Below are 144,179 nucleotides of genomic sequence, written 5' to 3' on the forward strand. Positions count from 1 at the left end.
AAATGGCTGAAATAACAAAAAAGATGCAGAGCTTTCAGACCTCAAATAATGCAAACAAAACAAGCTCATATTCATAAAGTTTTAAGAGTGCATCTTGGCATGTTCTCCTCCACCAGTCTTACACACTGCTTTTGGATAACTTTATGCAACTCCTGGTGCAAAAATTCAAGCAGTTCATCTTGGTTTGATAGCTTGTGACCATCCATCTTCCTCTTGATTATATTCCAGAGGTTTTAAATTTGGTAAAATCAAAGAAAGAAATAATTTTTAAGTGATCTCTTATTTTTTCCAGAGCTGTATCTTAAAAAAAAAACAGGACCTATATTTTTATGCAGATAGATTACTAGAATTATTAGATAGATTACTATTATTAGAATACTGATGTACAATTTATTTCCCACACACTGTGAACTATGTTTGTGTATTTCATGCAGGTATAATACATGAAAACACGGCTGCAGGTGAAAATGTAGGTGGTACATACAGTATCTATAATAACTATACAATACAGCTTTTATATTCTATAACTGTGAAAAAATAATTACATTGACTTTTCTATTAAAACAGAAGACAGATGAAGTAAATTACGCTGCTCTCAATTTTGGCAACAAACAGAAGAGAACTGTACAGAAGAGAAGCAATGTGGATAATAAGGTGGTATACGGAGCTGTGATACACCGAGAGGAATCATGATGAATCAGAGCACAAATTGACTGTTAAACTTATTAATGTGAGAGAAAATAGCCTTTTTTTTAAATAGACAGAATTAAAAATGCTGTAATCAATTGAGCTGTAAAACTAAAGTTTCCAAAGTTTCCAATGCTGATAGTGTCCTACAATCATAGAATTTATAGTAATTACTAACATTTTGATAGTGTTGATCTGCCTACAATAATTCTTACAGAAATTAACCGTCTGCAATCTGTCAAGTATCAATTAATGGCTAATTATTTTAATAAAGTAACCCAGCTGAGTTTTAATGTTCAATTTCTTTGCAATAAATCAATTGAATCATTCAGTATTTAAGGTATTTCTCAATTAACTTGTTTTTGATCATCATTCATCCTTATTTTATTTTTTCCTTTCTTAGTTTTCAAACAAAAGCACTGTTTGTATCACTACTCCTCTAATGTGTCAAAAATTCGCTTTTTTATGTAAATTTATGTATGGCTGAAGGTTTCTTTAGCACAAATCTAATGTTCATTTTTATTTCCCTGTATTATTTTACAGCTATGCATGAAGTTACATAGAACAGGAATGCGGATCATTGTTGACTCATGTGTGCATTAGAAGGGGTGTGCATATGTTGCGCATCAAAGGGTTAAAAAATAAAAAGGACATGGACAATTTTTGTGTTAATTTGATGATTTGATTTGTTGAAAACATGGTCGACCTAGAGTTGCTAACATTTTGCATTGCTCATTTTAACATTATATTAAAATGTAAGGGCTGGGGTCCGGTCGAGGGCTTCTTCGTCCGCCAGGGGGAAGTCTCGAGCTCCTAATGAGACCTGATCACCTCCACCTGGGTTTGCCAAATATAAACCCTGAGATTCAGTTCCTCTGTGCTGGATCTTTGTAGCTCATGGGATCGATTCCGGCTCTCATTTCCTCCCTGCTCTATCCACGGAGGTTGTCGTTTTCCTGCCTGTGCTTGGAGTGAGACTGAACGTCTCTCTCTCTCTCTCTCTCTCTCTCTCTCTCTCTCTCTCTCTCTCTCTCTCTCTCTCTCTCTCTCTCTCTTTGGGAGTCAGGGCTTAGCGTCTCTCTGCTCTGCTTCCCTCTCCCTTGCGCTCTCTCTCTCTTGCCGTTTTTCCGGATAATAAGGTGCGGCCAAGCTTCTCTGGTCAGCTTTGTTTACTCTCCTTTTAGCTCGCGCTAAGCGCGAGTTCGTTTCCTCCCTCTCCACCCTTTTGTTTCCCGCCAGTTTTTGGGTTTTTGTTGTTTCCGGTTTTTGTTTTCCGCCCGTTTTTGGGGTTTTTGTTTCCACCCGTGTTGAGGGTTTTCTGTGGAGTTTACCTGCTCTGTATTCTGCTGCTCTGCACTTGTGTTCTACAACTTTCTAGGCTGGAGAGCTACTGCTTCCCATCCATTACAGTTAATTACCTTTTTAATTACATTTTATCATGACGCGGTGGATGGGTTAAACTTTACCTCAGCAAAACATAGTGTTTTTTTTTTTGTCTTTTCAATATTTTTTTTTAGAATTTTGAATTAGAATTAGGTTTCTGATTGGTTCTATTGCTTTACTGTAAAAAAATAAAATAAACTATCCTCTTAAACCATTTGATCTTTTTTAAATAGCTAAAAGAAAACCGTCAATGTTTTTTGGTATTTCCTAAAAATCTTGGAAAAAAATGCTTTTAGGAATTTTTTAGAGGGTTTTAATATGTTAATAATGTGTTTATTCAGAAAAAAAAACAGTTTTTTTATTATTATTGTTTTACAATGTTTGTAAAAATAAATAAATAAATAAATAAACAACTAATTATCTGAGACAGAAGGTAAATTGTACTGATACTTACCCTAATATAACTTATATTTTCATTATTGGCAGAGGTTTATTGCATCTTTGTTGTGTTTTACATTTAAACTCATTTACATGACAGAATACACAACAAAATATAATATGAAATAATGCATGATTTATGTTTTGTTTATTACAAACACCTATTTTACACTAACATTACTGGTGTTACAAGTTTTGTGAATCTTTACCAGTGGGTTTAAAAAGCATATATATCTTATTTAGGTTAACTTTATATGTATTTAACTGTAGAATGTAAGCTATGATATACTCCATGAAATGTAAAATTCTTAAATGTAGTATTTTAGGGAGGGAAAAACATTTAAACAATAAAATAAAGCAATTTTTTATATACTGTAGCTCTGACACACAGAGACCCTCACCCTAGAAGCATTTCTGCAACATGCATTTCTGTCCTAATCCACTAGATGACGCCCTTTCTTTCTGATAAACCAAAATATTCAGGATTACTCTGAATAAAAAATGACAGTAAAGAGCCAGAGCACCTCTATTAATGCTTTAACAGTTAATATCACGCAGTGTTGTAGTTTTTTTAAATAAATAAAACCTTCTAAAATGCTTATATATTGAATTAAAACAGTCAAATAAGTATCACATATTTAAACATTTATATTTTTATGGGTCAGATATACATCTCAATATATGCAATTATTAGGTTAATATACAGAAATATGGACATACTGTATGTTACGTCATATGGCTGTAAATTTCATATATGGCAATATCATATATATTGTATTACATTTGCATAAGGGAAGTGATCTTACAGTTATGACACTTATGACAGTTATGACATAAACCCAATCTAAAACGCTCCTCCTTTCCTTTCTTCATTATTACTACAGTAAGAGTTGCCAGGTTTGCGGTTTTTCCACCACATTGGATTTGTATGAAAATCCAGTCACAGGCAAAAATTCAGTGGGTGGCAGAGTGTATTTTTTTTGGGCTATTTTGAAAAATTAGCACGGCCGCATAAAAAAAAAAAAAAATTAACAATATAATCAGAATTCACCAGAAGATGAAAAAAAAAATTAAAAAGGAGAGAAGACAGTTCAGGAGGGGCAAGAACAGAAAACACTAATGTTACAATATTATTAATGGCTTTAAGATAAATAGCAATATTGTTAAAAAAAAATCCTTATTAACAAAATACTAAGTTGTAATGCTTCTGAAGGGGGGGGGGGTTAGACTGACTTTGGGCTGGATATTTTGTTGGATCTGGCAACCCTGCCTATATTAATGTTAATATATTAAGTAGTATATTTCATTATTTGTTTTATTGCACAGTCTGTGGCCCGTGACTGCACATATATTTCTCCTTCTGAACCCCAACAAGAAAAGTTTGGACCCCCCTGCTTTAGAGAGAAAGTCCTTGCATTTAAATTGCGTTACCATCTTTTCACCAGCAGGTGTCATACTTTACTAAAAAAATACACTTTCATTCATCAGCCATCCAACACTATCAGGCCTCCTTCCTCACACTCTGAACATTCATGTCGCTTGCCATAAGCACACTGGCCAGTATTCACCTTCACACCAGATAACACCTAGCAACTTATACAGCTCTGGGCATTACCGACGTGTCCCCTGAGGTAACACTTCATAATCAGTTTGCATAATGCTGTCCTATATGACTTGTTAGTTAAGGAGGACGAAAAATGACATACATACATATAAATAAATACATGCACATATAAATGAATAAATAAATAAATATATAAATAAATCAATACACACACAAATAATTGTATGGATAAATACATTAATAAATACTTTTTTTCATGAAAAAAGTACACAGGATGCAAAATCTGAACTAAAGTATCCATTACCCATTTTAGCTAATGATATTAGGAGCCATGTGCCAAATGACTACCTTCTATTTCTTTTAGAAAGGGTAATGGATGATTTATTTCAGCCCAGCGCTAATGTGGACGTCGACGATGACCAACCAAGGCCAGTTATATATTACAATAAGTGTCCTTATATATAATGTTTAACACTATGATGTGTAGTTTATTAGCTGATCAGTTGGATCTGGTGGAAAACATACTATTTTAGTTGCAGAGACTAGGGTTAAGAAACTCATTTAAACTAAGTATAGTACTAAATTCTGGCTATCCACAACATCCAGCTTCTAGCTAACTGGTTAGCTAAATAAATCTTCGTTAATTATAGATTACAGTAAGTCCTGCAATCCTAAATTAATAAAACAATTTGAAAATTAAATAGTTATTGGCTGATCAGGGCAAGTTAAACAGATATACATTTTTTTTATTAATTTATTATTCACACAGACGGTATCATCTGTGTGTTTTGACTCAATCTCACAGTTTACATGGTTAGCTCCGTTACCTTTCTTTTAGAAAAATCGCTATATATTTATATATGGTTTAACATCAGCACTGCATGAGGGGTGGGGATTCTCTACTAGCCCACAGCGCTCCGCAAAACCAGCAAGCTGATTGTCTGTTTCCCCTGAAAGGCAGAACTTTTTTCTTGAACTGGCTCCTTGATTAACGATAAGAGATTTTCCGTTCACACAGCGGCCAGTGGTCTGTCTCCTCATTAATAATACAGCTGAGCTGAGCGAAACGATTCGGGGCTACAGGAAAACTATTCGGGGCTAAAGCCCCGGAAGCCCAGGCCAGGCGATGCCCCTGCCAGAGAGCAAAGTGAAGCTGGGCTCGAGCCGCGTCGTCCCTCTGCAGGGTTGCCAGGTCCTCCAAAAATATCCAGCCCAATGTGAGTCTAAACCCGCGCCCTTCAGAAGCTTAAACTAGCTCAAAATATCTGTCTGTCACACGTTTAAAGCAAATGGCAAAACAAATATGAGTTTATTATCAGTATTGCTAATTATCTTGAAGTCATTAATAATATTGTAACATTAGTGTTTTATTAGTATAACAGTTTTAAATCCCAATCAAGAACATTTACAGATACCCTGGGGGGAATCACTACACACTGACGGTGAGTGTCAGAAACTGGAGGGCACATCCAGGATGCAATTACACTGAGCCAAAAGAAGCTGCCAATGGCAACAGACTGAGATCTCTAAGATCTTAGAATGAATAAATATGTTGCCACAAATGTTCACCTAAAACAAAAAGCAAGAGCAAGAGTAATTTTTGGAACTATCCCATTTTTCTATTACTATTTAAAACAGACTTTATCAATTTGAGTTCAAACTAACTGTTATACAGGGTTTATAGTTTAGTACTAAAAATGCTGTGTATTCCAGAATTTTATGACTAGATGTGACAGGAACATTAACTTGATTTAAAAGCTTTGAATCTGTTCTCAGCTCAGACTGTGGTTTGTAGAACCCTCTCCACCACCCCCCACCCAGTCGCCTGTTCGAGTTCCGAGTAAATAAATTCCATTAGACAAGAGTTCCATGGAATTAGGACCTGTTTTATGTCGCATCAGTGAACGCTGGCCCAAGACTGACTGTTGTCCTACACTTACAGTAATCCTTCTCCGAATTACTACGGTCGCTACAGCTCCAGTCGGCTTGATCTCTGGCTCAGAATAGAAACAGAGACAGAAAGAGATTGTTTAGTTTGGTTATTTGAGGACAAACCAAGCTGTCAAGACTTGCATTTCAAGTGTTTAACTGATAGTGCTGTTTCTCAACAGCCTTTCATGAATTCAGAATGAAAGGCATCATCAGAGGGGTTCAGTGCAAAAAGGAAAAAGTTGAGAAAACTTTCGAGGCAACTTACTGCATAAGAATTTTTTGTAAAAAAAAAACACAGGCAGTTGTGGCGACTAGAAATCTTTAGCCCAGATAATTATTTTTTTATAATTAAAACTTTAAATATTATATTTTACAGATTTAAAAATTAAATGTGTTTTTAGTTGGTCTGATTTAGGTTCTGCAAAATGTGTATGGTAAGTTTTGCTAAAAAAAATTCAGTTGTGCCAATTAAATTTTTTGCATTAATCATAATCATCCAGTGAATACAACACTATATTTTTGTTAATTTCATTTAGCAACTGGAAACTGGGGATTTATGACTATATCTGCCTTATTGTCAGTCATATAAGAGAGCAATTAACGCAAATGTAACCAAGTGGATCCAGCCAGCATATACTCACACTCAGCTACACAAGACACAGCAACTTGCTCTTATAGCCTTAAACACTGAGGCAAGGCACTTAGCTATTATATAACAAATAAATAAATACCAACAGAGGGCAGCCTATGGGGAATTGCTACACACGGATGGTGAGTGAGAGGTGGGATTACATACCCAATATGCAAATAATGTGACCAACATCAGGTTAAAACCCCCTGCAGAATTGCTCTGTAGACCCCGTAATTAAAGAGTAAAACTGAGCATGTGTAAAGTAGTTTGCTTAGCCTCAACTAGGGTTCAACTACAGTCTGTACATTTTGCCAACACAGATTGTTTAGTAAGACCAACTTTTAACAAGAAACTCAATAAAGTTAGTTGAGGTGATTAGTTGGCCATATTTAAGGGTGCAATTTAATCTTTTTTGTTTAGCTGACTTAAAAAATCACATTAAGGAAAACAGCAGTTTTGTGTTTTTATTTGTTCAGACAATACCTGAAGAAAACAGTAGTTCTAAACACAAAATGAAACTTTATATGATAGAAAAAAACAGATGGATTTTAATTTATTAAACATACTATAAAACATTACACAATTACTACAAAACTAAATAAATAAGTCCATAATGTCTCATTATTTTAACTGTTACTAAAAATAAAATGATTATACTACTGCATTAATTAGCAGCGCATATTATCTCAACTGCATGGCTGTATTATTTACATGAACGCAAAATCAGGGGTGTGATTTTCACACAGGGGTGTGAAAAGAACGAGTCAGTTCTGCGAGTGTTTTCCAAAAAGCTTTGCAAAGTGAAAATGAACAATATTTATTCACTACTATGCCAATGAAAACGTAGAAATGTGTTGAATTAAGGTGCTGAACTGCAAGCAGAATCCACTTAAAGAAGTACTTTTTAAGATTAACGATTGGGTCCGTTTACTCATTAATTTGCGAGTGATTACACGTTCTACTTTAGTTACATAAAATAAATATACAACATCCCAGATCGGTATCGAATGATACTCGGAAAACTGTCAGATTGGGTCAGATATTTATTTGATTACTAGTCACATTGTTACCATCAATACAAACTGCATTGCTGCATAATAATTGATGATTGATAGAAGATGCTATAAATAGTTGCTTTATTTTCTGTCTGTTCACAGAAAATTATTTTTAGAAGTGTTTCTTAGCTCATGCAGGGATGTTCAGTACAGAATCATGCCTGTATTTAAATGTAGTGCCACCTGAGGTCCTCAAGAACACCAGCATCCAGTATTGACTGCTGGACTTGTCCTTTGCCTCTCGATAATGTTCTTTTTTATACCCAGTCATGTGAGTTAGTTGCAAATTGCTCCTCCAGAAGTTTTTTTTTTTGTTAATTTTTTGTTAAGTTTTAAGAGTTCAGAAATCAATATTTGGTGGAATAACCCTGGTTTTTAATTTCAATTTTCATGCATCTTGGCATGTTCTCCTCCACCAGTCTTACACACTGCTTTTGGATAATTTTATGCCACTCCTGGTGCAAAAATCCAAGCAGTTCATTTTATTTATTTTTTTTGCTGATAAATGTTTGCTCTGTGTTCGATTGTAAGTAAAGTATTGGTCTATGTCTCAGCTCTGGACTCTAAACATATCAACAAAGACTCCAATTCCCAGCATGCACTCACACTGAACTTCCCTGACTCTGCTGATCATGTGATGCTACGGTGTTCCTGCTTCCCGAGCATCTGATTGCCCACACCTGTTTATATACCTGTATATATACCCCTTGTTTTCAGTAGCTCCTCGCTGGGTGTTGAATCTAGTTTCTAGCTCTTCTACCAAGCATTACTTTTGTTTGTTGCCTTTTTGTTGCCAACTCTTTTTCGTGTTTTTACTCCTCTTTTGCCTTGCCCTTTTTACAGTTCATGTAAATCATGTAAGCTTAACCACTTGATTAAAAACCCTTATGCTCAATATCTGCATGTGTCTACCTCACGTCTGGCCTGCGTGACACTGAGATTCGCGCATAATTGCATTCTCTTTGTATTTATACTTAAGTACATTTTACACAGCGGTCCAACTTTTTTGGAGCTGGAGTTGTGTTTAACAACTGATATCAACATCTCTCACACGCAGTCCTACAAGTGCTAAGCATGTGATGTACTTTTAATTATAATCTCTTTTACTTTCTTTCCATTTATTTTGTATCTATTCGTTTAAAACAGCTGAGATTGCTTCATTGGCGAAGAGCGCCGTTTTCCTTGGCACTGGAGTGGGTTCAACATCCTAGAGGCTCCAAGTCAAACGATACCCCTATAATTTGCACGCGGAGTTTGACGGAAGGACTTTATAACTTCTCTCCGCTTTGGTTTCAGAGCCTGTGTCCTAAAGTTAAGTGCTTTGTGTTTAAAGAATTACACTGTCAGAGAACAGAGTGATGTACAGGCATTTGTGTCTCCCAAACAACGTAAAGTACAGACAATGTAAAATGCAGAAACTTTCAGTAGCGATGCCAGGCTGCCAAATATAGCTTTAGAGGAGAAACCATGAAAAGCAAATTTCAAAATAGTGCACAATATCCTTTAGCTTTAAGATAGACCAGTATAGTATACAGTATTTCATTGGTAGTAATTGGCAATACTTTTGAAAGGGACTGTATAATATAATTGACTATGTGTTATTAAAGCTAACTTTAATAACTTTAATTCCTTTAACTAGGAATCTGATGCTGCCTTTACACTGTTCTGCCGAGTCAGCGCACATGAGCGCACTGCCCCCCTCCAATTAAATCATTTTAATAAATGGAAAATTATTTTATTCAAGCTTTATTTCCTATGAACTAATAAATATAAATGTATATTTTAAAATATGAATGTTTGATTGGGATTCATAACACTAGTGAGTAGCATAGAGGCTAACAAACAGGGGCGTCGCCTGGCCTGGGCTTCTGGGGCTTTAGCCCGGAATAATTTTCCAGCAGCCCCGAATTGTTTGACGATAATGTGTTGGACCGCGACCCTGACCACACAGTGTGTTTATTTATTTACTTTTCCTTACTTCTTGGGTTTACCTGCTTTGAGATAAACTGTTCTGCAATTGGGTTCAACAACCCTCTGGGCTGGAGAGCTACTAGTCTGTAGCACTCCATCCCATCACACTTCATTTTCCAAAACAGAATTGTTTTATTTTGTGGCCTGCCTTTTAATGGCTCTGGCCCCCGCAGCCAAACTTAATTGCTGACCCCTAGATGTCCTAGATGTCATAGATGATCTGAAATCAAGCAAAAAATTGCACCCCTCACCATGACACCAGGCCTTCTGGACAAGTGTCACATTTGACAACAAACTGTTGAATTGAATTTGTGAATTTCCAATTAAAATCTGTCCCAAAGTCAATTTGATCTTGCATGTTCTGTAACAAACAACAAAATCCTCATTGGATTGTAACTCTCATGAGCTTAGGCCTGGCCCTGTTTTCTGTTTTTTTCTCTACATGTTTGTTTACCTCTGCTGGACCCAAGAGTCTAGTTAACTTGAGGTGCTACATGCAAAGGGCACCGGGAGTTTTTCCATGCTGGATCCCAGTGGCCTGGTGGAGGCAACCTGCTCCACTTAGTCCACTTAGTGACCAGTTGCAGAACTGTGTGTGCTGGAGATGAGACTCCACTCAAGTAAAAAGTAAAAAATAACTCAAATAAATAAAGAAAGATGAAAAAGTGGGAAGATAAATAAACGGACACATATTCATGTGTTTATTATTATCATTTTTAGCGGAAATCGTCATCACACACACACAGAGGCAGTCAGTCACTCATACACACTTATAAACACACACACACTGGTCTGATGGCTCAGTGGAGAGTCAAAGACAGTGCAAAGCCCTCCCAGTAGGCTTAGACTGGGGGGAGTTTTCTTCTCCGTAATAGCCTGAGAGTAATTCTGCAAACCCCATCTCCTGCAGTCCCAAAAAAGGACATAAATAAAAGCCAGTCTAGCAGGAGCCTCTGTCACAGAAGGAAAGTCTAAAGAGGAGAGAGAGAGAGAAAGAGAAAGAAAGGAGGAAAGAAACAAAGAGAGTTTTTTTTTTTAAAGAAGAAACTGGGTTATCTGAAGGGGCAGAGCTGTGGATCTGATATGAATCTTCATCATGGGGTGAGTCTGAACATAATGGGAGCACTGCTGATTTGTTTTGCATACCTTTTTAGTGACAAAAAGAAGGCTGAATGAAGGGATTACCTAACTATAACTACATTAGCAATAAAGCTAAGGCCTGTGTACATAGTTTCTGGTGACCAATGTGAGAGTTAGGCCTTCCATAGGATCAGCAGCCCAGAGTTAACACATAAGAGCCGAACATTTATCCGTAGAGTCCTGACGTTCGGTATCTGGAATGCAAAACATATGAAAACAAGTCATTCACTGTTATCACTGTTATTCGCTTCCTCCTGATTTATGTGAGGAAGGAACCTGAGCAATGTAAGGTTGAGTTTTTCCCACCTGCCTGAACACGGGCCTGCTGGTTCAGGACCTCACATCTTGCTGTGTTCGTATGTGCTGGTAGGAGGAACCTACTTATTTTCACTTGTGAAGTCAGAATTGTGAGCATGTCACGTTTAAGGCTGTTTTGTCGGAGTGAAGGACGCAAGGTTCGTTCTGATGAACTTCTTGGGAAACATGCATTAGCTTTATGGGTACCATTTCTGTCCCCAGGAAATGACATGTATAAATGTGCACACAAAATTACTTAAAAATACATTTTATTTTATTAAGCATAGTGTGTTGTACATTGATCTAATTGCAAAAGTAAGATATGTAATTAAAAAAAATAAATAAATAAAAACTACTTACAACACTGAAAATATAGCAAAATAGCATTTGTTGACTGTTCCCACTGTCTAACTTTAAATTTTACCATGAAATATAATTAATAGAGATGTATTTTGTTTTTGCATTGTTGTGTGACTGCAAATCCCATCTATGCTTAATTTTTTTTTTTTATAATCAATCCATAATATTTAAGATAAAATACACATTTTAGTTGTGTCCTGTTACTGTAACACATTACCCTGATCATCTGAAACATCTGGAACATTTTGCAAGTCACATCTACAACAGGAAGGGACATCAGCTGTTTCTTCTGAAGACCAAAATTAAGTTCCCTCATTTATGTTTCTGTATATTTGATCTCACTTTAACTATGACTGAGGAGGTCAATCTCAATGCTCTGTCCGGTTACCTAAATTAATTCTTAGATCTTATTGGTTCATTTTTAAAATACAAATTTTGGAAAAATCCCTAGAATGTGCTCAGCGTCCTCATGCTATTAGCATAGCCGCTATTTAGCTATTTTTCATGTTTTCTCCATTTGTAAATAATAGCTCTCACTGTGGTCTGCTGGAGTAACAAAGCTTTAGAAATTACTTGCTTTAGAAAGCTTTAAAAATGTAACTTTTTCCAGACTTTTTTTGTAACCTTTTTTTCTCCTTTGGGCCTGAGCATGGGGAGAAGTGAGAGAGACCTTAATGCTACCACCTTAAATTTTAAAGTTTCAAAGAGTCAGCTTGAATATTCTTTTTTTTTAATCTATATTATATTCCTGTAAATACTTATTTCATGCAATAAAATGCAAATTGACTGTTTAAAAAAACAAACAATGTAATTTTCTGCATTTTTTAGATTATGTCTCTCACAGTTTAAGTGTACCTATGATAAAAAATAAATTACAGACCTCTCCATTCTGTGTAGGTGGGAAAACTTGGTAAAATTGTCAGTGTATAAACTTCTTATTTCCCCCAATATCCCACCCAATGTGTTTTCTCTTCGCCATGTTGAACGTTTGAACTTGTGTGTTTCAAACTCTGGCATATCTATGGGTGGGCTGAGGTAAGCATTGGCCACCAAGAGTTAAGAAATACCCACCCAGGTGAATTTTCTGCCCATGCAGTAAAAACGACCATGTAATGAATATTGCTAGATCTAAATCTGCTAGCTTTTGCTTTGTATATCCAAAATTTGGTGTTTCCAGTTCATAATGAACTTATTGGAAGCAATCACTACAGTGATTTTACATGAGTTATGGAAAACTAGTGTTGCTCAGAGAAGCGTGCAAACGCTGTGTCAAACTCACATAGAAAAGAACAAGCACTGTGTTAAAAGCATTGGCCCAAACTCAAAGAAATAGGACAAATGCTTCACTTAAAATGCAGTATACACATATAGTGTATAGCAGGGGTTGGCAATAGGCGGCCCGTGGGCCAGATGTGGCCCACAAGCATAAAACCTCTGGCCTGTAAGGTTGTTTGAACTATAACGAATGATAATTCATTTTTTGTTTAAATAAAATCTTTTTAAGTAAAGTCTGGTGAGCTTTAGTTTATATTCCTCCCCTGTCCCTTTCTGTCACGCTCAGGGTGACTTTAGTTTCCTCCCGTTCTCGTTTTTCTGCCCGTTCTTGGGCTCCCTATCTCCTTATAAGGGCGTTTATCCATGGCTGTGTCCCAAATCACTAGTTGGGGCAGCGTCCCAATTCACTATTGTGTCCCAATTCACTATTGTGTCCCAATTCACTATTGTGTCCCAATTCACTATTGGACCGCGACCCTGATGACCAGGGTTCGATCCTGTGTGAAGAGCGGTGTTTATTTATTTATTCTTTTTTTTTTGTCTTTTTTACCTGCTTTGAATTTAACTGTTCTGCAATTGGGTTCAACAACCCTCTGGGTCAAAGAGCTACTAGTCTGTAGCACTCCATCCCATTACACTTGATTTTCCAAAACAGATTTTTTTTTTGTGACCCGTCACGTAATGGCTAGGAAAATCTGGCCCACAGCCAAACTTAATTGCCGACTGCCTGGTGTATTGCTTTCCTCTCTACTGTATACGAACACTTTTCATTAAATCATCACAAAATCTAAGATTATCTTTATAGGGTTTAAATATTTTTTTCATATGTTAAAAACCTCATTAACCTCCTAAAAAATAAAAACTGCTTTCTCAAAATGTATCTACAAACTTTGTTTGCATACCTTTTTAGGAAAAGCATTTTTTGTTACTTGTTGCCAAATAAACCAAATACCCAACCTAAGAATGACATCCTAGTTACTCCTCTGGAATCATATTTCGTCGCTGTCCAATGAAAAACGCTTATCTCCAAAACAGCAACTTTATAGGAGAGAGAAAAAAGCTTGTAAACTTTCAATGGAAGTCAATGTAAAAAGAGTTATTTCAGGTCATTTTAAAGAGTTTTTATTGGTCCGTTCATTAAGAATTTTTGGCACAGTGTGAGGGACAGTTTGTCTGTTTAAATTATTCGACGATTTATCCCTCACATTTTCCTACTAGCTATGATGACTTTATGGCATGGCATTTAGTGGATACTCTTATCCAGAGTCATTTACAAGGTTATTTCTATTACAGTGGTGGGTCAATATAGCATTAGGAGTGTAGCGACTAGGAATTGAACCCCAGTCTCCCACATTATGTGGTAGCTCACTTGCAACAGCACTACACCAACCCCAACCTATGGTATGTCATGAATTATACTTTTTGGGAGGAAAACTATACTTTTTGGAAGCTTGGCCATCCCTGTGGATATAGTTATAAAAAATGTAAAATTATTTTTTGAATTTTGATCACAAGCTGATAAATTGTATCAAGTGTTTTAGAGCAAGAAGCACCCAGAACATTTGAAGTTGTAGACAGAGGTCTTCACCAGGACCAGAGATAAGACAGAACCACTGCTTCTTCATGATTACTCTAATTCACTAAGTCTTAGTCTAAGTCTTACTGCACAAAAGGCAAAAAGGAAAGAATATAGTATATAAAATATAAACAGCCAAATATATATCTTTTCATATTCTTACACAAACAGTATCCATATTTTTATTTATGACCCACTTGTATGTCTCATTGCATTGAACATAAATATGCAATGTAACATAATATATGATATATATATATATATATATAAAACATTCTATACAACATAACAAATTTTTATTTATTATATATAAGTAAATAAAAAACTGTATGATATGGGAAGGTGCATTAATCAAAATTTGGAAACACTCTACATTAAGTGTTGACTAACTAACATAAATGAATGCATTACTTACTATGAATAAGACATGAGGTAATACAATAACAAAGCTTAGGTAATGTTAGTTAAACACAGAACTACGGCATTAATTAATGTTATTTTAACATGAACTAAAGTTACAAGTGAAGCATTTGTTCAGATGAACAATAAATCAGACACTTCATTAATAGTGTTAACTAGTTGTTAGTTAAAGAAATAACATCTGCTCTTTTTGTCATTTGCTTATACAGTATGCTGCAGTTATGCCTACAGTCATGATTAAATATGTATTAAATTAATATTAGTTATAAATATATTTGGCTGTGATAACACTCATGCAATGGTAGCCAGTTACTTGTTTTGTTTACTAATGACAGTTAACTAATATAATATTATATATTTTACATTTTTTTACTTGGATAATACATGTGTACATATATTAGAATTATTTCAATTTCACTTTTCATCAGGTATATTTATTTATTTTACTGAACAGAGCTATATAAGTGCTTAGTAATGTTTAACCAATAATGCCTTTGTTAAGCATTATTAACATCTGTAAATCGTGGTTTATATTTACAATTTCTACATGTAAGTTGAATTCTAACACTCACACATATATATGATGAAATGAAGCTTAAGCACTATCCAGATTATTATTTAATTAATAAGTATTTAATGATTACCGTATGCATAATTGCAGCACACAAAGAAATGACAAGAAGATTAACTAATGCAGTTGTTACTTGTTTACCTAACATTAATAAAGTATATGATTTATTGTTCATTTTAACAAATTATTCACTTGTAATGTGAAAGTAACATTAATTAATGCTGTAGTTCCATGTTTAATTAACATTACCTACGCTTTGTTAATGTGTTACCTCATGTCTTATTCATAGTAACTAATGCATTAATTCATGTTAGTTAGTCAATTGCTATGTTGCCACAGGGTTCATGTTCATGTGCAACTTCCCAGTCAGGAACTCCACATGAACGCAGCATCAGCTTGAATCTGATTTCTCTGCACTTAGCTTTGTCTGTTAGCCAGCATTTGGGTGTAAGTGTGGCAGAGGCTGCTTAACATGAAAGAGCATTTGTAAATATTTGCACACATCTTCGCACAAGGCTAAAAAAGCCGGGCTCCCACGATAGCGGCCTTCACTCTAGGGAGGTCTAGGTCGTGAGAGTGTTTATGTCTGACTCAAAGGAACATTTGTTCCATCCTATTGCACTTAGTTCCGCACCCGCTCACGCTGACTGCACACCACGCTGCTGCCAACAGTTGTTTTGCTGCTGATCCTCTCTGTGGATCATCAATATATCAGTATATGTGCATCAAATCCTTTATAATACAATACAAAAATGACAAGCATGTTGAATATTGTGATGAGGATATGTGAAGCGTACAGTGTTTGAAACTGTGCAGCAAGTGCAGGTTTTCTGTGAAAACTGAACCTCACCTTTAAGCTAATACTAAATAAAACTAAATGTCATAAGCACTATGATATGATAAATATATATCAAAATATTAGAGACTAACATCGCAGCTACATAGCAAGACAGATAAGACAGTAAAACAACACCTTTTTATTTCATTTTCAAGTGTCACTAAAAACTGTGTAGTTACACATTAACAAACCATGTAATAACAGTGTATCTAGTGGAGAAGTACACACTGATACAGATTAATTACAGTTGTACAGGTTATGTAATACACATGAGTATAAAGGTCAGTTAGAAATAGCAAAATAGTTTTGTCCATCTTCCCAAAATAAAACCAGAATAATGATATTTAGTATTTAAAAACAATCACAGCTTTAATTACATATGGCAGTTAAGTCACGATATTTTCCAAGCCATTACGTGTCTTGGAGGGTTGTTGAACCCAATTGCAGAACAGTTGATCTCAAAGCAGATAAACCTCAGAAGAAAGGGAAAAAAAATAAATAAACGCTCGGCTTCTCACGCAGGATCGAACCCCGGCTAGTAAATTCGCACACGGCCGCGAAAAAATGCCCTTATAAGGAGATAGGGAGCCCAATAACGGGCAGAAACTAAAATCACGCCGAGTGCGACAGAGAGACAGGGAGAAATGTACACAAAAGTTTACCTGAGAAGCATTTTATTTATGTTTTATTTTTTTCATTATTGTTCATTACAGTTCAAACAACCTCACGAGCCAAATGTTTTATGCTTGTGGGCCACATCTGGCTCTTGGGCCACCTATTGCTGACTCATACTATTACATGTGAAAATTCACTATTCACTAAAACACTATTCTATTTTTATAGTCAAAATTGATTATAACATGTGTGATTACATAACCTGTATAACTATAATTAATCTGTAACAATGTGTACTTCAGCAGTAGTTATTATGTGGGTTATTAATGTGTAACTACACAGTTATTACAACACTTATTATAAAGTTATTATTAGATGAATGGATGGATGGATGGATCTGTCTAAACCATGTATGAGTTTTATTTTTCAGTAACTCTTTTCAGTCCAGAAAACTGTCCAAACTTTCCTATGACCTCAATATGTCTCATTGCTAAAGATGTTGTTTTGAGCTGTACTTAAGCCTTCACATTATATAGTGAGTTTTATGCCCTGGCTGACAGATTTATTGACAAATTGCTGGCATTTCCCTTTTATGGTAACTTTGGTTTATTTCAGAAACAGTGAATCTGAGTGAGAGGAGATGCTGGAGTTGTTGTGTCTGCTGCCTGAAGGTCCAAACACGTTGGATTGCTTTGTTTTCATTCCATTGTGGAAAGGAAGATACCTGATGAATACGGTGAAGTTTGAATAACAGAGAGCATTCTGGATCTGCTCAGTCCAGTAAAAGAGCCTATCATGAAAAAAAAAAAACATTTGTTTAATCACTTAATGACTATGAGACCCAGAATAGACCTCACACTGACTTTAATCCATCATCATGCAATCACATGACACTGCACACAGCACTACTGGTCACTAAGTCAATCACCTGAGTATTGAATTCACCTGTTAACCCCCACTATATATGTAGTATTGTTTGGTTTATCTGTTGACTCTCCCGTGTTCTTGCTTCTGTACTTTTTCGACCCTTATTGTCACCTACCCTCTGAAATTGCCTTGCAGTGTTTGACCCTTGAACTGTCTCTGATTATTGATATGTTTAACCTTAATTGCTGATGTTTACAAGTGTTTATCCTACTCGTTCTGATTACTCTTTGTATCAACCCTTTATATAATAAAGTCAGTTTATTTCATCTGTCCAGTCATGACAAGTATGTAAACTTTAAACAGTAAAAATATCAAAAGTTTTCATTCATTCACCAAAAATTCACCATTCACTTACAAAAATTCACTTTCAAATTATTTTTGCTATGTCACAAAAACCGAGGCATTAATACAATATACAGTATTTATACAAGTATTGAGAAACCTGCTCATTTACTGTTTCTTGCGGAATTAAGGGTATTAAACACAAGTTCAAATTTACAAGAGTTTAAATAATAACTCCAACACTAAACACCAGTAAACACTCTGTCTGTGTGGCACACATATGACCCTCAGATCATTGGGTCATGTTACATCTTAATGTTTTGGCATATCAGTGTTCTACTGAAGAAAATCTACCTCAATACCTTCTTTTGCTGGTAGCTGGTTTTAGAGAGGCTTTCTGCTACACCTGTGCAGACGGACATCACCTTGGGAGTGATGTGGTGAGAGGGCGCCATCTGCCCACCCAGAGAGAACATGGTGCTCTCTCAGACTCTGGCTGCTGATGGCAAGCAGCATGATGCAGGATTTGAACCTAAGATCCTCAGATTATAATGATCTTAGTCTGGTAAGGGTCTAGCCTTTGTCTGAGCGACCACTCAGAGTCGCTACATTGAGGCGTACGCAGTCCTCCTTCAGTTGTTCACCGACGTGCGACCTGCAGACTTTCGAATCGGACAGTTCTTTGCGCCTGACACTCTTACTAGGTCTGCCTAACAACAGAGCGATCTATATTCTGATTGGCTTAACAAGAGTACATTATAATATGCAGCCGATGGATTGGCAAGCGTGAGAAATACCATGTGTGGCGTGTAAGCGAGTGAACTCGCTGAGGTGCGTGTGTCACACACTCAAAGCGTGAGACTTGAGAACACTGATATAAACAAATTGTTTGTAATGGCTATCGAACTCTTTAAAGTGCTTGAATGCAAAGTATTGCCATCTAGTGTGCAACCACATTTAAACATTCTGGACAAGAGGATTTGCCAAATGCCAAGCATTTAATGTACAACTTTGTGTACTTTCCAAGTGAGTTCCGTGTTTGTTTCTGTGTTTTCCATGGTCCTTTGGTTTGGTGTGTGATTCATTCACGTTCCTTAGTTGTGTGGCTTTAATCTTTTTGAACCATGCATTCAACTTTATATAATACAGTAAGTGCCATGCCCAAGATGTGCATGAAACTGATCTATTGGATTTGTTTGGAATAAAACATTTTCTTATTACCTCCAGACAATATTCGAGCACTCCACCATTAACCTCTCAAACTAAAGCCTGGATTTTCCAAATCCGTAACAAGATATATCCATTTGAATGTCATATAAAAGGAGCTTTTATATGAGCCTTTAGTGGGAGAGTCAGAAACCCTCATCCAGTTTGTGTCCTCATGGCAGATTTTGAAGTTACTGCCAAACAAATGGAGGAGTCATGTGCTTTTCATCAGCGGGGAGACACGGTCTCTGTCCAGAAAGACAGCGATGATTCATATCTCAGTCCCCTCAAGGGGATCTGGAGCTTTCCTCTATTAGTATCTGGAGGTGCTTTTGTGATAATTGGGACATGTGAGGTTTTCAATCTCGTTTTTTCCCCCAGGTTTTATGAGTCATTAATTCCCTTAGGGGGGAAATCACGTCAGAGCCAAGTTCTCAACATGTTGATCTTCAACTTCCATTTCGGGATGTGAGTTATTCCGAGCCCTCGTTTCTAAAAATAACAGCGTGAAGGCAATGTGTAAAGAAGTATTAAAAAAAAAATGAGCCCTGGAAAAGTCTGAATTTCAAGATTCCAAATATTTATCTTCAGTGCTCTCTGTTGGCTGTGTAGATACAGACTGAATCTGCTTTTCTTATTTCTTATGACAGCAGCGTAGCAGCAGTATGAGTATCATACCAGGATATGGCTATGTGCAGTATATACTGTACAGCAAGTGAAAAACTGCTCAGATTCCCACAAGTAGCACACTGAGAAGCAGCTCATCCTTATGGGACTTTATCCATTTTATTGAGTTGGCAACAGAGATGCATCTGTGTTTTATTACAAAATATCCATCTAAAGCACGCAGCTTTATCATCAAGCCAGCAAACGTCAGAAATACTAGATTCCTCACCAAAAAAATACACATCTAAAGCAGCGTTTATAAGAACAGCAAGTCTGTGACTATTGTGGGCAAGCTGTGGTTCATCTAAAAATGAATTACGATGTTTTTTGATATTTAAAACATACCCAAAACATGTATGCCATCTTGCAGCAAGAAACACAGTATCTAATCAGACTGTTCTTGTTATATATCTGTTAGATATCTGCCTGCCTTTGTCCTTGAGTGTATACACAGTATAATAAAAACAAAACCTAGCTAATGATCAATTTATTATGATCTAGCTTATGCAATCCAGAGCAAAACTGTAATAGGATGCCTCCACAACAACACAAACAGCTCTGGAAAGCAATTAAGAGACCACTTCATTTTCTGAATCAGTTTCTCTGATTCTTTTCTTTGCTATTTATAGGTATATGTTTGAGTAAATTGAAAATTGTTATTTTAATCTATAAACTACGGACAACATTTCTCCCAAATTCCAAATAAAAATATTGTCATTAAGAGCACTTATTTGCAGAAAATGAGAAATGGCTGAAATAACAAAAAAAAGATGCAGAACTTTTAGACCTTAAATAATGCAACAAAAAAAAAAACAAGTTCATATTCATAAAGTTTTAAGAGTTTAGAAATCTATAAATATTTGGTGGAATAACTGGTTGTTCCACCATAAATGGTTGGTTTTTAATCACAGTTTTCATGCAGCTTGGCATGTCCTCCTCCACCAGTCTTACACACTGCTTTTGGATAACTTTATGCCACTCCTGGTGCAACAATTCTAGCAGTTCAGTTTGGTTTGATGGCTTGTGATCATTCATCTTGCTCTTGATTATATTCCAGAGGTTTTTAATTTTGTAAAAATCAAAGAAACTCATAATTTTGAAGTGGTCTCTCATTTTTTTCCAAAGCTGTATATTTTTTAATTTTATCTTTTTCCTTTTTGATATTCCGCAATCAGCTATGAGCAATATTATGAGAAAGTGGAAGAACAACAGAATCGTGATGATGACATGAAGTTTCAGACCACATAAAGTTATAAAGCAGGTTCACTGTGCTGAAAGACGTAGTGCATAAAAGTCATCTACAGTCTGATTATTCAATAACTAATAGAGTTCCAAACCTGCTGGTTGAACTGAGAAAGGAAGGCCGACTCCTAACTAATGCCTATGAATTTGGAACGGAACGTGATTACAGTTAAAATAAAGCAATTGATTTTTTTGCTAGATTATTGTAACTCTCAGTGCTACTCCCTCAAGTGTTTAAGATGCTTGTTTCACTGTTAAAACTAAGTACTTTATTCAGTGTCTTGTAAGGCCAGCTAACATGGCTTTAATTTAACTTTATTTTCCTGGCTCCTGGTTTTTATCATGCATATGATTGGTTCCAGCAGTTTATTAAATAGAACTTTTCAGAAGTGCACCAGCCGCCTTTATTCTACATGATATAAAGTTCACTTGCTTTAATTACATTGAGGAGATAACTCCAGATGTTCGAAGGTCATGAGATCTACCTGCTCATCTCAGTTTGACAGTGTTATTAATACATCAGATGCATGCTGGCTGTGGCTGATCCCCTTCTGCTCCTCTGGGCTTGTTCCCTGCCGGCTGTCCATTGTCACCCCATATATCAGCCGAACTGAGGCCACAGCAAAGTAATTCAGCCCGCAGCCTCAATCTGGGACACCAGATGACCCTGCCGCAGCACAGGAATGGGAGGACGTGTGTGTTTTTGACATTCTATTAGAACAGGGATAATTCATGCAAGATTCTTTAATGAGAAGCAGATTAGTGATGTCACTTTCAGTTTACTGGTTATGTGTCATGTTAAGGTTGGGGAAGATTGTTAACAAGAAATTCTTGCTTTCTATTGTTGTGTTGCAAGAGAAGGGCACCTTGTGGATGGAATTTAATATTTATGATCACCCTTTCAGCCTCTAGAAGTGAACTATAAAGTAGTCAGGTAGATGTATGTAGTTTATGTTTTGTTTGGATGTAGTGTTTATTAATATACTGTATTTTCCACACTATAAGGCACTTCTGAAATTCTTTAATCCTTATAATATACATTTTTTCTCCAGTATCAAGGCTGGAACAGTATTAGCATTAGCTGCTAACCACTAGCCTTTTCACTGTTAAGAGGTGAGTATTATCGGCCTGTAGCCTGCTGCTTATCCTGGATAGCACTGCTGGAGCAGCTTTAGCATTAGCTGCTAACTGCGCTAAGCGCTAGCTCTTTTGGTGTTCAGACGGGAGTATATTGGAATTTAGTCTGCGTATTTACAGTGTTAAAACAAGCTACGTGGAAGAACGTGGAATCAGTGTATCTCTGTCGAGTGGCAGTTAGGAGTTAATGCTAATGCTCCAGCCTTAGTGCTGTAGAAATTTGGAAATCGAAGCTTACTGGAAATAAACAGAAGCGATTTACTCACCCCGCTGGAGCAGCACCTAACCGCAGTGCTAGCTCTTTTGCGGTTCAGAGGTGAGTATATCAGACTGTAGTCTGTGCGTTTATCATGTTAAAACAAGCTACGTGGAAACAACCACTAGCTAATATCGCCCTGGCTTACAAGAACACTCAGGATTACTCAGTGTGGCGCTGTCAAGTGGGAGTTAGTGGCTAATGCTAATGCTCCAGCCTTAGTGCTGGAGAAATTTGTAAATCTAAGTTTACTGTAAATAAATTGAAGTGCTTTACTCATTCAAACAAACAGTTTTCAGGAGAGAAATATGTGTAGATTAAAATCAAGTGCTAGTCTGACTTTAAAAGAAAATGTTTTTTAAAGAATTACAGTTTTGTTTACTTAGCTTAGCTTTACTTAACTTAGATTGCAAACAGTAGATTGTGAAACCTTTACTCCTGCTCTCTGGAGGTTGTGGCTGATGTCACTAACAGTGGTTTTAGGGTCTTTCTTTACAGAATGTACAATTTTTTTGACATCATCTGCTGTGGTTTTTCTTGGTCTACATGTTTGACGTCTGTTACTTAGTACACCAGTGATGACTTTCTTCTTCAGGACATTCCAAATGGTTATGAAGTATGTGTGCAGTGGTTCTGATTGATTTTCCATTGTATCTCAGCTTCACAGTTGCTTGTTTTTTTACCTACTGACAGCTCTCTCTATAGACTGTACATACATTTTTGACGTTTTCATTTCTTTTTGGCGTACTGTGGATTTGTCAGTCTTTACATTGAGTCACAATTGAAAGCTGAACAGATCAATTCAAATGTTCCACAATTACTAAAATTAATGAAATAGTTTTACATTGATTTATCTTTCTCCTGTAAAGTGAGAAAAGTGAAAATTCACTTTCATGCTATTTGAGCTTGTTAATGGTGTAAAAATAGTGATTTCTTTGCATGGGCAACGCTATGCCCCTATCGCTAGCGTTGTAAACCTGTTGGGAGCATTGGCTAAAAGTGCTGTTTTGAGGAATGCTGGGGGTAAATGGAGGTGAGTTCTTGGACAAAAGTTTGATGGAGGGTGGCGAAGAATCATCTTGAACATGGAGCTAGTTAGGAATGCAGGTGGGGTTTTAGGCATGAGGAAAAAAAGAGATTTTTAATATATTATATTTAAAAACAATAAAGAAAAAGTCACTAGACACATTTCAATAAACAGGTATTTTTTTTTTGAGGAAATGTTGCAGGAAAATGACTGCAACATATATTGAGTAAACAAAGTATTGTTTTTTGTTGTTGTCTTTTTTAATGGGTTATTACTCAATACATTTTTGAAACACATTTGTCTGCATATGTCTCTGTTTAGAACCTGATTTAAATACGTTGTGTGGGTATAGTCCAATACAATTTCCCATTCAATTCAATTTCCCATTATAAATTCTGTTGATATTGAAATGGATAAACTGGAAATGAAATGGCTCAGAATAGCCTTGGCTAGCACTTAAAAGTTCATGCTTGTTTAATTTTACATGAGGTAAATATTAGAGAAATCTAACCTTCACTATCAGAATTATTCATTATTCACACCCCTGCATTCGGTACTTTGTGCTCACTGCCTCTGCCAGGATAAACAGCACTGAATCTTCACTCATATTACCAAATGAGATCAAATCTCATTAAGTATACAAAGGAATCCGAGATCCCAAAAAATTCTCCAGATGCTGTGTAAACTGTGTTTGGTCATTGCTTGTGAACTCTCCCACAGTCTCTGGATTGGGTTTAGGTCAGGGGACTGAGATGACCACTGCCAAAGCAACATTCTGTGGTCAGTGAATGGATTTTTGTATGCTGTCTTGCTGGAAGATGCAACCATGACCCAGTCTTAGCATTCTGGGTGAAGCAACTATATTTTGAAAGACTTTGAGATGATATGAATTCTAACAAGATTTCTATGTTTTTTGAATGTAAATGTAATACTCTACACTACAACCCACCCATCACCATGCTTCACAGTAAATGTATAGGGTCAGTGTTCTCACTATACTGTACAGTGTGTTTACTGGAGCTCTCAGCATGTCAAGCGGTAGCCTGTTTCTTTGGATGGGGATTTTATGGTGGGGGTTCTTCATTATATGTGGATTTAACTTTGCTGTGGAGGTTCTGCTGGTGGAGTGTTACTCACTCTTGGGAGTTTGTGGTGGAAGGTGGATAAGAGTCTCCATCAATGAAGCCTTCAGTTAAAGGAGAAGTTAAAGGAGAACTGCTGCTTATTGGTTCGCAATGAGACTATGGCCTAGAATCACAAAAATTAAATAAATTAAATAAAGAGATAAAAAAAATAACCATTTTTAGTCAAAATACTGGAAATCAAAATTTGTTGTAAATGCACAGATTTACAACATTGTTAGCGATACTAAAATAACGTTTTATGATGTGAGAAGAAAGTTTAAGTGTTCGTCTAAGGTGGGAGCTTGCATGTTTTGAAATTTCTTAACAAGATTGTCAGAGAGAGAAAGGAAATTGCAGAACTCTCCGATAATAGGGGTACGGTCGATGATAGAGCACATTACCAAAACTGTTAAATTTGGTTATATAACGCATGGTTATATACAGTTAAATGTATACATATCTGGTTGCTTGTGTGTTCTCTGATTTTAGCATGTTTGCTATTAAGAATTGTGCCATTAGTTGAAACATTATACCGTTCAACTAACATGTACCAGTGAAAATTATAGACAATTTATAAAATGTGCATTAAATTAAGTTCATTCCACATTATGTTAAAGAGTATGTAACAGTTATTGCATATTAAATGTGCCAAAAGTTTGTTCCCTGTTGAGTAATTGTTTACTATTCGTACTCAGAAAATCAACAAAATCAAAACTGCTAGTGCTAAACATAAGGTCACAGTAATTCCCTTAAACTTCAGTATAATGCAATGATTACATTGGTTTCTCTGTTGTTTTTGAAACATACATCCTACATTTTTAAGAAGAGGTAATGCCCCAGAGAAGACCAAAATTGAAGTGTTGTCAGGCAACAGACAATCTTCTCACCATTCTGACTCCTCCTTTCAAACGTAATACCTTTGAAGAGTCAGTAAATGAGAGAATGAGAGTAGGGACTATATATAGTAACCAATTATTAAGGACTAGAAACACAGTTTTTACCACACACTGTTAATAATGTAAAGTAATGTTATTAACCCTCTTTCTGAAACTTAGTGGGACTCATTTCTCTTTTAATCAATCAATCTGTCACAATACCAAGCCTTACTCTAACTATAACAATAGTTCATGTAGCATTGCCATGAGCATGGTGGCCAGTTTGAGTTTAGATGGGGCCCAAAAAATTAAGACCGACCCTACCCGAGCCTGTACATGTTCTGTCCAAGCCTGACCTGGGCCATCCTATAAACTGTCATTATGAGCCTGAACCTAATTTAAACCCAACTTTTTTTCAGCTTTTAAAACTTACCTTCTTAACCCTAGAATTCTAATGTCGGGTGATTTTCTTCATAAGGATTACCTGATTTTCCAATATTTTTTCTGTTTTTTTTATAGACTCATCAATGGTACTTTTTTATTTTATGTGATGATGTATGTTGTAAAATTAAAGAAGGGCTCCAAAACTTGTCATACAGTGTTTACCCAATGTTAGTGATGGTGTTACTAATTTCAACTTTAGTGTTCTAGGGTTAAATATAATTCTGAGCTCTGAAAGAGCAAATTTGTTCAGAATGGTCTTAATGATCAGTGCAACATGGAAGAAGCATAGGCCAATTATTATTATCAAAAACTGTTTATGTAGAGTTATATTCCAAATGATCAAAACACAAACAATACCAACAATGATCCACAGGCCTAAACATCATCAAAACTTGCTACAAGAATGATGTCTGAATGGAGTTTCTCTACTCTAATATAATTGAACAAAGTTTAAGCATATAAATGAAATAGTATTCCATTTTTTTTTTGCCTATTAGTAGGCTACACACGCACAACACTGCAGGTCAAGTTTAATGCAGATGAGAAGAGGAGCTGGCATGTATTCACCATGTAGGCCAGTGAACTTTTTAAACTTTTTTAAACTATGCTACATTATGATTATCACACCATGACATTATAAAAAATAAAAAATAAATAAAAACAAATATAGGCATATGTCACAGACCATTTTCTTGAGCCCAACCCAACAGGGCCTGAGGAAAGGTGGGAAATTTCAGCCAGACCCGACACAAGTTTGGGGTGGGAATCGGGTTGGCTCGGGGTTTGAGCAGCAAATCTTAACTCTATGCCTAATGTTCAATCTCACTCACAAAATCACACCTTACAACTTATACAGGTTTAAGGGGGGCTGAGAGGTCCAGCAGGCTAAGCACTGCCACTATGATCGGTAGATCACTGTTTTGAATCCTGGTCATGCAGCTGGCCATCAGCTGCCAGAGCCCTGAGAGAGCACAGTTGGCTTCGCTCTCTCTGGGTGGGTAGATGGCACTCTTTCCCCTCATCACTCCAAAGCGTGATATCGATCAGCACAATTCATCTGTGAGCTTATGTATTAGAACTGAGTCGCTGCGCTTTTCTCCGAGTGCGCTGTGATGCTACTCAAAAAAGAGGTGGTGGCTGACTTCACATGTGTCGGAGGAGGCATGTGCTAGTCTTCACCCTCCTTGTGTTGTGGCATCACTAGTGATGGTGGATATACAGATGCTGCAGCTGAATGGGCTGAAAAGCTAAATTGGGAGGGAAAAGATGGAAGAAAAATTGAAACAAATCTATAACAAAAAAAAAAAACTTTTACAGGTGTGGGTGTTCCCAAGCTGTCCCTTAAGGTGACACTTGAAATAACACACACAACACACATGACCAGTCTACATGCTGCTATCTCATGACTTTTGGCATGTGCCATTTTTACTTACTTTAGCTTACTATTAACTATAGCCTGCATATTGGTAAAGCTTCAAAAGAAGTAGAGAAATGTCTGTCTGTATGTGTTTAATAAAAATGTTTTGTAAAAATAAATGACAATTATTTTATTGTATACATTATGAAAATAGTATATAATACATCCTTTTAAAATATTGTGAATCGCGGCTTATTCGCAATCATGGTAAACACAGTAAGATATACCAGATAGAAAGAACATTTTGTATTAATTTAAAGAAGCTTAAAAAGTTGAAGCCCAGGTAACAGATAATATTCAGTGAGCTAAAAGACTGAAAGTAGTTAAAGTTATTACCTTTGGCTGACAGATGAGTTCCAGATGGACCAGTGTTATCATAAGCCTGTTTTTTATATTTAGTTTATGCTGTGCTATAGCTGGAATGATGATCATAAATCTGTGGAGTTATTGAGGGGCTGACAAGCTTCTTTCATAAAAGATAAAAGACAGTATATTGTACAAAGTCCATCCTTCTATCAGTAATACACATGTCATTATTATAATTGCATTGAAGCAAATTAAATTACATTGTACAGCAAGGAGCAAGGTTACTACTTGTGCAGAAATTTAGATCCTGGGTTAGTTATACTTACCATTTATCTTCTGAACAATAGAAAAAGTAGATGTAGTAGGATGGAGACCACGTAGTAAATGGAGATTTTCTCTGGTTGTGTGCAGCATTTGGGAATTTTTCGCATTATAAAGCGCACTTAAAATCCTTTAATTTTCAAAAAAATCCTCTGTGAGCCTTTTTGAATGAATTTTATCATACAGATTGTAAGGAGCAGTAAAGCCACTCTGCTGAAGCACAGAATTATACATGAGTTTCAGTTTAGTTCTCCAGCATCAAGGCTGGAGCAGTATCTTTTACTGTTTAGAGATGAGTAGGCTATTATTGGCCTGTGGCCTTCAACTAAGCCCAACTAGCACTGATGGAGCAGCATCAGCATTATATAAGCGCTAGCTCTTTTAAAAATTCAGAGGTGAGTGTATCGAACTGTAGCCAGCACTTTTGCCATGTTAAAACAAGCTAAATGGTACAAATCGCTATCTAATATTGCTCTAGACCAGTGTTTCTCAACCAGGGTGCCGCGGCACCCTGGGGTGCCGTCTGGCTTCATCGGGGGTGCCGTCAAAATATTGCGCCTCACGTGCATATTTCCTTTCCAGAGTCAGCTCGTGTCGGGGTGTGTCCCAATTCACAGGCAGCATACTATGAAGGATGCGACCCACAGAGGCGGTGTATTACTGCGCAGCTGTGACGCAATCTGTCTTCGAATACAGCCTCTGAAGGATGCAGCCCCTAAATTGGGAAACACTGTAAAGTTTTTGTCCCCCACGCGATGCACGCGCTATTTTATGTCAAATTCCGCCAGCAACACCCCTCGTTCTCACCTGAAGTACTGCGCCAGCAACCCCCCCCCCCCCCCCCCTTAAACTGGGGTGCCTTGATATCTCGCATATATTTAAAGGGTGTCGTGATATAAAAAAGGTTGAGAAACACTGCTCTAGACAACTGGAACACTTAAGGTTCCTCAAGTGAGCCACTAATGTTAATGCTGCTGCACCCAGCCTTAGTTGAAATCTGGAAATCTAAGCTGTAAATTAACTGGAGGGCTTTACTCACCCAAATAAACAGTTTTCAGAAGAGAAACCTGTGTGGATTAATGTCCAGCACTCGTTTAACTTTTTTTTGTTTTTAGGAATTACAGTTTTGTTTACTTAGCTTAGCTTTACTTAAATTAGTTACCTCACCACCACCCAGTGGCGAGACTTGCTGAATTTGAAGGGAAACACAGTGATACCCCTGTTCCTTACTAGTATCGCATAATGTGCTTTATAATCCTGTGCGCCTTATGTATGAAAATATACCAGAAAATAGATGTTCATTGATAAGTGCGCCTTATAATTTGGGGTGCCTCAAATACTGTACTTTTAGGGTTAATACTTTTAAAGGTTTTTACAGTAATTCAATTCTACAATAGATCACAATGCCAACAACTTCTGTACAGCTTTCAATGATGAAGATTTCATTGATGAAAAATCTTCAGTTTGAGGGATAAAACAAAACAAAACAAAATCCTTTAAACAATAAATGTAACATTTAAAAAAGCACAGACCAAACAATGTAGTACTCACTGTTTATATTTATGTGTAATTGCTTTTATGCTTTGTCCTCAGGGAAGCACCATTTGTGCATTTGGCTGATGGCCATGGCCACTTTTCTCTTGGTAGATTCTGTTTAATTTGGTGGTTTCTGGTCATTTGAAACTACATGTGTGTACATGCATATGTGAGCTGGGCAATGCAAAAAAAATAAGTTTAGATTTTCTCACTTTTTCAATGAACAACACCAGTGATGGCATAGTTACCTTAAAAGACATTAATCTGATTTCTAATTACTGAGACTCCTTAATAAGAGGTCACTAGCAATTTCCTGGTCCTACCAATAGTCTCAATTAAGTTTTAACAAGTTATAGAACACACCACTTTAAGCCTTCAATTTGTTTATCTATTATGTTTAATACCTAACCTACTTTAGTGTATTTTATTCAGACTTTAAACCCAGAGGCAGAAAGACTAAAGCAGTGCTTTCATTTGAGTTTTACACTCTAACTTGCACACCAAAGACTCAAGACTCACCTTGCACCTGTCTTTCAGAGGCTCAAGACTTAACTTCACACAGAACTGAACCCCAAAATCTCAAGCTTCAATTTCAATCTGCACCCCATAAACTTTACACAGACTTTCACCCCAGGGACTCAACTTAAACCCATACCACAGAAACATTTGTTTCTCAACATAAACCTGTACACCAAAGATTCAAAACTCAATTAAAACCTAAACCAGAGACTTAAAACTCAACAAGAACTTTGACTTCAAAAACTATACCACAGAAACTGACTTTGACATAACTTAAACCTGTTCACCAAAGATTCAAGACTCAATTTAAACCTGAACCAGAGACTCAAAACTCAGCCTGAACTTCTACTCCAAAGACTCAAAAATCAACTTAAACCTGTACCACAGAAACATTTAACTTAACGTTTAACTTAAACCTGTTCACCAATGACTCAGGACTCAATTTAAACCTAAACCAGAAACTCAAATCCCAACTTAAACCTGTACCCCAGACTCAAAACTCAACTTGAACCTGTACCCTAGACTTAAAACCCAACTTAAACCTGTACCCCAGACTCAAAACTCAACTTGAACCTGTACCCCAGACTCAAAACTCAACTTAAACCTGTACCCCAGACTTAAAACCCAACTTAAACCTGTACCCCAGACTCAAAACTCAACTTGAACCTGTACCCCAGACTTAAAACCCTACTTAAACCTGTACCCCAGACTCAAAACTCAACTTGAACCTGTACCCCAGACTTAAAACCCAACTTAAACCTGTACCCCAGACTTAAAATCCAACTTAAACTTGTACCCCAGACTTAAAACTCAACTTAAACATGTACCCCAGACTCAAAACCAAACTTAAACCTGTACCCCAGACTCAAAACCCAACTTAAACCTGTGCCCCAGACTCAAAACCCAACTTAAACTTGTACCCCAGACTTAAAACTCAACTTAAACATGTACCCCAGACTCAAAACCCAACTTAAACCTGTACCCCAGACTCAAAACTCAACTTGAACCTGTACCCCAGACTTAAAACCCAACTTAAACCTGTACCCCAGACTCAAAACTCAACTTGAACCTGTACCCCAGACTTAAAATCCAACTTAAACCTGTACCCAAGACTTAAAACCCAATTTAAACTTGTACCCCAGACTCAAAACTCAACTTGAACCTGTAACCCACTTCTTCACTGACCTCTGAGATTCAATACTTCAAACCTAATGACTCAGTTAGACTCTCTCCACAGCTACTCGAAGTGGACTCCCATCCCAGAAGCTTGTTCAGATGAAATGATGATAAAAAGCATGCACCTCTGCATCTGATCACTAATAGGCTTACAGTGTGACGTGATTTCCCAGAGGAGGAATGCGGAGCATGTTTCTTACAGGGATTAAAAAGGTTTTTGAAAGGCAGCTGGATACTTTACACTCCAAATAACAAGCTAATTTTGCTCTTAACCATCATGAGAGCATGTGCTCCAAAGCATCAGAAAGCATTCCGGTCTGCCTTAAAAGGCAGTTTTCTGGCTTTTGGCCATGCTAAATTCTTCTCAGAAAATTTCTCAGTCTACATTTTCACTCAGACTGGCCAAACTCCTGCACCTGTGCTAGCAAAACACAATGGCTGTGAAAGGTTGTGTGCCAAATCAGGCGAAGGCAAGTAGTACAGAGATACATGAGCTGTAGAGGTTTATATTGTTTCAGATTAGCAGAGAAATTATCACATCCAAAATCTTGTGATCATTATGGCAAATCCTAATGCACAGATTTTCTTTCATAACATAAAAAAATTAAATAAAATAAAAATTGGTTGCCCAAAGAATGAGGGAAGCTGACAAACTGAAAATCTTGAACCACCACGGGCATATTCCAAGATGACAATGCCAGGATTCATCGGGGTTAAACTGTGAAAGAGTGCAGGGTTAATTTCTCATTTCACACATGAATTGGCCACCACACGCCAGACAGTCCAGACCTGAACTTCAATGAATATCTTTAGGATGTGCTGGAGAAGACTAAGGCTAATGCTTTGCACAGTGGTTCAAATCTCCCATCATCATCATCAATTCAAGATCTTGTGATCTTGCAGAAGGTTATGAAAACAATGCCAGAGCAAATGCATGCTGAAATCAAGGTCAAAGGTGGTCCAAACTAATAATAGAGTTCAACATTGAACTGTCAGGCACACTCTTTGGGCACAGCAGTATCTACAAAACAAGTTAAAGTTGTTACAAGTTTCAAGTTGTTCAAGTTCCAGCTGTGAGAGTTCTTTCTTTACTAGCTGTCCACCTGCCCAGCCATAATGACCCTCAGGCCTTACAGTGTAAACAAAGCGCTGTGCACTTAAAGCAGCTTTATGACGTCGCCGCAAGGCCCTTCCAAACCAGCCAAGAAAGCCTCCAGTAAGACTCCAAGCCGGTTTCCTCCGGCCATTATTTCATCGCATACAACAACGCTGAACACAGCAGCACCCTTCCCCCAGCTTTCAGTTTGTATTTATTCCAAGTCATGCCGGACCTTCTGATGCTCAGCAGGGATGGTTCTGTGTTTTCTCAACCTCAGAGAGAGAGAGAGAGAGAGAGAGAGAGAGGGAGAGCGGGAAAGGGTGAGAGCACAGAAGTGTTTGTTATCCCCACACACCCTCCTCTACTTCTCTACCTCCAAACACCACAGTGTATCAAACACTGGCGCTCAGAGGTGCTCGCTCGGGACACTGTCGGCCACATGCAAATTCTCCTCCAGCGTCCACAGCTTCTGACCCCCCGCCGTCATTCCAGAGGAGCTGCTATGATGCTAAGGAGAATGTGGTGCCTGCTGCTGGAGGTAACGCTGCCTGCTGTTCAGCATGCTTGAGTTTGGGGTGTGCATGTAAGCGCATGTTAATGCATGCATGTGGCTCAGTCAACAGTAACTGCAGGCTTGTCCAGCAACTTCCAGAATTTCCTCATTTAACCCTTTAAACTCCCGTCAAGACCTGTCAGATCCAGTTACATTACAGGCTTTCAAGTGTAAATATTTTATGTTTTTGTTTTGCAGTAGTGACTGAATAATTCAGTTTTTCAAACAGTTGTCATGTACTTAAAGTGATGATTAGCAATAGTTATTAATAGTAATTTGTAGTAGTTACTGAGTAATGGATTGTATTTACAGAGTAATGTGTATAGTGTTTACCAAGTAATTCATAATGGTTTGAGAGCAATTCAAGTTTTTTTTTTTTTTTGCACAGTATTTCATAGTAGTTTCTGTGTAATTCATAGAAGTTAGTAAGCAATTCACAATAGCTACTAAGTAATTAATATTTCTTACTGAGGAATTCATTATGTTAGCCTTATGATTATTAACTGAATAATACCTCCTGAATGATATGTCTGATTCTTAGTAGTTTGTGTGTAATTCATGGTGATTACTGAGTAATTCATAATGGCTACCCAGAATTTAATTATAAGCCTGAGTAATTTAATGTGATTACTGGATAACTGGCCCTATGACTGATAAATGAATAATAATAATAATACATCCTGGATATAACATCTGATTCTTTGTAGTTTCTGCATAATTCATGGTGGTTAAAAAGCAATTCACAATGGCTACTAAGACATTCATAATCCTTACTGAGGAATTCATAGCATTAGGCTCATGACTAATAACAAAAAAATACACCCTGTCATCAATACATCCTGAATCATACCTATGACTCTTAGTAGTTTCTGTGTATTTTATGGTGGTTACTGAATAATTCATAATGGCTGCTCCGAATTTAATTATAATACTAATGAATTTATTGTGGTTACTTAAAAATTAGCCATATCACTAACAAGTGAACAGCATGTCCTGTATATAACGACTGATTCACAGTAGTTTCTGCATAATTCATGGTAGTTAATAAGCAATTAACAATGGCTACATTTTCTTATTCATAATGCTTACTCTGATTAATCCATAGTGTTAGCCTTATGATTATTAACTGAATAATACCTCCTGAATGATATGTCTGATTCTTAGTGATTTGTGTGTAATTCAAGGTTGTTACTTAATAATTCATAATGGCTACTGGATCATTGGCACTATCACTGATAATTGAATAATAATAATACATCCTGGATATAACATATGGTTCTTAGTAGTTTATGTGTAATTCATGGTGATAACTAAGTAATTCATAATGGCTACTCAGAATTAAATTATAATTTACTGTGTAATTTACTGTGATTACTGGATAATTAGCCACATGACTGAAAATGAAATATAAATACATCCTGCATATAACATTTGATTCAGAGAATTGTCTGCATAATTTCTGACTCATTTATAGTGGTTGTTACTGCATAATTACCTATATGACTAATAATTCAATAATTAAACAATATGTTGTGGATAATAAGTTTGATAAATAGCACTTTCTGCCTTATACATTGAACTTAATGCATAATTCATAATGTCTACTACGTAATTTATAGTGTTTACTGAGTAACAAGCCTTATAACTAATAACTAACACCTAAATAATATATCCTGGATATAACATCTGTTATAAGTTGAGTTTACTTAACTTTTTTAAGGCAGCCGGTTTGCTCAAATTTTTTTAAGTAATAGGGAAGGAAAACTTGAGTTAGCATAAATTAAACCATCAAGTTATTACAACTAAAGGGAAACTTTATTTATTTGTAAGGTAGCCCAGGGGGAATCACTACACACTGATGGTGAGTGTCTGTTAGAAACTGTTGGACACACCCAGTATTCAAATAGATTGTGACAGAAACCAATCGAAAAGAAGCTGCCAATGGCAACAGACTAAACTCAGTTATTATAAGTTGTTTCAACTCAAAGATCTCAGTTTGAATGTTTATATGTGCCCACAAATGTTCAACTAACTCAAAAGAGTTGAGTAATGTTTAGAAATATCCAACTTTAAATAAAACAGACCCTAAATAATTTGAGTTCAAACAATGTATGGGTTTACAGTGTACTGTTTACTGAATGATAAGGCTTCTTTACTAATAATTGAATAAATATGTATTGAATAGTACATCTGAATCATAGTAATTTCTGTATGGTGGTTTATGGAGTATTTTATATCAATTACATTGAGTAATTCAGATTGATTGGTGGATGATCTTTTAAGTCTTATTGATAATAATCTAATAAGTTAAACCTTAAAATAATGATATAATATTGATCTAATCTTTCTTCCTTCTTTTTAAGTTGATAATACACTCTCACCAGTATAATCAGTGCACACACACACTAAGAAAAGGAAGTACAGATTTGTACTTAAAAGAGTACAAAGCTTGTCGCTGGGGCTGTACCTTATATTGAGGTACAAAAAAGTACCTTTCAGTGAAAGTCCTTTTTTGTACCCATGGTTTTTGTGCCAGTAAAGATCATAAAGATTATAAACATTATCATCAACTGAATATGTGTCAAGAACTTGATGATCCAAAATTGTCTGGCTTTTAAATAAAAAATATGCAATTTAAATATATATTGTTTATTAGTACAGTAATACAGAATACTGAATGTACCCTTTGGCTGGTTAAATGGTACAAATTTGTACTTAGAAATTACTTTGTACTTCAGAGGGAACAAATCTGACCCTGTAAAGACCAATATTGTACCTTTGAGGGTACAATTATGAAGAGTGTACCTTTGAGTACAAAAAAGTACTCATATTGTACCTCTGTTTTTTAGAGTGCATAATACACATAGTTTTACCCTATTACTTGTATCAGAGCCTTCCAAACTCTTATAGATGATTTGTGAGTTTGGTCATCTGCCATTTTAATGCTATCAGTGTGTACATGCACAGGATCTGATTATGTATACATTTGCAGTGCCTGAGGAAGTCTTCCAGCAGTTTTATAAATAGCAAATCTCCCTCCATAGCCCGGCGTGTTTACTGAAGGGTTCCTTTTGGAAAACGGCTGCAGGGCAGAAGGCCTGAGTGAGGGTGGAACAGGAGGTTAGCCTGGACTGGAAAACATTCGCCACTGGGGCAGAATCTGCAGATGCCGTACAGAGTGAGCAAGAGTGTAGTTTTGGTTTGAGGAGTGAGAGGGGGCTGTGTGGTGGGTGTGGTGTAACCAAGGAAATGGGTGTAGCATGCTGATTCATGTTTTTAGTGTTGTGGTTTCTATTAATTTCTATCAGTTATAGCAGCTTATTCTACTGTTCTGTTTCTGAAAACTGTGGAAAAACTGAAAATGTGAAAATAGACAGAAATAGTCTTCCTCCAGACTTATATATATATATTAAATATATTTAAAAATAGTTGCCTCCTATACAGACAACTACTATTCAACCCAAAATTGGAGAAGCTAGAATGTTCTAGAATCAATTTTAAATTTAATTAATAGTAGTAAATACATAATGCACATTTTATTAGTAATTTATGCAGCTTAAAGACAAATATATATATATATATATATATATATATATATATATATATATATATATATATATATATATATATATATATTAACTACTGAGTCATTCACAGTGGTTACTATAGATTTATTGTAATTTCTGAATAATTTATGCTATGCTGATTGATCTGATAGTTATAGCAGTTAATGCTTTTTATGAACTTGAAAACTAGCTCACAATCTTCCCAGTAGCTCCTACAACCATTCATTTTCATAGTGGGCGTGTCTCCCTCTTTCCTTCACTCCCTGTCAATGTGTAGTTGTCCCCCCATGTTACCTTCTGTTTGTATTTCTCTGTATTTTTAACTTGAATTGCAAACGTTAAAAAAGTAAAAAAAAAATGTTAAAACAGCATGTAATATGTAACTACATCAGACATAAACAAAATCAAATTTTAAAATTTAGTTTTTTTGTTTCTTTAACTAAAGCTGCTAATATATTTATATTTTTATTTCCATATTTTATTAATATATATTTATTTCCAGTGTAAATATTGGATGATAAGCCTAATGTCTTATGATAATGGAATATGTTTTGAATAATACATTTGGTTCATACAAGTAGTTTCTGTGTAGTTCGTAGTGGCTACTGGGTAATTCATAATGGCTAATGAGTAACAGTGGTTACTAGATAATAAGGTTTACAGTATAACTAATAACTGAATAATATGCCTGAATAATACATACAATTCATTGTAGTTATTTTGTAATTCATGTTGATTCTTTGCAAAAATAAGAGACCACTTCAGTTTCTGAATTAATTCCTGTCACATCTTGGCCTCGTCTCGTGTCTCTGTGTCTTCCCCACGTGACCTGTGCTCCCCTGTGTCTCCTGTCTCAGTACTTTTCCATGTGTGTCTCATTTGTAGCTCCGCCCCTTCCCCAGGTGTTTCTAATTTTAGTGTTTCCTGTTACCTTATCAGTTTTCAAGCCCTGTCCAGTCTCCCGTTAAGGTAACAGGAAACACTAAAATTAGAAACACCTGGGGAAGGGGCGGAGCTACAAATGAGACACACATGGAAAAGTACTGAGACAGGAGACACAGGGGAGCACAGGTCACGTGGGGAAGACACAGAGACACGAGACGAGGCCAAGATGTGACAATTCCTCTGTTTTTACTACTTATAGGTATACATTTGAGTAAAATTAACATTGTTGTTTGATTCTATAAACATATATAAAATACAGAAAATGAGAAATGGCTAAAATAAAAAAGGTGCAAAGCTTTCAGACCTCAAAAAAGTTCATATTCATAAAGTTTTAAGTTCAGAAATCAATATTTGGTGGAATAACCCTTGTTTTTATTCACAGTTTTAATACAACTTGGCATGTTCTCCTCCACCAGTCTTACACACTGCTTTTGGATAACTTTATGCCTGCACTCCTGGTACAAAAAATAAAGTAGTTCAGTTTGGTTTGATGGCTTGTGATCATCCATCTTCCTCTTGATTATATTCCAGAGGTTTTCAATTTGGTAAAATCAAAGAAACTCACCATTTTTAAGTGGTCTTTTATATTTTTTTCCAGAGCTGTATATGAAAGTGGTCCCAGTGGTCAAAGTTTCCTAGAGGAAACTAGGTGGTGTATGAATATAAGTGTGTATTTTTAGACACCTGTTGCCATCTACTTTGAGGGCCACTATCTCCAATCTAGATCAACCAGGCAAATGTTTCCTCGGTGATCAGGGTGGTCTTTCGTCATCACTTCTAACATTTTTAGGCTTTTATGGTGCGTAGGTAATTTTTTTTTCCGCATGCTTTTACAGTGCCTTGTAACATTTTTACTGTGTATAAATCCATTAGCCTGTACCTTTAGTGCCTCTCCCAGCCTAAACTGACTTCACGTAAATTGTTTCTCCAGGAAGATAACCTTGTTGAAAGATGCGCGCCGCAGCTCGCTCTCAAGTTCTCGAGATTTTTTCCATTGTGGGCTTGTGTACGGGGCCTTCTCCTCCTTCGCAGTTATCTTCCACGGCTATGCCTCAAGACAGGGTTTACAATAGAGGTTGAACTGTTTAATGTAGTCCGAGGAATTATACAACGGAATAGAGTGTTGTTTGACTTGTGACTGAAAGGCAAACCGAGGAGTTTAGCTCCGGGTAAAATGAGTGACTACATCTGGACAGTGTTTCGCTGGAGAGCCGTGACTTGCGTGCATGCGAACTTATCAGGTGACACCTTGAGGGATGTTGCGTGACTGCGGTGCCCGTCAACTCTGGTGGCAAGGAGGGGAACGAACAGAGGGGTGGAGAGAGGGAGAGAAAGAAAGAGAGATGGGGAGGAAGGCCTGACTTTATCGTTAGCATGACCTGGGTCAATATAAATATAACGTGGCTTTTGTGTGTTTTGTGCATAGGTGTTTCAATTTCATACAAACTCTGTGTAACAATATATATTGTTACACAGATTTATTTAGAATTAACACATCATTGTACACATATAGAGGAATATTAAAGGAGAAGTCCAATGTAAAATAGACTTGGGTTGAAGTAAAACATAATGACTAGTACAAACTTTTGTTGAATACCCAACCTTTGTTTGCCACCAGCATTTCAAAATACAGCGCTTTTAGCCAATACTCCCAACAGGCTTACAATTCTAGTGATAGGGGCACAGAGTTGGAAGTGAAAACACATGAAATTGATCAATTCATTACAGTACATTACATTTGGCAGATGCTTTTGTCCAAAGCAACTTACAGTAATGATGTACAAAGAGTAATAGAAGTTCAAAGTAAAAAACATTTTTAGACAGGGCCAAAAGGAGGTCAAATGGAAATAGTTTCATAGTTAGTTTGTTTGTTCAATTCCAGCTATGGCTGAAAATATCTCTATAACATTAATGCATGTCCACAGAATTGCAAATGTTGCAATCTGTTCCTCTATCCTACCTGTTTGTTCATGCTTGTCAATCGTGATTTTAAGGTGGCGGTATATGGAGAAATACCTTAAAAAGCACTTTCAAAGTTCTCAGCGCCTCATTATAGATGTCAGGGCCCTCAGAATTCTACCAATGATGTGTGGAGCTACTTTAAGCTACTGTTAATGGTGTAAAAACAATGATTTATTTGCATGGGCAATGCTATGCCCCTATCACTAGCACTGTAAGCTTGTTGGGAACATCAGCTAAAAGCGCTGTATTTCGGAATTAAGGGGGCGAACGGAGGTGGGCCATTTGACAAACGTTCATAGTCCTCATCATGTTTCACTACTGCCCATTTAACACCGGAGTTCTCCTTTAACCTTGTTATTTTGGGATAAACTTGTCTTAAACAAGATAAACTTTGATGTCAGTGACAGCACTACATTCATACTGTTTTATTTTCCAAGGATTGAAGGCACTGAATGCTGAATGTTCAGCAATTAATAAGATTAACTTCAACAAATATTTATTAAGCTGAGATCAGTTTTAAAGGAGCAATAATAATGTTAATTAGCCCACCTCCATTTGCCCCCAGCATTCTGAATACAGCTCCCAACAGACATACAGTGCTAACGATAGGGGCATAGAGTTGTCTTTGCGAAGAAATTACTTTTTGTACACTATTAACAAGCTCAAAGTAGCTCCACACTTCATTAGTAGAATTCTGAGGGCTCTGACATTTAAAATGAGAAAGTGAAGGTGAACAAGTAGTTTATTCAAAATGACTGTTTATACACACAGTACCTTGAGGTAGTTCTCTGGAAGCTGCCGTCTTGTATTTAAGTCATGAAAAGTTGACTGATGAACCCAAATGAATAGGTAGAATTGGGGAACAGATTGCAAAATTAATTCTGTGGAAATGCATGATAGTATATTATATATTAAATATTCTCCAGCTCCTGTTGGACCAACTTCAGTCCAAAACTAATATGAGTATTCACTTGACTTATCAGCTGTAGTTTGGTTTGTGCTTGTCAGCTTTAATTAATGTTAATGGTGTAAAAATAGATACTGTAGATTAATTTAAATGGGCAAGGCTATGCCCCTATCACTAGCATTGCAAGCCTATTGGGAGCATCACTTAAAAGTATTACATGCTGTATTTTGGAATGCTGGGAGTGAAGAAAGGTGGGGTATTTGACAAAAGTTCATACTCGTTATGAACATGTTTCACTACAACCCAAGTCTATATCACACTGGATTTCTCCTTTAAACCGTCCAAAATATCAAGGTAATTAAATAATAATAAATAACCATTTTAGAAAATCAATGTGTATCTTTAAGACTGGACAAGATCACCATAACCAATTTAAAAGCTTGCAAATGTAGGTCAACCATGTTTTAATGACCAAATTGTCCTAAAACGTAAAATTTCCCACCCTGTTGTGCAGCTTGCTGTGACAGATTGGACACATGCATGAAAGAAAATAAAAAAGTGAAAATGAAAAGTGATTTAGCTGGAAAAACTACAATTTCTGTGTAGTCTTAAGTCTTCTAAACATGAGAAGTAGCTCACATAATGAAAAAACACTTTTAAAAAACAATATTTCTTCATTGTCACCGCTCTTATATATTAGTAATGTTGAAATGAACCAGTAAGACCTGCATAAATATTGGTATCAACAAAAATAAATACACCTCACAGCGCATTATTCCACCCGTCAGACCACAGTAATTACATATTGTCTGAGTGGCTTTATGCCCAAAGGACCCTCATTATCTTCTTCCAGTCAAGTATAGGTGGAGTCACATTTGTGCCCAAGAGAGCACATATGTCTCCAAAGTGTTCCTCTTTTCTCTGGAGAAAAAGAGACACCATCTGCTGGTAAGGCTACACCCTTCTGCACAGACATTAGCAGGAAAGAAGAAGAGGATGGGGGTGGTCAGGATAGTGTTATTGAACACAGTTGGTCTGATTCTGAGTGATATTCTTTTAATTAGCAGGTTTATAATAGAGTAGTATAATAGAGTAGGTTAAATTTGCTCTAATTGTTGTACAAATGTACAAAGCAACAAAATTTTGTGTCCTGTCTTATGTCATTTTTCACATTTTTGATCTAATTTGAAAGCTCCTGACACTTTTACATTTTATAGAACATAAGATTTAGATGTATCATAAAGTCATAGACCTGTACCCATGCTGACGCCCACAAAACATCATAAATTAAAAACACATAAACAACTAAAATGTAATAGAATATAAAAGTTGATTGTTTCCTCACATGTACAGTATGTGTCTATGAGTAAACATATTGCATTTTTTGTCCATCAGTAATTCTTTTACATGTTAATTTATCTATTAATCCTTAACAAATGTTCTGCTCCATAAAAATGATTAATATGAACATCAGGTTCATGTTCCATTCGACTCGGAAATTAAATAACGTTAAGTCAGACTGCTGGCTCTGTAGCTTCGAAAACTATGAGAGGAATCTAAGAGATTTCCTCAAGCTTGAGTTATTAATTGTGCTGCTGAACTAACACTAACATACAGAGCATGGAATGCAGACTTAAAATATAGCAGGTAGGCAGTGACTAGTTCTATTTACAGATTCAGATTATTTTATTACAGTAACCTTTGATGGATTCATACAATTCCCTGGATATAAACTGGTCATAGGAAATGGTTGCAGTGTTTAATGTTAGTCATTCCAGTACAGCATTAATGACATTAACAAAAATAACACCATTGTCTCAAAGTGTCAATTATATGTTAAGCTTGAGTCACACAATTGATTCACACACAAGTATCTAAATGATTAATAATATGTTAATTTTATGTTTCTTTTCCATTATCACATGATCACAGACTTTTTTTATTGCAATCTCAAGGTAAAACCAATTAACAAATTTTGTTTTGTCAAGATAACAAATGCTGTCTTGATATCAATACTTGTTTTTCTCATGATCTTGATACAACAGGGTGTTTTCTCAAGATCGAAAAATGTTTTCAATACGACTTGTTTTTTTTTCTTATTATCATAAGATAAGTTAATTTGTCAACATAAGCAAATGTTCTCTCAATATCACAACATGCTTTCTATTGATATCAAGGAAACAATGTTTTCCAATTTTTATAACTTGTTTTTCCCAGTACCCAGAGAGTTCAAGTTCATAACAAGATAACTAATATTTTATCACAACTTTCCTGAGATCATTTTTTTCTATACTTTTTTTTTACTCAGGATAAACAAATGTTACCTCATTAACGTGTTTTTCTTATTATTAAAAAATGATTTGTCAGGATAAGCAAATGTTATCTCAAGTTCAATATTTGTTTTCTATTGATATCAAGAAAACTATTTGTTTGTCAAGGGTTATTGCTAAAACTTGTATTTCGAATATTGAGGGTTCAAGTTGATAACAAGAGAACAAATGTTTTCGCACAGCTTGTTTGTCATCATTTTTAGATAAGCAATTTTTTATTATTAAGAAATAAATGTAGAAATGTTTTACCTTGAGAAAATGACATGTTTTATCAAAATTACAAAAGTTGTGACCACGAGATCCTACCAGGTATAATGAACTCATCGCTAAGCTAAATTGCTCTTTGCATTCCTGGCTGTAAAACGCAGTTTGTAGTGCAGTGTGTTTGTAGTGACTATTTCAACAAAACGTGTCAAATAATTCATTTTAGTAATATTAAGTTTTTAAATTATTTACACAGGAACAAAATTACAGTTATCGATATTTAGAAAGAGGAGGTGGAAAATCTTGTTTGTCCTCTACCTGAAAGCGAGATACAGAGCGAGAGAGAGAGTGTGTGTTAGAGAGAGAGTGAGAGAGAGAGAGAAAGAGGAAGAGAGAGAGAAAGAGAGAGAGAGAGAGAGAGAGAGAGAGAGAGAGAGAGCGCCGCGTGCAGAGGTCAGTGTAGAGCGCGCGCGCACGCGATGTTGACAAGTGACATGGCTTTGCTGTTCGCTGCTGCTCCGATCAGTCCGGGTTTATTAACGGCTCCGCGCTGAACCGCAGCGTCTCTCCACCTCCTCCTCCTGCACACCTCCTCCTCTCCATCTCCTTCTGCACCTCCTCCTCCTCCTGCTCTCTCAGGAGAGCCGGGCTGATGAGCGCTGGGGGCTGGTGGTGTGTGCTCTCTGGCTGGTGATATGGAGGCTCTTCCTCCGGACAGCGGGAGGATGGAGGCTTGGCTCGACGACCATGTGGACTTCGCTCACTCGTACTTCGTGCGGAAAGCGAGCCGGTGAGTTACAGAGAGAGGGAGAGAGAGAGAGAGAGAGAGAGAGAGACCATATATTAAACTGATAGAGCGGACTCAGAGCGGGGAACGGAGGGATTAGAGACCGGAGGAGAGCGGAGAACAGTCCGCCTGAGTCTCCAGTTTATCTACACCAGCGACGAGCTGAGCCACTGATAACATTGTGCTGTTCTCAGACAGACAGACAGTCAGTGTTTGTGTGTGTGTGGTGCAGTGAGTGATTATGAATGACAGAGTCTGTGGCAGTAAATCAACTTTACCCCTCATAAACAGCAGGAATATTCTAGACTCTAAACCTCTATTTGTTTTTTTGTATCTGTTGTTTATTTCATCTAGTTTATTAGTGTTAAATTAACACTGTATCTGTTACATTTCGCCACTCACATTGATAATTGATAGTGGTTGGTGTGGTGCAGTGGATAACACCACTGCATGCCAATGAGCTGTCACATCATGTGAGATACTCCAGTTCAATTCCTGGTTGACTATATACTGCTCTACACCAATAACTAAGTCCTTGGGCAAGACTCCTAACGCTACATTGGACCACCTCTGTAATAGAAATAATCTTTTAAGTCAGCTAAATGCCATACATATAAATGTAAATCATAGTTCAGTTAGCTTACAGCGACCACTTAAAAATGACGAGTTTCTTTGATTTTTCCAAATTGAAAACTTCTGGAATATAATCAAGAGGAAGATGGATAATCACAAGCCATCAAACCAAGCTGAACTGCTTGAAGTTTTGCACCAGGAGTGGCATAAAGTGATCCAAAAGCAGTGTGCAAGACTGGTGGAAGAGAACATGCCAAGATGCATGAAAACTGTGATTAATGTTGATTTCTGAACTCGTAAAACTTTATGAATATGAATGGGCTTTCTTTGCATTATTTGAGGTTTGAAAGCTCTGCATCGTTTTTGTTAATTTGACTATTTCTCTTTTTCTGCAAATAAGTGATCTAAATGAGAATTATTTTATTTGGAAATTGGGAGAAATGTTGTTCGTAGTTTATAGAATAAAACAGCAAAGTTCAATTTACTCAAATATATATATACACACACAAAAATAACCCTATAAGTAGCAAAATCAGAGAAACTGATTCAGAAACTGAAGTGGTCTCTTATTTTTTTCCAGAGCTGTATATATTGTTTATTAATACAGTGATACATAATTACATTTTTGCTGGTTAAATGGTACAAATCTGTACTTCCTGCTGTGAGGAAATAGCCCTGCAAAGACCAATATTACACATTTGAAAGTACAAGAAAGTACCTATATTGTACAGTATCTCTGCTTTTAGTGTGTAAGTGTTGTTGTCTTTTGGCAAGCAGTTGTTATCTTCCACTCCACTCTCTCTCTCTCTCACTCTGGACATTTGTACACATTACAGACTGTTTTCTTGGCAGTCAGCTGCACTGTAGCTTAGCTATAATCACTCCTCTCCATTCTGCTCACGGCCTGTAACCCATTTCTGCTCTTTTATTGTTATTATTATCAGAGTAGGTGTAGATAGAGCTGTAAACACTGCGTCTGACTGCAGCACCTGTAGCCTGGCTGTGGCTGTGAAGGTAAACAGTGAATAAATAGGCAGCACTGGTCTTTGTGCAGTTACAGAGCAGTTACTACACACTACATTTACCAGCGTTAAATCACCACTGGTACACCAACAGTGCCAATTGATCAATTTAAGTCTTAATTTCACATGTACACAAAAAAACAATGTGCACTGTGAAAGCAGTAATGTTAAAGAGCAACAGCAGAATTTAAACATAAATGTATAGAAGTGGTTTGACATCAAATTAAGGCTGGAGGATATGTCTAAAATGCTCATATCTTACGCAAGGTTGAGGAGAAACACCAGAATTTAAATATAAAAGTATTGAAATGGATTGAAATCAAATTAGGGCTGGTTAATATGACGAAAAAGCTTATATCTCAAGCAGTGTTGAAGAGAATGTTGTAGAGAAACTCCAGAATTTTAACATAAAAGTATAAAAGTGTTTGGATTTTAAAATTAGTGTGGGTGATGTGACTTTAAAACTAAAATCTAAAGTAAAATTGAAGGGAAACACTAGATTTTTAACTTAACCGTATAAAATTTGTTTAATATCAAATGTTGGGGAGAAAAAACTGCATTTAAACATTAAAAGTATAAAAGTGCTTTGATTTCAAAATTTGGGGTGGGTGATATGACTAAAACGCTCTTATTTTACACCATAATTTTAACATTAAAGTTTAAAACTGCTTTGATTTTGAATTTGTTCTAGATGATGTGACTTTAAACAGAAACAGGATTTCAACAATAATAAAAGTTGTTTCGTGGTATGAGAATATAGATATAACATTTGACTAATATATCTCTTCCTCTCTTTCTCTCTCTCTCTTTCTCTCTATCGTTGTTTTCTCAAAATAAAATCAATTTTTTTGTTGGTTTTTAGTTTACGACATCAGTTGAACAGCTCAATGGATTAATAGAAATACTATAGTACGGCTTTGAATCCTATATGTTAACACTGAATTCCATAATCTTCAGCATGAAGGCCTGAACATGAACAGTCCTCTCAGGACTAATGTAAAACAGTGTCTCTGGCATATGGCAGTGTATTTATAACTGTTTTGTGTCATTGTATGTAATTATAACTTTCTGTGAGGCAGCTTTTAGTGGCATTTAAAGCTTCTGGCGTCTGGTTTCCATCACCACAACCAGTTCTGGCCTGGTGAGTTTGTCTAAAACAGCAGTTTTGACATTAAACCACTGTGAATGTATTTTCAGACATATTTAATAAAATCCTTAATGATTTATAACTTATAAGTTAATCATTTAATTATGCAATGGTAAACTGGTTTACAGTGTGAACATGGCCCAGCTCTAACTGTTACCACACTGTTAAAATAGTCCCAAAACAGTTTTTTAACCCAAAAACTAAGAATGTCTCATTGTAAAAACCAGTAAACACAATAAAATATTCTCAATTTAAATACAGCTCTGAAAAAAAAAATGAATTGAACCGAATCAGTTTCTTTGATTTTGCTATTTATAGGTATATGTTTGAGTAAAATGAATCTATAAACTACGAACAACATTTCTCCCATTCAGTTTTTATGCATCTTGGCATGTTCTCCTCCACCAGTCTTACACACTGCTTTTGGAACTTTATGCCACTCCTGGTGCAAAAATTCAAGCAGTTCAGTTTGGTTTGATGGCTTGTGATCCTCCATATTCCTCTTGATTATATTCCAGAGGTTTTCAATTTGGAAAAATCAAAGAAACTCATCATTTTTAAGTGGTCTCTTATTATTTTCCAGAGCTTTACATACTTAATTTAGTTTGACACCTAAACCACCTTTTGCCCTACTTCACCTTATTTTTCCATATGTTCTTGGACGTTGTTTAACAAGGCCTCACAGATCTCGTGTTCGTTTAAACCACTGGCCACACACTTAGCTGATTTCACCCTCTCATCTACTGCACTGGATTGAACCCTCACATATGGACTATTGTTATGCTTTCTGCTTTACTGAATATCAGCTCATGAGAAGCAAAATTTGGATCGACACCAAGAATGTATACGCGGCTGGCCGGCAATAGCGAATCAAGATGTTTTCTGCGCCGGAGGGGACCAGTAGTGCTCTTCAGAGTGAGTGCTATTGATTTCGCTGTACAGGCGGAGGACACTTAAGTGCAAGTCCATGGAGATTTCCCCTGAAGATTGGATTCTCTTTCTCTCTCTCTCTCTCTTTACCGTTGTTGTTGTCATAGACTCTATCAATACAGTCATTTGTCCTAGGGAAAGCCGGTTCAGTTTTATTTAGACAGAATTAAACGTAATCTGCCAGCGAGTTTCACGGCAGTGAGTTTTACGGCCTCTGAGGTTTTCCAGTCGAGCTGCTGAACTCAAGGTTTCATTCAATTTTATATGAAAGCAAAGGGACGTGAACTTTGGACTTTGGCTGCTTGATTATATGGGAAGTGTTGTAATACAGTTCTTTTACTGGGTGATCTCTGCATGTTATACATACTTTACTAGTGACTTTGTTAGTTATGTGAATTGTTTTGCTATAAATGTTTATTACAGTGTTTATGTTCAGGTTCAGTTACTGACTGACTGCAGCATTTTCTGCACAGAAGTGCTCTTTATTTACACTGCTGATACTGTCATTCACAGTTACAGTGCATCGTGTGATTCATATATAAATGGGATATTACCGCATATTTTCTTTAACTGCAATGTTTTTCATGATAATTGTTGTTTATACATTATAGGATTGTTGCACTGTACAGTGACTTAAAAAAAACAAAACAATAATACACAATACAGCAATGAATCTTGTTATTGGCACCAAATCCAAATACCAGGGTCGGGCAAGGTATGGGGGATATGGGGGTGTGTCATTACTCTTATGTTTTGGCAGCATTAATGCAGAAATGTATATTGAAATCTTAGAGCAAGATATGCTGCATTAAAGACAACTTCTTTTCCAGAGATGTCCTAAAATGCAGAATGCATGGATGTATATTAACAAATAAAATGAATGATATGCCCAGATACAACATATCGGGTTCATATTGTCTGTAGTTAAAAAAAAGTCAAATAAAAGTCAAAGCTAAACGTAAGAAACACATTTAGAAGCATTTTTTGTAAGAAGCATATTTGCATTTTTCATACTTATCAATCGTTTCTGGTTTGTACTACTACAGGATAAGATACTGAACTGAAACGAAAAAAAAAAGAGTTTTTCACACTGTTCTCATTTTACCTGACAATATCTCCTATATTATCAATTATATATACTCAATACCATTTAATTTACTCTGAGCATTAATGCACATGTTGCATTATTAATTAAAATTAACATATCATTGGATCATCGGTGGCTGGTGGAATTTGGTAAAAATCCTGTATTTTTTTTATATTTTGTTTAATATAGGGGTGTGTCATATAGTATTGTATGCAATATTATTGCCCAAACTTTTGAATCTCAAAAATACCCAGAAATATTGTAATATTATTTGAGGACCATGTGGGCCACCGTTTTTCTGTTTGTTGCAAAAGAAAAAAAATCACAATGTTCTCATCTACTACTCACAGATTCTAACTGTCCAGTTTTATTGATTTTTACTTTAATCCTGTATATATGAAGTAAATATGATATTTATGTTGTTAGAATACAGTATTTTTAAAATGTTTTTTTTTTCATTCAATGTGTTGTCATGTCACCAATAATTTCTTTACTGTAGTAAAAGTTTAGGTCCATATAGTCCACCTCATCACAATATAAAGCTCTGGAAAAAGAGACCATTTATTCTGAATTTACTTTGTTACTTTGATCTTGCTATTTATTTTTATATGTTTGAGTAAAATGAACATTGTTGTTTTATTCTATAAACTTCGCACAACATTTCCAGCATTTCCTAAATTCCAAATAAAAAATTGTAATTTAAAGCATTTATTTGCAAAAAAATGAGAAATGGCTGAAATAACGAAAAAGATGCAGAGCTTTCAGACCCTAAATGACGCAAAGAAATAGTTTATATTCATAAAGTTTTAAAAAAGTTCAGAAATCAATATTTGGTGGATTGGTGTTTTTAATCACAGTTTTCATGCATCTTGGCTTGTTCCCCTCCACCAGTCTTACACACTGCTTTAGGATAACTTAATGCCACTCCTGGTGCAAAAATCATATTCATATTGATCATATTCCAGAGGTTTTCAATTTGGAAAAATCAAAGCAACTCATAATTTTTAAATGTTTTTAAAAAAAATTTTCCCAGAGCTGAATATCACTGAATGACAAGAAATCGCAATGTAATTTTTTTCAAATATCGTGCCGCATTAACTGATACTGAAAGCCATCTTAAAAGCCAAAGATGTACATACCTAAATAAATGCTTTATCAAGTCAATGACAAATTAAGTCAGTGCGTTCAAATTTTTTCAGGAGCTGTGACCTACGTGATGACACACTTGTAGAAAAGTTCTTAGCGAATCATGCATTAGTGAAGTCAGTGCAACCTCTAAAAACTGTAAACAGCTGCTGTGCTGATTAATCCCTCTAATAGCTTTCTGGACTCCTAACACTTTCTTACTGCTTGTTTGTCTTTTTTAGGGAAATGGTCAACGCCTGGTTTGCTGAGCGAGTCCACTCCATCCAGCCCTCCAGAGAGGGGTCCAAAGCCCTTCCAGAACCCCTCAACTCCCTCCCCACCTCAGGCCCCACTGAAGCTCCTTCACCCAGTCCGGCTCCGTCCACCCCCACCCGCAAAATCTCTGCCTCGGAGTTCGACCGGCCTTTGCGGCCCATCGTGGTGAAAGACGCGGAGGGCTCCCTCACCTTCCTCAGCGACACAGAGAGGGTGCAGATGCCACCTCCGACCTCCCAGAAGCTCAGCTCAGGAGAGGGTCCGGACGAGGGTGGAGGTAGAGGGGGGGACCGCTGCGCCCGTCTGCTGGAGCTCGTTCGGGACGTCTCGAGCCACTTGGACCTGACAGCCCTCTGTCACAGGATCTTTTTACACACTCACGAGCTCATCGCAGCAGACCGCTACTCCTTATTTCTGGTGTGTGAGGACAGCTCCAACAAAAAGTTCCTGGTCAGCCGACTCTTTGACGTCGCCGAGGGCTCCACTCTCGAGGAGGCCTCAAACAGCGGCATCCGCCTGGAGTGGAACAAAGGTATAGTCGGCCATGTGGCGGCTACAGGCCAACCCCTCAACATCAAGAACGCGTACGAGGTAAGCTTTTAGTGCTGTTTATATATATATATTTTCTGAATGTTATTAGCAAATTCAAAATTGAATCAGACTGAATCAGAATTTGGTGAGCAGCTGTTTCACATTATTTTTTTAATAGTGGGAACTTGACTGTAAATATTTAAAAGTTACATCCTAAATGTAAATGACACAACAATAATTGCATAACTTGTATTTTAACATTTTGTTCTGTAAATTGTAGAACCATTAATATGTAGTGTAAAACATTTAATTAACATTTTAATTAAACATTTAATTGTAACAATTTTAATGGTTAAATGGATGGAACCAGAAATAAATAAATACACTTTTAAAAGGATCTAGTTTTATCTCCAGCTCTAACACAGCAGGTTCTGTAAATAAGATGAGATGAACAAACACATTGTCACACACACTGTCCTGTAGTGCTGTGCGGTATGGCCAAAAATGCATATCACGATATTTTTAAGATTCTGACATAGGCCTGGACAATATTTCGATATTGGTATTTATCGCGATAAGAAATGTTTCAATAACGGTGATATCATTTTTGTGATATATCGATATGTATTATTTACAGGCAGGCGTTTTTTAGCGGCGTCAATTCACTGCAGCCCTGAACATAGCCGGGCTACGTCAGTGCGTGATGACGCAATCATACAGGCACGTAGCCAGATAGGCTAGGCTAGGCTAGGCTAGGCTAGACTAGACCTGGGTCGCCTCCTCTCCGCTCCGCACCTAAAATCTCCAGCGATGAAGCGAAACCGACTCTAACCGATCGGATCTCCGCTCCGCTCCGCACCTGAAACCAACCCGCGATTAAATGAAACCGACCCTAACCGAGTGGATCTCAGCTCCGCTCCGCACCTAAAACCCGCCCGCGATGAAGCGAAACCGACCCTAACCGAGTGGATCTCAGCTCCGCACCGCACCTAAAACCCGCCCGCGATGAAGCGAAACCGACCCTAACCGAGTGGATCTCAGCTCCGCACCGCACCTAAAACCCGCCTGCGATGAAGCGAAACCGACCCTAACCGAGCGGATCTCCGCTCCGCACCGCACCTAAAACCCGCCCGCGATGAAGCGAAACCGACCCTAACCGAGTGGATCTCAGCTCCGCACCGCACCTAAAACCCGCCTGCGATGAAGCGAAACCGACCCTAACCGAGCGGATCTCCGCTCCGCACCTAAAACCCGCCCGCGATGAAGCGAAACCGACCCTAACCGAGTGGATCTCAGCTCCGCACCGCACCTAAAACCCGCCCGCGATGAAGCGAAACCGACCCTAACCGAGCGGATCTCCGCTCCGCACCTAAAACCCGCCCGCGATGAAACGAAACCGTCTCTAACCGAGCGGATCTCCGCTCCGCTCCGCACCTAAAACCTCCCGCGATGAAACGAAACCGACTCTAACCCGCTCGTTTTCATCGCAGGACATTTTAGATGAAGAATGAGCGGATAGTTGGGGGAGGCAGGTCTAATTCAGTGGTTCGGCGATCAAAGGTTTGATAAACTTCAGACTTCAGCTTGCTCCAAATTGTTCTGGAGAGTGGAGCCGACCAGCAACAGTAATACATCCGTTCCTCCACCTCAAGCAGATTCACTACACACAATATCTTCCTTATTCTGGCTAAAACACTTTTGTAGTTTATGTTGTATATAAGTTATTTATAGTTGATATAGGTTTGTTTATTTGACAGGGATATCATGTTCCCTTCCCTATTCTGGTTGAAGCACTTTTGTTTTGATCTGTTAAATATGTTTACAAAAGAATAAGAAGCTCTGCCTCTGTTGTAATGTAAAGTTATTTATATTGGTAATTTGTATATAGGTTATAGGTTTATGTTTGACAGGGATGTCATGTTTTTATTTTGCTACATGCTAATTAAAGTGAGTATTGATTTATTCTGATAATTTTTTATTTATAAAGTATTATACAGTTTTTTTTGTGAGAGGAGGCTTTAAAGACTTAAATTTAAAATTTCAGACAGTAGTGTACAGGTTTCCATTGCAGGGATTCTTAGCAGTTTTTCTGAGGCCTACAAAGTATTTATATCGATATCGGAATAAGGAATATATCGTGATATAAATTTTGGCCATATCGTCCAGCACTATTCTGACAGTATTACTGCTTATTAAGGATTTTTTTTGCATGACTGGGCTTTAATATAGGTTTGTGAGTTACTGTTCTGTTAGGAGTACATATAATATAAAACACTATGGCTTTAAATTAAGGCTTTAATTACTATTGGGTTTACTTTGTCCCACAAACATATTAAACAATATATACATTTACATTTACATGTATGATATTTAGCAGACGCCCTTATCCAGAGCGACTTACAACAGTGCTTCGATGTTTGTCTTCAAATATCCAAAGCTAGTTTGTAGACTAGGATCAAGAGATACACAAAGCTTGATCATGTTTAGAACCCTAGAAACCTTTTTTTTTTTTTTGGAGTAGTTTTGGAACAATGTGTCTTCAGTCGACGTTTGAAGACTGCGAGTGCTGGCTGTTCTGACAACCAGTGGAAGTTTGTTCCACCACCTTGGTGCCAGCACAGAGAAGAGTCTGGATGTTTGTTTTCTGTGTGTTTTGAGGGATGGACGTTCGAGCCGAGCTGTACTGGAAGCTCTAAGAGCTCTTGCTACAGATCCTGCTTTGAGCGTTGCCATCAAGTATGAAGGAGCTGGTCCGTTTTTTGCCTTGTATGCCAGAATTAGGGTTTTGAATCTGATGCGGGCGGCAACAGGGAGCCAGTGGAGGGAACGCAGCAAAGGAGTCACATGACTGAACTTCGGAAGATTGAAGACGAGTCGTGCTACCGCGTTCTGAATTAATTGCAGTGGTATATACGTTAAACAATATATGAGGAAATCAGACTTTATTATCAGAAAAAAAACAGCAGAAAAATATAAACAATAGACCTTAAAAAGAGATACGCCAACAATGTTAACACAACTTCCTTTACAAAATATTTAAAATATTTTTAATAGTTCTATAAACACTATAAATGAACATAAAATACTTAATGTTTAAGGATTCAAAAAGATATTTCGCAAAGCTCTTTTGCACAAGTTTAATATAAACTTACTATATGTTATTCCTGAAGTCATTATAGGCATTACAGTATTTAAATCAACCACAATTCCCTTCTTTCTCCAGTCAAAACATACATTCAAATCATTTCTTAAGCTACAGTATTAGTATATTTAAAAGGTCTGTAGTTACTGCTCTATTTTACTGGGATAAAAGCACTCCTACAGTAGAAACAGCAGCAGGAGGTGTTCTGATTTTATTCCTAGCAGCACAGAGCATTTGACTCCACACGGCTGTGTCTGCTTCTTTGACGGTGCTGTTCTGCATGGCGCTCCGCAGCACCTCTAGTGGTATGGCGGTATGAGAGAAACGCATACCGGTTCAAGTTCACCCCGTGGTATTCCGAATGAACTGCTATAAAGCCCAGCACTACTGTCTTGTGATACACTCAGTATGTTTAGTATAGGGAACACTTAGGGACTTAAAATGAGTTAAAATAATTGTAAAACGTGCTGTAAGGAAATTTACACAGCTTTACACAGACCTGTCATGTTAATTACATTATCAATGGTATGAGCTGGTATGTTGACCAGACATGTCACAATTTTTGTTAGACGAAATATTGTTCCTCAACTGTTCTTAAATGATACAGTAATTTTTATTGTCATGGCACTGATATAAGGTTAATAAAACAATAATTCATTTAGGATTCACTAGTGCAGTGAATTACTAGTATATATAGTATATAGCCGCCCAACAGCGCTACACTGAGGAAACCGCAATGTTCCAGTAACACAGAGTGCTGTCAGCTAGGGGTTTGTCCCACGATGAAAGAACTAGCGCTGTGGTTAGCAGCTAATGCTAATGTGTCAGTGCTAGTGTCGGTGCTGAAGAACTTAACTGAAACTCCTGTTTAACGCTGTACTTCTGTGAAGCGGTTTTACTGCTCCTTACAACCTGACTGGTAAAATTCATACATAAGGCTGTAAGACTGTAAATGTTTGGGTCTGGTAATGTACAGTTTGATAACATTTTGGTCTCGAGACAAACAAAGGGAACCGTTAAATGACCAGCAAGGGTTTAGTTCTGTTTGCTAAACAGGGTCTTATCTGTCATGGAGAAGTTTTTTCAAATCAGCTGAGTGGCAGGGTCAACAAATCCTCACCTTTTTCTGGAGAAGCTGCAACATGAGAGTTTGACTTTGATGTAGCAGATAGAGTTTCTTGGCTTCTTTTTCATGTTCAGCAGCATTCTTTATCAGACTAAACATCACCAAACATCACCATTTAAACATCCGACTGAATGTTTACATGGTGAACAGCTACATGAGTGGTGTTTCCAAGTGGCGTTTAGAGTATGTACAGAATGTAAGTATCTAGTCAGTAGTTATGGTCTGTTTAGACTGCCTAAGATTAGGTCCAGTCTTTCCTGTGTTTCAATAGGCCTGTCACTATAATTACATTATTGATTTATGTTTGGCGATGACCTTAGTAATTTTTTCTGACCTCGATATTGACAGTCATTTTGTTCTAAGAACCCATTAACATGACAGTGTTTTTATTTTATTTATAAGTTTTATGTATGACACTTTTTTGAGACCTTCATACAGTGTCAAAACATTTCCCTGTTATACTGTATTACTTGGGGCAGATATTTGCATAAGCCGTGCAAATCCTGTATTTACGTGGCTTCAATACCAACCTGGTTTATCGCTAAACTGAAAAATGTTCATATGCAAAGATAACTTTGTTTACAGACTAAGTGAACACTGCACACATTTTTAAGTCAGTCATACAGTAGATGTTAAACCATCAGTCTGACTAGAGCTGGGTATCAGAATTCAATACCTCGAGCTGTCTCTCGCTTTGTGCTGTCTCTCTTGCTCACTCACACTGTCTCTCGCACTCTCACTCGCGCTGTCTCATTCTCACTTGTGCTGTCTCTCGCTCACTTACTCATGCTGTCTCTTACTCACTTGTGCTGTCTCTCACTCGCTCGCTCTGTCTCTCGCACTGTCTATCTCGCACACTTGCGCTGTCTCTTGCTCACTTGTGCTGTCTCTCGCTCGCTCACTCGCGCTGTCTCTCAGTCAATTACGCTGTCTCGCTCCCTGCTTTGGACTATCTTTCGCTTGCTCGCACTGTCTCTCCTTCACTTATGCTGTCTCTCGCTCACTCACTCGCGCTGTTTCTCGCTCACTCACATTGTCTCTCGCTCGCTCTGTCTCTTGCTTGCTCGAGCTGTCTCTCGCTCGCTCGCATTGCACTTGTGCTCGTTCACTCACGCTGTGTCTCTCTTGCTCACTCGCGCTGTCTCTCACTCACCTGCGCTGTCTCTCGTTCACCCTAGCTCACTCACTAACACTGTCTCACTCGCTCACTTGCGTTGTCTTATGCTGATGCATGCTCTTGCTCATTCACTCGTGCTGTCTCTAGCTCACTCCTGCTGTCTCTCGCTTGCTCACGTGTGCTGTCTCTCGCTCACTCCTGCTGTCTCTCACACTTTCTCTTGCTCATTCACTCGGGCTTTCACTCGCTCTATCTCTTACTTGCTCACTCGCGCTGTCTCTCACTTGCTCACTCGCGCTGTCTCTCACTTGCTCTCTCGCACTCTCACTTGTGCTGTCTCACTTGCTCTCACGCTGTTTCTCGCTCACCCGCGTTGTGTCACTTGCGCTTATGCTCGCTCACTTACAGAGCCTGCAGCACAATGCATGTTTTAAAAGTACTTTTTAGCATGCATCACAATAATATAATTCAACCTTTTTTAACATACTATAGAAGAGTAGAGAAGAGTTCAATGAAAACAAAGCAATTCGTTTATTCATTCATTCATGCATTCATTAGGCCACCTTGGTGGGTGTGTGGAGAGGCATGGTATTAAAATGTTTGAACATTCAGATTGAGATGATGGCTCTTATGTATATCCCTGGTGTTATGCTTAGAGCATTAGCGAGAGTGCTTGGAAAAGCTCATGAGTAAACAGTGTGTGAGTGCATCGGCTTTGCGGTGCTGAAAACAGGTCATAGCTGTCTTTTATTTTGATGTATTATATGTCAGTGAGAGTGAATGCTTTCCCTTGCAGCTATTGCTGCTATCTGTTGACCGACTTTGTTTCCTATCAGGTTATATTGCCACCTGTTCTGCGTTAACCTTTGAACCCTGTAAAGTGTCTCTGGTTCAGCAGGAGATTTCCATTTCAGAAGCGTTCCATAAGTTGCTCAAATTGGTTGGTTTTATGAATTTCTCTAAGAATTGCAACAGACAGCTGACTCAGAGGGTTTGTAGTTGCAGTTGAAGGGATCATATCCAGTGCTTCCAGGGTCAGGAGCATATTTTGGGGTTATTTTAGGATTTGAAATCTAATATACTAAAAGTGAAACAGATGACATGTCATGCTCGAGTAATAATAAAGGCATTATCTGTCTTGTTTACTTTATGTATAGGTAGTTGTGTGTGCAGTCCAGTTGCTAGCCAACAGTTTGAATGATGGAAGCGGGTATTTTTAGCGGTTCTTAATTTAGATAAATTGTGGTTCCCCCAACAAGTCTAGGGGGAGATGATAGAGAAGAGAAAGAGAGAGAGAGAGAGAAAGAGAGTGCATATTGGACTCATTACTAATGTTAATAAGGGGGTTGTTTTCCCTCAGACAGCCTTGCGTGGAAGCACAGATCATTTTTGCTTTGCAGATGGAAAGTAATGCTGCAGATTGACAGGAAAGCTACACAGATCCCAAAGCATTACAGGACATACCTAAGATATTGTGGTTATTCAGTGCACCTTTCATTGTGTTTTTACTGTCGATGCCAATATCAGAATGCATGAAGATAATCTGCTTTTTATATAAACATAAGCCTTGAAAATAAAGCTTCCTAAAACCTGTAATAAATGGCAGTGGAGCTGTTTTGGATTTAATACATTGAATACAGGGAATGTCTCCTCAAGTATTAGAACTTTTCAAGGTTCCAGTTGTTGCCAGCGATAACAAAAGCATGGTGCAAACAAGCTGAGGAATTCTGTCAATTGTGTGAATTGTAAACTTTCAATTTATGCTGCAGGATTTGTAAGCAGTAGAGGAGTAATATAATATTTTATTATGGTTACAGTTAAACATTCAGATATTTTCAAAACAAGTTAAGCTACAGACCACAAAGATTTTAGACCACACGCTTCCACTGCTGGTTTGATAATCGTTTGCTGCTGTTTTATGGCACATTTAACCGATAATAGAAATATGTCCCACTTTCCCACAGTGTGTTTTCCGTATTAAAACAAGCTACATGTGACGAACCGCTAGCTGATAGCGCCCTGGTTTACCAGAGCACTCAGGGTTCCTCAGTGTATCACTGTTGGGTGTTAGTTACTAGTGCTAAATGTTGCTGATCAAGGCTAATACTGCTGCTAACAGCGGCTGCTGACAGTGGCTAGTGCTGCTGCTAACTGCTAGCTGTTAAAAATGTTGGAAATCTAAGCTCACTGTAAATAAATGGAAGCGCTTTACTTACCCCAATAAAATTTCAGGACAGAAATCTTGGTAGATTAACATCCAGCGCTTGTTTAATTTTGAAAGATTTTTTTTTTTTTAAGAATTACAGATTTGTTTACTTAGGCGCTTCCCACAGTTTGCCCATTAGAAGGGAAATATGATGACACCTTTGTTCCTTACTTCGCTTAAAATGTGCCTTATGTATATTAATATGTGCCTAGATGTATATTAATAGTGCGCCTTATAATACGGTGCACCTTATAGTCTGTAAAATACGGTAAATAGAAGTGCTAACAAACTACAATTATACACGAGTAGAGATAATGGTATCTGTATCAAGTCCAATACCATGCTAATGGACTCATACTCATACATACCTGATGCCAACATCTGATAACTAGTGCACATTCCTGGACTATCGAACAGACATCACTCAAGTCTAAATTATATATATATTTAGTCCCAGATCCACAGTACAGGAGATGGCATGAGAGGGATGGAGAGAGAGAGAGAGAGAGAAAGCAGCTATCTAAACACCAGCAGCTCAGCAAACCGTACTTAACGCCAGTAAGAAGCTGTTGAGCTCACACATTGATTCAAACCCCATGCTATCACTAAGACCCAATGGATCCCGAGCACAGCTGCCAAGGGCCCACTGAAGCCGGAGTAGACTTTAGTCCACCTTTAAGTCAAAGAGTTCATACATGCAGCGAAGTCCACAGGCCGAAAAAAAAAAAAAAAAACGCTGGGAAAAAATAAAAAAAATAACCAAAGTAAATCTTACTTCAAAACACTGCTTGCTCAGACCCCTGCCACCCTTGATATTAACTTCTTGCATTTTCCTAAAAGTCTCATTCGATTGGCCAATGTGGTATTGACTTCACACGATGATGCTGGGAAAATTAACATATGTCCGTTGAGTAAAACTAATCTCTATTTTTTTTTTTTACCTAAGCATAACTTCTTGACTTCTTTCAAGTGCACTTGCTTGGAAATGTAAAGTAAAAAATAAATTATACACTGGGGCTTTGAGTGGTCCAGTGGGCTAAGTGCTGCCACTTTGATCAGGAGATCGCCGGTTCGAATCCTGTTCATGTAGCTTGCCATCAGCTGCCAGAGCTCTAAGAGAGCAAAATTAGCCTTGCTCTCTCTGGGTGGGTAGATGGGGCTCTTTCCCCACATCACTTCAAAGGGAGATGTTGCTTAGCACGAGGCATCTGTGAGCTGATGTATCAGAACAGAGTCACTGCGCTTTCCTCCGAGCGCACTGTGATACTACTCAGTAATGCTGCATCAGCAGCAGTTGGAAAAGACTCGGTGGCTGACTTTACATGTATCGGAGGAGGCATGTGGTATTCTTCACCCTCCTAGTGTTGGTGCATCACTAGTGATAGGGGGAGTTCTAATGAGTGGGTAATTGGTAATTATCTCCTCGTAAATTGAGGAGAAAATGACATAAAAAAGGAGATGAATGTAATTTTCAAAAGATCGAACTCGTGGGGAAAAATCTGGATCACTGATTTATCAAAAATGTAACGTCATGTTGTTACTCCACAAGTTACTTACATACAGTCATACAGTCATGCTTATTTACTATTGACTATTTGGTCCATTCTTAACATCGAATAGTACAAACAGTAAACACATACTAAAGTTGTTTTACGGAAATGTGATGAACATGCAATTAAAAAATTAGGAATTATTTAATGACTTCATAATCGTAATTACATAACTAATCATTTCTTTAAATGCCCTTTAGTGGTCCTTTAGTAAATTACGTAGGTTTATAAAGAACCTTGGCCACTCTATTTGCATGCTTAATTGGTTTATTGTCTGGTTATAGGGTTACAAATGTTTTTATATAGAACATATAAAAAAAAACTTGGATATTGTCTATGCATAAAGAATAACAAACAAATGTACAGTTTTATCACAGAGTGTAATTAGTCCTGTTTTATTAAATGGAGTGCATCAGATTTTGAGTAGAAATCTCTGTACTATATTTTAAGTATTTTAAGAATCTGCCACCACTGATACAGCTTGTTTTTTTACATAAAGATAAATATAGTAAAAATATTAACCCTTTTTGCTTTAAGTGATAAGAAACTGAATTGTACAGCAAAAATAAAAAACTTTTAATATTGCGCATACAGAAGTTGTGGTTGTAAATGTGTTATTTTATTTCTGCAGGATCCCCGATTCAATGCAGAGGTGGACCAGATCACAGGGTACAAGACTCAGAGCATCCTGTGTATGCCCATAAAAAACCACAGAGAGGAGGTGAGGAACATGAAAAAAAGCCTATATATATTTTTTTTCTGTGGGGGGACGTTTAAGCTGTTTTTGCAGTTGTGAATTAAACAGTATGTCTGCTTTCTTCGAAAGGTCGTTGGTGTGGCACAAGCAATCAATAAGAGGTGCGGAGAGAACAGCACCTTCACAGAACAAGATGAGAAGGTGAAGAAAACAATATTGCAGCTTTCTTTATAGGTGTGTCTGAAGTAAAGGGTGCTTTTGGTTACTGACGCAATGCTCCAACACTTTTTTGGAAGGTTAGGTCTTTGGAACCATTGCAGTTTTTGTAGATGACACACTAAACCAGTATGTGTGTGTGTGTGTTTAAATCATGTCTTTATGCACCGACAGGACTTTGCCTCCTACTTGGCTTTCTCTGGTATTGTTCTACACAATGCACAGCTTTATGAGACATCACAGCTTGAAAACAGGCGGAATCAGGTATCCTCTTCTTTAATATTGCTTTATTTTAAGTCACATACACTGACACATTTGTTAATAAAATATTGTAGTATAGCTTCTATTAATACACATGTATTAGCTTTTTTTTTTTTTTTACTTTTGAGGGTCATTTGCATTTGCAACTGTTGCTTTTTCTGTAACAACCATTGATATTAGCCTGTGAGACATAGATTATTGCATACAGGTAAACACCAATTTTGTACTACTGTAATCAATTTGCAACAGTGAATACATCAGCAGTGAATACATGCACAGGGTAGGTAGCAACACTTAAAAATGGAGCCCAAAATGTAATATGACACTTTTATTCACTGTATGTCTAAATGTTTGTGAATTAATGCATTCAGTTACTTTAGTTACACAGATGTGCAAAGGCACACACACACACAGCTTGTCTATTCCCTGTAGAGAAGTATTTCAAATACAATATCAAAAATTGGAGCAGAAAAAAATTACTTATTTGCTCTATGCCACATGTCAGATGTAATAGACACAGTTAATCCAACAAAGCCAAACCTGTGTGCGTCAGACAAAAAATTTATACATATATATATATATATATATATATATATATATAAAAGTGTGTTCACATCTGTTCATTCAGTTCATCACCACTATACTATATTAATGCATCATTGTCATCTACTGAATATATTTTGATCTAAACCAACAGTAATATCAAATATAATAATCCCTCCTCTTCTTCTTACATAGGTGTTGCTGGATCTGGCCAGTCTTATTTTTGAAGAACAGCAGTCGTTGGAAGTCCTGCTGAGGAAGATTGCTGCCACCATCTTGTCTTTCATGCAGGCTCAAGAATGCACTGTATTCACTGTTGATGGTGAAACGTCGGTAAGCCCAAAACCCTGCTTTTCTTCTGCTGTCTGTCAGCATCTATCAGTAAAACTTTCCTTCAGCACTGCAAACCCACTCAGTGTACACAGCACTATAAAACACACAAAAGACACTGTCAGATCACAGATATGAGACATCACAATGAAGTTAGCGTTTTGAGCAGAACTAAATCAGATATGCTGGAACTGGAAAATAGACTGGAAAAGTTGTATTTTATAGCTCTGGAATCAAATAAGAGACTACTTAAAATGATGAGTTTCTTTGATTTTACCAAATTGAAAACCTCTGGAATATAATCAAGAGAAAGATGGATGATGACAAGCTATCAAACTTCAGATAAGTTCAAGAACAGTACATTGAAGATATCTTTATGGAATTGGTTTCCATGACCAAGCAGCTGCATTAAAGCCTTACCTCACTGTAAATGCAATGCAGACGAGTGCATACTTTTGGCAATATAGTGTATATTTTAAAAATAAAATTGATGCTCATATGGTCATGTCCATACTTTGTATGATAAGTGGATAACGTTCTTATAACAGGCCTATATATTAATTACTGAAAAAAAAAACTTATTCTGATATCTCTCCAGTTCTGAGAAAAATGGACATTAAATATTGTTTACTGAAAATTTGTGTTAATTAAACATGAAACCTTTTTTTTTTTACATTAATGACATTAATAGAAAGTTCTACTTCAAATTTTACATTTAGGTGAATACATTTGTATGTAGTTTTAAAACAAATAGAATACTGATTTAAAATATTTATAGAAAATTAGATGGTTTAGTTTAAACAAACAGTTGTTTGTTTTATTACAGTTGAGAAATAAACAAAACATGTCCAAATTTTAAACCTAGTTTTACTATTTAAACCATTTATATTAGGTATATGTCAAATGCTCACAGCATCATCCAAAAAAAACATCAAAATGATGCAATAAAATAAGATAAATATCACATATATATTTTAATAAGGAAAATAGTAACTTGCTTTTACAGCCTACAACATAAAGGCCAGACATTAAACATTATATATGGGCGGCAAGTTTTCTCAAAGTAGATCCTATTTGAGAGTGTAAAGCTGTCACAGATGTAAAGATCATTCAGTAATGTTTTCGAATATTCAGTTTTACATACAACATATATTTATTTGAGGGTTTACAGTGTAGTTAGAATTTGGATGATGAATTTTACTGTACCAGTGAATAATAACATATGTTTATACGATTATACATGATTTCAAATTCTAAGTGCTGTATAATCTGTTATTCAGGCACTGTTTGGACCCACTTGTGCAGACCTTTGCTGGTTCTTGAATCTATTAAAATAGTAGTACATTTAAGCCATACCCAGGTCATTACTGCATGGCAGGAGCAGTTTCCACTGAACCTTCGCCACAACAAGTGCTGAAAAAGTATTTACTAGGCTTCAGTGATGTAATAAGGCACACACAATACTGATGGGATTGTTATATGGAGTAGAGAATGTGAAGAAGCAGATTAAATATAATGTGTTGTGAAAATGTTGTGGAATAGTTAGTGAGCCATGCTGATTCCTGAAGAGGGGCTGTGCCGGGTATTTTGGCGCGCCCGGCTGAGTGGGAGAGTGGCAGGCCAATCAGCAGCCCATAGACAACACTGCTTTCATTTATAGCAGAACCACAAGCAGAAAACAAGCTGAATTGCTCTCTTATTCTACGCTGCCAAAGAAGCAATTACAACATGCACGCAAACACACACACACATTCATACACACTCACACACCAGGTGTAGACCTTCGAAAACACACCAGAAGAAGAGATATATTTTAAATACATTTTAAGTATTAATATTAATAAGTATTAGCACCAAATAGAGTGTTATTTCTTTTCATCAAATAATCAGAGAACATGGATCATCCATTTCATCTCCCAGCAATAAAAGCCTTTGATGTGAGAGTGCAGCTGGGGAACTGTAATATATTACATTAAAAGCTGGTATAAAGGAAGCTCCTCTTCTGAACAAGACTAAAATTGAGCTTTTGAGTAGATGAGTCACTGCTGAAAGTAGGGATAAAAGCAATTCATCTAGGTCTAATTCACTGCTGCAATAAAATAAAAAATAAAGCACCCACTCCTAGGTTTAGCCTTGGCCTGTGGGCATGTTTTTGTGTTAGGCCTCTTCTCTACATAATACCAAACTGGGCTGGTCCAAATACACTATTAAGTTTACAATAAGAACACTTAGGTTAGATTGTACTGCTTTCTAGGGGTGATATAGCCATTATAGCGATATAGCCATTAAATAATATCACAATATTTCAGTTAGATGTGTTCCATATCGTATCAGACACAATGAGTGGGTTGGGTAATTGGCCATGTAAATTGGGGTGTATTTTACAGTGTAGGATGATGAATTTTATTGTAACAGTGAAAAATGACATGAATTTATTTGATTATTGATGATTCCAGATTCTAAGTGCTGTACAATCTGTTATTCAGGCACTGTTTGGACCCACTTGTGCAGACCTTTGCTAGTTCTTGAATCTATTAAAATAGTAGTACATTTAAGCCGTACCCAGGTCATTACTGCATGGCAGGAGCAGTTTCCACTGAACCTTCGCCACAACAACTGCTGAAAAAGTGTTTACTAGGCTTCAGTGATGTAATAAGGCAGTGAGGCTTCACACAATACTGATGGGATTGTTTTATGGAGTAGAGGAAGAAATATTGTGGTACTATTTTTATTGCCCACCCCTATTGCAGGGCATTTTTTATTTATTTATAATGATATTTTTGGCAGTATTTTAATATTTCAAGAATATACTATGTAAAATGTATATGTAAATGTAATTGTTTGTTATAAATATAACATTTATTAGAATTGAATTAATATTTAATAGAAACATTACATGCTTTAAACTTTTATCTGTTTTGCAACAGTAACTGTAACAACAGTAACTTACCAAGTCTCTGAATTTGTATAAACTAATCCATTATGTATGTAAGTCGCTTTGGACAAAAGCGTCTGCCAAATGTAATGTAATGTAAGGTAATGTAGCATTAATATAACAAAATTAATAATTTACATTATAAAAAAGCAATGAAGTGTAACAAGTAATGTACCACAAATCTAAAGCTCAGACAAAAATGCCAAAACTAATATAAAATATACTGATATTATCACAAGCATATGGCACACCCCAGTTGCCTTCTTGTTCATTACTCACATCCAGAGTAGATTTCTAGTGTAAACAGTGTCTGTGTAATACAAAAAAAGTATAATTTCCTAAAATTATTTCCTAAACGTCGACGTTGAGGTTAGGAAAAACAACACATTGCCCAGCCACATTGGTTAGCAGACTTTGTGAGGTCAGCTGAACAGGACAATTACTGAGGAAGCTTCACGGTGAGCCAAATATAATTACAGAATTCACTTCAGGAATATTACTGTCAAAGCTGTATAACACCGCAGGTTTATATTGGATTAAAACCATTGATCTTGTCAGTAATCATATATATTACAATATAGGAAAGTGAAACATACAGAATTAAAATTTTTAACAAGTAAATGAGAGGATTTATGGCCCCCCAGTCAACAAACCAACTTTTGGAAATTACTTTAATTTTTATTGTTATATTTTAAATATAATGTCACAAGACGATGCTCCGTCAAAAAAATACTGCATTAAATAAAATGAGGGGGGAAAATTTGGGCTAGGGTTAAATGAAACTGTTATAATTTAAAAAACACTTTCTTTTCAAAGTCAAATGAATGCTGGATGTTAATCTACAAAGATTTCTTGTCTGAAAACTGTTTATTTGGGTGAATAAAGTTTATTTACAGTAAGTTAGAATTCCAGTATTTTAGTGCGGTTAGCAGCAGTGTGGTTAGCAACAGCGCTTAGCGCTAGTAAATGCTGCCCTACAGTGCTATATTGAGGAACTCAGAGTGTTCCAGTAAGCCAGGGCACTATCAGCTACCTTGTTTGTCAAGCTTGTTGTTAAGTATTGCTGATCCTTTGCTGCCTACTGAGCATGCAGCTCGCATTTTGTACAGTGTTTACCATTTTTCATCCATGTCTGCCAGATTTTGTTTTTGCTTTTTGGATTACAGTGTTCTCTCTTGTTATTTTGTGTCTGTTTGCTCCTCTGGTTTTGACCCTGCTTTATTTTTGACTTTATTTTGCCCATATACAGTACCAGTCAAAAAATTGGACTCAACTTTAATTGTTTTTTTATATATATATATATTTTAAAACAACATAAAAAAAAACATTAAAACTAAAGTCATCAAATCTAAAGATAAACATGGAATTAATTAGTAAACCAAAATGTGTTCATATGAATATGCTCAGATGACAGTTTTGCGCATTTTAGTTGGATTTTCTAAGTCAGCTTTACGAGGTCGTTACGAGTCACTTGGAATGGTTTTCAGTTAACAGCTGTGCTGAACTTTTCAAGAGTTAATTACTTGAATTTCTTGGGTCTTAATGTGTTTGAGAGCATCAGTTGTAAAGTTGTGAAGAGGTAGAGTTGGTATACAATGAATAGCTATATCAAGTAATAAACTACTCTATAAACTCTATAAAGAAAAAAAAACATACTTTAAGAAATCTTAAGAAATCCGCAAAATTTCAACAACTTGAAAATGTGTGCAGTCCATTAAATGTTAGGATGAAACTGGCACTCATCAGGAATACACCAGGAAAGAAAGACCAATAGTTACTTAAATTCATCAAAGTTACCAGCCTTAGAAAGAGCAAATGACCAGCATCCCACATAAGAGCCACCTAAATGCTTCCCTTTTAAGTTTAATACATATTTCCTTATTTGTTCCTTCATAGTCTGAATGTTCAATATTAATTTGCAATGTAGGATTATAATAAAATAAAAAAATATAATGAGAGGGTGTCTAATCGTTTGACTGGTACTGTATCTGTTACATTTCATGCTGCAATCCCCATTTCCTCAGGCTGAAACTGATCTAGTTTTTAGTGAGCATGACAAATTCAGTAATTGTTAAAAATGTATGCGGCTTCTTATTGGAAAGCTAATTGTAGCGTGACCAATTTATGATTTAGTTAATAATCCTGAAGCAGGCTGAGTCTGAGGAGCTGTGACTGAAGACCAAACTCTGTAGAAGGCTGCTGTTAAACATGTGATGAGCAAGGAAAAGTGTTTTTTGACTGAGATTTTAGATTTTATCTGTACAGTGTACTCTTAGTATCAGTGAACACCGCTGTGAGCTCAGCTCTTGATGTTTTAATTCTCCTGAGAGCAGTTTTGAAGGTCAAACCCGGAAAGAACGGGACATTTATTAGATTAAACATTTGGTTACACTGAAGAATATCTCAGCGCTCTTTGCTTTACAAGGAAAGGGTTCAGTGTTTATGAAAGCATGAAAGTCAAAGTGGCGTGGAGGGCTGTTTTTAGAGTGATATCTGATGAAAGCTGACATTTGGCTTCGTCTGTGGGGGGTCTGTTTTCCTCTGCTGTGGTCTTACACAGCCTCGACCCACTGGCTTAGAGAGATGTTGCCTAGTAGTTCTGATGTCTCGAGCGTTGGGAAGGAACCCACTTAGTCCAATCAGACTGATCTATATATACGAGCCTAGCAGGACCTCTGGGGTTTGTCAGCTTGACACAAAGTTTCTGCAGCGCCATTGTGTAGCTTTAAAAGAGGAAAGCCCGGCTTACATTTAAATGATAAATGCATTCTTCTCATTGCACAAAGAGCTGCAGCGCGTGTTTTCAATATAGGCCAGCTCTTGTTGAAATGGAGACGCTCGAAAATGAGTTAGTGTTGAAAGTTTTTCCTCTTAAATTGAATCTGGATGGCACCCCGGGTCGTTTTATCCTCTCTTCACGCTCTCTTAAAAGTTGGAAAAGGCAGTGCTTTAGCGAGCATTAGAGCGTTAGAGTTCAGGTTTGCAGACAAGTCCCTATAAGGTGGTAACGTGTGTCCAGGAATGCTGAAATAAACTCCACTTCTGGCAGCGCCGCAGCACAGTATATTAAATTTCTCCTGTGTTTATTGTGGAGGGCCGTTACAGGTTCTTCCGATTCGCCTGCTTGACTAATGCCATTTGGCCGCGGCCATGTTCCGAAACGATTTAATTGTTGCGAGCGGGAAATTCTAACCCCTCCAGAAACGCACAAACACGAGCACGTTAAACTACGTGACTGCCGAGATTCTGTGTTAAATTTACACAGGCAGTCACCGGACACTAATAGCATTAAAAAGCCACAGAAACCACTGGCTTCCCTTCCTGCAGCCTTCCCTCAGTTTACCTCTGCGAAACAGAGCCTCTGATTTAACTTCTGACTTTTCTTCTTCTGTTCCAGAACGCTTTCTCCAGCGTGTTCCACATGGAGTACGAGGAGCTCGCAGGGTCCATGGAGTTCCCGAACAGGTAAAGATCTGTGTTCAGAGAAGCATCTGACAGTTTTTTATACTATTTTCCATTTTATTTCAGAAATCCATTAACCAGTGCTTTAGTATTTTCACGATTAGTCAGTGAAATCTGGACAAGAAAAGGCGCAGATGTTAGCAGATTCTAGGATCAGAGGTTTAGGGGTGCTGAGCACCCAAAGGGGTGAGTGGGTCATATCAGAAGAAATAATAATAATAATAAAAATTTGGATTCAAATCAGACACACAAACTATTAAGTACAGGCGACAGGTGTGTTACTTTTATTTAAAAAATGTACATATCATCAAACATTCCTCCCACAGTTGCATTCTTGGTGGTATGGTTTAATTTACAGGGTTCCCACAGGTCTTTAAAAAGTCTTAAAATGTCTTAAATTGAAATATGTGTACTTAAGGTCTTAGCTAGCTAACGTTATCAAGGAGAGAACTAAGGTTAATGGAGCGCTAGCATACATTAGCAGCAAGCTAGCTAAAATTACCGGGATAGAGAACTAAGGTTAATGGAGTGCTAGCATACATTAGCAGCAAGCTAGCTAAAATTACCGGGATAGAGAACTAAGGTTAATGGAGTGCTAGCATACATTAGCAGCAAGCTAGTTAAAATTACCGGGAAAGAACTAAGGTTAGCGGAGAGCTAGCTAACATTAGCGGGCAGTAAGCTAACATTACCGGAGAAAAAACTAAGGTTAGTAAAGAGCTAACGTAAGTAACGTAGTAAGCGTAGTACAGAGCTAACTGCGTTAGCAAACTGTCGTTGTAAGCATCAATCAATAAAATACTCTAGCTAGCTAATATTAGCATCGAGCTAGCTAACAAACTAACATTAGTGGTGATTCGGTGTGTTGTTTAATGTAGTGTAACTTACGTATGTTATGTTGGCTCTGTTCTGCATCACAATAATCAAATTAAACAAAAAAGATAACAAATGGGAAATGTTAAGTTTTAATTTCCAATACAATTAATTATTTTCTATATAATTACTGTTTGCTTGGCGAGGGGGAGATATATTTATATTTTTATATTTTCTACATGTTAAAATTATGTCTTAAAATTCTGTTTAATTATATACTTTCATATATTTTAACATTTTAGCTTGTCACAGACAAAATATTGTTATAAAAAACAAACAAAACACAACTTTCTTTCACTTTTAGGAGCTTTTTATGGGCCTTTTGGGGGCTTGAGTCCCCCTAAAAATGGGCTAGCGACACCTCTGGATATTAGTGTATCAAAAGTAATATTGAATATTTAGAAATTATTTTAATAATGTGCAGTGCTAGTTCAAACATGCTAGTTTGATCATGACAGGCCTGGTGTTCAGCACCATAAAAACAACACTGAGCATGTGCAGGATGAAGTAGGTGGTTCCAAAGCTTTACCTTAAGCTTTTTTTAAGTATTACCTGTCCTTACAAAAAAAATAAAAGACATAACAAAACTAGAAAAACAAAGCTTATACAAAAAAACTGAATAAAGCAGATGCTAGCCTCTTTTGTTTGGGGTTAAAATAGACATTTAATTATTTAATAGCAAAGTTTTATTGGACACAGAAGCTTCTCTCTGATTTTATTTCCATCTGGATTATCCATGCCTCTAATTGTATCCCTTCTCCTGCAAGAAAATTACGTGATGAATGTTTTGTTTTGTTTTGTTTTGTCTGAAAAGACATTTCTATGTATACAGAAATTGTGTGTGGCCCTATTCGAGTTTCTTAATCAGAAATTAGAAATTGCAAAACAAAAATAGATGCTGTAGAAGAGCTCCTCCACTATTTACCTAGTCTCAGTGGTAAAACCTAAATTGAGACACCATGATGTGAATGGACCATGAACATGTGACCACGTCATGGCAAACATTCAAGTACTTGAAACTCTGTGATAAGTTCTGTGTTCATTTTACTGCTGCTTTATTACTGAAGAGGATCATCTTTATGACAGGTGTCCCCCGATAAACAAATCAGAGGAAGATAGGATTTATGACGCACTGTTTTTAACCCTTGATTAGGGGATTTTACTGTGTCCTTCAAACAGTGCTATGGATACAAGAGTGTTTAATCTGAGGGCGTTTTCACACCTGTAGTTCATTTGCTCTGATCTAAATCAGATAATAAGTTTATAGACTTTATAGAAGTGTGTTTTTTTCATCTTGGTTTAGTATGTTCTTAGACAGGGAAAATCCAAGTGCACCAAAATGTGTTTTAACAAACCATGTTAGAGTATTCTTTAAGCTTATTGGTCAGAACAGTTTAGTGTGGAGCAAAAGAAAATACAAAGTAATTACAATCTGGGTTAGCCTTATACATAAAGCATACTGGATTATAAAGCATACAGATTATTTTTGGGAAAATTGCACCTTATAACAATATGGTATATAACTGCCGATGCCAACGCAATATACACATTCATAACTTACAGAGAGACTAGACATACCCAGTATAACTTTATAACTTACTACTATATTATACAATTAATATGTCCAGCAAGTGCCAATATAATAAAAAAGAAAGGGTGTATCCCTTGAGGCAAGGAAAGATCTTTTACTAATTCTATGTGATCTAGAACACTTTTTTTTTAGTTAAGGAATGGTTTGTGAAACAAAAAGGTCACTTTCAAAAATATAATAAAAGTGTTAAACACAGGTTTCCAATTCAACGGACATTAACAAAACCATTTTTTAACTAGTGTATTAGATTATATTTGTATATAGATGTAATATTAGAATTAGGCCTGTCACAGTAATTTCAATATCGATGTATCGTACAATAAATTAATATTACCTCAAAAATATTTGATAATTGTGACCATCTATTGTGTTTATTTATATGTTTGTTCACATATATAACAGTGAACAGTATTTTAGCCAGTCGTGCTTCAATACCTGTGACTCCATACATACAGTGTGGACTACAGTAGGTGAAGAAATTAGTATATCATTCCGAAACTAATTATAATAACATTTTAATGATTAATTGAAATGTTGTTGTCTTTAAAGACAATGTGTAATTGCTATTCTGTTATCATTATGTCAGTGGCATTTAATAGTTTTAAAATGACAAAAATATTGTGTATGTCAATAATTTCTGGGACAATATATCGTCCACAAAATAATATTTTCGTGACAGGCCTAATTAGAATATTAGTCTTGTTTTGTGTGCATCAAAGACAAAAAAAACAACATTATTATATTACGTTTTTCTATCACTGGGGCATAATTCTGGTCTAAAAGGGTTAATCAGATGAATAACATCTGCATGTTTTTTTTTTTTTTTTTTTTTTTTTTTTTTTATCTCAAGCTAGGCCCCGGACATATTTAGCTCATGCAGAGAATGGTAACATAGCACAAGAGCTTTTTAGCTCTTTCTCCTGAAAGAAAAGGTTATACCCTTGCTGGAGTACGCCTTGGCATGAACCGTGAGCTCTTCTTAAGTGCCTTTGACAGGTGCTTAATCACAATTTGCTTAGGCTAACCTGTCTAGATGGAGGGATTTTCTTTCTTTTGGAAATCTTCCGAGGCTTTTTCGCCGAGGCGCAGAACACGCTCCCAAACTGCACGTAGATGGCTGTGTTTTTTGATGTCGGCGCTCCATTAAAGCCGCAAGTGCTGTGTTTTTGACAGTTCTATTACTCACACATGTGGCTGGGGATCCAACATGTGGAAAAACAATGTCAGGATCTTAGTAGGTGTTACAGTATTAAAAACACATTCAATCCTGCATTGGAAAAGAAACATTTTCTTGCCTTAGGAAATATAATTTTCTACTTAAAAGTTGGATAATAGAGAATGTGTGTGAGGTTGGGAACATAAAACTAAAGGAGATTCTGTTATCTGATGGACTAGTTGACGCATTAATTTCTGTATTTTCCTGTATAACTGTTTACACTCTCTTACACATTAGTTTAGTGCAGTTAAACACATCTTTCCAGTACTTAGATTCTGTACTTTCATAAGCCAAGAATTGGCTTAATTCCCCGGTGGTTTTATATGATGGCTCAATACCGCGATATGCAGTATGACACGATATGCCTTCATTTTAGAACTATATAAATGTTTTTTTATAAATACTTGTTCACATGCTTTTTTGCGGCTAATATAATATATTTTTTGTTTACGGGCTAACGAGTTTCACGTGTGCTTTACTCACCCAAATAAACTTAAAGCTTAATCTAGGGCTCCTCAGGACAAAGAAGTATTTGGAGCAGCTGCATATCAGCATGAACCTCGCATTTAAAGTGGACGGCTTGGATAAAAAGGGCGAGATATTGTTTCATTAAATATATTTAAATAATGCTTTAAATAACAGGTGTGCTGAATTTTGACTCCCCGGCAGAATCCAACTCTACTTCACGTGCACGCGCGTCTGGTAAACGTGTGGGCGCTAGAGGTTACTCTCGCGCTGTCCGTAATTTTTTGTGTGTAAATAACGCTTTATATTTATATTTATATTTCAAGTTCAAATTTGAACACCTGATATTTACACCTGCCGAAATGATACCCCCCCTCTGATCTCAGCACCCTTCGTGAAAAAATAGCCGGCTTTGAGATTAAAATGATAATAATATATTATATATATATATATTGTTTATATTATTTTTCTCTCCTCATTTTTACAGTGTACAGTTGGAACTAAGGCAATAAACAATAAACTCTAGGTTGACAGACATATTATGCTTCACAGTATATTTGATAACACAGAGACAGTCCTCCTGCACCAATAAAAGGTTTATTTCCTTTATTCATGACTGGAACGGGTTGTATTTTCGTTCCTTTGATCGCAATAACTAAAGTAAAGAAACTGAAGACCTCCGTAGACCAATTCACTCTCTCACGACCTAGTCCCAAAGACGAAGCGCAATATAGGCAACGCCTCGCAAAATCAAAACACTGTATTATTTAACTATAACAATACAGTATTAATAAGCTTTAGGTTATAAATGTAGATAATTTATTATATGATAAGGCCCTGGCGTAGGGAAAACGGCAATATCGCGTTATGTCCCACGCGCTGCGTTTTTCTTGTCAATAGCGCGATATTGCTATACTGCGGTTATTGCAACAGCCCTAACAGTAGGTTCATTTGTGTACATGTAGGCACTTCATTTAGAAGTACAGTAATTTGTTGCTTTGCTCTTTGCTCAGAGGAATCTGCCAAACTGTAGACAAGAAATGTTAAACCTGACTTCTGAACTACTGGATTCTTCACTGATAACATTAGCTTGGATTCTGAGAGTTCCTCTGCTTGCAGAGATAAGTAGCAATAAAAGTCACATCTTCAAGAGCCAGCAGTATCTCCTCAATCCTTCATGCATCAGCAAATCAGATCCTCAAGCCTTTTATTGCAGTGGAAGTATGTAGAACCGTTTCTGGCCTGCTTGCTTTTAATGAATGTTTGTTTGAAAGATGTTCCCAATTAGAGGACGAAGCTCATGAAAGAATGTTTCTGCAGATCGTAAGTCTTTTGGAGAATAGCGCATGTTTCTCATCGGAATGCTTCAGGGAATCTTGTTCGTTGCAAATGCCAGTAGCATAATGAGAAAACACACAGCTGGTTGCTCTTGGCTGCTGTCGTTGTGCTGCGCCTGCAGCAGTGTTTTGCTGTAATCAAAGCTCATCATTGAACAGATTTTGGGAAATGGATCAAAATGCATGCAGTTAGAAGTTAGCTTTGATTATATTTAGAATAATAATACAGGCCCCCCTTTTTAAGGGCTCATTTATGACATTTATGTGGTTTTATATGTTAACAACAACCCAGATTCATTTATATTTACAGAATTTGACCAAAGCTTTAATCCAGAGAATTTTGCCTACATTTTTGTCACATTTATACAAGGTTTCACTTAAATGTTTTGACAAAGTTTGCAGTTCAGGGTTTCCCCCAGGATTTCCTTGAAGGTGCGGTGGCAGGACCCCCCGGTTGGGAACCGATAATTTATATCACGTTAATGATATCACGATATAACACAATTACACATGTTTCCAGTTATTTTCTTTATTTCCAACTGTCACTGAAAAATGCCCACTTAAAACAAAAAGTTGCAAAAAGTAGGTTTCTTTAAAATAAATCCTTATTGTTCTTTTTTCAGATACGGTAAACGTAAAAGTGTGCAACACAAAATGTTAAATTATACATAACAGAGGAGAAAGGGCACAACAGAATATATATGTATTATTTATTCGCTCTTATCTGTATTAGGTATTTTAAATGTGAGAATGAGTAAATAAAATAAAAAATATTATTGAATTTAATTAAAAATTGTGCTTATTAAAACAGACAAATAATATCTTTAATCTTTAATTTAATTACAATAAAATGTTTACTGGACCGTGAAAACAAATGCATCACAGAGCTGTTCTAGGGTGCCTCTATTCTAGGGCCCTACATCCTTGCTTTATGACAGCTCCAGAAACAGAAACATAGCGTGATTTTCACTCCACCAGGTGAGTGAGCCTGAGTGGACACCTGCGTAAGTTGAAGCTGTTTAATCACTGTTTAATTCATCTCTCTCTCTCGCGCGCGCATTATGTTTCAGTCTCTCTCTCTCTCTCTCTCTCTCTCTCTCTCTCGCATTATGTTTCAGTCTCTCTCTCTCGCTATTTACAGGCGCGCTCTCGCTCTCTCTCTCTCTCTCGCGTTATGTTTCAGTCTCTCTCTCTCGCTGTGTCCTATACTCACACTCTCTCTCTCTCGCGCGCGTTATGTTGGCACTGCATGACTAACTACCGATTTCCACCCCCGAAGTTCAACACATGGCTGACGGAATTATTCCCCCCTAAATTTAGCTCCGGCAAATTTAAGACATTTTGGTTGAAATTTTAAGACAAAATAAGACTTTTCAAGGCCTTATTTGACAAAAATGAAATTTAATACCATTTAAGACTTTTTAAGGACCCGCGGCCACCCTGCTACATGTGCAGGACTGGAACACAGCTGTGCGTTTAGGAATTACGGCTAGAGAAGCCCTCACCTGTAGCCTCCCGAAATAGATGCAACATGCGAAACCAGCCGTGTTGTGTAGGCTACGTCTACAACATATTACCGATATAACCCTTGAACTATGTTCAACAACTTGTTCACAAATATAAAAAAACATAATTTCAGCGCCACATACCTCGGATTCAGTTGTCCAGTTTGACAGCCGGTGTCCTGTCGAGATGATCAAATTCCAGTGTCAGAAACGAGAGAGGGCGGGGCAACGCTGATCAAGCGCGGGAAAAACGCCGGGCTCCGAATTTTCACGAAGGGTGGCGGGGAAGAACGAAGGCGTGGCGGACCGCCGCACTGAAATGAACGTGGCGGAAACCCTGCAGTTGACAGTTGTTTTTTTTTTCATATTGTGGCAACATTTCACAGTGAATGGACCAGTAGAAATTCAAAAAAATGTCTTTTTACAAATTAAATCTCTTCACAGTTAGAGTTTTTCAAGGTACTTTGCAATCGAGTTACTACAGCTCATCAGAGTTTGTCAGTAATCAGTACATTCTGCCTTAATAAACTTATTAACTAGTCAGATAATTAGATGATGGGAAAACTTTACATAAGTCACGCAATAATCAGATTTTTGATTGTAGCAGGCCAATACATTTACAGAATAAGATGTGGCGTAAACATTATGAAAAACCCAAACGTTACGCCATGTTTGACCCAATAAAAATATACCACATCAGCTAGTCGATAGAGCTAGTAATATAATTTATTTATTGTATTTTTTAGGCTATAAAAATCTTATTTTTCCAAACATCCGGTGGACCTTATGTATGAATTTAACCAGTCAGGTATTAAGGAGCAGTAAAGCCAATTTAAATTTTTTTTTTTTTTTTTAAGAATTACAGTTTTGTTTGCCTAGGCGCTTCCCCCAGATTCCCCATCAGAAGAGAAACATGGCGACACCCTTGTGCTCACTTTAATGTACTTAGTAGTAAGTGTCGCTCAATGGACCTTCTAATCTGGTGCGCATTATGTATGAAAGCGAACCAGAAAATAGACTTTTATTGATAGTGTGCCATATAATATAAAACATACGGTAAGTCCTTTAGTTTCAGCATTGCTCTGAAAGAGCTTTGTCATATTCTTTCATTTGCTTTTTGCACTCATTGACATGTTAAAAATGCCATAGAACGGTCCAATTTAGCCCATGGACTCTTATTAGTGTTGTATGGTGTTTTCCACCCAAAAAATGTAACCTTTTCTCACAGTGCCACACCAAACTGATTCATTTTCTATGGTAATTTTCCTTTAATTCCTTTAATCATTTTTACACGTGCTGCTGATGTGAGTGACTAATGCGAGTGACTTGAAAAAAAAACGCTTTTTATTTTGGTGCCCAGTGTAATTAGACTTTAGCGTTCACATAGGATTAGCAGGCAGAACAGAAGCAAATCCCAAAAACAGCCCAGAATAGTAGCTGTGCAAAAGTGAATCATTTTCTATGGACTTACTCCCTGCTTATGTCTTTAAATCCGAAAATAAATGCGGGTGCATTAGAGGAATAGTTTAACAAAAGTAAATAGCTTATGGGAGCTTCAGAACTGTCCATACTAACTTGCAAAGCTCGCCACAAGATTGTGTCAGTGTTGTTGTAGTTCAAAGTTTTCTTTTTGACCCCACAGGGACGGTGATGTGAGCAAGATTAACTACATGTATGCCCAGTACGTGAAGAACACCATGGAGCCGCTCAACATTCCTGATGTCACTAAAGACCAGCGATTTCCCTGGACTGTGAGTTTATACAGGAATCACAGAGATCCCTAATCCCAAAGGGCAAGCTCACTGCAGGATCAGGAATTTTCACACAGACTTCTCAGAGGCTTTTCTTGTGAGAGTACTGAGACATATACAGTTAAATATATACATAAATAATTTGAGTTGCTGTTCGAATATGGCCTTTTTCTCTGCATTATTTGAGGTCTGAAGGCTCTGTATCTTTTTGTTATTTCAGCCATTTCTCATTTTCTGCAAATAAATGCTTTAAATGACAAAATTTATATTTGGAATTTGGGAGATATGTTGTTTGTAGTTTATAGAATAAAACAACAAAGTTCATTTTACTCAAACATAAACATATAAATAGCAAAATCAGAAAAAAACTGACTCAGAAACTAAATCTAAAGTGATCTCTTCATTTTTCCAGAGCTGTATGTCAGGGTGTGATTTAAAAGACTACAAGCTTACATATATAATGCGTGGGAATTAAATAATTAAGGCATGGCCACGACTTACTAAGGCTTGGAAACTGTTGAATTAAATCATAACCATTAAGGCTTGGCCACAAGGTTCTTTTGTTTCACAGATAACAGAGCAAGCAGCTCTCAGGAGTTGTGAACAGTATGACTGCCTTAGGAAGGTAAACAAGTCTACATACTGCCTGCATCTCAGCCAGTCAGCTTTAAGGATAAGTATTAAGAGTCTTTTACTTAGAATTATTCCATGTCTCACTGCAAGAGACTCTAAAATATCACCATAATTTATTCAGAGATTAAAATCATAAGAAAACAGATCACTCTCAATTTTCTTACTAAAGATTATCCTTGGATTGGGACTTTGATGTAGTATTTAGTTTCTTCATGTGCATTCTTATTTTATTAAAGCAAGTTTTATTATTCTCTGGCTACAACTTATTTATCTCGTTCCCACGTCTTAAAAAGTTGTGGCCACAACTTAATTATCTCATTTCCAAACATTAGGATCTCATTCCTATGCCTTAATAAGTCATGCCCATGCATTAGGATCTCTTTCCCAAGCATTTTTTAACATGATGTCCCCTTAGGGGCTCTGTAGGTTTCTGACTGTGTATTTAAAGAGTAAATAAAAAAACAAATTAAACAGTAAATAAAAGAAAGGGAAAGTTTTTTTTTTTTTGACAATGTTGATTATTTTATTTTTTAATTATGCAAGCTTTACTACATTTATTTCAGGATAAATAAAGTAAAAGTCTATCCATCTACTGTACAAAGGTTGGACAATGAAACTGAAACACCTGTCATTTTAGTGTGGCTGGTTTCATGACTAAATTGAAGCAGCCTGGTGGCCAATATTCATTAATTGCACATTGCACCAGTAAGAGCAGAGGGTGAAGGTTCAATTAGCAGTTTTGCTCAAAATATTGCAATGCACACAACATTATGGGTGACATATCAGAGTTCAAAAGAGGACAAATTGTTGGTGCATGTCTGTGACCAAGACAGCAAGTCTTTGTGATGTATCAAGAGCCATGGTATCCAGGGTAATGTCAGCATACCACCAAGAAGGACGAACCACATCCAACAGGATTAACTGTGGATGCAAGAGGAAGCTGTCTGAAATGGATGTTCGGGTGCTAACCCGGATTGTATCCAAAAAACATAAAACCACGGCTGCTCAAATCACGGCAGAATTCAATGTGCACCTCAACTCTCCTGTTTCCACCAGAACTGTCCGTAAGGACAATAAATTATTGTGGTCTAAAACCAGGTGTTTCAGTTTCACTGTCCAACCCCTGTATATCTACGTGAATAAGACCTTAAATGTTTGTGTGCCTGTTTAGCTGAATGGCTGTGCTTTTCTTCTTCCCAGAGTGAGAATCCAGACTCGCCAAACTACCATGTGAAGAGCTTGTTATGCACACCAATCAGGAATGGCAAAAAGGACAAAGTTATCGGTATGTCTGATCAATTGATTTTTTTTTTTAATTGAGTTTTAATGGTGTCATTTGATACAGTTCCTGCATTGTTCAATTCAATGCTGTTTGTGAGAGTTTACATTAAATCTATTAACAGTATGTTTAACCAAGGATGTCCTAATTCAGATTTTATGTGCCTAATACACCAGAAACACAACAGCCCACCTGAAAGTTTGATGTTTTGGAGATATTGTCTAGTTATCACAGTTGGTTCTTGTCATATTGGTCCAGATTGCTTTCCTTGAACATTTTTCCTGCTCCTTCTAGAACGTCAACTTCAAGAAATGATGGATCAATTACTCTGTAATACTGTATATCCACACCTACACAGATTTCACTGTAAATTAAGATACAGCCAATGTCAACAGTTACACCAATTTATATCTAATGCTACTTGTTTTTAATATTCTGCTGTAAAATACGCTACCAGTCAAAAGTTTGGACAGGCTGCCAATCGATCGCAGTCAGTGCTTTTGTATTATTTTAAATTTGTCTGCATTGTAGATTAATATTAAAGTCACCTAAACCATAAAGAACAACATATGGAATTATTCTGTAAACAAATTATTTTTGTATTTGAGATTCTTCAAAGTAGGCACCTCTTGCTTAGATGACAGTTTTACACATCTTAGCATTTTTTAAGTCAGTTCTATGAGGTAGAGTCACCTGGAATGGCTTTCAGTTAACAGCTGTGCTGAACTCGTCAAGAGTTAATTACTTGAATGTATTGTGTTTGAGAGCATCAGTTGTGAAGTTGTGAAGAGGTAGAGTTGGTAAATACAGTGAATAGCTCTATTTGAGTAAGGTTCTAATCCATATTATGGCAAGAACTACTAAACTTAGTAAAGAAAAAAATACTTAAAATAATGAAGGTCAGTGAATCTAAAAGCATTTAAAGCTTGACTGCAGTCCCAAACACCATCAAAAACTTTTTGATTAATCTGCCTCTCATCAGGACCGCCCTCAAAAGAGGAAGACCAAGAGTTAACTCTGTTGAACAGGATAAGTTCATCAGAGTTCCCAGCCTCAGAAACCGCAAGTTAACAGCTGTAAATGAGTATTTTGGTTTGTTTAACACTTTTAGTTTGACTACATGATTCCTTATGTGTTCCTTCATAGTCGGTATGACCTCAGTATTCATTTACAATGTAAGGAAAAAAAAATAAAAACACTGAATGAGACGTTGTGTCCAAATCTTTAAGTGGTATTTCCACAAAGCTGACACCTGAGCTGCTTTGAAGCCTTATAAAAAGAAGGCTACTGCATGCCTGATGTCTCTACAAGAGAGCTGAAATAAAGCACATAAAAGAAACAAAGGATCAGAGGTAGATTCAGCTTAACCCTTTCAGACACACACATGCAATTCCTTTCAAAATGTCCACTGTGCTGCTCAGAACATCAATGTTAGCAGGGACAAGCCCAGCAATACAGAATATTTTATATTCTTTTCCTGTGTGCCAGGTTTTTAATTCCCCTTAGAAATGTTGGGGTTTTCTTTTTAAAACACAATTGCAACGTGAGAAATGAGGGAAAAAATAGCCAATTATGTGGCTATGTGACTGCAGTGTCACAAAGGGTTAAATTCTATCTATCGACAGCCCGATCCAATAGCATATGCCTGAATCAATTAGGGCAATCCCCGTGTCTTATTTATTACTGTATTAATCAATGCCACAAGAGCCCCCTTCATTAGAAAGGCCTCAATTTCAGTATAAATCGAAAGTTAAACAGCAGTATTTAATGGAACATCACGTTCTGAGGTGCCTAAACCTGGCTCTCCATGAAGATGACAGATCTTATCAGTGATCCGTAGGGGCTTCTCATGCATTTTCAAGAGACATCATTAGTCAGCTGCACAGCCAGTACCATCCATTGTGATGCCGGTCAAATGAAACCGATTTCCTCCCACCCTCAGGCTTCACAGAGGAGCGAGTGGGGATGCACCAGTGCAAGCCCTTCTGTAAACACCCTGAATACATTTGAATATTTTAGCCTGTCATTTCCATATGGTTGGAAATTTCAAATCCTTAGGTACAAAGGTGCAGATGCCCTGTTGGTCTGTCTGCCTTTTTTATTTCATTGACCTCATGTAATTAATTGCTTGCTTTTGAATTTGCAGTGAAATAAAGAAGGAGAATCACCAGTGGTGTGTATGATAAATCATATAATTTAGCCTAAAGCCTTTTTTACACTGACAAAAAAAAACAGATAGCAGTTTAAAAAAACAAACACATAAAATCTGAAACAAGCAGACGAAACATTCCACATTTTGTTCAAGCAACGCCTCATACAATTTCTGCATTGTACAGATGTTTTAAAATCAGGCTGACCAATCAGAGATCAGTTGTTATGGTTACAGACCAGACAAATGAGTATCAAGACGACAGCAGAACAGCTCACCTTGTATAGATCAAATGACAGAAGCTATAAAAACAAGTCTAGACTACAAAAGAGCAGAGGTGGAAAAAAGTACTGAAAAAATGTAATTGAGTAAAAGTACCTTTACTTTGCTAAAAATCTACTCGAGTAAAAGTAAAAAATACTCAATTTAAAATGTAATTTGAGTAAAAGTTACATAGTTACATAGTAAATTAAATTGTTTTTAATTAACTATTTGATGTGGAAGTTTTGAAAGCTGACAGCCGGGGAGAAACAGGCACATTTTGTATTGCATGAAGACGTTATTGCCTGTTATTTTATTTTTTCCCAGCATTTTATTTTTTACTCAGTAATCAGGAGTTTTCCAGTGTAGCAAAGTAAATTACTTGTGTCAAAATGTACTTAAGTAAACGTAAAATTACCTGTTTTAAAAACTACTTTAAAAATAACAAATTAGTAAAAAAAATCTACTCAATTACAGTAACTTGAGTAAATGTAATTAATTACTTTCCACCTCTGTAAAAGAGAAAGATAAAATACAGTGACACAGACTAGGTAGTTATTTAGTTTATTTATTTGTGTTATTTATTTTTTTGGTGCATCCTGATCTGTTCATTTCCACAAATAAACGCAGAATATAGCTTCTCTTGGTAATGAGCACTCGAGTGGACCCTGAGTAAGGTTTTTTTGCCCGAATGTTGATCTTTGATTTTTCTTTTATATCTTTGTCACAGATGTTTCTCCTAAAATTACGAGAAATAGCATGAGACAACATTGAGATCTATACTAAACCTGAACAGGAGACATGCGAGATTAATGAGCTTTTTATCTCATTAGACACATTTGAGCAGCAGAAGACTTATGCTAAATATTCTTTGTCTTTCCATCTAATCTCATTGTTGTCTAGGAGAAACTCCAGAGATATTAAGGAGACCTACTTTTTAATATTTCTTTTTTTCTAGGGAGGAAACTACGGTGGCCGAGAAAGCCCAACGCAGTGCAAATTGAAAAGCGCTGCAAAAGCACAAAACACATCCATCAAAATTACAACACAGGCGCAGCAAATAGAAAAACGCGCTGCAAATAGAAAAACGCGCTGCAAATAGAACCACAACACAACGGAAGTGAGTCACAACACAACGGAATTTTCCCTGGGGACCTTAAAAGATACTGTACCAGCTAAGCTGCGTCTTCAGTAACGTCTCGGACTTCACTATGTGTACAAAGGACACATAAAAGTGGCAAACAAGGCGTTTTGTGAAGCAGAACTTTTAATAATATGCACACAACCGTGGCAATCACAGGTAATAAACATAACTTACTTTTCAGAAGCTTGTTTGCCACTTACTGTCCTTTGTATACAGCTGGTACAGCATCTTTTAAGGTCCCCCGGGAAAATTCCGTTGTGTTGTGACTCACTTCCGTTGTGTTGTGGTTCTATTTGCAGCGCGTTTTTCTATTTGCAGCGCGTTTTTCTATTTGAAGCGCGTTTTTCTATTTGCTGCGCCTGTGTTGTAATTTTGATGGATGTGTTTTGTGCTTTTGCAGCGCTTTTCAATTTGCACTGCGCTGGGCTTTCTCGGCCACCGTAGGAAACAAATTAGGAAATAAAAGAGAGCAAAAGCAGACAGGGAGCAGAGAAAAAGAAAATAAGTGGAAATGTAAATGGAGAACTGTGAAGATTCTATCCCTGTTTACAGAGCACATAAGGCGAAATGTGTCGCACTTGGTGTGAAGGTTTATCTCTGTTAAAAAAATGCAATTGTTTTTGTTTCTGTCCGAAGAAATTTAATTTTGATGCATTTTGATGTTCTCTGAAAATAAGCTTAAAACAAATTAGCAGATGTTACCTATATTTAATGCTTTAAAAACTTAGAGAAATTACACTTTTAACTTGTTTTATTTTCCTGTCTTGTGAAGGTGTCTGCCAGTTGGTCAACAAAATGGACGAAGCCACAGGTCAGGTAAAGGCCTTTAACCGGAATGATGAGCAGTTTCTAGAGGCCTTCGCAATCTTTTGTGGGCTGGGCATCCAGAACACGCAGATGTATGAGACGGTGGAGAGGGCCATGGCCAAGCAGGAAGTCACACTTGAGGTCTGTCTGATTGTTTGTTTTTTTCCTATTACAAAGACAATGAAAAACCCATTTAAGGGACCAGCTAGGTTTGAAGAAGTGTTTCAGCAAAGTTAAGGTATCTTGAGGTATTTCATCAGATTGCAAAATTAATTCTGTGGAAATGGATGAAAATAAAAAAGGTATTTTCAGCAACAGCTGGAAATGTTTTTAATTTTGCAATCAGTTCCCCTATCCTACCTACTGAAGTGTACTTGTCAGTCGATTTATCGACTTCAATTCAAGATGGTGGCATCTGGAGAACTACCTATACAAATAGTCTCTTTTAATACACTCCCTGTGCACTTTTTCAAGACTCCGTTTTAAAGTCAGGGCCCTCAGGATTCTACTAATGAAGTGTGGAGCTAATTTGAGCTTATTAATGGTGTAAAAATAGTAATTTCTTTGCATGGGCAACACTATGCCCCTATCACTAGCATTTTAAGCCTTTTGGGAGCTTTGGCTAAAAGAGCTGCATTTCAGAATGCTGGAAGTCAATGGAGGTGGGATGTTTGACAAAAGTATTGTACTTGTTATCATGTTTTACTTTACCCCAAGTATATCTCACACCAGAGTTCTCCTTTAATGTTTTGTACTGCACTCTGCCATCTTGCATGCACAATGCTGTGTGAACAGTTCCTGGCAAAACGAAGCATGGGTAGGGTCAATGTTTTTACAAGGCAGGACCAATGTGATTAATATATTAAGAACATATATATATATATATATATATATATATATATATATATATATATATATATATATATATATATATATATATATATATATATATATATATATATATTATATTATATTATATTATAATTAATATATTTTATACATTTATCCAAACTGACTATGAAAAAAACACATTCAGAGAGTCTGTGACCTTCATTCTCTCCTCAGGACAAATTTACTCCACTATACCTTAGAAATCTTATAGATAGAATTTGGTTGCTTACTGCTATATTTATGTTTAAATTTTAAATGCTTGTGTTTGCTTTGGGTCATTGTCCTGTTGCATGATCAAACTGTACTTCAGATTTTAATTTCCCTGAGGGAACCTCCCAAAGGGATCAATAAAGATCTATCTATCTATCTATCTATCTATCTATCTATCTATCTATCTATCTATCTATCTATCTATCTATCTATCTATCTATCTATCTATCTATCTATCTATCTATCTATCTATCTATCTATCTATCTATCAAACTGTACTACTAGTTCATCCAGTTCATCAGTTCCCACAGTGGTAGCAAGGCATTCAGGACCTTATGCTGCAAGGCATCCTCGAACCATTGCACTACCTCCACCATGCTTTAGAGAGAGTATGTTAGAGGGTTCCTATTCTAAAAAGCAGTGTAACGATTTCTCCAGACATAACGGAGCACAAGATGATCCCTTCAGCTTGGTGGATGATACAATTTGTAACCTAATACAGATGAACTCATTTTCTAGGTGATGCTGAAGTTTTTATCCAAGTCTAATAATGTTATTCTCTTTGTATAGAAATGATAGACACATTATTCTATGTACTGTTTCAGCCCTGTTCTCACACTTCCATTCAAAGGCAGCTCACTCCAGGCTAGATGCCTCCTGTTTCCTCTGGTCTGTCCATTCTGGAGCTGTCACAGTCAGAGGGGCCGTCATGACAGGCACTCTTCTGCAGCTGACAGGATGGCAGCACCTCATTTCAAGCCTTTCCCCTCTCCGACAGAGTTTCTCATTCACACCCCTCCTCTCACAGTGCCTCCGTGTTACTAATGATTCCTAGGAGAGCAGTGTGAGAATTAAAATCACAGAGTTAGCCTCAAAGGATGCTGAGCTGAGAAACTGGGTTATTTACACCTTGAAAATGTTGTCTGTCTGAGCATGCTAGAAAGCAGACGACAACTTGCTGTGACTCAAAAAGCAGCATGAACAACTGTGATTTAGTAGCACTACCAGACATCCCATGTTTTATTAAATAAAAATTTTAGGGAGGTACCCCCTGGATGTGGACTTGAACCCCCCCTCCCAATCTCCTGGCCCCCCACCCCAAGAAAAAAACCTCGCACACACCAAAAGGATACCAAAGAACAATAGAACTTCGCCCTTTGGCTATTTTACAGCTCTGGAAAAAAATAAGACACCACTTAAAAATGATGAGTTTCTTTGATTTTACCACATTGAAAACCTCTGGAATATAATCAAGTGAAAGATTGATGATCACAAGCCATCAAACCAAGCTGAACTGCTTGAATTTTTGCACCAGGAGTGGCATAAAGTTATCCAAAAGCGGTGTGTAAGACTGGTGGAGGAGAACATGCCAATATGCTTGAAAACTGTGATTTAAAACCAGGGGTTTTCCACCAAATATTGATTTCTGAACTCTTAAAACTTTTTGAATATGAACTTGTTTTCTTTGCCTTATTTAAGGTCTAAAAGCTCTGCATCTTTTTCTGTTATTTCAGCCATTTCTCATTTTCTGCAAATAAATGCTTTAAATGACAATATTTTTATATGGAAAATGGGAGAAATGTTGTTTGTAGTTTAAAGAATAAAACAACAATGTTCATTTTACTCAAACATAAACCTATAAATAAAAGCAAAATCAGAGAAACTGATTCAGAAACTGAAGTGAGCTCTTTATTTCTTCAGACCTGTATATATAGTCACATTACCTCAACCTGTCTTTTGCAATCATTTACTAATTTAGTCCACCTTTGGGCAATGCAAAAATCACTATAACAAACTGTACAGCGGGCAAGACTTTCATTGTTTTTCACACATGGATATACTTTAGAGTAGTCAGAGGTGAAATGAGTTTTGATGGAAGACATGATGCTCCTCCTCTTACTCACTGAACTCACCCATCCAGAAGAGGGAGAAAAAAAAAACGCTGCCCGCCCACACTAAAGACTGATTTTACTGACTTACAGACTCTTTGCAGAGAACAGGCCAATCAGAACTATTTCTGTTTTGCTTGGTCCACTCGTTCTAGATGCATTGCAGAACAAAATTTTGTAATAAGACACATAATATAAGAACACTGTATAAATAAATATAGAAAAAGCATTATATAGCACTATATCCCACTGTGGATTTTTGCACAATTTTATAGCATTTTATATTGCACTAATATATTGCATCTTAGGTAGTGAATAATTATCTTAAGACTTAAGTGGTGTTCAGTAGGCTAATGGCAGTTGGATAAAAAACTGTCACAGAATATTGTGGTTCTAAATGTTACATTAGTAACATCTGTAATGTTAACTTGAGATAAATAGCTATCAGTTTAATATTAATTGATTTCCCAAGGCAATTCAAAACAAAACGTTCTGCTTATCATGTATGTGCATGTGTTTGTATGTGTGTCTGTGTTCTTCAGGTTCTTTCTTATCATGCCTCCGCTGCAGAGGAGGAGACACGGGCGCTCCAGGTAACTGCGGTAAATTACATTTTATTCATTTATCTCTTCCCACAATCCACTAAATCTGCATTCGAACTTCACCAAGAGCAGCAGTAAATCGGTTTGTAAGCAGACCCGTTGCAACGGGGCAAGCAAACCAATCAATTGCCTAGTGACCTGAGCTGGACTTACAACAGACTTTGTAAGCACCCCTTTGGTCAATGCAATTCTACCAAGATAATCTATCTCCCAAATGAGGTGTAGGAATAATCTGTGATAATTCTGTGCATCATATAACTAAACTGGAACATTTATATCTAAAGTATCTATGCAGGCCATTTTGCTTGGGCCCCTAAATGATTAGAAACAGCCTTGCTTCAAAGGGATTGGAGACATTTTAACATAGAATGAATTTTATTGGTATTTATTAAATGTTAGAGTTTGTTGTGGGTGCCATGGTGGACTTCCAGTACTGGGGTCCTGGATTCAAGTTCCTATCTGGGTGGAGTTTTCCTGTTTTTCTGTTTTCCTCGTGTCGGTGTGGGTTTCCTCCAGGGACTCCAGTTTCCTCCTACATGGAGATAACGTAAATTGGATGAATTGGATACTCTTAATTGCCAAGAAAAATTGTATACTCAAAATTTTCTTGGCATAAGGGTTTAAGTATGTACGTATGTGAATATATGTATGACTGAATACCTAAATATTAAAATGCCTTTAAAATGTGCTGGGTCAACTCCTCAGTCCCCAATGTAGTCCTCCATGAGTACTGTCATTTCTGGTTGTCTGTCTGGTCTGGTCTCTTCTCAGTGGTCTGTGTGGATAAGTTCTGAATGTAAACGTGATTGCAAAGCATCCTTGTGTGTTTAGAACGGCACTTTAAATTGCTTTTTGACAACTACATATGAAGTATGTAATCTTGGTTGGAGCTTGGTTAGGCTGTTTACACTGCTGTTATTTTAACTGAAGATGAAACATTGATTTCCTTTGATGGTGCACCATAAAAAATCAAAAAGATCACTGTGTTGGCTCTCGGTAGCATAACATAGCCTTTAGAACTGTAATTATTCCTTAGTCTTTCCACATGAAGGGATTGCAGTAGAGTCTGCTGAGTTAGCTTTAAGCCTAGCACCACTAGGTAGAGCTTCGTCCAGCCTCCCCACATTGTGCAGCAATCCTTTGGCTGTCTTCCAGTCAGCCCTTCTTTAAAAGATGTTTCACCTGAACTGCTAGTGTCCTCAGACTGTCCTTAACTATAAGAGAAAGTCAATCTAAAAAAAAAAAACTTTAATTAGTGGGTTGGGTGTATATGAAATTTAGGGGGCGTGAGATAAAAGTAAAACAGAATTTTATGGCCTGTTTTACAAGACAACATGTTTTCCATGGTAGGGCACAACTGACTAGGGTCAGGTGACCAATGGAAAGCATTCAGCAAGGCCACATCACTAGAAAACAGAACAGAGGAGGTATGGCATGCTATACTGCAGACTCACAAGAGAAAAGGGGGCAGTGGATGAAGTGGGAGAGCATAGAGAAGAGCAGAATCAGTTACAGAAGTCACATGCAAGTCATATCAAAAGGTTCTTATGATGATGTCTTGGGCAATGGGTAGGTGAAGAACCAAGCTGTAAGTTGTAAGAGCTGGCCATGGAACATTAAAACACATTTTGCCACCATGTAAGAAGTGCTTGTCGCAGGGTCACTACATGTGGCGGCATAATCAGGTACTGTGGTCTCTAGCACATGTACTTAGAGGTTAACAACATGCCCATCATTGTTAGTGGCAGCAGAGCAATTAGATTTGTGTGTGAGGGACATAGTAATGGAGAACCAGTGCAGGGATCAAATATTGGTAAATGGACTGATGCACTAGATTGGAAGTTGCTGACAAATGTGGGCAGTAAACTAAAGGTCCCTGGCTTGATATTGTGTTATATATGGAAAGCAAACAGATTTGTGTTTGAGAATCACTGAGTTATATGAATCCATTGTTCTCTCTAGTGCTTTGTCATAATACAGATTGGATCGCTGATTCTGCTTGAATGTAAGGGTGTCTTGGTTATGTCTGCGTACAGTGAAGCTGAAGGCCATTTCTCCTGAGGATGGAAATAAACCGGGAGCCTAGGGAGACTGAGTGCAGCACAGACAGGATTTATAGCCATGAAAGCCCCAGCTCTCTGTTAGAGAGACAAGCCGAGCACAGCTAAAAGCTCATCCTGTGCGCCCCAAACAATGCTGATCACAGCTCATTGATTATTAATGCCTGATAGACAGAGATCCCTGGTGTTGGAGGATGATAGTCTGTTTATGTAGTCTGTGTATGTGTGTGTGTGTGTGTGTGTGTTTGTGTGTGTGTGGGTGCGTGTGCAGCATAGAAAAAAAAAATGTAATATATTTTCCTAACAATTTTTTTTGGACTATAAGACCCACTTAAAATCCTGTAATTTTCTTAAAAATCGACAGTGTGCCTTACAATTTGGTGCCCCTTATGTATTAATTCTACCAGTCTTATTAAGGAGCACTAAAGCCACTCCGCTGAAATACAGCGTTATAAGGGTGATAGCCAGAACATTTAGGGTTCCTCAGTCTAGTGCTATCTGGCATCATTTGCATCCCGCTAGCGCTGAATTTAGTGGCTAATGCTAGTGCTGCTGCACCCAGCATTAGTTCTGGAGAAACTTAAGTGAAAACTCACACTTTTACGCAATCTGTGTAGATTATCATCCAGCACTTAGAAAGAAAAGGTTTTTTTTTTTAAGTATTACACTTTTGTTTACTTAGGCGCTTCCCCTAGCTTCCCTATTAGAAGTCGTTGAATGCACCTTATAATCCAGTGCGTCTTATATATAAAAATAGACCAGAAAATAGACTTTTTTTGATAGTGCGCCTTATAGTCCGAAAAATACATAAATAAAGTCACACATTCATGTTTTAATCCTAAAGTCCCTCTTTTTTATCTCTTTTTAATAGGCAGCCACTGTTCCCTCAGCTCAGTCTCTGAGACTGATGGACTTCAGCTTCAGTGACTTTGACCTCTCAGATGCTGAGACCACCCAGGCTGCCATCCGCATGTTTGTGGACCTCAAGCTTGTGCAGAACTTCCAGATGAAGTACAAGGTACTTTGTGCTCACTTTGATGGGTTCAGGACCATTTACACTAACTGGGAAATAAAAGAGAAGCAAACACACACAGCAGGACACGAAACACCAATATGCAAAAAGCTCGTAAAAATAGAAATGCCAAAAATGCTTATTTATAAATTGATCTTCCTATTTTCCACCCATGAAACGGACAGGCTTTTGCCAAAAAAGCTGATGGCATATGTACAGGTTCAGCAAGCTGGAAAAACGTAGCATAATTTCATAGTTTTATAGCTATGGTAAAATATTTTCTTTTATTAGGTATAGATGAAACTCAGGCCTAATCCCATTTCTAACTTGTACCCCTACCCCTTGTTTTCAGAGTTTCAAGGGTAAGGGGTGAAATCCTCCCTCTAAGAATTGGTTCAACCTTTATTCACCCAATACAGATATAACTATAGCAGTGCAGTGCTAAAATTCAGCAACATAGCTGCTGTTTAAGTAGTTAACTTTAGGGAATCGTATGTCTTTAGAAAGGGGGAAGATGGGGTTGCAATTAATTATTATTATTGTCCATTTCTTAATTCCTCTGTGAGGGAACGAGGGACGAACTCCTAGTTATTGTACGAAGAAAAGGACCATAAAACATTAAAATATACATTAAACTATGGTAATTTACAGCTCTCAAAAAATAAGAGACCACTTAAAAATGTTAAGTTTCTTTGATTTTACCAAATTGAAAACCTCTGAAATATAATCAAGAGGAAGATTATTGATCACAAGCCATCCAACTAAAATGAACTGCTTAGATTTCTGCACCAGGAGTGCAGGCATAAAGTTATCCAAAAGCAGTGTGTAAGACTGGTGGAGGAAAACATGTCAAGATGCATGAAAACTGTGATTATAAACCCGTTTTTTTTTTTTTTATATTGATTTCTGAACTCCTAAATCTTTATAAATATGATTTTTTTATAGCATTATTTCAGGTTTTAAAGGTCTGCATCTTTTTTGTTATTTCAGCCATTTCCCATTTTCTGCAAATAAATGCTCTTAATGATAATATTTTTATTTGGAATTTGGGAGAAATGTTGTTCGTAGTTTATAGAATAAAATCACAATGTTCAATTTACTCAAACATATAACTCTAAATAGCAAATTCAGAGAAACTGATTCAAAAACTAAAGTGGTCTTTGGTCGATTATGTCAACTATCTTGCCAGTGATTCTCATAGCCATCTCAATCAAGAGCTGAGTCAGCGCCGAGCACTCAAAACCCGAAGAAAACAACAAAACAGCAGTAATCAGCCCTTTAATCAGGCATTTAAATAGCTTTTTTTGCGCGAAACTGGGTTGGACTGAGCTTTCGACACGTGTGTTTACAAGCACGTGCCAAACCATGTGGATGGAGGCCATGCGGTTACCTTGTGTTTACTCCTGCCGCCCCCTCATGCTCCTCCTCCCCTGCGCGCTTCTGGCACAGGCAGCAGCAGCCTGTCACTTACACAGACACAGAGACAACGCTGTGTATCTACTTCTTATGTCAAGAATCAAAACATTGCAACATGACGAGTTTGATTGCTCATGCGCACATCGCGATGACGATGCTTTAGCGATATATCGGACAGCCCTACTCTAACTGACTAGACACAAAATAGGCAGGTACAGGATTTAATAGGCAGGTATGAATGCCAGACATATTGAATACATATAAATAATCTGTATTTATATCCAGATTATCCAGGCTGACTGATAGTATATTCTTACTAACAAACAGATCCCTGGACTTTCTCCTTTAATTTGCTCCATAATTGCCAGACGAAGTCCTTGGTGCCGACCATCTGACTATACTTACAGTGGAAATCTCTTACAGTGAAACTCTGTGCTCGGCGCTCTTGAACAAGCTCCTTTTATGGGCCTTGATGCCAGGAGACAGAGGGTCACAAAGACAGGCTTTTTATTGATTTCCTAAGCAGCACTTACCCCGCTCTTGAGTGAGGAAAAGCAGGAGCTCTCTGACCACCCTGGCCTTACGTCCATATCAATCACACGCAGCTCAGTCACCGGTGACCGGCCACCCGCTGAGAGCCATAAATATACCAACTCACCCAAAAACTTAACTGAGCTTCTGCTGTTCTAGGTTCTTTCCACTGACATCTTGAGTTTAACAGTTTTTTTTTTAATTATCTGTTATCAATAGTAAAAGTACTATCAGTATTGTAAATAGTAATATTCTATAAATACTAAAATATATTGTAAATAGTATACCATTTTAATTTCTAAAATAAACAAGAACCAGGCAAGGACCTGGAAAGAACCACTATGAATATTGATGAATGCTGAGCTAAATCTGTACAAGGACATGCCAATTATAAAGTATTACCTCAAGAGACAGTCTAGGAACATCCACACCTGTATAGGTTATAAGGTGTTGTCTTGTGAGTGAGATTGAACACTGGTCAGTGTGCTCATGGCAAGGTTTAAGTGGTGTGGGCACTTAAAGAGGCCCCACACACATATCCCACAGATCAGTGCCATGGTATTTAGATTATATGGATTGGGACATAAAGTCAAATTTTAAGGGACATTATGCTAGTTCCTTCCCCATAATATATATAACATGGCAATGCATTATCGACCTGAACAGAAGGTGATTTCTTTTTATTATACCTACCATGTATTTTTAAATGGTTGACTGGGTGACTGATGGTTAAATTCCAATTGCATAAGCTGCTGTTCCATTCATGCTAGGGATTAATAAGTAGTGACCCAATTTATTCCGATAATAAACAGTAAAAATGCTAATGTCATCATTGCATTGATTTTCTCACTCTCCCTCAGAGATAAAAAGGGCTAAACGATTGATAAAGTAAATTAATTAGATTATACATTTTCTTGGTTTTAAATTGAATTGTAAGAGTCCGCAAATTAAATTGATCTTTTTTTCATCAAGGATGGAAAATTAGCCACCACTAATTTGGTTAATTGTTTTTTTTTTTATGATCTCACATGGTTTTCTGCATGCTTTTAGCTGGTTCTTGTCTGTTTGCTATTTTCAGAGCCTGTGTCAGTGGATATTAAGCGTGAAGAAGAACTACAGGAAGAACGTGGCCTATCATAACTGGCGGCATGCCTTCAACACTGCGCAGTGCATGTTCGCCATACTCAGATCTGGCAGATTACAGGTCAGTGAAGCTTATAATTAATAAAACAGTTAACACTGTCCTCTTTGTAGTACAGTACCCCAGTACCACAGCATGTCAGACAGCTGTTCACTACAGAAACTTAAGACATTTCTGTGTTAATGATGGGTGTTAAAGGTACATGTTTTAAATCCTTAATCATCTTGCATACCTAATTCTAAAATTAACATTAAATCTTGTCATCAATAGTATTCATTATTAGGGGTATATGTACATACTGTTTATAAAGACCACATTTTTAATACCTGACTTTTAGATTACAAAAGTAACAAAACTATCAGTCCTCAGCATCAGCTTTATAACCAATCAAACATCAGGGTCATTTGGAAGTAGCAAGTAATGTCAGTTGCCATTGTAAAAGAAATAGCTAAGTCACTGGCTGATAAATAATTACCCTTAAAAAGAATAATTTTATGTTCTAATCGACAGAATAACATGAGTGACTTGGAGATTTTGGCCCTGATGATTGCAACACTGAGTCACGATTTGGACCACAGAGGTGTCAACAACTCATTCATCAAGAGGTTTGTTTGGATTAGCACATTTTATTTGGTGTCGTATTTGATAAAGATCTCTGCTGTTGTGCTGTGCTTGATTTGTGCGCTTTGGCAATAGTTGAGGACGCACAGAAATAGCAAACTAAACAGAGAAGAATAAAACATCTCTAACAGCCCATTGTGTAAACAGGAGTGACCATCCTCTGGCCCAGCTCTACTGCCACTCCATTATGGAGCATCACCACTTCGACCAGTGCCTCATGATTCTCAACAGTCCTGTAAGTACCACTTATTTCAGACGTAATGATGAGAAATGGAAAAATTCTCTATGCTGTCAATTGCTATATAGAGAAGCCTGGTGGATAACAGACAATTTTGGATCTTTTACAAGCAACAGGCCTGAGCAGTAGCCTGCTGACATATTTTTAGGGCTGCAACTAATTTATGTCCATAGCTGTTTAGTTGTGATTTTGATTAGTTGATGAATCAGGGACAGATCAAGTGTAATAACTTAAATTTTGCTTTAAAAAAAATGTAATCCTTTTTCAAATTCTACATGATCGTCTAAATATTTTTGAATCGAATACACTCATAATTTAATTTCCCTGTGTGAGGGAAGGATGGAGCATGAGGTCGACAGGCGGATTGGCGGAGCATCTCCTGTGTTGCAGATTCTGAGTCTGTCTGTTGTAGGAAAGAGAGAGCTGAGCCAGAAGGCAAAGCTCTCTGTTTACTTGTCGATCTATGTACCAACCCCACCTATGGCCACAAACTTTGGGTAGTAAACGTAAGAATGGGGTCGCGAATACAAGTGACAGCATGTCCGGACTCTCCATTAGAGACAGGGTGAGGAGTTCGGTTATCCAGGTGGGGCTCAGAATAGAGCCACTGCTCCTCCACATTGAGATGAACCAGATTAGGTTGTCCAGGCATCTGGTCAAGATACTTCCTAAACGCCCCCTGGTGAGGTGTTTCGGGCATGTCCGACTGGAAGGAGACCCTGGGAAAGACTCTCTCGGCTGGCTTGGGAACATCTTTGGGTACACTCAAAAGAGCTTGGAAAGGTAGCTGGGGAAAGGGGGGGTTTAGACCTCTTTGCTTAGGCTGCTGCTGCCCCCAGATAAGCAGTAGATGGTGATGGATCTTTGAATAGATAAAAAATAACATTAAGTGGATTAATGTGCAGTTCAAACAGCAAAGCAATGGTGTAAAACACACTATAACCACCACCTTTACTAAAATGCCTTGTCTCTTTCGCAGTGCACATAACTAAGTTCAGCCAGAGCACGGCTACAAATATAAATATATAAAACAGTATATACAGAAAAGTTAAGATGAGTAAGGTTAACTTTATTAAATATTATAAAATCTGAAGGATAGGTTAAGGTTTTGGTGTGCTGTTTCCATGATTTGAGAGTGAAACTAATGTCAGTTAGTCAGTGTTTAAACGGCCTTAAAAAATTCTATTTCATTACCAGTCATTGTCTGGGGGCCCCAGGCCAGCTCAGGGCCCCAGGCAGTTGCTTGGTTTGCCTGTCCTGTTGCAACAGGCCTGCAGTGTAGGTGGTGATTCTGGCTGAAATCCTGTCGCCAACCCTGCCAGTCAGGAAGTCCAGAAGCCAGTTGCAAAAGGTGGAGTGCAGGACGAGTATGGACAGTTTATTATTGAGTTCGTGTGGAATGACCATATTAAAAGCAGAGCTATAGTCCACTAAAAGCATCCTGATGTAGTAAAATGTCCTTATACCTGAGTGGGGAAGGTTGGTTGTTAGTTGTGTAGTTTAATTTAGACAAATATGTAGCCTAACCTTCAACCAACAGAATTTATTGTATTTGCTGAAGCGAAACAGAGATAACAATTAACCAGAGCACTATATTTTTAATCTTTTATTACAGAGCCAGCAATTACACACCATGGAAAAGTTTGTGATATGCTTATGCAAGACATCCAAGAGCATTGAATTTTATACATTGACAGCAAAGCCTTTAGAAGTGATGTTAAATTGCAGATACAGCTCTGGAAAAAAATAGGAAACCACTTAAGTTTCTGAATCAGTTTCTCTGATTTTGCTATTTATAGGTATATATTTGAGTACAATTGACATTGTTGTTTTATTGTATAAACTACAGACAACATTTCAAATAATAAATGTTGTCATTTAGAGCATTTATTTACAGAAAATGAGAAATGGCTGAAATAACAAAAAAGATGCAGAGCTTTCAGACCTCAAATAATGTAAACAAAACAAGTTCACATTCATAAAGTTTTAATAGTTCAGAAATAAATATTTGGGGGAATAACCCTGGTTTTTAATCACAGTTTTTATGCATCTTGGCATGTTCTCCTCCACCAGTCTTACACATTGCTTTTGAATAACTTTATGCCACTCCTGGTGCAGAAATTCAAGCAGTTCAGTTTGGTTTGACGGCTTGTGATCATCCATCTTCCTCTTGATTATATTCCAGAGGTTTTCAATTTGGTAAAATCAAAGAAACTCTTCATTTTTTAAGTGATAAGTTTAATTAAAACTGCATATTACCGATTTACTAAAGCAGTGAAGGACATTGGTTGGTTTCTTGAACTACTCAATACAATTGCATTGAATGAATGCTTGTGTTTTACATGTTATGTTTCGTAAATGTTAACAATGTTTCTCCATTCTGTTTGTTAAGGGCAGTCAAATTCTAAGCAGCCTTTCTCTGGAGGAGTACAAAACCACGCTGAAGATGATCGAGAAGGCTATCTTGGCCACTGACCTGGCCGTCTACATGAAGTAGGTACCAGCTACCAGCCATATTTAAGGAATTAAGCATCAGAAGTGTTTTAAGAACTCAGCAGAGGTTTAAATTAATTCTAATTGACTTCACACAGCAATTATAAAGCGCCAAGTCATGTAGCAAGCCGGGGCATGTTTGTGCCCACTTCTGTGCCCTTTGGGTACTTATGACTCATGACAAAAGACATAGAAAAGTCTGGCAGAGCTGAAGTCACAAACAAAGAAATCATTTGATCTCATACAATTTTTGTCCCTGGTTTTATTTCACTGTAAATCAAACTCCAGGAACTGTATTACACAGTTTCCTGGAGCAGTATCAAATATTGAAATCTTTAAATGTCTTATGGTTTTTATCAGTAGTCGGTCTGAGTGTGAGTAGGCTGTGGGAATAACTATGAGAATAACTGGCACTTTGTTTTCCACCTACCGCCACTGCAGGAGGAGAACGGAGTTCTTTGAACTCACAAAGAACAGTCAGTTTGTCTGGGAGGATGAATGCCACAGAGACTTGCTGAAGTAAGTAGGACTGAGACACACTGTCAATATGCCTATGAACAGCTCTCAGAACAGACCTTGCATTATTGCTGTTTTCTGGAGGTGAAAAAAGGCTGAGGTATTTTTTTTGTTTGGTTTTCTGATTCTGTGGTGACTCTGTGGTGTCATGTGTACATTGCAGGTCTATGCTGATGACGGCATGTGATATCTCTGCTATTACGAAGCCCTGGCCTGTACAAAAGAGGGTAAGAGAAAGAAAGCAATGTCATTCACATATCCTGTCAAGAGACGAGACACTATATTTGGTTTACAAGACAAGATCGAGGCGACATTTTAACAATAAATACAGTGGTATGAAACAGTTTGGGCAGCCATGATAATTTTCATGATTTTGCTTTATAAATCATAGGTTGTTCAAATGAGCAACTTCAATTAAATATATCATATAGCAGAAGAACACAGTGATATTTGAGAGGTGAAATGAAGTTCATATAGTAGGATTTACAGAAATTGTGCAATAATTCTTTAAACAAAACTAGGCAGTTGCATAAATTTGTGCACTCCAACAGAAAAAAAATACATCAATATTTAGTAGATTCTCCTTTTGCAGAAATAACAGACTCTAAACTCTTCATTTAGCTTCCAATGTGAGTCTGGCTTCTGGTTGAAGGTATTTTGGATCATTCTTCTTTACAAATCATCTCCAATTCAGTCAGGCTTGATGGTTTCTGATCATAAACAGCCCACTTTAAATCACACCACAGATTTTAATAATATTCAGGTCTGGGGACTGAGATGATCATTCCAGAACGTTGTACTTGTTCCTCTGTATGAACGCTTTAGTAGATTGTGAGCAGAGTTTAGGGTCAACTTTCTCACTGATTCTTGAACATTGTTCTCAAGAATCTGCTAATATTGACTGGACCCTCAACTTCAACAAGATTTCCAGTACCTGCACTGAACACACAGCCACACAACATGATGGAACCACCACCAAATTTTACTGTTAGTAGCTTTAAGTGTTTTTCTTGGAATGCTGTGTTCTCTTTTTCTGCCATGCATAACAACCTCCAAATAACTTAATTTTAGTTTCATCCGTCCACAGCACCTTATTCCAAAATGAAGCTGGCTTGTTCAAATGTGCTTTAGCATACCTCAAGCGACTCTGTTTGTGGCATGTGCTCAGAAAAGGCTTCTTCTGCATTACTCTCCCATACAGTCTTTCCTTGTTCAAAATTCGCTAAATAGCTGAAAGATGCACAGTGACTCCATCTGCAGCATGATGATATAGGTTTTGGAGCTGGTCTGTGGGTTCACTATGACTGTTCTTACCATCCTTCTACTCTGATTATCTGAGATTTTTCTTGGCTGCCACTTCAGGCCCTAACTAGAACTGTGCATGTGGTCTTCAATTTCCTCACTATGTTCCTCACAGTGAAAACTGACAGCTGAAATCTCTGAGCTTATGAGCTTTTTGTATTCTTCCACTAAACCATGATGTTGAACAATCTTTGTTTTCAGGTCATTTGAGAGTTTTTGTTTGGAGGCTCCCATGTTGGCACATGCAATTGGTCATTTTAACTCTTTCTCATAATAAGATTTACCTGTGAATGTAGGTCAAGGGTCAGTGAGCTTACCAAAACAAATTTTGTGTTCCAATAATTAGTGTTAAGGGTATTAAATTCAATAAAACGACAAGGGTGCCCAAATTTATGCACTTGCCTATTTTTTGTTTTTTGAATAATTGCACAATTCTGTAAATCCTATAATCTTCACTTCACTTTTTAAATATCACTGTGTTTATCTGTTATATGATATATTTAACTGAAATTGCTGCTCCGAACAACCAATGATTTATAAAGGAAAATCATAAAAATGGCCAAACTTTTTCATATCACTGTATATTGCAACATATTGAATGGTAACTCCTGTATCATGTATAATATCTCCACTTTTTTGCCAATACACAGCCCTACTACATACAGTATACCCAGAAGATGCATGTATTTGATAATATCACACTCTAAGGAACCAAAAAATACATTTTCCTTTTATATCTTTACTTGTTTACTTCTGTGTTACTCTTGTTTACACCTTACTTGTTTGTCTCTCTCACATGTACCTTTCTCCTTCTCATTTATCTCACACATCTTGCACTTCCTCTCTCTGTGCTCTCTGTACAGCAATTAGCAGCCAGGCTTGCTCATTAGAAGTGGGTGAAGCCACAGCTGTGCTCCTGTCAGCTTTATTTACCAACAGGCACACACACACACACAGACACAAATAGACACACACACACACACACGCTCAGGGCTGCTTCATTTCTTGACCTGAAAGGCCCTATGTCCTGCATTTTATTTATTTTATTCTTTCCTAGGTCCACTTCTGACCTTGCTGTGACATTAGTGTATTACTTTAAATTATTTTTTTAACCTCTATATAGATATTAGAATTAAACAGCCTTTTTCTAAGCTTACTTGGTGTTTTTAAATTAAGTAATGCCACAATGTGATTCAGTGGATTTACCACATTTTAATGGATTGGGTATAGACTATTATAAACTATCTATTTCCAATCCTTTGCTTTTACCATTACACCAGTTCTTGAGCCTTATCCAGACAGGATTAGTTTCCTGGTGGGTCCTCTGTGATTTTATGTCCTTCCGAAACGACCATGTATCTGTTTTTCTCAGACATGCTCTAGAAAATATACAGGCTGGATTATCTACTGTTTCTCGTCGAACTGCGTGGTCCTCCGGTAATTTTAGTCCCACCTGGACGATCTCTGAGTTTCGTCTCATTAAATAAAATAAAATAGCTATTTTCCACTGCTACACACCATAATTACACTTTGGGCGTGTGTTTCCAGGAAGAGCCACGTAAACACAACAGCGAGTGGAAATGGAGGAGCTACTGAACGCGATGTCACGTGACCAAAAAATTTGAAAAACTTACTGGTCCTCCTGTTTCTTTTTTTTTTTTTTTTTTGCAGTTCAATTGAGTTTTATCACTAAGTGTGAATAATTTTCCCTGGACGTCCCCCTGAGAAAGTAACCCGTCCTTATACAGTACCAGCCAAAAGCTGCATGACCCACCATTCCTCGATATTTATTTCATTATCAGATGTCCTTATATTTTCCTTTAGAATTTAAGTATCTGATATAATGCAGAACTCATTGTTCCATCAATAAATGCAAGCTGTCCTAGCCCAAATGCAGCAAAACAGGCCCAAACCGTGATACTACCACCACCATGTTTCACATGTGGGATAAAACTCTTGCTGTTGGAATGCATTGTTTTTTTCTTTCTCCAAACATAACGCTTTTTATTTAAACCAAAAAAGTTCTATTTTGGTCTCATCTGTCCACAAAACGTTCTCCCAATAGCATTCTGGCTTATCCACATGATCTTTAGCAAACTGCAGATGAGTAGCATGTTCTTTTTGAAGGTCCTGATGGTGGACTCATGAACATTAACATTGGCCAATGTAAGAAAGGGCTTTTGACATAATATGGTTCATTCAGATCTATACATGTCTAACTAGAAACAAAATAATTATCACCTTGTAATCATCCCTTTCCCATCCCTCCCTCCCTCACACACATACACACTTCAGCTGAGCTATCTTTAGGGTCTTTCCTCTTGATTACAACTGCCTAATTAACACATGACCCAGATGGCAGTTTAATAAAGCAGGTCTGATTAAGATGAAATCATCACATCCTGCTTGATGATTAGAGCTGTGTTCTGGTAACAACCACGAGGGAATATCAAGCTGTTTTCCTGACCTACTTTTTGGACAGCATGAAGAGCTAGCATGACTACAGCTTGTTTGTTGTCTTCTCCTGAAAAATGGTGATTTTAAGATCCTGAATAAGAGTTGGATTTAAATACCAGGTTTTGTTTACAGTGTTGAAATTAGTAAAGTGTGTATAAGCTTGGATGCTGTAGTGCCTTTTATTCTGTAGAAATGAAGATAAAAATATTTGTCATGTTGTCAGACTTGCCTACTCATTTGTTTAGACCCGCCCCCTTTTCACAGACCAAGTTTCTCAGACTGCCCTCATTTCATTGTTTTTTCATTCATTTTAAAATGAGTGCTAGTTAAAGCTGCCCCGCAGCCGAAAGAAATGTTATCAACGGCGTGGTGCGAGCAGAGGCTGGCTTTTGCGACTGTTGCCTCCCCCACCCCTCTGTGGCCGAGTGGCACCACTCTCCCCGCGGCATTGATAAGGTTTCTTTCAGCTAAACTAGCGCTACTAAACTCCTAAGCTACTAAGCACCTGCTTTGACCAGTGTTCTGTCGAGTTGAGCTGCCTTGTCAAACCGTGCTTCCCTAGTGTATATTTAAGGTCTCCGTAAATAGCAGAATCAACCGGAGATCCGATTTAAACCTATAGTTACTTATACAAGATAGCTAATGTTAACTATCTGCTGTGAACAGAGCTGTAATCTTTTTAGCAAACTGAAATGTCACTAACCTCGCGAGAACTGCCACTTGCAGCAGCCCGGCTGGCAGTTTTTGCGAGGTTAGTGACATTTCAATTTGGAGAGGCACAGGAATAGTTTTTAAACATTTTAACACGGGAAATTGATGGTAAAATACTAACACGGAAAGATGTAATGTGTATACTTTTCATTGTTAACTATCACTGGCTAAAACCAGAAGTGAAACAGATGAGTAATGTGCTAATAATGCAGTGATGAAAGCCATCCACAGAAGAGCAGGAAGCGCAGAGCTGTCAGGGTTGAGTAGCATTAGCAGGAGGGTAAAACAGTGAGAGAAGAAACCAGAAGAAGAAGAGCCGTAATAGTCTGAGCTCGCAGTTTGATAGATGGCCTGAATCTCAGAGCTACAAGAGGAAGAGAAGTGAATCAAGATTAGTATGAAGATGAGGATTTCCCGCAAGTCCTAAATCCTCCTTCTTTTCTTCTAAACACTTTGGTCTGCTTGTCTTCTCAGATTGCAGAGCTTGTCGCCACAGAATTCTTTGAGCAAGGGGACAAAGAACGAAGAGAGCTGAACATTGAACCCATTGTAAGTTCACTTCCTGCATTCTCTACATTATACAGTCAGAACAGAAAAGCCGAGTCAACAGCAGCATTAGACAGACGTCACCGCCACCTTTACATTTGCATTTCACACTCTCTTTCTCTCTCTCTCTCTCTCTTTCTCGTTCTCTTTCAGGATCTGATGAACAGAGAAAAGCGTGATAAGATTCCCAGCATGCAGGTGTCTTTCATAGACGCTATTTGCACACAGTTGTATGAGGTAAAAAGCATACTTTCTCAACATAACTAAAGAAATAAAAAAATAATAATAATTCTCTAAACTGATTTGTAAGAAACTAAAACCTCTTGCTTTATCTATTAAGTTTAAAGTACAAAACCTGGGTGTAGTTTTAGGTCCTCTGCACATGTATCTGGATACAAGAACACAAAAACAACTCTAAAAATAAACACTTGCCAGAGCATGACAACCCAGCACGGGGCAATAACACCTCACAAGGGTTAATGTCAAATTCCTCAAATGCAAGCATAACAGCCAAAACAGACCTAAAATATGGGGAAAAAAATATATATTTTTTATATGAATGCCACAAAATCTTCTGTATATACATATTTATCTGTAAACTATTTAGAGATTCCTGTGTGAAAGTGCTCTAGATATAGATATATTTTGCATTGTTGTTGTTATGATCATCAGCTTGTTTAGGGGTCTTTAGCAAAAAATACACCTTACGCTGCTTGAAACGCACAAAAGAGATGTACTAATTCTCTTAATTAATCATGGGTGTGTTTTGGGCAGGATAGGAAATAAACCAATTAGTGTGTCACTTGTCATTCCCTTTAAGAGGCAGGTGAGCTCTGACTTTGGTGCGTTCGTATCTTAACAGTAGCACATTTAAGGAAACAGCAATGTTATTTTATTTTTTATTCTGTTTATTTTCAAATTTGCGTCTATGTGTGTGATTAAGGAGCTAGACTCTTGACTGTTGTCTAGGTTAATTTCAGTCAATGGCGCATCTGTGTTGGCGCACACGGCAGAAATTGACCTGAACGCACCTCACTTGCAGACCACCACGCCCATCAATGTAGATATATTCATAAACTGCTGTTTTAACATCGCAGGCGCAAGGCATGAAAATAGACTGTTGACAGGGTGGAAGATAGCAATGAGCATGGCAACGTTCCTTGAGCAGGGTACCCCTTATTCTTAAAGGGGTATTGTGGTTCTCATTCTAAAATGTGTCTACCAGTATGAGTTTAAACAATAAGTGGGAATAATAACCAGACACTACTGAATAAACTGAATAGTGGCCAGTGATAAATGAGAATAGTGATAAACGTGGCCAGTTATGAAACTGCAGTGAATTTGTTGAAGTTCTTTCCTGTGCTAAATAATGTCTACAGTGTCTTAAAGAATGTGGTAATTTTCTTATTCACAACACTCTCTGCTCTTTCCCTCTTTCTCTCCTTCCAGACACTGGCCAGTATATCAGACTCCTGCTCCCCCCTGCTGGAGGGCTGTAGGAAGAACAGGCAGAATTGGAAACTCTTATCTGAGCACGGCGAGGAGGCGGCCTTACTGAACGGAGGACTTTAAACCCATAATTCATGACCAACACGGATCAGCCCATCTGCAACTGCAAGACAAACTCCTTCCTTCACTAATGAAGCTTAGCTGTGAAGGTTTAAGCAACTGATAATTCAGTCATGATTTCTGCTACACAGCGAGTTTGCAGTAGTGATGCACCAAAATCATTTTTTGGGGGCCAAAGCTAAAACCAAACAAAAGGAAACAAAGATTTCATTTTTTTTGGTTATTTACCTACAGTTTGCTTTTCAGGAAAGCTGAAAAAAATCCTAAAATAATTTTGTCATTGTGACCTAAAATCAGCTAAAAAAAATGAAAAAAGTCATTATTCTGTATAAAGATTTCGGACGTTTCGATTATTCCACTGAAAAAAACAAGTTCAGTTTGTTTTTCTGTTTTTTGCCATTTTCGGTTGCCAAATATGGTGCATCCCTAGTTAGCATTTAATGCAGTTTTGACTTGAGAATCAGTACAATCCTGCTGGTTACAACTCGCTCTGACGGAAGGAGGACTGCAGCACTGAAGCAATGTGTTCCACTCTATACAAATCAAAAGTTTGGCTGTGTCTGTGTGGTTGTAATCTATTTAAATCAATAACACAACCTCTCGTAGATTCTAAAAGTGAGGGCTGATTTACGCTGAACGCTATTGGCCTTGAGAATCAATTGTTTCCGCTTGTCTAGTCACTGAAAACTCTCTAAGAAGGCTCTACAGAAGGGAGACAGGCTCATGTTTCAAATTAAACAGCAAATAAAACACAAGAACTGCTTCCTCTAAACAGCATAAATCGGCATAACTCTGAAAGACACATACACGTGTACTCGAGCGCAGGGTAGCCATCACTTGCTTTGACCTTTCCAGGTGATATAAATCACTGCGTACAGTGCGAGACCTGATGAAAGAGAGCAAGTGAAGAACAGAAAGAAAGATTTTTGTGTGTCATTCCAGACTCTACTTAGCCTCTATGTGTGAGGGCGTTGATACAGAGCTCTATTTATTGTTTTAGGCCCGTCTTGGGCTTTATCTGTAGCTCACTCACTGAAACGACGAAACAGAGAAGTAGATGCACAAAAGAACATAACTTATTTCTCACTAAAGTGCACCATAGAGCTAAGCTAACATAGGCAACTGCAACCGTACACGTCCACTTCAGATATACAGAGGAATGTTTTCGATTTTTGTCACTTTGTGTTACGATTTTCACATGTCTTTTGTATATTTATTAACTTTATATCAAGTCTTGTTTTATGTGGTGAGATTTTTGGTTTCTTATGTCTACATGAAAAACTCTTGCATAAAACTGTTGAAGGGAAAAATATATATTTAATTATTCACGATCGTGTGCGTCCTCCCATTTTTTGTGTTCAGTTCTTTTTATTTACTTAATAATTTTGTTTAACTGAGCATCAGAGATAGTAAAGCACAAATCTTTCATTACCTTACTTAAGTAGAAATGGTGGTTATCTATCTTTTACTGTAGTAATTGCTTTTTAGTCGCCTTTTTACTTCTACTCCTTATATTTTCACACAATTTTCTGAATTTTCTACTCCTTATGTTTTAAAAACAGCCTCGTTGATCCTATTTCATTTCAGCTTGTTTGGTCGAGATACTTGAGAAAACCCAAGCTCTCAAAACATCCCATTCCCAACTAAGGTTTAATATTAAAATATTTGCATTGAAATGAATGCATTCATTTTCAATAGGCATATATGGACCTAAACCAGACAACCTAGTGCATCCCAATTTTTTCAACACTAACATTTAATAGGACAGTATAGTCATTATGGCTTTTAGGAAAAATGTTTTATAGGCTCCTGTGGCACAGTCTCATTTCATGGTTTCAAAATGTATTTGGTGGTGGTCTCTAGTATAAATGAATGCTCTGTAAGCCGGTTTTGAAACACATTTTACTCAAGCAAAAGTATTTTAAACTATAGTATCCATACTTCTAACTGAGTTATTGAATGTCGTATGTGATTTCTCAACTCTTGCTGGGCATTGCTATGACTGTAAGTTAGGCTTATTTAAATATGCATTTTCACTTCATCACATGAGGAGAAACAGGTACTTTCCTGCTTGTTATTTGAAGTGTTCAGTAAGAGCAAAGATGTGTCACGACTGATCAGCGGGAGTAGTAATATTAATAATTTACCTCAGAAACAGAAACTGACACAGTCTCATCTCTATAGCAGGCTTATCACACTCAAAAACATCTCTTATCACTGTGACTGGGGGTGACCGTCCAGTTTCAGTGTTTGTTAGCAGCATTAGCCTAGCAGCTGTTGTTCCACACTAGAGGTACACAGTATCCAGCAGAAGTGAGTGCACACCTTAAATTTCTGCAAATATTTTATATTTTGATCTTTTCATGTGGCAACACTATAGAAAAGAAGCTTGTTTAGCAATATAGATTTACCTGTATGAAAATAACTCAAAACATAGCCAAAAATCTGTAAATAAGTGGCGACACAAGCGAGTACACCTTACAATGCTCTTTTACACCAAAAGAACTCTAGTTCTTGAACTGTGGTGCTATTCAACGAACCAGCAGTTCCACCAGTTATAATGGAATCGTCAAAATGTCATATCATACTTCATCAACAGAGGGCGTTGCAGAGCGGCAGTGAAGAGAAGCGGTCCTGGTTCTGGAACCTAGTTTTGCTGGTGGAAACACGCCGAACAGTTCAAAATTAGACTCGCGAACCAGAACAGTAATGGTTCCACATCGTTGGAAAAGCACTATGAACTGAATCCAATACTGAAGAAACAGGAGTACATATCATGAACATATAATGTTGAATCTGACTTTTGGAGAAAATTTCTCTATTAACCCTTTCATGCATAGAGGTCACTACAGTGTACAGCTGTTTAATTTTTTTTTTCTTTAAATATGCTTGCAATTTTGGGCACTGCTGCATATAGTCCACTGTAGTGGAAGCTATTGCATCATCCTATACAAAAAAATCCCATTGGTTGGTCATTGTAATGGGAAAAAGAAGTCAATGAAATCAAGATGGCCGGCAGACAGGGAAAACCACCAAACACCTTGGCTATTTTTGTTTCTACCTTTTATAAAATTATATCACCGCAGGTAAAAAAATATATAATTACATCAAGTAACATCTAAGGTGACATATTATGTAAAGATTTTCGAAATTTTGATTTTATATTTGAGGGAATTGTAGATTAATCATCTGTCCACTTAATTGTACATCATGCATCATTAGCTATTTTTCAACTTTAATGCAATGTCAATTACTTCCAGTGTTGTTTTTTAAAATAATTCATATTGTTTAATGTTTTGGCTGTAAATCAACTTCTTTAATTGAGGAATGTCTGCCAGTACAGACAGTTGCAAGCAGAGAAGTAGGGTCAAGCAGTGATAGTGAAGGTGAGTCTGGAAATGTTACTGAGGGAGTTGAGGCTGAGGAACGGAGATGAAGGAGATGAGGCTGTTGAAACTAAGGGCACCCCAATATCCAGTATGCCCCTGGAAACCACTGGCCCCAGCTCAAGAAAGTATAAAATGCCAGCACACGAAGAACCAAGTACATCTGCATGCAGTGTCTTGTAGCTTTGTGCCCTGTATGCTTTGGCAACCATCATAGAAAATAGTCTCAGAAATTAGCAACAAGCATGATTTGACAGGAAATATGATACATGCTATAAAATACTATAAGAGAATATGCTCACTTAACAGTTCAGAGACTTGACAAGAATACAGTATGATAATACCAGTCACAATCAAGATTCTATAAGGTTCTACGGTTCAGAGACATTTTCTTGTGTCACAATATCCTCCTCAGTTCCACTATTCCAACAGAATACCATATTACAACTGTATAACTGAATTACATTTGTGTTTTTTTTACAACAAAAAATGCATGAAGTACACTTGAGTGGACAGATAAATATTTCTTTATCGAATAAAGATAGAATATATATTTTTTTCAAACCTTGTTTTACATCCCTAAGGATGTATAAAAACACTTAGAAAAAAAATCCTGACTGAGTTTATTATAATTCATGCATGAGAGGGTTAAAATGTATATATATATACAGAACTAAATGTAGCAATATCAGTTTTGTACTAATACAGTTCAGGCCAAATAGAATGAATCAATAAATTTATACTTAGAACTTACACAAGGATGCTTTTACAAACAGGTTTTACACAGAACCATTTACACCCAGTACAATTACACCCCAACACACTCTGGTCCAGGTGGTCTGTCCGTCCACCTGGAGTACTGCATCGGAGTATCCATGTTTTTGGACTGTGGGAGGAAACCAAAATACCAGGAGAAAACTCACATGGAAACTCCACCCAGATAGGGATGAAAGTGGCTTTGCTAAGAAACTAAACAAAAACGTAACCTTTTAAATATTTTTTACAAATTAGTTAGCTTTTTCAATTATAGGCTGCATTTAGCAAGGTACAATTGGTGACGGTTACTCCAGTGCTCGTTTTTTTCCTAGCACCTTCTGTTACAGGAAAAAGAAAAAAACTTCTAAACTTTCAGTGGAAGTCAATGTAAAAAGAGTTTATTTCAGGTAAGTTTGAAGTAGAGGTCTGCACTCTTGATAAATAGTTAAGAAAAATGATAGAGATAAAGGGGCAAAAACATGCGTAAGCGGGCAGGAGCAGTTTTAAAAAGCAGTCTGGCACAGACCTCTAGTTTAAAGTATTTCTATTGCTCCGTTCATTAATATTTTTTGGCACAGTGTAAGGGATGCTTTGTCTGTTCAAATTATGTAGTAAACATAAAATTGACAAAAAAGGAGATACTTGTTTTTCATTTGACATCAACGATATGGACTCAAATGATTTTCAGTTGATTTTTTTTTCCTATTTCTATTTCACCACGGATTTTAATGTTCCAGAAGCTTTAAACCTTCAGAAAATCCAGAGCCTGAGTAGCACATGAACAACATAAAGATATGACTTTCATACAGTCAGTACAGATAATACTGGACAAGAGCTTTCCATGAGTCTGACTTTGCACTACTTTCCATCTTTCTACTCCGTTTTTAAATCTAAAAAAAAAAAAAAAACTTCTAATTTGTTCAGCATACATGTACATAGCCATATTATGCATAAAGCCAGGAAAAATGCTCTAAAAGCATATTTAAATACTACTCATACATTCAAAACCACTACTATGATTGGGAACTAGGTCCATTAATATCATTGGCCTTAATCATTGCAGCACAAATTCATTCACTAATAAATGGATGATAATGAATTGTACAAAAACCCATATCCACGTCCTGATGCATGATTTACAGTACAGGCATCACACAGCTTCATTAATTTTCTCTTCTCATGCTGATCTGTCCAGCAGGTGCCTCTCTTCTCGCGCCTCTTCTCCTCTCAGCTGGACCATCAACAAGGGAGGCCTGCCTTTGATGTTTACAGAATGTTCAGTTCAAAGAGACATATACTCAGTGGTGGGAGCCCACTTAGATATCTCCCAATGAGAGACACACAAAACATGATGCAAACACATCAGAGTCTGATGAAAAGAAGAGCATTCAACCATTTTCATGTTTCTGTCTAGTGTCAACCAAAAAGTCAGTTTTAAATCTCTGCAGGTTTTAATGAGTAATTTTCATTTAATTAGTTCAGACAGCATAATATTATTGGGTAAATCTCATGTTTCTAACTAATGTGTCCTCCATTGCTCAGTCTTATTGTGATATGAAAATTTACCTTAACACAGTTAAACAATAAGTGGTCGGTGTATAAAAGTGACACACTGAGAATCTCAAAACACTGCAAAAGGTCATTTCCAAACCAGTTCTGTAACAGTCCTGGTTTATTTTAAATACACCCTCAAAATTACTATACATACAGCCCACTACCAAAAGCCTGGCTAGCCATAGGCAAGAGCTGAAAATCCAGTAAAACACAATAGCATAGTGCTAGGCAGTTGATCTTTATTTACAAAACTTTAATTACACTATGCATTAAACAGTATGTAACCAGGAGACTCCCCCACTGCTGATATATTTTGGTGATATTGCCCAGCACTACAATAGCAACTTAAAAAAGTACATGGGGGAGCCTCACTAACCTAGACTCGAGACTCTTATGATGGCTGCATCACATCAACAATAGTAAATGCAGTAGTATTATTCCATTAATTACCATTTCACAAACTGGTATCCTTAACTGCAAACATAAAACCATACTGAGAACACTGAATAAAGATTTGGGTCATTTTTATGAAAGCACTTATTATGAGCAGGTGCAAGTCATGTAAAAGGTCATTAAAAAGCAGTTGGAATTTTTCATTCATTCTGGCATTTTTGTGCTTTTAAGAACAGATTCATACATTTTCCCGTCTCCCAAGATGTTGATGCCACCTACTGACCATCTACAGTCATCGCATGCAGCCTAAATGATAAATGCAATAATTAAGAAGACCAAATGTTTGAACTGGGTCAAAGTAGGGTATTTATTTTCCATTTTCTGGGGGTACAGAAATATAAAACCTCAGCAAATGGGGGGATTTGAGAACATAGAAACATCACAAATATGTACAAAAACAGACAAAGTGAGAAAGGAATATGGTTACATAGAGTTTGTTCTTTTGTAGGCCACCATACTGTTGACTTTGTGGATCGATGTAGTGAAAGACCGGAGCCGCACTTCCTCAGATTGGTCGATAAGTTGAGGCCCAGATTCCTCCCATTGCTCTGGAACCTCCAGATCTTTGTCTGTGTAGATCAGGAGGTCAAAGGCACCTGTATCAGTTCAAAATAGAATGTTTAGTGATGCTCGCTATACACTTTATTAGGAATACTTCTACACCTACTTATACAGTACATAAACAACATGGTGTTGATCACTGTTGTAACAATGAAGAGCATTCACAAAACCACCAGCCTCTGCTAGATGATGACACAAAAAACTTCTGTGCTAGTGTTCACAGAGGGGAGCTCAAAAAGGTATCTGTGCAACACTAATAGCACACTAAACTACCTTGCTAAAAATAAAACTATACTACATGGATGCAGTAAGCTGCCATGATAATATAAAGCTTGACAATTAAAGCAGAGCTAATTTTTAAAAATATAATGAAGAAAAAAACGGTTATTTTAATAAATTACTAGAACTGCAAAATTAATTACCCCACATTTTTTACCCCAATCAAAATCTCATACTAAAAATAACCCAGAAGGAATGCAACGATTCACAAAAATCATATTTGGACAATATTTAGCATCAAACAAAGAGTCTTTCTATAGCACTATTTTCATATTAACATGCACTTACATATTATCCTTACTTAGTATTACAGTAAAGTTACTGACTTTACTCTAATACCTATCTATAAACCCAATAATCTATATCTATAAACCCATGTAGTAGTAATACAGATCTCTCTCACAAACCTGTATTTATGTTTAAATTTTGGTTTGAGAGCTAGTTGTCACTACACTTTACCAAAACTAAAAAAAAAAAAAAAAAATATATATATATATATATATATATATATATATATATATATATATATATATATATATATATATATATATATATATATATATATATATATATACACATACATACATACATACATATATACATATACATACACACATTTGCCATCCTATGTAACATGGAACATTTGCATACTTTCAACCACCATGTTTCATAGTACAAGTTAAATATAATAGAAACAAAGAACGTAATTCATGACACATAGTTAATGAGAAGGTAGAATACTTACATGCAGTTTCCAGTAAAGGCAAGAAGGTGACAGTGGCTGTGATTTGTCTGATGACAGAACGGATTTCTTCCTGGATGGCTTTTATAGACTTTTCTCTGGGAGCACTAAAATACGCAACACACCACAGATCAGATTAACAACTGCACAAACTTTCACCTGCAGATACTTCAAATAATATAAGGACAAATCTACTGACATTTCCTCAAATATAATAATACCTGCTATCCTTTGCAGTCTTGTCGCATTCAATGTCAAACTGCCATCTCTCCAGGACTTCATTTGTCTCAAGGCATGTGATCACCACCACCAGCTTCTGAACTGTGCAATCAAACAGCCACTCTGTGGAAAACAGGTCAGTCGTTTATTGATAAAAAGCAAAGATCAAACAATATTATAATATGAGTGTATTTTATTTACAATTATATATATATATATATATATATATATATATATATATATATATATATATATATATATATATATATATATATATATATATATATATATATACACACACACACACACAGTACAATTAGCAGTGAAACAGTTGTCATGCCACATAAAAAGATGATAATGGACTAAAAACTACAATGTATCTATACAAAGAAGAAAAGAAAAAAAGAAAAAGATATCTGGGCTGGGAGTTTAATCAAATTAATTTGATTAATGAAATTACTGTTCTAATGCAATTTTCAAAATGGGATAGGTATTTAATTGTTGAAAGTAAATGTGAAAGCAATAATTCATTGTGCACTTTAAATAGTGCTGTTTGTTTATAAACTGAAGTTATTGTGAAATTGTTATTGAGAATCACATACCTTTGAAAAATTCAGATTTTTATTAGATAGATAGATAGAGAGATAGATAGAGATAGATAGATACAAAGATTATTACTTGTATCTAGGGTTATATGGAAGACATTCCATGTGGCACGGTGATACAGATATTATGGATTTACTATATTATGTGGTTGCATTTTAAAGTGCATATAATTAAAAAGTTACTTCATTTCAGTATTTTAGCTAAAAATGTGAAACTCATTATATACATGTATTACACACAGAGTGATATTTTTTAAGAGTTTATTCTTAGTGTTAATAATTAAAAAATTAAAAATCAGTATCCCAGAAACTTAGAATATTAAATAAAGACCAATTGATGCTTTTGGCAGTGTAAGAAGTGTGCCAAGTCCAGCTGGAGTGCTGTATGGTTTTCGGGAAAACACTGAAATGATTTCGGACTTGATAAAACAGTGGAGCAACACCAGCAGACTCTCCAAACCACCCAAACCAGTGAAGAGGCACACAGTCCAAGCTGCTTGAGGTCTAGTGTGAAGTTTTCACAATCAGGGATGGTTTGGAGAGACATGTCATTTGCTGGTGTTGGTCCACTGTGATAAATCAGGTTCAGGTGTTTTTTCAGGAAAATCGTACAGCACTACATGCTTTCCAATGCTAACAACTTTTATGGAGATGTAGATTTTTATTTTCCACCTTTATTATTATGAGTATTACATTTTGAACTGAATTACTCAAATAAAGTAACATTTCAATAATGTTCTATTTTTTAATGCAGTAGTAGTAGTGTGAACAGTGAGTCTACCTTTGAGCTGTGTCACAACGTTGGTAAGGTAGGTCTTTAGCTTGGGGTCTGTAGTGAGCTGAAGACTCATATCATACTGTGTGACTCTGGAGAAAGTCTCTGCAGGATAAATTCCTCTCTGGTACAGGATACTGTTGATCCCAAACGCTGTATAAAAAAACACACAGTGAACAAATATATACTTTAAATCAGTCAGACTTAAGTAATTTAGTAACTTTTTAAATGATCATTACTTTGTCTAAAGCAGTATGTGGTGTTAGCTGTGGTTGTACAGCAGGCCATGCAGAGGAGGATCAGCCATTTATTTATAAATAATGACGAAACTGGGGCTTTTCGACACATGACCACAAGTGTAATGTAATCTAGTTAGCTAGTTAGCTAACAGACAACTGTACGGGGAACCTTGTCATAAAACTATACAACTAACTAGCTATGTTAACTCGCGACTGCTGTCGTGCTAAAACACTGACAACCGAACCCACGTTAACGTTAAAAGGTTTGCACAATTAAACACGCCCTCCGCCAGTTTAGACTCCGTTAAAAACACGTTTCACCACGACAAAAAAGAGGCTTCTCAGTGTTTTACCGACCAACTAAATGTAGGTTAACTAGTGTCCAGCGGAATTACTGTATATAAATTAAACGGAGTCGTGGTGGAGCTATTTTAACGCTAGTTAATGTTAGCTAAACTAAGCTAAGCTAACTGTTAGCTAACCTTGTCTATCTAACGTTACACACGCAGCCAGTTTACAGTTTAAAGACGGTTCATCCCCGGTTCTCTCAAACAAACGGACACAATAACGGCTCGACTTACAGAAAAACTCCGCCACGAGCTCGGCGCTGCCTTTCAGCGTGATTCCCTGCAGTGTTTTGGACATGGCTCTGCCGCGATTGTTTCTCTCAGCAGCGCTGCTCTCTGTGTTTCACCCGCCGCTCAGTTTGAATTCAGAGCGCGTTTGAACTGGCGCGCATGCGCACCATCAAAACACACAGCGCAACGCTGATGACGCCATTACGCACAGCGTCAGCGCTGAAGAGCCGCTCTGTTGATCCATAACGTCTTATCACTTCAATTTTCTGACTGTTTCATAGAAAATAGAGCATAGAAACATAGAAAATTAAGTATAAAACTTAATTAATTATTTATTTATTTATTTATTTATTTATTGTATTTACTTTGGTGAAGAAGAATTTTTTGTTGTTTTTTTTTTCCAATCTTTTCCAATCATGTCTGCCTTTTTTAGATTCTAGATTCTTTTTCTTTTTTAGATTTTTCCATTTTTGTATCTTGAAATCTGATGGTTTATAATGCAACTCTGTTACAAAAGGGAAAAAAAAAAGAGAAATATATACATTTTTTTCATTTTCCCTGAAATTTTAATTGGTAGGTGCAGAAATTAAAAAATAGAAAATTGGAAAAATTGATTTAAACCCAATTCTTCTGTACTACACCAAATTGTAAGAATAAAAAAAATGAGTTTTACCCTCAATTGTCTATTTTCGAATTTAGCATTAAATTGTCAGACAATTAAACTAATAAACGTTACACTGACCATTTCAGACCTAAATTATCTCCAGTGAAGAAAAGATATTTAAGAATGCGGTTTTCTATCTGTAATGCACAGAAAAAAGACTATAATATTCTACTATAAAATGTAGTTATATAGCAAATAAATCCTATTAACTATTTTTTTTTCCATTGCATTGGAAGTCTGTGTGTAATGTTTTAGATATATTTTTTATTTACCTTTTTATTTCATAAACCTTACTCAAACAGCAAAATAAAAATTTAAATGTTCTAAATCACATTAAATTAGTAAACTGTTACTAATCAATGGCTACTACTAGTACTACTGTTTTTCCAGTTCAGTGGGCGGGGCTAAGCTACTGTTTCATTGGTTTATAAACTTGTTAATTGGCTGGTTCATTCATGGTCTATTCTAATGAACAACAGCTCCATTGTAAATAGATGCAGGGTCTGAAAGGGTTAATTGATGGCATTTTTTAGTTAAACTTTTTCGTTTCTAGGAGAGTTTTTTGTAGTAATTTTGTATTTAGTGTTAAATAAAATTGTTTCATATATTTCTACATTGTAATTATATACTATGTAGTACATACATTTTTATTTGTAACTATTTGATTTTAATTGAGTGTCATAACCAATAACATTACAATAATACAGTAATAATTTAATAATGTATTGTTATTATTGTAACAAATATCCTATTTAAATAAACATGTATAGTACCAATCAAAAGTTTAATTTAGTTCATGTTTTTCTTTATTTTTCTTTACTGTTTTTCTCTATTTCTTTATTTAATTTATTTTCTACATTGTAGATAGTTATCCAGAAAAAAAAATACCCTGTGCTGGTAGTCTAGCAGTGGTAATTTTGACAGGTGATTTGGATTTAGTCTTAGTTTTTTTGACTAAAATGTATACACTGTGCACAAGCCTTGTCATATAATGCTCATTGTTATCTTGCACCCCATTAAGGGGTCTATTTTCACACCTTCCATCTGCGTCATTTAAATAGAGATGTAGGTTACGATTATATCACACCTGGCTCTTTGAGGGCAACACACGACAGACACACGCAGATACCAAAAGCACAGTTTATTTAAAAAGTGCTAAGCTTACGGGAATGGACAGGGACAGGCAAGGTCAATAACAAAAGGGCAGCAGAGACAAGCAACATACCAGAGTATGTATGCAAGGAGGTCATACACAGTATATTCAATAATGAGTAGAAGGGCAAAAGGGTAGTCATAATACAAAAATAGGTCTGCAATGAGAAGACTAACAAAACAAAGGGATAGGAAACAGTGGTCAAAAGTACAGGGGCTATATATACAGGGGAAATCACATGAGGCGTCACGTGGTCAGGAACATCCGGGAGGTTAGAGGCAGGTGTATCCTGGGAAATGGAGTTTTTTTGTGAGAGCAGTACAGTCCGTGGCAGGCAGACAGATTTGTTCATTGCACTTTATGCCCAAACATACCTATGATTAAGGGAGTTAATATAAGCCTTTTGCCATCGTTATAATAGTGAAAACATACTCACACTCCCTAAATCAATCTGCACTGAAAAAGGGCCCTTTGTGTTGATCTTTCCTGCTCTACTTCATGTATTATTTTATTTTTCATATTAATTCTGATGTCTATATTTTATTTACAAACATATTATGTAACAGAGCAGCAAGCAAAATAAAGGATGGTACTTATCTCGGGATTGCTGCTACATTTATTCTTAACTCCCTAATGGAAACCTCCACCAGGGAGGACTTAAGTGCAGACAGAGTTACAACAGGGACAAAATAAATTCAAAATAACTTGACAAAACAGAAGAAAAGATTAGTGTAATGACTGGGGTTGGAGTTGGCTTTCACAATGCTTGCGAGTGGAAGTTTAGGCCGACAAGCTGATAGTAGGCAGGGACTGTGCTTCCACAGCAGCAGTCACTCACTCATCACTCATTTTATTGTTACTGAATCCTGAATTTTGCTATCCATGTCTCATCAAGAACACATTTTAATCAAGCTGTCAGCATGAACTCATTTTGGAGGAAATGTAAACTGATGCAGATGAGTGAGATTAAAACTAATTATGCACTAAATCACAAATGTTTTTTTTTCTGATTCCAATCACTGTACAATTTCTTATGCAGGTCTGTTCCCATACGACAGACTTTGTACAGTCTGCATGGAATTATTCAGATTTCCCCTTTCCATACAGAATTCCATAAAGTGTGCATCATCACCATGCAATGAAGGCTCACCTGCCAAGGTTGATGTCAGGCATAAAGTTTCCCTGGTACATTTTTCCATGATTTATTTAATTATGTCGTGTTTGTCATGCAAACCTGTGAAGTTGCCACAAAATGCAAGTGGAGAAGTCTTTCAGTGTGGGGATCTGAAAAGAGTGAGTTTTTGGCCTATAAGTAGCCAAGAGTGCAATTACTGCATAGAGAAAGTATGTGAGATCCAGCAGCAGCAGCAGGAGGGAATCACTGAGGAAAGAAATTCAGGGGGATTTCTCCAGCGCTCTGCTGGCCTACTGTAAGTCAGCAGCATCTGTCTGGCTATCTGTCTGTCTGTCTGTCTGTCTGTCTGGCGTGCTGTCTGTCTGTCTCTCTGTCTTGAAGTTTTGATATGATTATGGCCATGCAGTACATAATATTCATTCTGCTCTAATAAAAAAGTTAGGCCTACTACAAATAGTAAAGGAGATAAATTAGTAGTGGAAGACATTGCCCTTAAATAATATCACAATATTATATTTTTTATTTTTCTAATAAAAATATTATTGAAAAATGCTTTAATACTTACAAGTATATTACTTTTCAAATATTTCAATTATATTCTACAGCAAAATATTTTTTAAATGTTTATTGTGAAACAAAAAAAATCGACCACAAAACTAAAGAGCAAAATATGCAGTGCATAAAAATAAAATAAATGCAAATAAAATATAAAATGCAAACTAACTGCAGTGCATGTACATAAACTGCAAAAATTAAAATAATATTCAAATAAAAGACAAAAAGAAAACTAAACTAAAAAACAATAAATGTAGTGCTTGCAAATAAACGGCATTAACTAAAATTAAAACATAAAGAACAAACTTAACTCAAAAAGCAATATGTGTAGTGCATGCATATAAACTGCATAAGATTAAAATAATATACAAATTAAAATACAAAAGAAGCTGAGATAGTGGTGGACGATATTGACCTAAAATAATGTCACAATATTTAATGGTATTTTTCTGATAATGATATTCTTTTAAACTGTTTTTTTTTTTTCATTTTAAGACTATGTCACTGTAAAATATTGTTTGAAAATTGATACAAACATGCAGTAGAAACCAAAAAAATCTATAAACTTGCTGGAGTGACATGACGTGCATATGGATGAATTTTGCATGAACCAATAGGGTGTCAGAATGGTATATGTTTATTCTTCTCATCCAACCACAATCAGATTTGCTTTATCTGAATGGAGAGATTCATCTGAGAGTTTTTTTTTTTTTGAGCGATGAAAAGCCGGAACCAAAACAAGCTGAAATGGCAGGAGTAACAAGGCTGTTTTTAAAATGGAGTTTTAAAGGAGTAGAAAGTTCAAATAATTGTGTGAAAATGTAAGGGGTAGAAGTAAAAAATCGCCTGTAAAGTAATTACTAATAAAACCAAAAATAAACAGTCTGTCTCTGAAAACTGGGTAATGTAAACCCAGTCAAAAGGGGGGTTCCAGGAGTCAAAAGAGGTCAAATGTTTAAATCCAATCAACACCAGAGCCCTTCAGGGTCGGAAGTCTGAAAATGGGAACGCCTCATCTCATGTGTTAGAGGGGTCCTAACCTACAGATGAGAATAGATAAATTGAGGGGGGAGGGGCACAAACTAAAAATCCTACAATAGAGTTACGCAGTTTTAGCTGCAGCACATTTACTGATGTTTTTTGGGTCGACTGAACCTAAAATATATTGTTAACATAAATAAAATGCTTAAAATGAGTTAGGAGAGCTTTTACTAAAGCAAGTTGAGTTAAGCACACTGTAAGTAATTCTATATGTAGTCTATATCATTCTGTATTTCAGTGCAATAGACCAGCACAGCTCTGTGTGTGTGTGTGTGTGCATGTCCTGTTTTCACATCGTAAATCATAATTACCTCAGTGGCATGTTGATTTGTGGCTCCTCTCTCTCTGCAGTTCTCTGAGTCTGGGTTGGTTTGCCTGCGTTATGATAAGCGAAGGATTTGTAGGGGTCTCTGTTTATCCTTTATAAACACTCTTTTTCTCTTTCTGTAGATACACGCGCTCTGCTCAGCTCAGTATGTAAATGTTTTCATAAAATGTATAATGTCCAGATGACTGCTTTAAATGCACGGAGCTCTACTCCAGATGGGTGGACCCAGAGGTCATGGTGACATATGGCTCTGTTCAGAGCAGCTCATGAAACTTTCACCTCCAAATCAATGCATCTTCTCTTTATGTGTTTGTCTCTGAGCTGTTGCTGTACTGCTGGTTATTGATGTCATTTTTTAACCTTGAATTGAACCTTAAAATGGTCAAATGCAGCTTAAGTGGTCTTATTTTAAAAACATATCAGCAGATCAGATTAACAAATGTTCACAATAACTTCAAATGAACCAAAATTAAATACATTGTTTACATTGTTACTCTGAAAATTCTTAGGGGGAGGATTCCACCCCTTCCCCTTGTAACTCTGTTACACTCGAAAACAAGGGGTAGAGGTACAAAAGAGAAATAGGATTAGCTAAACTTAGTATTAAATGAACGCTTAGTGCACTATAGGCCACTGTGGTGCAGCCTAAGCTTTTGTCCATGATGACATTTTTTCCTCTTACATTACTTTTATTTTTATACTTTAAGTATAAAAGTTTTAAAACCAGTACTTTCACAATTTTACTTGAGTAAAAAAGCTTGAGTTGATACTTCAACTTCTACAGAAGTATTTTTAAACCATAGTATCTATACTCTACTACCCACTCGTGTGCATAGAACAGTATTTACAATACGTAGATTAGTAAAATAAAATAGAATATACAGATAACTTTACAGTATACACAATATACACAATACACACAGTAACAGTACACACAATAACTTACACTATAGACATTTTGACATATGGTATTGCACGGAAATTCATTAAGTATGATTAAATATATAAATATACAATGCTATATAGATGTGCAGATATCTAGAGTGTGTGTAAGGAAATAGTCCAATAGGTAGCAGAGTAATTGTAATTGATTAAAGTGCAGGTAAAGAATGTGTTGTGTGGGAAGTACAGGGTGTAGAATGCTGTATGTAGGATAATATGGGTAGGTCTGATAGGTGCAGTATAAAGTGCAGGGAGCAGAATGCTGTACGTACACTAAAAAATGATAAGTAAAATAAAAAGAGGAGTAAAATGAGTAAAAAAAAAAGAGTAAAAATTTTACAACTTTCTGCATTTGCTTTTTTTTTAAGTAAATTTAATTTCACATAAATTTAAGTAACTTAAACTCGGTTTTAAGATTAAATGTTACAAAGAGTAAATAAGTGAACTGAACTTCAGTGAATTCTTTCTTTTAGTAACCTTTACTTAATTTCTGCAAACAATATTACCTGATTACAATTACTTAATTTCTACAATATTACTCAACTCATTTATAATACATAATATATTATATTTTCTGAAATTTAAATATCTTTAATTAAAACACACATTCAAATATTTACATAATCTTTAAACAGACCAAGTCTCACTGTCTCAACACATGGATGGCATGGAATACATTCTTTTTACTAAAGACAGTGTAATATGTGTGTTACTGGCACTCATTCCTGTTACTGGCACTAATTTCTGTTACTTTTAATGTTATGAGTAACAGGACTGAAAGAAACAGGATGAGGTTTTTTTTTTGCATAGAATTAGCAAAAACATGAAAAATAGCTAAATGGAGGCTATGCTAATATCATGAGGACACTGAGCACATTCTAGTGATTTCCCTAACATTTGTATTGTATAAATAAACATCCAATAAATCTAATCTTATAAACATCTAAGAATTAATTTAGGAAAAGAGTGTTGAGACATAGTCATAGTTACAATAAGATCAAATGTACAGAAAAACAATTGAGGGAACCTAATTTTGGTCTTCTTGTGATCTTCGAAAAAACCAACTGGTGTCACTTCCTGTTGTAGATGTGACTTGTTGTAGAATGTTCCAGATGTTTCAGATGATCAGGGTAATGTGTTACAGTAACAGGACTGAGTGAAACCCAGGGACACAACTAAAATGTGTAGTTTAAGTTAAATATTATGGATTTATTATGAAAAAAATATTTTTAAAGCACAGATGGGATTTAGAGTCACATACTAATGCTGAAAAATACATCTCTGTAGGATTTTAATAATTATATTTTATGGTAAAGTAGTTTTCATTAATGTTTTTAATTACACATCTTACTTTCGCAATTAGGTGTGCATATTTGTACATGTAATTTCCTGGGGACAGAAATGGCACCGATTTGGCGGAATATGTCATGTCTCTATTGTTGTGCATGTGTAAGTTACAAAGTTCACACATTTGATCAAATTAAACTAAAGCAACAACATAAACAACCTGTTGTGCACTTGGGAATTAAGCTTTCGGTGGGCTTGTGGAAGCTCCAGTGGCCAGAGGAGCTCTGAGACCCCCTGAGGAGGGAATCGATTTTCTTCTTCTCTTTCACCTCCTTTCGTTCTCCTCTTCCATTTAGACAGAAAGCCTGTTGTTGTCCACCAACCCCCCCTTAGTTTGGAGCTGGTGGGCTCATCAATGCAATTATAAGTACACATGCTCAGAAATAGGAGGAACACCAAGCAGACGTACAGTTATACTGGTGTGTGCAGCACTGAAGAGCTGAATAGCTCACTTTCTGTATAGCTCATCAGTCATAAATAATTAATGCATGACTGACAGGATTTAATGATCCTGAGGGCTGTGTATTTAAGCGCAGGGCACTCTGGCCCTGCCGTAGTAAATGCTGCCCTGTCTCGGCACGTGGCACATGTCAAAGACAGCCCACTTTCTCCAATTAACTCCCCACTGGTTTTGCTGGCTAAGTCTGAACTGAAAAAGCCCACTGTTAGCGCTGGACGTGCTATAAATAGCGCTGCGCTACGCTACGCTTTCGGGAGCACGGCTAGCCTGAGTACACTAAGTAAGCTTAGTAATCAGCGGGCCTTGGCCATACACCTCTGACATCAGATGAATGAATACCTCTATAGCTACACACTGGCTCTCTTTCACCATACATAACACTGTTTAAAAGATCCTTTACCCGCTCCTCACCTCTCATTGGATGCTGCGTCGTAAACAGTGCGAATGAACTGGTCTGAAAACATTCGGTTAGAATCTGAGAACTGCAATCATTGTGGTATAAAAGTGTCATAAGGCGTATGATTACATTGTATATATTACAGAGATGATTATACTCAAACTGACCAAAAACACTGAGAGTTCCCCTTCCTTTAATTACAGCCTCGATAAGCATCTAACCTCAAGCATTTTGTAAGAGAAGTGTGGTAACTAACAGTTATACAACTTTTAATTTAGTGGTAAACAAAACTCCAGCCATTCATGCAGATCTTTGTCTATTCAAATCTGATGTCTATTCAATCTTTTAAATCCCTCAAAACAAAACAAAACTATCAGTTTCCTGTACACTGAAAAAAATGATGAGTAAAATGTACCTAAAAAAAGTTTCGCAACTTTCTGCATTCACTTTTTTTAAGTAAATTTAATTTCAGATCAATTTAAGTAACTTCAACTCGGTTTCAAGACTTAAATGTTACATAGAGTCAATAAGTGAACTAAACTTCAGTCAATCCTTTTTTTAAGTAAACTTTACTTCATTTATTTTTGCTGACTCAATCCTTTCTTTTAGTAAACTTTACATAATTTCTGCATACAATGTTACCTAATTACCATAATTTAATTTATACAATATTACTCAAATAATTTATGATACATAATATATTATATTTACATGCCATCCATGTGTTGAGACAGTGAGACTGTCTGTTTACAAAATAAATTGAGATTATGTCAATTTCTGAATGTGTGTTTTAACAAAAATATTTAAATTTCAGTAATATTGTATAATTTAAGTAATTGTAATTAGGTAATATTGTATGCGGAAATTAAGTAAAGTTTACTAAAAGAAAGGATTTATACAGCAAAAATAAATTAAGTAAAGTTTACTAAAAGAAAGGATTGACTGAATTTCAGTTCACATTTTTACTCTATGTAAGATTCAAGTCTTGAAATTGAGTTAAAGTTACTTAGGGCATTTTCACACCTGTAGTTTGTTTCTCTGGTCCGAATCAGGTAATGAGTTTGTTTACTTGGAGCGTTTTCTCGCTCTGTTCGGTCTGGTTTCACATAGGCATAAATGTAAATGCACTAAAATGCGCATCAATAAACCAGGCGAGCAGCCTGTGTCCTCTGATTGGTCAGAGCTGTCTGACACAGGAGTACGTTAAATATAAATATACGAAAAAAGTAAATAAAGCAAGAAGATTTTGTGTTCCAGCGCAAATATCTGTGCTTTAACACTGAACGCTGAAACGCTGCACTTTCAAACACAGTTTTTCTACGTGCAGCGCAGATTTATACATAATAAACAGAGTCCCGCAGCTGTGAGCAGTGAATGCAGCGCAGACGGCGCGTGCCTGGACACAGTGTTTGTTCACAGCTGTGGTAATTAGCATTATCTGGCTAATATATCAGTTTAAACTGTGCTTGCTTTATCAGCAGTTTAGCTCAAATAAATGGCTTATATTTAATAGCTGGATCCGATCGAGACCGGATCACGTTCTCACCACAAGCAAACCGCTCCAGAGTTGCTCCAGCGAACCTCCTCTAGCTGCACTCGGTCCGGTTCTTTTGATCTGCACCCGAGTGCGATTACTGTTTTCACACCTGCTCAATCGAACCGCACTAAAGTTACAAACAGACCAGAGTTCGTTTTAACTGGACCAAATAGTGCTGGTGTGAAAACGCCCTTAAATTATCTGAAATTAAATTTACTTTAAAAAAACAAATGCAGAAAGTTGTGAAACTGTTTAAAACTAAATTTTACGCATAATTTTACACATCAGTGTACTTAATTTTTAGCTTTATTTTAGCTCTCCCTCACAAATCACATCTTTCCAAACAAGCTAAGCTTTATTCCTGATGTAAAATTAAAAGGATGCAGGTGAGAAAAAAAATGTTTTATTATTATTCTTATTAATAAAAAGATGGAAAAGAACAGCTGTGGAAATGTTAAAGAAAATCCCCTTTAAACCCCTCACTTAGTACCCCTAAAACACAACAGATGTGTTTGTAAAAACCATTAACATTTTATAGCATCGTCACTCCATTCCACCCAGGAATAATATAATACCTCACAGAATGGAAATGTGTTAAACAGTCAACTGGGCCGTGTGCCAGCTTTTGTCAGGCAAAAGTCCAAAACTGGTATGCAAGGAGCTGGGCTAGTTGATTTGATCACAACTTATGTGGAAATCATAATGCATGTCATGATAGACATTTCATTGATTTTAATGTTCTTACTGCAGGACACCTAGTGGACAATTTCTTTTCCAACATTCCACTTTGACTGAATATTGTATAAATTTTGTTTGATTTTAATCACTATTAAAATCTAACAAAAAGGGGTTCCGGGGCTAATTACGATCGGCACAATTGGCCTTGCTCTCTCTGGGTGAGTAGATGAGGCACTGTCCCCACATGACCAGCACAAGGCATCTGTGAGCTGATGTATCAGAACCAATTCGCTGTGCTTTCCTCCAAGCATGCTGCGAAGTTATTTGGCAATGCTGCATCAGCAGCTGTTTGAAAAGAGATGGTGGCTGACTTCAAATGTATCAGAGAAGGCATGTGCTTGTCTTCACACTTCTGGTGTTGGGACATCACTAGTGCTTGATGATACAAAACATTTATTCATTCATTATTTTGTTTGGTATGGCTACTGACAAGGGCGTAGGAGCGGGCTTGATATTGGGGGGGACACATTTGCCAATATGAACCCAAGCCCACCCTATAGTTTCCTAGAACAACATTTGTGGAAATTACTTTTAATTAAAAGTAAATTATTATCAAGGTGATTTAACAACCTAAACATGTTACTCCATGTTACATTTACTGTTGTTAGAAAAAAATTATGCATGCAATGTCTAAATTATATACATTATATACATCAAAAATGAGTTATCACCTAATATTTAAAATAATATAACAGATTTGGTTATTATTACTATTATTATTATTGTTATTATTATTATTATCATTATTATTATTATTATTATTATTATTATTATTATTATGTATTGGCATGTCAATTCTGTTGTATATTTACATTTTCTCTTGCACTTTAATTTTTTTCTACTGAGAGCTCTTCATAAAATGGTGTCCTTTTATGTAAAAGAAGGTAACTTTACGTTTCATAGAGATTTTTATAAACATCAGGACATGTGGTCACTGTGAACTACAAATGAACAGAAGTCACATTACAGCACTGTTTCTCAGCCCTGTTCTTACATATTCTACTGCATATTAACACTGTTCTGAATATTCTACAGCTTCTTCTGCTTTAAAGGCATTTAATAAAGTAAGTGGTGGTATGATGTGTCTAATACACTTCTGGATATACATGATTAATTTAGGCTCCATAGGGGGCTAAAGGATTTTAACAGGTAAACTCAGTAAATGACTGTTTATTAGCCGATCAGCTGATCAGGTGGAAAACACAATTTATGGGCAGTGATCAGAGTTCAGAAACTGCTTTAAACTACCAACATAAAGTACTGTGCTAAATTCTGGCTATTCACTACATCTGGCTTCTAGTTAACTAGTTAGCTAAATATTTTGTCGTTAATTATAGCTCACAGTAAGTCATGCAATCCTAAATTAATAAACACAGTTTGAAAATGAAATAGTGATTAGCTGATCAGGTACATCAGGGCAAGTTGAACATTATACATATGGTTTATTTTTCTTAAACCTTGACTCCCAATCTAGGTAATTCCATAATTAAGCTAACTCACTAACACAGCGGCAGTTTATTAATCACAGTGGGTTTAAACTGTGTGCTGATTCAGAGACGTGTATTGTTAACCAGCTATCAGAAACATATCATCACAGTTTACATGGTTAGCCTACGTTAGAAAGTTAGAAAAATCATCTTTGTTTTTAAATCAGCTGAAGCTGCTGCATCCCGATCCCGCTGCTAAATCTCACAGCGAGGACGAGGGCTTTGCCCACCAGCACACCATGCACCGCAAAACCAGCAAGCTGATTGGCTGTTTCTACTGAGAGGCGGGACTTAAAACCTGAACCGGCTCCGTGATTGGTCCGGTCTGTCTCCTCATTAATAGTACAGCTGATCTGAGCGAAACGATATCATTTTTGGGGGGGACAAATCCACCTGTTTCTAATATTGGGTGGGACATGTCCCACCCATCCCCCCCGGTTCCTACGCCAATGGCTACTGAGCTTTCACATATCTCCATATCGAGAGGAGGCTAGTCTCCTCATTAAAGCTGATGTCTGTAGGTTTTGGGATTTGGGGGATTTAGGTCCCTCTCTGATCAGAATTGGTTATTGCATAGAATCATTTAAAACTGGGCGGGTGTGATGCGGTCTCTTTCAGAGCAGATGAATCTGGTACCAGGTTATATTCAGTCAGAGAGAGAGAGAGAGAGAGAGAGCCTGCTCAGTCAGACTCAGAAAAATGGGTGGGTTTCAAAAAAAGGTGCTTTCTTCTAAACTTTGTATCAGATCTAGATAAAATAACTGGAAACGAAAGCTGAAATGTTGATCTTTTGTATTTTGTTTTGCAAACACAAATGTTAGCAGTCTATGTCAGGGTGGGGGTGCAGGGAGGACACGGAGGCGGACGCAAATGCAAACAAAAGGGATTTATTAAAGAAAACAAATACAAAATAAACATGGAATAAACTCAAAACAAGGCTGAGGAAACTGGGGAACACATGGAACACTGACAGACGTTAAATGTACAAGGATCGACACCGGGGAAATGGAACACGGACCTTAAATAGAGGTGCACACACACAGGAAACATGAAACACCTGGGACGAAGGGGCGGAGTACCAAGGAACACAGGTGAGTGGAAAAACACAGGCAGAACACAGGGGCACGGGTCACGTGGGACAACACAGGCACGAGGACAGACAGGGAACAGGGCCAGGACCTTACATAACCCCCCCCTTAACGCGCAACTCCCGGGCCGCGAAAAACGAAACCCCAGGAGCAGGTCAGGAGAGGGCGGAAAACAAAGAACAAGACAAGACAGAACTAGGATGGAGACCGGACAGAGAACTGGACAGGAGACCGGACATGAAACGGGGGCAGGACCGGGAACGGACACTGGACGTGGGGCCGGGCAGGGAACGGAAACTGGACAGTAGACTGGACAGGAGACAGGGATGGACACTGGAACAGGGACTGGACAGGGGACACAAAGGGAGACGGAGACTGGACAGGTGACAGAGACTGGACCTAAGGCTGTACTGGGGACTGGACACTGGACAGGACAGGAGACTGGGGCATGACACTGGACACAGACTGAAACTGGGACTGAACTGGGGATGTAAACGGAGACTGGACGAAAGACTGGACAGAAGGCTGGACAGTGGACAGAGACGTAGACTGGACAGGGGTCTGGACATTGGACAGGACAGGGGACACCAATGGGGACTGGACCGGAGATTGAACAGGAGACACGAATGGGAGCTTAGACTGGACAGAACTGGACGGGGGAACATGGACAAACACATTGACAGGGACAGACACAAATACAGTGACTGGGACGGGAACAGAAAAACCACAGGGGACAGGAACAGGAACGAACACAGATACAGGGACCAGGACAGGGAGAGACAGGGGGACCAAAAACCTAGGTGGGTGCCCAGGACTGGCAAAAGTCTGTGTGGACAGCCTGGGCACATGACTGGGGGCAAAGTCAGGAGGCCTTGGAGCAGGCCTGGATATACGGGACCTGGGCCCAAACATAGTTCTGGGAGCTGCAGGTGTTTGAGCTGGAGCCGGAGCAGCTGGAACTGCTTGTGCTTGGTAGAGCGGCGCGGCCGCCGCTGAAATCTCGGAGAGCGGCGCTGCCGCCGCTGCAGTCTGTGAGCGCGGCGCGGCCGCCGCTGAAGTCTCGGAGAGCGGCGCTGCCGCCGCTGCAGTCTGTGAGCGCGGCGCGGCCGCCGCTGAAGTCTGTGAGAGCGGCGCGGCCGCCGCTGAAATCTCGGAGAGCGGCGCTGCCGCCGCTACAGTCTGTGAGCGCGGCGCAGCCGCCGCTGAAGTGTCGGAGAGCGGCGCTGCCGCCGCTGCAGTCTGTGAGTGCGGCGCGGCCGCCGCTGTAGTGTCGGAGCATGGCGCGGCCGCCGCTGTAGTCTGGGAGAGCGGCGCGGCCGCCGCTGAAATCTCGGAGAGCGGCGCTGCCGCCGCTGCAATCTGTGAGCACGGCGCGGCCGCCGCTGTAGTCTGGGAGAGCGGCGCCTCAGACCTGGAAGCCGGCCGGGCTGGAGAGCTGGAAGCCGGCCGGGCTGGAGAGCTGGAAGCCGGCTGGGCTGGAGAGCTGGAAGCCAGCCGGGCTGGAGAGCTGGAAGCCGGCTGGGCTGGAGAGCTGGAAGCCAGCCGGGCTGGAGAGCTGGAAGCCGGCTGAGCTGGACAGCGTGGTGGAGCTAGCAGGCTAGCTAGCTTAGCTGGAGCTTCAGAGAGCGGCGCTGCCGCCGCCGCTGTCTCGGGGAGCGGCGCGGCCACCGCTGAAGTCTCGGGGAGCGGCTGAGCCACGGGAGTCACGGGGCGTGGAACCTCAGCCGCGTGCTTCTCGGAGCGCGGTGAAGCCAGCAGGCTAGCTAGCTTAGCTGAAGCTTCAGAGAGCGGCGCTGCCGCCGCCGCTGTAGTCTCGGGGAGCAGCGCGGCCGCCGCTGAAGTCTCGGGGAGTGGCTGAGCCACGGGAGTCACGGGGCGTGGAGCCTCAGCCGCGTGCTTCTTGAAGCGCGGATGAGTCGCGGGGGTCTCGGAGCGCGAATGAGTCGCGGGGGTCACATGGCGTGGTGTCTCGGTCGCGGGATTCTCGGAGCGCGGCGTCTTGGCCGCGGGATTCTCGGAGCGCGGCATCTCGGCCGGGAAAGTCACCGAGCGCGGGTAGAGTACAGCCCCTGGGGGAAACGGCAATGGAGTACGGGCTGGTGCGGGGTAGAGCTCCTCTTCCTCCTCGGAGCTGCTGGGAGCGCAACCAAGGAAGTCCCACGGCTTCCGCTCCACGAGCCTCGGGTACTCGTAGGTTTCACCCAACCTGAGACGAGTCCCGAGGCTCCCCGCACACACCCGCAGCGCCCCCCCAAGCAAATCCTCCCCGGAAAAGGGATCCTCCTTCGGCTGGCGGGACCCCTTAGAACGTCTACCCCGAGGCCTGTGGCGTCCTTTAGGCCTCGGGGATTCCAACGCCGGGGTCCCGCATGCTGCATGGCGGATCGCCAACCTGGAGCCGGTCCACTTGTTTACTGCGTCCATATTAGGTCGATCCTTCTGTCAGGGTGGGGGTGCAGGGAGGACACGGAGGCGGACGCAAATGCAAACAAAAGGGATTTATTAAAGAAAACAAATACAAAATAAACATGGAATAAACTCAAAACAAGGCTGAGGAAACTGGGGAACACATGGAACACTGACAGACGTTAAACGTAGGATCGACCCCGGGGAAATGGAACACGGACCTTAAATAGAGGTGCACACACACAGGAAACATGAAACACCTGGGACGAAGGGGCGGAGTACCAAGGAACACAGGTGAGTGGAAAAACACAGGCAGAACACAGGGGCACGGGTCACGTGGGACAACACAGGCACGAGGACAGACAGGGAACAGGGCCAGGACCTTACAGTCTACACCAGAACTAATGGGTTTGGTCTCACTGTTCTAATCCATTTGGAGGGCAGTGTGTAGTGTTTCATAAAACACAGCCAGAATAGTTTGCTTTTAACAGGTATATCTTTATTTTAAATTGCAAAAAAACGTTCAATTAGGTTAAATGTTTTTGTATGAGACAATATTATTTTGCTTTAGCTGTTGCAATATTTCAAAAAATATTCTTATCAAAGTTTGGTTTGAAATGTACACATTTTTATGTACTCAATAATGCCTACTCAGAAATTCGTAATTATTAGTAATTATTGCGCAATGGGACACACCACCTATTTTTTTACTTTTAAATTAAAAGCAGCAGTATTCCTGAGTGCAAAATGTCTAATATATTAATTCTAAAAACAGGCTGGTCTGGTAGGTTTGTTGGATGTAATTGCTCTGCACATTTTGACATATTTCATAAAAGAAAAAAAATTACAGAAAATACTCAGAATGTATTTTACACAACAATTTATTTACATGCAAGTTAAGCAAACTTTACCCTGTGGAAGTCAGTTTAATTCATTTCTTTATACAGTATAAATCTGCCTCTCTTGCTTAAAGCTCCACTAGGTAGGATTGAGATTTTGTGCCTGTGGGCTCCCCCTACGGTGGTAGAGTGTAATAAATGTTTCAGGCGAATTAGTTTCTCTTTCTCGTTTTCTGGCTTTCACAGACATATTCGGTCTCTTTCCAGCTTCTACCACAGTGTCTGTATGTTAGTTTGTAAAGAATGAACCAGTAATCCTTGTAGAACTGTTACAACTAAAGGTTGGAAAGCAGGTCGCAGTCCTTGTGAGCGTTGGTCGCGGCCACCTCGGAAAACTGTGTGGTTTGAGCTCAGAGGAGCTCCGGCACAGACATGAGAGCACCGCTATTCTCCTATTACACCTCAATGCAGCGCTGCAGTGAGTGTCAAGCTGTAATTTTACTTCAAAACTAAATGTATAGATGCCAGTTGCACAGGGTTTATAGTGGCTCCGCTGTGGTTAGTTGGAGGGCCTATAGGCTGCAGAGAAGTGCTACAAAATCTATAGCGAGAGCATGTGTGGGTTACAGAGGCTGCAGCCAGAAGCTGCGTGGCTCTGCTTCTTCACTGAAATCCAGCTGTCCGGCTGTCACGGGCGAGCGGCAGGTCCTGCCAGAGAGCAGGCAGATGACGTGGAACACTGCGGGCTGCAGATGAACGGGGTTGTGTTTCAGGGGGAAGCTTATGCAGGAGCGCGAGTAAACATCCTGCTGTAAGTGTGATGTAATGACTGCTGAGTGAGTGCTAAACTCTAGCTGCTGCTAGCAGAGGACTAACAGCCAACCTGACTGAACACACACTTAACCCTTTTATGGTGTTCATATTTTTGTTACTCAGACAGTGTTCATGGGTCTGGTGGACCCGCTGCATTTTATTGTTTTAAATTCTGCAAAATTATGGAATAGGTCCATCTTGAAAAAGAGACTGAACAAAGTCTTGAGAGAGAGAGAGAGAGAGAGACTAAACACAGTCTTAAGAGAGAGAGAAACTAAACACAGAGTCTTGAGAGTGAGAGACTGAATGCAGAGTCTTAAGAGAGAGAGAGAGAATTAGCGACTGAACACGAAGTGTTGGGAGAGAGAGAGAGAGAGAGAGAGAGAGAGAACACAGAGTCTTAAGAGAGAGAGACTGAACACAGTGATAGAGAGAGAGAAAGAGAGAGAGAGAGACTGAACGCAGAGTCTTGAGAGTGAGAGACTGAACACAGAGTCTAGAGAAAGAGACTGAACACAGTGAGAGTCTTAAGAGGGATAAAGACTGAACACAGTGATAGAGAGAGAGAAAGAGAGAGAGAGACTAAACGCAGAGTCCTAAGAGAGAATGAGAGACTGAACGCAGTCTAGAGAAAGAGACTGAACACAGTCTTAAGAGAGAGAGAGACTGAACACAGTCTTAAGAGAAAGAGAGAGTCTGAACACAGAGTCTTGAGAGAGAAAGAGACTGAACACAGTCTTAAGAGAAAGTGGGAGAATGAACACAGAGTCTTGAGAGAGAGAGATACTGAACACAATGAGAGTCTAAGAGACTGAACACACAGGGATAGTCTTAAAGAAAGAGAGATAAATAAAGACTGAACAGTGAGAGTCTTAGGGGGCTTGAACGCTGCACGTTGTTTGCTGCACTGCTTTCCGCTCTGTTGGACGCTGGCCAATTGTGGTTTGGTTGTGCTGCTGACACGGAGAGTCGCCTGCTGATAATAGGCTTTAAAAGAGTTTTTAAAATGGTCAAGCTGTTGTTTTGTAGTTTTAAGTGGCTACAGCCTGTAGGTCTATATCTGTCTCTCAACATCAGAATAAAGCTCCGATTCTGGCCCCCCCTTGTTATCTCTTAAATGAGTGTAGAGAAGTGCTGTTCAGCTCAGGGTGTTCACTAATTGTTGATATTAGTCGTGTGTTAGTCGGAAGCGCCAAACTGCTTTGCCGCTAAAAATAAAATTAAATCCGAGGGCACAGCGTACAGCATCACGGCTACCATGTGCAGTGTGCAAGCAGCTTTAAGAGAAAGTGAGAGAAAGAGAAACATAGGGTAAAAAGAGATTGAGATACAAAAAGACAGTGTAAGCTAGAGACAACGTGAAAGAAAGAAAGACAGAAGGTGTAAGCGCGAAACAGCGTGAACGACAGAAAAAATAGAGAATGAGATGGACAGCAGATGTTGGAGAGATTGAGATTTTAAGACAAAAACAGAGTGTGAGTGAAAGACACAGAAAGTAAGAGAGAAACTAAGACCATGAGACAATGTGAATGATAAAAATGGAAGAAAATATTGCGAGAAAGAAAGAGAGAGAGAGAGAGAGAGAGAGAGAGAGAGAGAGAAAGACAAAGGGATAGCAGAACTAAGAGTGAGATTGAGATACAAAAAAGTGTTACTAGGAGAGCTAGGAGAACAAGAATTGATATAGGAAAAAAAACAATGTGAACAAAAGACAATATGAAAGAAAAAAAGAAATACAAGCAAAGAGAGAGAGATAGCAGAACTAAGAGAGTAAGATGTGAAATATTTAAGAAAAAAAACAGACAGTGTGGGTGAGAGACCTTAAAAAACACAAAGAAAGACAGATAGATAGAAATAAAAAGAGAGAGAATACAACCACACAGGATCATCTGACCACTACGGGTTTGACCATCAACAGCAACTCTGAGGCAATTAACTGTCATGTTTAATTAAAGCACCAATTTTTTATATTAACTCCTCTCTGGTGGCCTCAAGTCCAGCAGTGAACTGCACAGCTCAGCATGACACAGTTTAGATAAATACTGAATTTAATGCACAGAAACACCTGGAGGAGAGATGTATTCACTCATAAACACCATCAGACTGGGAGGGAAAAGCCATGGATAACATTTATTACACATAAATTATTAGATTGTTCCCTGTAAAATGAACCTCTACACAGCTGTGTCTGGGTGGGTGGGTGACTGGACTTGATTCATATGCTGCTATGCTGAAATCAAAGTTGGAAAATAGGACTAGGAAATCTGAGCCCAAAAAACCAAACCAGCTAAAAAAAAGAACTTTAAGTAAAGGTGAAGAAAATAATAAGGCAAGTGCAGTCTGGCTGACTCAAACACAGACTCACAGATGAACAAACATTCATTTGTTCATTAATTGCTTTGTTTCAATCGGTGTTGCTTCACACACTAATGGTTCTGTATCAGTGCATTACACAGGGAATTCGCATGGCTGAAGGGAAATTCCAGGACATTTGTTTGGAAAGAGGAGCTCCAGACGGCTCAGCGCTGTATGTATTATCTCTACTTGGGTGGGTTTGATTCCAGCCCATCATTTTGTAAAAAGGCACTGCAACACTACAAGCAGTTACCATAGTAGTGCTAGACAAGAGGAAACTGTTTTTAGTGGGGTGAGGAAATGAGCACAAACTTACTTTTTCAAAAAAAAAAAAAAGAAAACACCAGAACTGATACAACTGTTATCTTTTTTTCCCCATCATTTATTTAAAGTTTTATTCCATTGTCTCCCTGATATGGAATGCCAATTATGCAACACACCAAATAAGATTCCCCCTATCACTAGTAATGCCCCCAAAATTAGGAAGGTGAAGACTGGCACATGCCTCCTCCAACACATTCAGAAGTGAAGTCAGTCACTAATACTCGCTTTTCCACCAAAAGAACTCTTAAACCAGTTTCGTTTTGGTCTTATAAGAACCATGGTGCTTTTCAGTGAACCCTCCTCATCAACAGAGGTCTTTGCACAGCAGCTGTGAACAGAAGCGGCCACTGTTCATGCTGAAGAACCCAGTATTCTTCGGTTCCCACTCCGAACGAACGTTCCTGGTTACGGAATCTACTTTTACTGGTGGAAACGCGGCGAACCGGTTCAAAATTAGGTTTGGGAACCAAAACAATGTCGGTTTTAAGTTGGTGGAAAAGCTAGGAAACTAGGTTTAATACGAGGCAAGGGAGAAGAGGAAATCAGAGGGGTATTTATACACAGGATTACAGGTGAGAGCAAGCTCAGTAGCTGGGTGAGCCGGAACCCCGAACCATCACGTGATCCGGGAGGTTGGACACAGGTGAATTATGGGAAATGGAGTCTTTAGATTAAACACTAGAATCTGTGGCAGGCAGACTGACAATGTCAGGACTGACAAAAGTGTTATTTAGTTAACAAACTTCCAAAAATACTTACTTGAAAACCTATTTTTCATGATGAAAATGAGACAAGAACTAAATAAAAATGTATACTTGAAAATGGAATTTATTGCACTTTTCATCAACTACCAGAAACTAGACGAAAATGTCAAAGACTGACGAATGTGGAAATTATTTGTAATCCATTATATTATTGAGCAGTGATCAGAATACAGCTGCTCCACACAGCTTTCTTATGACCGCTCCTCTCCCACTAACTGAAATAAACATGATTTATTGGATAAGATATGTAAAATAGAAAATATTTTGTGGCATGTCTCGTCACCAGGATATTTAGAAAGTTAAGCTTGTTTAGATTTCTGGAGGCAGGTAACGCATGTAACGCATCTCCGTTAGCTGGGTTAGCTAGTTTGATACGTCTTCAGTTAAGTGTTAGTAATGTTTAATATCTAAAAGGGATCTGTGCAGTCCATTCATTAGCTAAGCTGTTTTGGTTATATTAGCAACAAACTTCCCTCATTCTTGAGCCACATTCATACACTGCATTTTACATACTATTAAATTAATGGGTAATGCACGTTAGCCGTGTTAATCCGCTTAATGTGTAAATTAACGTTAACTCCAGCACGAATGAGTAAGGGATTAGTAAACACACAGGAGATCCAACACTTTCCCTCATTTGCCTAATTATCACTGTTTCTGCTATAGATGGCTAAAGTAGGGCCCTTGGTTTTATTGGTGCCAATACTCATTTTAAGTGCTCTAAGGCCTGAAATGCAGGAATGGATGTATATTAATCATTAATTCATAAATTTAAAGAAAATTAAGTTGAGGAGACAAAAAATCATAAATGTTGGGTTCATACTGTCTGTAATGAAACAAAAATAAAAGCCAAAGTAAATGTAATAAACACTTAATAGCAGCTCTATAGCAGTTTTAAAACATAACTGCACAAACGAGAAATTAAACACAAGGGTTTTTTTTTCACAGCAAACATGCCTCAACTGATCGCATTTGGCATAAGATAAGAAAAAGAAATAGTAAAATAATTGTTAATACAATTTAAACCATGGCTTAAAACTATTGCTAACACATTGAGTGTGTATATAGTTTTAATTCAAAAAATAGTTTTTCAAATAATTTTTTAGTCAGATCTGCGATAAGTTAAACCAGAGAAACACGTAAATGTGTTGCAAATTAACACGTCCAGTGTAACACTTCTTCTGCAGTCTGCTTTGTTTCATTGTGACAAAACTGGGAGCCATCCTAGCTAGAATTTGATAAAGGAGCATCTTTCAAACAGAGCCAGACAATTACACAACTGCAGTGGGAAACAGAAGCTAACGTGTAATCCAGCGAGAATTCTGGGCCTCGATCCAGAACTGTCGCCTCAGCTTACTTTCACTCTGGGTCGCTTCGGTCATTCTCCACCCTTTCATAGTTCCTGTACAACAATGCAGAGAATGACTGACACATTTTCTTTTCACCTAAAAAAGGTGAATGTACAGACTACGTAACTGTGCTGGGCTTGTGGCTGTGGGAGATGGACACCAACACCAGGGGCCCAGTTAATTCAGGGGGCAAGCAGCAAAAACACACCATTGTTGTTTCAAGTCATTCGAGCCAACTGGATAACACATTAGGACGCCGCAGTGCACCGGCTGCGCACGTGGCTCCACCGTACCACCAGCTGGGGGGAAAAAAGAAACAAGCCCTAATTGATCTTGCATTGCTCCAGAGAAAGTAGTCCTCGGGCGATGGAGGTGATTTATCAGACTGTAGCAGAAGCAGATGTAACCAGACTTTTTCGTTTTGGCTCCTCATGTGCTTCTCAGTAATAGAAGTCAAATGATGATATGATCATATCACTTGAGATGGTCGTTGGGACGTTCAGCTGAGGAGAAAAGTGGAATTATGTCTAAATGCATTAGTTTGTATACTGAATTTTTACAGTAAGTGGCCTGAGATAAATGGTGTTGTATCATGGCGTGATGAAATGACTTTGACCAAGGTGTTATATCATGTACAAGAGGAGATAAAATCAAAGTAAAACCTATTTTCTTACATTTTGCACCATTTCGACACCATCCACTGTATATATTGCATGGTGTAATTCAAACAGGGTGTCTGTAGATCTTTCATATCTTTTCTTAAATTTCTTACATAAAAGGCCTATTTTGTTGTAAAAAGAAAATGTCTTAAAATGCCTAGTTTAAGTAGGTCTTGGTAAAGTTTTAGTAAACACAATTTTGTTTTTATTTTTGCACGATGCATTTTGCAATTTCCAAATTGCAAATTTAAGGATTAAGGATTATATTTTCTGTGGTAACTTGTATGTAACAAATATGATCAGGCTGTATCATCAGATATTAAGGAAAACTGCTTTAAAGTTAAAGCACTGACAGGCAGAGCTTGAGCCAGTATTTTCTTACTTTAACTGTGAGGTATATCATCTATTATCCAAAGCCATTTCCACACATAAGGTTGCAGGTATAGACAATAGCTCACAAGCAGTGTGCAGCAGTGATGAAAATGGTCAAACTGGCTATTTTTCTGATGAACAGGTAATCACCAAGCTTCAGTAAGGTTTGCTAACCAAAGCTGGGTAATTTATTTCCAACACTAGCAAACAAGAGATGGACATTTTAGGACAATGCAAACGTATATATTCATTTGTTGCTTGCCACTGTACGTCAATCTGGCAACCCGCATGAGCCAGCTTGCCAATGAACACCTGAATGATTCATAGAAGGTCTGGGACAATGTGATGTTGTCAGATGAGAACAAAATTGAGCTCTTTAGCATCAACACAAGATGCTGTGTCAGGAGGTACAAAAACACAAATATCATTCACACAGTTCAACATGGAATTGGAAACCTTCTGCTTTTGGGGATGTTTCTCCACTAAGGGTACAGGAAGATTTCAACGCATTGAATATTTAACTGAGTTAAGTAAGGCTAAGCTAAATGAACAAAACTGTAATAAAAATACTTTTTTTTAAGTCAAACGAACACTGGATGTTAAGCTAAACAGATTTTTTCTTCCTGAAAACTGTTTTTTTTTTTTTTTTTTGGGTGAGTAAAGCACTTCCATTTATTTACTGTAAGCTTAGATTCCTGAATTTCTCCAGCACTGGGGCTGGAGCATTAGCATTAGCGGTTAACAGATAAACTGAGGAACCCTGAAGGTTCAGAAAAGCTAGGGTGATATTAGCTAGCTAGGTGATATTAGTTCCATGTAACTTGTTTTACCACGGTAAATACACAGGCTACAGTCTGATAACCCTGCCTCTGAATGACGAAAAAGCTAGTACGGTTAGCAGCTAATGCTAATGCATTAGCAGCAGACTACAGAAGATAATATTCACCTCTGAACAGGGAAATAGCGGTTAGCGGCTAATGCTAATGCTACTCCATCCCCTGTGCTGGAGAACTAAACTGAAACTAAAGCGGAGGGGCTTTACTGCTCCTTAAAACTTATTTCATACATAAGGCGCACTAGGTTAAAATGCACACTGATGATTTTGGGGAAAATTAAAGGATTTTAAGTGCGCCTTATAGTGCAAAAAAAATATAGTAACTGCTCACTTTGTGCCTCAACGAACCTTGCTACCACAGTTACCACAGTGTTAACATATTATCTACAGGTCTCATTCAGCATTGCTACTGAACTGTTCGCATACCAGCTGTATCCAACATGACTATTTTAGGCTATCTTTACTGACCCATTCAATATGAAATATTCACACAAAGTAGACAAAAGCTGGAACTTCCAAACATGTAAAAAATTCTAAAATAAAGCTAAAAAAAAAACTAAGTTACTTGATAAAACAATGATGGCATCCTTTTCAAATATCTCCAAGAGTGATCTGATATTACTGAGAATATTTCCAAACATTTGCCACCCACTTAGAAGAACTGCTAATAATAAGAGGAATTAAATTTATCTCTTTATGTTCATATTTTCTATGCATGGGGAAAATTTCAAGAATGTGGTGTCAGATACTCTCTCTGTTTTCTCCAATATGTCTCCTGCCTTGCTCCAGCTTGCCTCTCAGTCAACATACTGTAATGCGTTTGAAGCAAGATCTTATCTAACACCATACCACCACCATCAAACAGCAGAAGTCTGTTTGTTCTTCTTCTGTTACTGAAATGTAATATTCAGCTAGTGCACTTTACCTCAGGACACTGAGCTACAGGCCTATCACTGCAGATCTCATACAGGCCAGACTGAAAGATCCATTCAGTGATTCGAGTGCAGTTTTGGAAAGTTACACCTGTCTACCTGTCCAGAGCTTTGAAAGGGCCAGATGTACGTGAGGATTGTGTCATGGAGCAGTAAGTACATGGCCTCAGATAAGCACAGGCAAACAAAACCTTTTCTTTCAGCTTCTGAAGCCAAATCCAAGAGAGTCCATCCTGCCCAGACATGTTGGACATCCAGCCTGTTGCAGGAGAGAACATTACAGTATCATAGCTCACTAAAGAAACAATACAGCACACAGATGTTTTCATTAAGCTTTTGTTAGTCATAGAGATCAGCAGTGATTTCATGCTGGATTTGAATACATTTCTTTCAATAAAGAGCTCATTATCAGAATACTGTGACTCATTCTTTTGGCTTTTAACCATATATTTATAAGGCATCAAATGACACAGAAATTAAATTTTTTCTTGTTTTATTTTCTGTCGTGTGTCCTCCATCTCATGGCAAGCTGCATAAAAAGGTGTGGACAATTGTGATCAAAATTGCCATTCATTTGATGAAAGTTCCTTTGAAAATAAAGAAGAATAAAAGCTAGTTGGAACCACTTTAAAATAAGACTACCTTTATAAAGGGTTTATAAATGGTTTACAATTAGTTTATTAATGGTTACTAATTAGATTGTAAATGCCTTAAAAACATTAATAATCAGTTATTACACATACATAGAAAGGGCAACAACTATCTGTTGTTTGTCAAATAGTGATCCCACAGCCATCTATATTGTTGCTCTTTCTACGTATGTGTTACAACTGATTGTTAATGATTTTTAAGGCATTTACAACCTAATTAGTAACCATTAATAAACTAATTGTAAACCATTTATAAACTCTTTATAAAGGTAGTCTTATTTTAAAGTGATACCAGCTATTTTTATCATTTTACCTATTTTACACCCCGTACAAGGCGTGTTGCAATGCTCATTGCTGTCTTATACCCTGTGAACAGTCTTTTCACACCTTGCACTCGCCCTGTTAAAATAACAACGGGGCTCACGAATATATGCAATAGAATATATCTATGGGCGCTGTGGTCAGATAAATTTCTTGGCAGTGAAAAACACAGTTGTAATCAGCGCCATTGGCTGATTACAACCCTGTCAACAATCAACCGTCAGACATCCATTCCTATCTTGGTACACCCCTCCTCGTTACACACATTAATAGATGCGCAACAGTGCAAGGACCAAGCACCTGGCTTTTAAAGGGAATGGCAAGTGAAATGCTGATTGGTTTATTTTACGTAACATCCAAAACACACCCATGATATTTATGCCTTTTGGACAGTTCAAGGCTCGCCTAGAGATCACTAAAACAAACAAAATAAAATACCTACATTATGAATAAAAACCCTTAATAATGTGTTTAGACACTTAACAAATACAAAAGGTACTTTAAAGTGTAAGTTATTATTTCTCCATATGTGTAATAGTGTATTAATTTAGAGAAAGTCTTGAAAACGCATTGATACACCGTAAACAACTATACTGAACAAACACAAACTGCACATTAAATTAATACTGACCCTAAGAACAGACAGGGGGTTGGTGGTGTGGCAATAGCACTCAGGCCTGAACTGCTGGATTTCTTTTTTTAAACCCAAACACTCAGTTGAATCTCCTGGGTCACTTTCTAAGGTTATTCCCTCAGTGTTGGATAATTTAGACATGGGGGTAATGTCTTTTGTTTGGGTAATGTGCAACATGCTAGGCCAATTCTGTTTAGGTTGGCAGTTGGGTTCATGTCTGGATGATCCTCCCAGATAAGAGATAATGTTCCCAAATACAGTATAATATGCATGTTTTACAGTGACGATATGTTATTATGTTGGGTAATTTGATCTGGCTCATAAAATCATGTTGTTTCAAATGTCTCTCTAGGGATATACCATACATATAGCTAATTTCTTTTTCAATTATTAGATTAATGTTGGATAATGATAAACTCTAGTCTGCTTATGTGCCCCACAGTCAAACCTTCAACTGTTATTTTGACAAACTGGTTCCAACTGGGTTGTTATATTGACCAAAGGTTTCTTATTTTTAACCCAGCTTTTTTTATGGTTTGGGTTAGTTAAATCTCTCATCTATCTATCTATCTATCTATGCAATATTTTTGTTTTGTTTTTGTTTTTTTCGGGAATGACAATAAAAAAAAATACAAAAGGTGTAACAAATATAAAAATAAATGTAACAGAAATGCGTGTCAAATGCATATATTACTTTTTTCTTTTTTTTCAAATCTAAAAACAGTCAAAAAATGCTGTAACATGCAACATGCTGTAGCTTATTTATACAAGCAGGCATTTTCAGGCCCACTGCTGCAGTTCTTTGCAGGCCTCAAGCATTTTTAGATTTTTTAGGCCCACTGCTGCAGTTCTTTGGGAGCCATATGCTGATAAGGCTGGTGAATGACTCCCTGCACTGTGGGAGTCAAAGTTCTGGTAAAGGATGTTCACTTTTGCTCTTCCTTTTGAGGTCACGGCGGTTCAGGGAAAGCTGGTACCAGGTCAGCGCAAACGAGGGACCTTCTGCTTGGAGCATTTAGGAGCAGCAGGAGCGTCCTGCAGGAATGTGCAGAGAGGCCATCTGGCAGGCAGTAGGTTACTGTCTGAGTCAGGGAACAGACGTAGCGGTCCTTAAGCGTCTTGTGTTACTGCCTATACACTGTCATTTGTCTTCTTCACTTCGAGTGCAGTGCTGATTATCGGCATGACTGCAAGAACCCATGTGGAAATGAAACATAAGGCAGCAAACGACAACATATGGATGACAACTGTTGTAATAAAATTGCAAAATGTTACTTTTTTTCTGTGAGAAGGCAACAACTCTCAAAAAAAAAAGAAGAAAAAAAAATATTGTATTAAAGGATGCATTGCCTCATCATGTTGTAGGTGGGGCAGAGGAGGGAAAGGAAGGCCTTGAAAGATTTCATTGTTTTAGCTTGGAGATGGAAAACGCATAAAGCTTGAACTCAGTGAATCAGCTCTAGTGAAGAGTGGGCTCTAAAAAATTGTATGACAATGTCACTATAAAGCTCTTTGTATTATATAATTATATCAAGTTGTGTCACAGTTGTATTTTAGGCAAATTTGCAAATGAGTACACATGTGGTCTGATTAGACAGTGAGTCTTGACAAGAGTCTTAAAGAGGCTTTATAAATGCTTCCCCTGCTCTATATAAAGACTCTCAGAGGCTACTTTTGGGTAGTGTACCTCCTCGTGAGAAATCTTTGACTGATAAACGTGACTGATGCCTTTATATATACAGAATTTCAAGACATTTTTCCCAGCAGACAGACTTTGGGAGAGGGTACATCATTGAACTGAGAGAAGAAGCTGGCCAGCATCGAGGCCATCCATCAGCCAGCCACCATCATCTTTGTTTGCATTGGCGTAATGTCGTAAAGAAGAATCCTGCGCTGCTACAGACTGTTTTATCTCTTGCAATGAATCATTTAACAACAATATTGACCTGTATTTAGCACCATCCATCAATTCTGACCAGCTTCCCTGACCCTGCTGAAGAAAAGCATCTCCACAGCATGAATGCTGCCACCACCATGTTTTACAGTGGGAATGCTGTGTTCAGGGTGATGAGCAATGTAACGTTTCCGCCACACATATCGTTTTGCTTTAGGCCGAAAGTTTAGTCTGAACACAGCACCTTTTGTCACATGTTTGCTGTGTCCCCTTCATGGCTTATAGTAAACTGCAAAATGCACTTCATATTTCTTTCTTTCAACAAGGGTTTGCTTCTTGCCACTCTTCCGTAAAGGCAAGATATGTGGATAGTCCTGTGGACAGATTCTCCCACCTGAACTGTAGATTTCTGCAGCTTCTCCAGAGTGACCATGGGCCTCTTGTCTGCTTCTCTGACCAGTGCTCTGACCTTTGCTCGATCTGTCACTTTGGGTGAATATCCATGTCTTTGTAGGTTTCTACTTGTAGAATTCCAACCATTTTTTGGACGATGGATTCAATAGTGTTCCTTGGCATGCTCAAAGCTTGGGATATGTTTTTATAACCTAACCCTGCTTTAAACTTCTCCACAACTTTATCTCTGACCTTTCTGGTCAGTTCCTTGGTCTTTGTGAAGCTGTTTGTTTATTAGTTGTTTACAAGTGTATTTATACTAAGACGAAATTACACACAGCTGAACTATTTTAAGTAATGAAGTGTATTCTGAAAGCAATAGACTGCACATTATTTTATGAAGGGGTTTTAGGAAAATAGGGCTTGACTATTTTTTTTATTTGATTAAAATTTTGAAAACTATGTATTGTGATTGTTCCAACTTAACAATCATGGGCTACTTTGTGTTGGTCTGTCACTTATAATCTCAATAAAGGTGAAAAATGTGAAAAACTACTACTATTTATTATCATTAAATTTAGACATATAATAATTTATTTCCAGTCAAAAAAACTCCTTGGTTCATTAATGTTTGTTGATTTTTAAACATTAAAAAAAAAAACATTTATTATCTTTGCTGCTTTGGACAGGAAATGAGAAATCTAGGCCTGTTCTGGTTAAGCATCTGGTTAAGTAAACCTGTGCTTAATGTCAGGGGTTTCAATTACTTTCCCCTGTGGCCTGATATGAGTATACCTTCCAGCAGTGCCTTATTGCACCTTAATCCTGATGTGGGTGAATTTCAGCTGCTTGCATAGAAAATGTCTCTTTGTTTAGCTGAGTTACTGAAATACATGTGAAGGTACGCAGGTCTGAGCACTTTGTTCACAATCATCTGAGAGTCACAAATTCTATAAATATTAGCTAAATGCTTCAAAAATAAAAAATCAATGTAAACTGTGTTGTAAATGTTAAGCAACTATTGGTAAAGGCTACATCTCTAAATGTAGATAAAAGTATTTCTTGCCGTATACTGCAGAGAATGCTGTACATACACGCAGACCACTGGGGGAAAACAGCTACAGAATAAATAAACACTAAATAAGATAAAGCAGGATGAATGAGTGCCTTTATACTTTTACTGGCTCGAGTTTAATGCAAACCAAAGGAGTGCTAGAGTTATACTTGATGTAAACCAAACAGAAAACATACAAAAATGAAGGCTAGGACTGAATGCACTCCTATAAATGACATGACATAATTTAAGCAAAAGGGATAGACAGTGGTTCATGACATACAATATAGTCAGGAGGTCTATGTAAACTATGGCATGAAACAAAAGAAACAATGATATGAGCTTAGCATTTTGTAAACCTTCTCAACTCATAAACCATTGTTAAAGCATTCTGATGACTCATGTCTTCTATCTAGGATTCTAGCAAACAAAGCCATGAAAATAAGCTATATCTGGTTACAAAGTACCCTGATTATATAGTAGAAACGTAAAAAAGAAAAGTAGAATACCACAAATGCAAAATCGAATCTTGACACTGTTAACCCAAACTTAACGCTTACATTGCAGGAGAAGGAGAGATTATGCTCCCATTAAATACATATTATTGCCATTTAAACTTTTTTATTTAACTGGTCACAATTTTATGATTTTATGATGTAAATGGAATCTATAGTTCTAAATGGGATCCAATCCAAAACCCAAAATGAAAGCTGAATGCTGATTATGTTTGCATTACAGCAAGCATATATGACTGACAATAAGACATATGCGTAATAGTCATAATCTCTCAGTTGCTTTCTTAAATAAACAAAAAATATAGTGTTGTGCTCATTATGTGAGTTTGATTTATGTAAAATGTGATTAACACAAGTTATTTATTTAGTTGATCTTAAAGGATAGTCAGCAGAACTTAGAAAACACATTTCATAAAAGCTAAATGAAGCCAACTAACAACATAAATAAAAATGCATTTGTTAAAACGTATGTTTAAATTTCAGTGCTTCCTTTAATTACATTCAGTACATTTAACTTTTACATGATGCAGCATAAAATTGGCAGTTTGGTCAACTTTGATACTGCCTAATAATTATTTGAACTAAACAAATGTAGCTGACACGATGCAAAATATGTAGTTGGATACTTGTTGATGGAGATGTATTTGGTTCACAGATAATATTTAATTGACTCTTCATTGACTTATTTTCTTTAATTGGACCAGAATTCTAGGGTCATCAGAAATGTTTTCTAGCTGACAAGAGTTCATTTTTTACAGTGTAATGATTATTACTCTTTTGGTACATAAACCACATTAACTAATATAAGACTCCAAGGGAAGAAATACAAGAAAATATAGGCTTTGGTCCGTTTAATACATATGCTATTTACAGGTGCTATGTCGTCTACAGTAATGTGGAACGGAAACAAACCATTAAAATGCTGCCCAACTTCTGTCTCAGGAAGGGAGGAGTCTTGATACAGTGGCTAAGATAAGCTGATAACCTTGGAA

At 37.5% G+C, this 144,179-nt stretch overlaps 2 protein-coding genes and 1 long non-coding RNA gene across 6 annotated transcripts; 1 reads left to right on the plus strand and 2 right to left on the minus strand.

Annotated features, from left to right (window-relative positions):
- Positions 1 to 10,569: 10,569 nt before the first annotated feature.
- On the plus strand, positions 10,570 to 104,387 carry pde5ab (phosphodiesterase 5A, cGMP-specific, b). Of its 4 annotated transcripts, none has more exons than XM_049482727.1 (21): positions 10,570 to 10,762; positions 49,694 to 50,318; positions 60,031 to 60,120; positions 60,226 to 60,297; positions 60,487 to 60,576; positions 61,312 to 61,449; positions 67,779 to 67,846; positions 76,473 to 76,581; positions 78,415 to 78,499; positions 82,820 to 82,995; positions 86,387 to 86,446; positions 89,378 to 89,524; positions 92,544 to 92,669; positions 93,117 to 93,211; positions 93,375 to 93,462; positions 95,858 to 95,958; positions 96,400 to 96,477; positions 96,638 to 96,701; positions 101,419 to 101,493; positions 101,644 to 101,727; positions 102,940 to 104,387. In XM_049482727.1, exons 1-21 carry the CDS (start codon positions 10,758 to 10,760, stop codon positions 103,060 to 103,062), a joined length of 2,499 nt encoding a protein of 832 aa, XP_049338684.1. In that variant the 5' UTR covers positions 10,570 to 10,757; the 3' UTR covers positions 103,063 to 104,387. The 4 variants fall into 4 exon arrangements, with proteins under 4 accessions (XP_049338684.1, XP_049338685.1, XP_049338682.1 ...); XM_049482728.1 differs by lacking the exon at positions 10,570 to 10,762 and adding an exon at positions 32,699 to 32,851; XM_049482725.1 differs by lacking the exon at positions 10,570 to 10,762 and adding an exon at positions 43,226 to 43,570.
- On the minus strand, positions 29,627 to 32,198 carry LOC125803932 (uncharacterized). Its single transcript, XR_007440421.1, has 3 exons — positions 31,015 to 32,198; positions 30,736 to 30,797; positions 29,627 to 30,673 (listed from the first exon to the last, which is right to left on the minus strand). It is a non-coding gene; the product is annotated as an uncharacterized LOC125803932 (long non-coding RNA).
- Positions 104,388 to 109,490: 5,103 nt separating the features above from the next.
- On the minus strand, positions 109,491 to 113,368 carry mad2l1 (MAD2 mitotic arrest deficient-like 1 (yeast)). The gene is made up of 5 exons (XM_049483061.1): positions 113,210 to 113,368; positions 112,396 to 112,542; positions 111,012 to 111,132; positions 110,794 to 110,897; positions 109,491 to 109,804 (listed from the first exon to the last, which is right to left on the minus strand). The coding sequence occupies exons 1-5, from the start codon at positions 113,271 to 113,273 to the stop codon at positions 109,632 to 109,634; spliced, it is 609 nt and encodes a 202-aa protein (XP_049339018.1). The 5' UTR covers positions 113,274 to 113,368; the 3' UTR covers positions 109,491 to 109,631.
- Between the last annotated feature and the right edge of the window lie 30,811 nt (positions 113,369 to 144,179).

Source organism: Astyanax mexicanus, chromosome 8, assembly GCF_023375975.1.
Source record: "Astyanax mexicanus isolate ESR-SI-001 chromosome 8, AstMex3_surface, whole genome shotgun sequence".
NCBI classification, from domain to species: domain Eukaryota; kingdom Metazoa; phylum Chordata; class Actinopteri; order Characiformes; family Acestrorhamphidae; genus Astyanax; species Astyanax mexicanus.

Excerpts from the sequence above, each read along its gene's own strand:
- pde5ab (XM_049482725.1), top strand. The coding sequence starts at position 43,476 with ATGGAGGCTCTTCCTCCGGACAGCGGGAGGATGGAGGCTTGGCTCGAC. Across the intron at positions 95,959-96,399 it reads GACCTGGCCGTCTACATGAA|GAGGAGAACGGAGTTCTTTG; the intron begins GTAGGTACCAGC and ends CCGCCACTGCAG. Across the intron at positions 101,494-101,643 it reads AGCTGAACATTGAACCCATT|GATCTGATGAACAGAGAAAA; the intron begins GTAAGTTCACTT and ends GTTCTCTTTCAG.
- mad2l1 (XM_049483061.1), bottom strand. The coding sequence starts at position 113,273 with ATGTCCAAAACACTGCAGGGAATCACGCTGAAAGGCAGCGCCGAGCTC. Across the intron at positions 111,133-112,395 it reads CGTTGTGACACAGCTCAAAG|AGTGGCTGTTTGATTGCACA; the intron begins GTAGACTCACTG and ends TGTTTTCCACAG. Across the intron at positions 110,898-111,011 it reads AAGACTGCAAAGGATAGCAG|TGCTCCCAGAGAAAAGTCTA; the intron begins GTATTATTATAT and ends TGCGTATTTTAG.